This window comes from Pongo abelii, chromosome 1, assembly GCF_028885655.2.
Source record: "Pongo abelii isolate AG06213 chromosome 1, NHGRI_mPonAbe1-v2.0_pri, whole genome shotgun sequence".
Taxonomy (NCBI): Eukaryota; Metazoa; Chordata; class Mammalia; order Primates; family Hominidae; genus Pongo; species Pongo abelii.
Window position 1 is genome coordinate 133,573,335 of NC_071985.2, and position 144,179 is coordinate 133,717,513.

A 144,179-nucleotide genomic window follows, 5' to 3' on the forward strand; every position below is an offset into this window, starting at 1 on the left:
AGGCCTGGTGGTGACAAAATCTCTCAGCATTTGCTTGTCTGTAAAGCATTTTATTTCTCCTTCACTTATGAAGCTTAGTTTGGCTGGATATGAAATTCTGGGTTGAAAATTCTTTTCTTTAAGAATGTTGAATATTGGTCCCCACTCTCTTCTGGCTTGTAGAGTTTCTGCCGAGAGATCAACTGTTAGTCTGATGGGCTTCCCTTTGTGGGTAACCTGACCTTTCTCTCTGGCTGCCCTTAACATTTTTTCCTTCGTTTCAACTTTGGTGAATCTGACAGTTATGTGTCTTGGAGTTGCTCTTCTTGAGGAGTGTCTTTGTGGCATTCTCTGTATTTCTTGAATTTGAATGTTGGCCTGCCTTGCTAGATTAGGGAAGTTCTCCTGGATAATGTCCTGCAGAGTGTTTTCCAACTTGGTTCCATTCTCCCCGTCACTTTCAGGTACACCAATCAGATGTAGATTTGGTCATTTCACAGAGTCCCATATTTCTTGGAGGCTGTGTTCATTTCTTTTTATTCTTTTTTCTCTAAACTTATCTTCTCACTTCATTTCATTCATTTTGTCTTCCATTGCTGATACCCATTCCTCCAGTTGATCGCATCGGCTACTGAGGCTTCTGCATTTGTCACGTAGCTCTCGTGCCTTGGTTTTCAGCTCCATCAGGTCCTTTAAGGACTTCTCTGCACTGGTTATTCTAGTTATCCATTCGTCTAATTTTTTTTCAAAGCTTTTAATTTCTTTGCCATTGGTTCGAATTTCCTCCTGTAGCTTGGAGTAGTTTGATCGTCTGAAGGCTTCTCTCAACTCATCAAAGTCATTCTCTGTCCAGCTTTGTTCCGTTGCTGGTGAGGAGCTGCGTTCCTTTGGAGGAGGAGAGGCGCTCGATTTTTAGAGTTTCCAGTTTTTCTGCTGTGTTTTTTTCCCATCTTTGTGGTTTTATCTACCTTTGGTCTTTGATGATGGTGACATAGAGATGGGTTTTTGGTGTGGATGTCCTTTCTGTTTGTTAGTTTTCCTTCTAACAGACAGGACCCTCAGCTGCAGGTCTGTTGGAGTTTGCTAGATATATGGTGCTGGGAAAACTGGCTAGCCATATGTAGAAAGCTGAAACTGGATCCCTTCCTTACACCTTATACAAAAATTAATTCAAGATGGATTAAAGACTTAAACGTTATACCTAAAACCATAAAAACGCTAGAAGAAAACCTAGGCAATACCATTCAGGACATAGGCATGGGCAAGGACTTCATGTCTAAAACACCAAAAGCAATGGCAACAAAAGCCAAAATTGACAAATGGGATCTAATTAAACTAAAGAGCTTCTGCACAGCAAAAGAAACTACCATCAGAGTGAACAGGCAACCTACAGAATGGGAGAACATTTTTGCAACCTACTCATCTGACAAAGGGCTAATATCCAGAATCTACAATGAACTCAAACAAACTTACAAGAAAGAAATAAACAACCCCATCAAAAAGTGGGTGAAGGATATGAACAAACGCTTCTCAAAAGAAGACATTTATGCAGCCAAAAAACACATGAAAAAATGCTCATCATCACTGGCCGTCAGAGAAATGCAAATCAAAACCACAATGAGATACCATCTCACACCAGTTAGAATGGCGATCATTAAAAAGTCAGGAAACAACAGGTGCTGGAGAGGATGTGGAGAAATAGGAACACTTTTACACTGTTGGTGGGACTCTAAACTAGTTCAACCATTGTGGAAGTCAGTGTGGTGATTCCTCAGAGATCTAGATCTAGAAATACCATTTGACCCAGCCATCCCATTGCTGTGTATAAACCCAAAGGATTATAAATCATGCTGCTATAAAGACACATGCACACGTATGTTTATAGCAGCACTATTCACAATAGCAGAGACTTGGAACCAACATAAATGTCCAACAACGATAGACTGGATTAAGAAAATGTGACACATATACACCATGGAATACTATGCAGCCATAAAAAATGATGAATTCATGTCCTTTGTAGGGACATGGATGAAGCTGGAAACCATCATTCTCCCCAAACTATCACAAGGACAAAAAACCAAACACTGTGTGTTCTCACTCATAGGTGGGAATTGAACAATGAGAACACATGGACACAGGAAGGGGAGCATCACACACCGGGGACTGTTGTGAGGTGGGGGGAGGGGGGAGGGATAGCATTAGGAGACATACCTAATGCTAAATGATGAGTTAATGGGTGCAGCACACCAACATGGCACATGTATACATATGTAACAAACCTGCACGTTGTGCACATGTACCCTAAAACTTAAAGCATAATAATAATGAAAAAAAAAAAAAAAAGACCAGCATCCTTCTCACTCCATTTCCTTCACACTGACTCTGAATCTGCTCAAGCTGAGATAAAATTCAAATTTCTCTCCTACAAAGTCTTCATATGCTCAGGGAATATGAACAAATCTGACTGTGGAATAATGCCAATAAATAGATCTGATTATACACAGATGCTGCAAAGCATTTCATAAGACAAGTTGGGGCAGAACATGTTTTATAGTAGTATTGACTATATGCCTATTTTATGTAGATTCTCTTTGCAAATGAATTTACCATGATTTTTAAAACTTTTCAAAGAAAACTGGCATCCATATTGACTGTCTGCAACATCCTTCCCCATCTCCACTCTCAGTTTCATTCTGTGCTGAACCCAAAGTGATGCAGACAAAGGTGAAGTGAAGTGCAACAAGCTGACCCGTGAGAATCAGCTATTTGTCTTAGAATTTAAAAGACATCTGTGTATTTGTGCAAAACTTGAATCATGCTGCTGCTGCTGATGTTGACGTCATGTAATTTAATTACCAATGCAAAACGGAGAGAACTGGAGTTATACTTCTAATATTCAAAAAGCCAAAGTGGCTGGGTGAGGTGCTCACACCTGTAATCCCAGCACTTTGGGAGGCTGAGGTAGGAGGATCACTTGAGCCCAGGAGTTTGAGACCGTCCTGGGCAACAAAGTAAGATGACCCCCATCTCTACCAAAAAAATACCAAAATTAGCCAGACCTAGTGGCGGGTGCCTGGAGTCCCAGCTCCTCAGGAGGCTGAGCGGAGAGGATTGCTTGAGACCTGAGACCAGGAAGTTAAGCCTGCAGTGAGCGCACTGTTCTCCAGGCTCGGCAACAGAGTGAGGCTGTCTCAAAACAAAACAAAATGAAACAAAACAAAACAACCCAAACTCCCTCATCCTCAAATTTTGCCCATTTAAAAAAACGTAAAAATGTTGTAAAAACTGCATTCATTCTTTTATTCAATGAAATTTTACTAATCACCTATTATGTACCAGTCTGTGTTTTAGGCATGAGAGATTCAGCAGTGAAGAAAAGAAACATAATTCCTTTCTCTCACATAGCTTATAATGTGGATGTGGGTTTGTTGGAGTTGGCAAGATAGAGAAGAGACAGACAATAAATCTATTATATAAATAAATTATATAATATGCTAGAAGGTGTTTGTTGTTATGGGGGATAAAAGAAAGATAGGGGATTGGAATTAGGGGATATGTGTAAAAGTGGTTTGCAATTTTAAATAGGGGTTTTCCGGGTAATATGTATGAGATTACTTTGCACATGGCAAAACATCATACAAAACCTAGGCATCTGTTTTTCAGGATGGGTACATGCAAATTTTGTAATAAAGAATGTACAAAGTCACAGAGTAGCAGAGTATCCTATTTAAGCCTTATGTACTTATTAAGCATCTCTGCACCCTGATCCCTAAATGTCTTCTAATAAAGCTGTAAAACTACTTCATTGGAAGTGGATGTCCTTATGATGACTATGAATGATTTAAGGAAAGATTTAAAACAGAAGACTGAGGTCAGATATACTTATCTCTATAGTGATTTCCAAATATCAAGTCATCCATTGGTCCATCTATCCATCACCTAGTATTTACTCAGATGCATGATATCCAGGGCATTTTTTTTATTACTACACTTTAAGGGCATCTTGAATAAGTGCTAGCACAGTTATAAAAGTGCTCATGGTCTAGGGTGAGAATAGAGGTAATAGGGTTATTTAGGAATTATGCTCTGGAGATTTAATTTGGTGCTAACTACACTATTTCAGGAAACTGACTAAAAATCTCATTTGACATCAAAGCAAAAATGTAAAATGATCCTTTGAAAAGTTGAGTAATATATCTTCATATATATAGCATGCAGATCTTTAGTTTGATGATAGAGGTGATGAACCAGCATAGACTTCTATAGAAAGTTTCATAGTGTGGGAAGCATTGTAAAAATCAAACTGAAATGAAAAGTAAAAGGAGTTAGCTGTTGAAATATCCTTTAAATAGTATTAATATTAAAAATTCTAATTATTAACATAATAAAAGCCAGATTTGAATAGAAATAGTTCATGTCATTTAGGATAATTTTAAAGATGGCCTTGACAGCTTTGTATTAATGGACCTTTTCCAATTCCTGTATTTATAATCACTGTGATCTCATTAAGATTATATACTCCAATTATGTAAGTATTAAATAGGTAATTTTTATTATAAATGTTCAAATAATTCAGATAAAGGATGCTATGGTTTAAATATTTGTTCCCTTGAAAACTCACGTTGAAATTTAATCTCCAATGTGGCAGTATCCAGAGGTTGGCTCTTAAAGAGGTGTTGGGTCATGAGGGTTCTTTCCTCTTCAGTGGATTAATCCATTCATGGATTAATGGTCAATGAATTAATGGATTAATGGGTTATCACAGGAGTGGAACAGGTGGCTTTACAAGATGAGGAAGAGAGACCTGAGCTAGCATGCTCAGCCACCTCACTATGTTATGTTCTGTGCCACCTTGGGACTCTGCAGAACCCCCACTAGCAAGAAAATGTATGGCCTCTCAACTTTGGTCTTCTCCGATGTGGCCTCTCAACTTTGGTCTTCTCAGATTCCGTAACTATAAGAATTTTTTTTCATTATAAATTATCCAGTTTTAGGTATTCTGTTATAAGCAACAGAAAATGGACTAAGACAAAGTAAAGGTTCCATTTACCTTATTCCTAGTCCCAGCTACCTCCTAGGAAATATCCACCCTTATTAGTTTAACATTCTGTATAACATTATTACATAAGAGTTGATTACATATGTGTATATAGGAATACATTGTTTTATTTTGTGTGACTAGTTTTTAAATTAAATGGGACTATAATGTGAATATTGTTCTACAAATTGTATTTTTACCCTATAGTACACCTTGGAGATCTTTCCACATGTGTAAATATTGACGTCTTATTCTTTCCAAGAGCTGCATAGCAGTCCATTGTATGGCCTTCCATAATCATTATTTTATTCATGGATATTTTGGTGTTTTCAACTTTTTACTGTAACAGACAATGTCACAGTGAATACCATGTGTGCTTTCTTCTACACACAAATATTTCTTTCATGAATATATTGAAAAGTACAATCACTGGGTGACAAAGTAGCCATATTTTAACTTCTAAGAGTACTGACAAATCATTCCCTAGAAAGAGTGTGCCAATTTACACCCCTAACAGTAATATACAACAATATCCATCTTCCGACAATCTCATCGACACATAGTAGTATCAAAGTTTAAAGTGTTTTTATAATTTCCTATTATTTCTCATTGATTTATATGAGGTCTGTATCTATTTTAGGAAGTAATCATCTCCCCATTGCAAAGATTGAAAGTATACTCTTCTTATCTGAAGTTTATCTATTCTGAATGCTAGTCAATTTTTCTGTTATGCAGGTGGACAGTACATTCTCCCAATCTGTAGTTTGTTTTCTGATTTTTAAAGTTCTTAATTTTGGTGTAGTCAAAATTATGAGTCTTGAGTATTTTCTTTGTGGCTTCTGTGTTTTATATGTTGTTTAAAAAAGTCTCTTATCCCAAAGTTATAAACAGGCTTTTTTAAAAAAAATAGTGTGTTTGCAGTTTTGATTTTCACCTTTACATCTTTAATCCATATGGAATTTGTTTCTTTGCAAACGGTGTAAAAAGGAGATTTAACCTAATTTTTTTCTCACATTTTACTGACTACACCCTCCCCACTGGGTTGTTTTTATCAATTATTGCATATTTGTCCATACAAAGGCTCATTTCTGGACCCTATCCTCTTACAATAATCCATTTATCTCTTTGTGTATCAATACTATCACTTTTTAATTCTTACTTCCTTCTGACTTTACAATGCCTGCCACTCTGCATGTTAATATTAGCAAACTAAATATCACGTTTCTAAGAAAGGATCCTGGCATAGGGTGGAAGTTAAATTGACATTTATTGAATTTTTAAAAAAACTGTGAGTCTCCTTCAGCAGACTGAAAAAATAGTGTATATAATAATAAGATAAATTGGACTCTATTTTTTTCCTCTTTTCCAGGCTCACATTTTCCAAACTTTGGGATTGGAACAAACTCATTATATCAACCCCTGAACCGCCCCCCCACCACACTGCCAAGGGGAGAAGCTAGCATAGCCATCTGACTTCTGCATTTATAAATAGCTATGTTTACAGTAAAACGTAGTGGACTGGAGCTTCCAGTAGCTCCTGTCAATCAAGAAAAGAAAGACCAGGCTGTAAAGCAGTAAGACAAGGCATTTATTGGGATCTTAGGAACTGCAATTCAGGAGATACAGATTCAACTAGAAGCCAAATTGTGTTCCAAAAAGAGGAAAGGGAGTAGTGATTTTTGAAAGGACACTGAGCGTGATTACACAAACTGTTTTAAAAGAATTATCATAAGTGGAGGCGGCTGGTTTAGTACGAGTTTATAGCTCATTCGTTGTTGCTGTTTAGGAGCTGCAGGGATGGCAAAATTCTAGGATGTTGTGGTTGTGGTGGTTTGGCCCAGCTTACTTTAGGTCATTCAGGGAATTCTTAGAATGGCTTCTTGACTCCATTTTAGACCTCTGAACCCAAGTAACACCATTTTGTTTATCACATATTACACCCCTATGATTGAGGGTTTAAAGAAACTGCAGTTCTTTCTTTTGATTGTTGCCATGTATCTTTAAAGAAAACAACATTATTTTGACATGGTAACTAATTGAGAAAAATTATTCCATAAGCATTACTTTCAAAATGTTTTATTGATGATTTAAAAATTTTAAAGTAAATAGCAACAAAACAGCAGAATATACACTATGAAATAATACAAATTAAAATAATTTAAAACTTTTGCTTTCTGCTAAGAGAGCTGATGACATTAATAAGAATATTGTAAAAAGAAGTCCTGAATATGATAGAAAATAAAATAAACCTAACACGGTGGCTAAAATAAAATATCGACAGAGCATAACAGAAGACTGTAATGCTGTGAGGCAATTAATTCATTTCTTATTGCTAGGAGATAAGTAATTTAATTTTGTTCTTAACATTAATTATAATCCCTTTTCAAAGTCATTTGGATTTAGGTCAGAAAAAAGAGCCTTATACTTTTAGGTGTTCTAAAAAATACATTATGTAATTTCCGGTTCAGCATGCTGGTAGCTTAGAAGTTGCCACTCCATTCTAACAAGGAAAAAGCTGAACAAACTGAAAAAGAAACAACTCTTCTTAAATTGGTAAAAGATGTGAGGTCACAGGGCAAACTACCATCTCCAAAATTGGAGAGATCAACAGACTAATACAGAGAATCTCATTTTAACAGAGCAGAAATCCAGGAGCTGAAACCTCTGTGGGAACCAGTACCAGGATAGGGAAACCTGAACTGTGATTGACAGATTGTTGGAGGCTTCGTGCGGACAAGTCTGAGATATAAAACCTCCAGAGGGCCCCAGTTATTGGGAGTCCCCACACTTTTGCAAGTTTTATCTCCAAGAGCTTGACCTGGTTCTCATAGTGAATAGAGAAGAAAAATCCCCTCCTGCTTCAGGCAAAGGGCAGCGAAAAGAACCATTTTGAAATATGCCAGTGCACTGTGTACTTAGCAAGGCTGGCCACCAGGAGCCACTATTTAATCAGAGCCTCACCTGTTGGTCTTTATCAGAACCTAACTGACCTGGGAGAAAGGAGATACCCTACTCCAGCTGGCTCTAGTCTTCCAAAGGAGAAAGGAAATAGACAACTCTAGTCCAATTTAGCCATCCTGTTCCACCAAAGGCAGGGGGTGGGAATGGGACATGGGGGACCGAGAAGCATTTGTGAAGTTCCTAGGCCAGAGGCACAGTCTCAGCCCTCCACAGAGGCAGAGCCCTCACAAATGCAATTAGTGCACTTAAAAAAGGGGCCCAAAGGAGTGCTTTTGTCTTTCTACTACGGGAGGACACAGTGAAAAGACTGCTGTGGGTGCCTCAGGAAGCGGGCCCTCACCAGACACCAAATCTGCCAGGGCCTTCATCTTTGACTGCTCAACTTACACGACTGTGAAAAATAAACACATTGTTTATAAGCCACCCAGTCTATGGTATTTTGTTATAGCAGCCTGAATAGACTAGGAGAACTGGAGAAAACACAAATCCCAGCCACACACATAGTGCAAGTCCTTTATTGTAAACCATGAATTTATAACTGTGGTTTATTAGTCAGTCAAAATTTAATTTGTGTCAGTTCCTCTTATCTTGGTCACCTTTAAATGGGTGGTTTGTGTCGTTTATGAACTTCCAAAGTGGTGGGCCCTTCTGCGACTGCATTGCTCCTTCATGAAGCCTCCCCTGAGTGGTAAACCATCCAATTTCTCTTGTTAAAACATGAATTTTCCCCCTGCAAACCTGAACTGAAATGCTCTTTATTTATTCATTTATTGAACGTCTCTTAGAAAATATTGTTGTAGGCACTGAAGATACAGCAATGAACAAAATTAACAAAATCTTTGCATTCATAGAGGTTATGTTCTAGTGCAATGCTAATAATATATATCCTTAGTTGTAAGCATCCTCGAAAAGCTTTTAGTTCCATTTCCTTATTTTAATAATCAGAAAATGAACTCTTTTAAAGATGAGATCCCCTACCCTAGGCCAGATAGTTAATAGTACAGCTAGGGCTTAAAGCTAAGTTTTCTCATTGGCTGTCAAGAAAAGGAGAAGGTGATAGCAGAGCCAAATTTGTGTTTCCATCGACTGCTATGTAGTATATTGGTAGAGAGGAATGAGGGCCACCTATACTAGTGAAGATTACCAACGGGGATGACAGACCAGGACAGGAATGATTATTAATGTAATTTCCTCATTACTCTGTTTTCAGCAAAAAATTGCCAAAACATCTAGAAGAAAAACTGAGAGGCTATATTTTTAAACCACATAAATATAATATACAATCAAATAATGAAGTGAAACCAAGTAGAAAAAAAAAGCACTAGCCAGTTAAGTGGAGATATTTAGTCAATTCTAAAGATTTTGTTTAGTGTTGCTATTGACGTTGTTACTTAAATAACAAAATAACAATTTAGCTATGAGAAAGAAAGTGTTTAAAATATAGACTCAACTAACTCAATTATTGTGACATTAGGACAATTATCTCATGACTATTTGACTTAAGAAACAATTCAATAAATCATGTGTTTACAGGACTATAAACCTAACTCAACATTTTCTGTGTTTTGCCACTCGTCCCTGGCAAAGTAGCACAAAGTATGGTTTTGAAGCCTAGGTCCCGGATGTACATGCTTCTTCTACCTATTACTTGGTATGAGTGACTTTGGCCAAGACACTAGCCTTTCTAAGCCTCTGTTTTCTCTTCCTTAAAACATGGCCAATATTTGTTTCCTTACAGATCTGCTGAGAGGATCAAATAGATCTTTGCATAAACACACACTGTAAGTTAGGGGAAGTGTATATTAAACTGGTCAAACAAATATTGGGCATTCATCATACATAAAGGCCTATAAAGTCTATGAGGAAATTCACTTAGTTCAAAACATTCTGTGACCTATACTAGCATTTCACTTGCTTCTTAGTGGACTCCTATCAAAGGCCTCCCCTGTTATTATATTAGAAATAAGCAACCTCTAGTTAAAATTGTGAGGTTAGAGAAGTTTGTATTTATTCTTGCTCAAACTATTTTCCAATTCATTTTTCCTTTTTCAGATTCTATACAATGGACATTAAGACATAGGACTTCCTGATTAAGGTTCTTACGAGGATGTCATGAGAAATATGCAATAAAAAGTGCTTCAGATATACAAATAGGTATTATTATTCTTTATTTCAGTTTCTATCATTTGTGCAGGTGAAAGTTAAACACCTACAGTCGATAATTGCTGCTTAGTGATTTCAGATTGTCTCGCACCTCCTACCTACAGAAGGTTGGAAACCAGTTTGCCTTATTTTGTTTGCCTGCTTATGAACCTCTTATCCAGTAGGCTTTCCACATTTTCTTTGGATTATAATTTGAAGTGTTTTTAGATTCTCCTGTGGCTTTTTACAAACTATTATTATTACTGGAGCTTTCTGATGCAAGCAGTTTCTGATTTTCCCTTACATATAATTCATCTCAGTGCTACCAGAGGCTTAAATGTTATATGGACTCAGATTAAACAGAACTCCAAGTTAAGTACAATCAGATACAATTTTAGATTATATGTTTATAGACAAAGTTTCCATTTAATTTCTGCTTCTTTTGTACAATATGAAAAGAGTTTAAACCCTCAAAACTTTTCTAGATTCCTGAATGGTTCACCAAGTTCAAATTTCAGTTCCCCATACCATATGATAAGTAAGAAAATAATACTTTAAAAATAAATAGAAATGATTGGGTCATGTCACTCCATTAACTTTTCTGTTATATCAATTTATACCAGTTCTTCAAACATCCACAAATTGGACATCAGAACGCTCCACAGAAAATACAAGTTTTAAAAGGTTGGATGCCTGGGTAGGGAATTATGCCTCACACTTTGTATTAAGCATATTCTATATGCCTAGTAGTCACCCAGTGAATTCTTGTTGATTTTAAGTGAACAGAAAAAAAGAATGGGAAAAGGCTTGAGTAGTTGGGGATGAGACCACATACTAGAAATAAAAGTAATGAGCATATCTGAAAGTAAATCTTAAAAACCAGAGATTTATAAGCCATGTGAAGAGGTTCGAAATACAACTTTGGATGAGTCAAAGTTCAGACTATTTAATCAATCCTGTATTCCTTGGGGAAATTGGATCTGAAAACTTTGCTCAGCAAAGCTAGTTGAGTCCATGGATTGGCAGAAGCAGAATCTAGGATTCTCAACCAGATTAGAAGACTTTCCTTCTAGAGAAGCCTGGGAAAATCTTGAGAGAAGGGTGCAGTGGGAGGACCCTGACAACAAGGACACTGGGTGAGTGAGAAGGAAGTCTGAATATTGTTATAGGGATAAATAATACATAGCGGGAGGAAGCATGATGGTAAATTGTACGTGTCAGAGTGAAGGATGGAGTCTGGCCTTGTAGCCTCTCTTTTGTACTTTCTACTTGGACATCTGAAAGGTCAGAGGCATCTGTATTGTAGAGTGGATTCTGATGGTCAAGATGTGGGAAACCATTCTGTAGGTTTACAGTGCCAGAGAAGGGTGTAGATAACTGAGGTTGGAACTGGAATACAAATTTTGGAACTAAATGTCAGCCTTAGGACAGACACAAATAGTTTAAAGCATATAAAACTATTTTAAAAAGATGTTGTATGCTTTCCAAAACTTTCAAGTCTTTCCAGAGGTAAATAGTTTAACATTAGGTAAGACCTCACATGACATATATTATTAAAGATAGTCTCTACAGTAAAAATATTATACTTGTGTACCAAAGAAGGTACTATTATTTTCTTTTTAAATTCTTTTCTTTTTTTAATTATACTTTAAGTTTTGGGGTTCATGTGCAGAAAGTGCAGGTTTGTTCATAGGTATACATGTGCCATGGTGGTTTCTTGCACCCATCAACCCATCATCTACATTAGGTATTTCTCCTAATGCTATCCCTCCCCTGGCCCCCCATCCCTTGACAGGCTCTGGTGTGTGACATTACCCTCCCTGTGTCCATGTGTTCTCGTTGTTCAGCTCCTGCTTATGAATGAGAACATGCAGTGTTTGGTTTTCTGCTCTTGTGATAGTTTGCTGAGAATGATGGTTTTCAGCTTTATCCATGTCCCTGCAAGGGACATGAACTCATCCTTTTTGGTGGCTGCAAAGTATTCCATGGTGTATATGTGCGACATTTTCTTCATCCAGTCTATTATTGATGGACATTTGGTTTGGTTCCAAGTCTTTGCTATTGTGAATAGTGCCGCAATAAACATATGTGTGCATGTGTCTTTATATTAGCATGATTTATAATCCTGGGTATATACCCAGTAATGGGATTGCTGAGTCAAATGATATTTCTAGTTCTAGATCCTTGAGGAATCGCCACACTGTCTTCCACAATGGTTGAATTAATTTACACTCCCACCAACAGTGTAAAAGCATTCCTATTTCTCCATGTCCTCTCCAGCATCTGTTGTTTCCTGACTTTTTAATGATCGCCATTCTAACTGGCATGAGATGGTATCTCATTGTGGTTTTGATTTGCATTTCTCTAACAACCAGTGTAGATGAGCATTTGTTCATGTTTGTTGGCTGCATAAACTTCTTTTGAGAACAACTTCTTTTGAGAAGTGTCTGTTTGTATCCTTCTCCCACTTTTTGATGGGGTTGATTTTTTCTTGTAAATTTGTTTAAGTTTTTTGTAGATTCTGGATATTAGCCCTTTGTCAGGTGGATAGATTGCAAAAATGTTCTCGCATTCTGTAGGTTGCCTGTTCACTCTGATGATAGTTTGTTTTGCTGTGAAGAAGCTCTTTAGTTTAATTAGATCCCATTTGTCAATTTTGGCTTTTGTTGCCATTGCTTTTGGTGTTTTAGACATGAAGTCTTTGCCCATGCATATGTCCTGAATGGTATTGCCCAGTTTTTCTTCTAGGATTTTTATGTTCCTAGGTCTTAGGTTTAAGTCTTTGATCCATCTTGAGCTGATTTTTGTATAAGGTGTAAGGAAGGGGTCCATTTTCAGTTTTCTGGATATGGCTAGCCAGGTTTCCCAATACCATTTTTTAAATAAGGAATCTTTTCCCCATTGCTTGTTTGTGTCAGGTTTCTCAAAGATCAGATGGTTGTAGATGTGTGGTGTTATTTCTGAGGGCTCTGTTCTGTTCCATTTGTCTATACATCTGTTTTGGTACCAGTACCGTACTGTTTTGGTTACTGTAGCCTTGTAGCATAGTTTGAAGTCAGGTAGCGTGATGCCTCCTGGTCTTCTTGCCCAGGATTGTCTTGGCTATGTGGGCTGTTTTTTGGCTCCATACGAAGTTTAAAGTAGTTTTTTCCAATTCTGTGAAGAAAGTCAGTGGTAGCTTGATGGGGATAGCATTAAATCTATAAATTACTTTGGGCAGTATGGCCATTTTCATGATATTGATTCTTTCTATCCATAAGCATGGAATGTTTTTCCATTCGTTTGTGTCCTCTCTCATTTCCTTTGGCAGTGGTTTGTAGTTCTCCTTGAAGAGGTCCTTCACATCCCTTGTAAGTTGTATTCCTAGGTATTTTATTCTCTTAGTAGCAATTGCAAATGCGAGTTCACTCATGATTTGGCTCTCTGTTTGTCTGTTATTGGTGTATAGGAATGCTTGTGATTTTTGCACATTGATTTTATATCCTGAGACTTTGCTGAAGTTGTTTGTCAGCTTAAGGAGATTTTGGGCTGAGACGGTGGGGTTTTCTAAATATACAATCATGTCATCTGCAAACAGAGACAATTTGACTTCCTCTATTCCTATTTGAATACCCTTTATTTCTTTCTCTTGCCTGATTGCCCTGGCCAGAACTTTCCTGAAAAGCTAGCAGAAGACAAGAAATAACTAAGATCAGAGCAGAACTGAAGGAAATAGAGACATAAAAAACCCTTCAAAAAATCAGTGAATCCAGGAGCTGGCTTTTTGAAAAGATCAACAAAATAGATAGATCGCTAGCCAGATTAATAAAGAGGAAAAGAGAGAAGAATCAAATAGATGCAATAAAAAATGATATAGGGGATATCACCACTGATCTCACAGAAACACAAACCACCATCAGATAATACTATAAACACCTCTATGCAAATAAACTAGAAAACCTGGAAGAAATGGATACATCCCTGGACATGTACACCCTTCCAAATCTAAACCAGAAAGAAGTCAAATCCCTGAATAGACCAATAACAAGTTCTGAAATTGAGGCAATAATTTGTAGCTTACCAACCAAAAAAAGTCCAGGACCAGATGGATTCACAGCTGAATTCTACCTGAGGTACAAAGGGGAGCTGGTACCATTCCTTCTGAAACTATTCCAAACAATAGAAAAAGAGGGAATCTTCCCTAACTCCTTTTATGAGGCCAGCATCATCCTGATACCAAAGCCTGGCAGAGACATAACAAAAAAAAAATTTCAGGCCGATATCCCTGATGAACATCAATGCGAAAATCCTCAATAAAATGCTGGCAAACGGAATCCAGCAGCACATCAAAAAGCTTATCCACTACGATCAAGTCGGCTTCATACCTGGGATGCAAGGCTGGTTCAACATATGCAAATCAATAAATGTAATCCATCACATAAACAGAACCAATGACAAAAACCACATGATGATCTCAATAGATGCAGAAAAGGCCTTTGACAAAATTCAACAGCGCTTTATGCTAAAAACTCTCAATAAACTAGGTATTGATGGCATGTATTCCAAAATAATAAGGGCTATTTATGACAAACCCTCAACCAATATCATGCTGAATGGGCAAAAACTGGAAGCATTCCCTTTGAAAATCGGCACAAGATAAGGTACTATTATTTTCATTGAGAACTGAATATTTCCATATTCTAAAACTCATAGAGATGAAGTATTGGACCATGTATAAAGAAAAGCATTTCTGCCTTGAAAAGAAGTACAAGCAATTTGGAGTTACAGACAGGCTATTACATGTAACAATCAGAGGCAGGGCACAGCCAATCAGAAAGTGGGTTGGAGAGCAAGCAAATGGGAGGTGTTTGGTCTAAAACTTCATAGGGATGCAAATTTGGCATCAGAGATAACATTTACATAGTGGGACACTAGGGAAATAATTTAATTTACTGTACTGACATTTTATGATTTCTAGTTTCTAGAACTAGATATCAAGGATTGTTTTCCAGAATCAGGACCCATTTTTTTGTCACTATTTTTCTGATAATTTATTTAAATGGAATACATGTATGTGGTTATAGGCAGAATAAACTCTGCTGGAGGTATACAGCCTCTGTCTGAACAGATCAAGAAATGGAAGGCATTGCTGATATTTCATTTTTGATACTATTTTTTCTTTTCAATAATTATAGCACTTACATATCTTTAAAAGCATTGCTTACTGCAGGCATAAAAAATGTAATTAGGTTTCTTTAGCACCAGAAATATGTATTTAACCATAATTTTCTGAACCTCAGAAATAATAGTTGATATTATAATGTAATTGAATCATATTTTTGTTATAATGGAAGACATTTTGATTACTACAAGATACAATTACTTCAGTTATTAGGCATCTAATAAGGTCAAGTCATGCTTTTAAATACAAAGCAGCTTAAATGTCTAGCAGGCATTAAGTCTGACATGCATTTCATTACACAGTCTTTCCTGAAATTAATGCGCAAATGCATCCTTAATGGAACATTGTACTGACTGGAATAAAATCAAGATACTTTCTTCCAACCTCTATATGTTATTACCATTGTTCTGAAGAAACCTCAGAAACTATAATATAAATCTGAACTTTTATGGGCAATTTGTATTTGTCTATGCTAACACACAGTGAGGAATACATAACTTGCATTTTCTATATTAAAAAGCATAGCTAATACAACTTATTAATTTGTATCATGAATTTACCCAGAAAGTATAATTCTAGTGATAGTGAAACAATCAAATTTTGTGAGAAGATAAAAACCTGACTAGATATTTAGATTATTTAGATTATTTTAGTGTTTTGTTTCAAATATTTTCTTCCAGAAAAAAGACACATTTTAGAATAGACATTTTTGATCTTTCTGTTCTCTTATGTGAGACACCCACAGTTAACCCTCCGATTCTGATTAAAGTGAAAACAAAACCCTTCTTCAGTTAAATGTACAATCATCTTCTATGTGAAAAGCATTTAGAAATAAGACCAAATGAGGTATCAAAATACAATTTCAAAGCAGAGTAAAATTTCATAGACTTCAATGAAACTGTGGGCTTTTTCACCGACAAAAATTAATGAAGGCAGTAAAGACTGATTGATTGATTCAACAACGCTGAATGAGTTTCCTTTGTGGGCCTGGACATCCCAAAATGAACAAGTTGGACTTAAAGGTGCTCACAATACAGTGGTGATTATATCATATGAAAACTTACAACACTTACTACATTTAGAAAAAAGTTGTGGTTAATCACTTTTGTAAAATAAAAGAGTAGTAATATGTTAATTATGTTTTAGAATGATCAGCCCTCTCTCTGGCTATTCATGTATTAATTGGGGCAGATATATACAAACTCATACATTTATGTATATGTGTTATTTTTCTTTGACATTTTGGCATATACTTAGATGATTTTCAAAAATGTACAAATAACCTGATGATCTATAAGGAAAGCTTTATAATATATGTACAGATAGCTAATGAGAACATGCCTTAGTATTTTTTAAAATATATAAAGAAACTAAAAAACCGATAGAACTAGTAAGAGAATGCAGTTAGATGACAAAATACAAGGTAAACATGCCTGAATAGGTAATATTAATGGCAATAAGTAATTAGAAAGAATAACTGGAAAAAATATTTTAGGCACAATAGCACGAAACTACACAATTCTAGAATTTTTTAAGCAGACAATAAAATATTACAATTTTACCATCGAATATAAAACTGAACAGACCAAGTGGAGACACATCCCATGTTTCTGCATGGAAGATTAAACATTATATAGATGTAAACTGTGAACTAAATAATAAACTAAATGCAAACAGTGCTGGGAATTTTATGGAACTTCTAGCTGGTTCCAATGTTCATAAAAAAGGGTAAATAAACAGGTTACTAGCACACATTTGCTACTTCCTACTACACAGTTGATCCTTGAACTGCATGGATTCACTTTTACGTGGATTTTTATTCCACCTCTGCCACCCCTGAGTCAGCAAGACCAACCCTTCTTCTTCCTCAGCCTGCTCAACATGAAGATGACAAGAATGAAGATCTTTATGTCAATCCACTTCCACTTAATAAATAGTAAGTATATTTTCTCTCCCTTATGATTTTCTTAATAGCATTTTCTTTTCTTTAGCTCACTTTATTGTAAGAATACAGTATATAATACATATAACTTACAAAATATGTGTTAATCAACTGTTTATCTTGTGGATAAGGCTTCTGGTCAACAGTAGGCTGTTAGTACTTAAATTTTTGGGGAGTCAAAAGTTACATGCAGATTTTCAATTATGCAGGAGTAAAAACATAATATACTTTAAGACTATTCAAGAATGAAAAAGAAATATAGAGGAATGTGTTTGTAATCTTGCAGTAGAAAAGTCTCCCTAAGTTAAGCACAGATTCAGAAGCCACAGTACAAAGCCTGCCATATTCGACTATATAAACTAAAATGGTCAGTATAGCAAATAAAACCATAATATAATGAAAGTTAAAAGATAAAGAACAAATTGGAAGATAATATATACTTTCTATATAACCAAGGGATAACACCCATACATAAGAGTTTCTACAAAGTCGCATTGAAGAGTAATACAAGAAGGTGATGAAAGAAGTGCAGACTGTAATTTGAGTGTAGTTAATAAATGTTATTTTAAAAGATAGCATGAATTTTTTAATGGAGGCCAAATGTAAAAGTATATCCCAATTTTACATTTTTCTTTTTAAATGGTTGAGTATTCCTTTCTTTTCACCATATGCTTGCCAGCATGCATCTACATGAATTTTCATTTTGACTCTTCTATTTTTACACTATGACAGGTACAAGAGATCTGTTTCCATAAACCTTGATTCATATGTTATTTTTCTAGCAATTTTCCTTCTTATTGCAGAAGGGTTCTCAAAAATTGAACTCTGATAAGCCTGTTATTATAAAACATCTATTTATAGGTAGGCAACTGGCAGAGTTACCATAGAAACCAAAACAGCAATCAATTCAGAAACCATAAAAGTGTAAGTAAAGATGTATTATGAATAGAAACCAATAAAACACACAATCCCTCATAATTATTAAAAAAATGCAAAATAGAATCTTTTTCAAGGGATAATAACAGAAGGAAAAACAGTTTACAATTATGGTTTATCCAGTAATGTAAATTCGTGCAACTCTAATGAAGCTAGGCATGCTCTTATTTTAAGATGCTGTCACGAAATTGGTTATTTTAAGAAAACTGGGTAAATATAAAACTTCAGTACACTTTGAGAGTGTTAAGTACACTTAACACTATGTGTTAAGGCAAGCAATTATCACTCCTCTGTCTATACCCCCAGTATTAGACCCACCTCAAATGCAATGCCCAGATCATTTTGATTTGGCTATCTTGACCCACATCTACCCCTTCTACAGTTACCACCACACAAACACGGGAGTTGAATTCAGTGGGTGAAATTGAGGAACAGGTCAAGAATCTTTTTTGTTGTTGTTGTTGTTTGTTTTCTGAGACGGAGTCTCGCTCTGTCGCCCAGGCTGGAGTGCAGTGGCGCGATCCCGGCTCACTGCAAGCTCCGCCTTCCGGGTTCACGCCATTGTCCTGCCTCAGCCTGCCGAGTAGCTGGGACTATAGGCTTCCGCCACCACGCCTGGCTAATTTTTTTTGTGTTTTTAGTAGAGACGGGGTTTCACCGTGTTAGCCAGGATGGTCTCGATCTCCTGACCTCGTGATCCACCCGCCTCGGCCTCCCAAAGTGCTAGGATTACAGGCGTGAGCCACCGCGCCCGGTGGAACAGGTCAAGAATCTTAATAGATGACCATCAAAGTGATAAAATCCTTTGACAAATAATTGTCTAGGTATTTTTAGCTGGGATGTTTGGTGCAGTAATGTAGTCATTCCCAAATTCATGATTGTGACTCTCTGGTGAGATTGCAGAAGGAATTATAGCTAATTCTGGTGGGAATGGCATTTAGTTTTCTCTTTTGAAAACATGCTTTAATTTTTTAAAGACACAACAAAAGAAAGCAAGTGTTCTGTTGATAAATGATTTTATGAATGGATTTTTCTCATTTGTAGATATTAACTACTATAAAATGGAATTGTGTGAAGAATGTTAGAGTCAATATCCTTTATTTAGTAAATTAATATGAGTTACACCCTAAAGTGAAAGGCACCTTGTAATTTAACCTCAAGTAAACCAATATGAGTAACTGGATATTTTTTTTTTTTTATCGAACAACAAAGGAAGTTTATAGTGTACTAGGGAGCATAAGATAATTCATGTTTCTGTGACTATTCGCTTGCTAAATTAGAAGTTTCTCAAAATTTGGCTGGCAAAAAACATGGATTGCTTTCCCATATGTCTGCTAAATGAAAAGGAAAACGATTAGTTTTAAAAATTCATATTAATTATATCAGATAGTTCCAAAAATGAAGATTATGACTCACTACAGGCTTGTTCAGTTGCAGAAAGCAATGCATTTCATTCCAAAGGGAAATAGCTCAGGTAGCTTTCATTACACTTAGGGAGCTGTAGACTACACTACCCTGACTCAAAGAGGTTTACACAACTGCAGGGGGATTACATAGTAAATCACTAACCTCAAAAATAATTCTCTTCATGAAAAATTGACCGTATTATTTGATTTTGAGAGTGTTAAAGGCATTTCATTTATCTGAACACCCAAATTGTACATACTAAGTATGATAACTAACAAAACAGTACAAGTGATTTTAACTAAATGTAATGAGAAAAAGAACAGTAGTTGGTAATTTTAGGAATGAGAAATCCTGACAATGAAAATACTTTGCTGATGACTTTTATGAGTCAAATAAAATTAAGAGGGAATATTTCTTCTACCTTTATTTAAAATTTTAATGTTATATATAACAGTTTCTATGTGTACAGCCCAGTAAATTTCACCAAGTGAAAACCCACTTGTAGTAGTCCATTCTCATGCTGCTATGAAGAAATACCCAAGACAGTAATTTATAAAGGAAAGAGGTTTAGTTGACTCACAGTTCTGCATGGCTTGGGGGACCTCAGGAAACTTACAATCATGGCAGAAGGTACCTCTTCACAGGGCAGCAGGAGAGAGAATGAGTGCAAGCAAGGAAAATGCCAGACGCTTATAAGACCATCAGATCTCTTGAGAACTCACTCACTATCATGAGAACAGCCTGGGGGAAACTGCTCCAGGATTCAATTACCTCCCACTGGGTCCCTCCCAGGTCACGTGGGGATTGTGGGAACTACAATTCAAGATGAGATGTGGGTGTGGACACAGCCAAACCATATCCTCTCTCATGTAAATAGCACCCAAGTCGAGGAATAGGATATTGTCAACATCCCAAAGCCACCCTCAGGTTCCTTACCAGTCACTACTCACGCTTGCTAAGGTTAAACATTGTTCCAACTTCTACCATCATGGAATACTTTGCCTATTTTTGAAATTTGTCTGAATAGAGTATTTTGTGTATACTCTTTTATGGATGCTGATTCTCTTACTCATTATCTTTATGGTATTTATCTACCTTTTGCATTTGTTTGTAGTTTTCCCCCCATATTTATTGTATAGCATTTAATTGTGTGAATGTTTTGATTCATTTATCTGTTCTGTTGACAGACAGACATGTAGTTTTCATTTTGGCTCTTAAAAACAGCACTGCTCTGAACATTGTTGTTGCTCTGACCATTTTTGATCAATATGTAAGTATTTCTATAGAGTAGATACTCAGGAAGTGAGTTGCTGAGTCATGAGGAGTGCACATATTCGGCTTCAGCAGATACTACCAAACAGTTCTCCAAAGTGGTTATATACCAATTTAAACTCCCATTGACAAGATGAGAGTTGTAGTTGTTTCACATATTTGCAACAGTTAGCATTTATTGTTCTTTTCATTAGTTATTCTTGTGAGTATGTAGTGAATTCTCATTGTGGTTTTTAATTAGCACTTTCCTAATACGTAATGAAATTGAGGACTTCTTCATACGTTTATTAGTCACATGGATCTTTTCAATGTGAAGAGCATGTCCAAAACAGTGATGGCTTCATAAGAGAAAATTGTAATCTGGTCTACACTTTAATAATTCTGCATTTTAATAAATACTCCTGGCGATGATTATTCGTGCCAACATATGACAACCATTGCACCAGGCTCTATTCACTAAGACAGGGATTTTGTTTTAGTTACCATTGTATTTCTAGTGTTTAGCACAGTGCCTTGCTTTAGATCATTGGCTTTGCATTTTTCTTCTTAAATATGGACATTTAAAACTATAAATTTCCTTCTAAGTATAGCAATAGCATTTCTTTAGCTGCATCCTGCTAGTTTTGATATGTTGTATGTGTCTTTATTATCATTTAATAAGAAAATTTTCTAATTCTTTTGTGATTTCCTTTTCATTCCAAAGTTATTTAGAAGGAAGCTGATTAATTTCCAAATATTTGGGGGATGTTCTAGATATCTTATTGATTTGTTTAAAAAATCCAGCTATGAGATGAAAACATGTGAATCCAATCCTTTTAAAGTTAACAAGAGTTGCTTTATGGCCCAGCAGATGGTCCATCTTAGTATTTCATTGTGCACATAAAAGGAATATATATTCTGCAGTTGTATGTGTGTATAAATAAATAAATAAATAAATAAGGCCGGGTGTGGTGGCACATGCCTGTAATCCCCAGCACTTTGGGAGGCTGAGGTGGGCAGATCATGAAGTCAAGAGTTTGAGACCAGCCTGACCAGCATGGTGAAACAGCATCTCTACTAAAAATACAAAAAAATTAGCTGGGTGTGGTGGCGGCACCTGTCATCCCAGCTACTCTGGAGGCTGAGGCAGGAGAATGGCTTCAACCTGGGAGGCAGAGGTTGTACTGAGCTGAGATCACGCCATCGCACTCCAGCCTGGACAACAGAGCCAGACTCTGTCTCGAAAAAAAAAAAAAAGGTAATTTAAATTGCTATACTGAGGTATTGGAGCTAAACATTACTTTTTTTTCTTTTTTTTTGAGATGGAGTTTCACTCTTGTTGCCCAAGCTGGAGTGCAATGGTGTGATCTCGACTCTTTGCAACCTCTGCCTCCTGGGTTCAAGCGATCCTCATGCCTCAGCCTCCTGAGTAGCTGGGATTATAGCACGCGCCACCATGCCTGGCCCAGCTACTTTTTGTATTTTTAGTAGAGATGGGGTGGGTGCCCCATCTCTAAAAGAGTTTTATTCTTTCACTCCTGATCTCAGGTGATCCACCCGCCTTGGCCTCCCAAAGGACTGGGATTACAGGCGTCAGCTGCTAGACCCAGTCAAATATATATATTTTTTAATTTTAATTTTAATTTTAAGTTCTGGGGTACATGTGCAGGATATGCAGGTTTGTTACATAGGTAAATGTGTGTCATGGTGGCTTGCTGCACCTATCAACACATCACCTAGGTATTTAACCCAGCAAGCATTAGCTATTTTTTCTAATGTTCTCCCTCCCCACATCCCACCCTCTGACAGGTCCCAGGGTGTGTTGTTCCCCTCCCTGTGTCCAAGTGTTCTCATTGTTCACCTCCCACTTATAAGTGAGAACATGCAGTGTTTCATTTTCTGTTCCTTCATTACTTTACTGAGGATAATGGCTTCCAGCTCCATTCATGTCCCTGCAAAAGACATGATCTCGTTCCTTTTCATGGCTGCATAGTATTCCATGGTGTATCTGTAGCACATTTTCTTTTTCCAGCCTGTCATTAATTAGGCCAAGTTTTGGCAGTGTTATTCAAAACTTCTGTGTGCTTACTGATATTTTTCTACCTATCAATTACAAAGAGAAGGGTGTTAAAATCTCCACCTTTGAATGTGGATTTGTTAATTTTTGCTTTATATATTTTAAAGTTCTGTTAATGGGTGCATGCAAACCTGGGACTATTATGTTTTCTTGATTCACTGATACCCCATCTGGTTAATCTGGCTGGGCTGATATTAATCCCTTTAGTACTTCTGTCTTGTGCTAGTCAAATTCTCTTAGGTGAGTAACTTTGAGATTTTAATAAGGATTTCTGTTCCTATCTGTGATGAGTGCTTCCCAGGGATGGACCTCTTACCCTCTCAAATAAGCCTGTGTCTTATAGTCTCAGGGACAAAGCTGAAGTCTTCTGCAGAAGTGGGAAAGGAACAGTGAGAAGGTTATGTGGTAGCTCTTGCTGATTCTTATACATCTTGTTTTAAACCCTACCTTTATCTCTATTTTTAAAGGTACCCAGTGCTGCAAATTCAGCATTGTGGGAAGAGTTGATAAAGAAAAAGCAGATTTCTTCTAAGTTTCCAAAACTTTGTTGCAGAGTTGAGGACTGTATGTAAAGGGAATAGTGGCCCAAATTATGGAAAGTAGGAGATTATTGGGGTTTATGGTTGAGTTGCTGCTGAAATTCTAACATCATAAATTAATTATTCCTTTGAGTACTCATTTATGCACTTATTTGTTAAAAAACATTTCCTCTGTTTCCAAGGGATTCAAATCAGCAAATTAATTTCTTAATTTAAATATCTCTTTTAAATGTAGATCACCCTGGGAAGTGTAACACATTGACCTCCCCATCAGTCATTTACGTGATATTGTTAAAAAAAATTAATCAGATCTTTCTGACAAACACATGAGAACCTCCCACGCCCCCACTAAGGCTTGGGAATGTGGGTAAGGAAATGCAAAAAAGCCAGGGTGGGTCTATTTCTGAGCACTGTAAGCCTACAGTGTGGCGACCTAGAACACCTGGGGAAAAGAGTGCTATGAGGTGATGGGGAAAGAAGATAATTGACAAGATGCAGAGTTTTATCAGAAGTTGGACATGAAGAGAAAAAGGAAAGAATTCAAAGATAATACTAAAGTTTCTACAACTTATCTGCTGTTAATATTGTAATACTTAAACTCCTTCTCGAAAGCCATATGCAGACTTTCTGGAGAATTACAGATTTTTCTAAAATGGAATTTTTTCTCTGGGCTCTTAAAATACAGTACAGATTAATCTTGCTTTCTTATGTTGTTTATAGGAAGTTATTTGTAAGTTACCAACTTTTTTCTAAATCAGATTATTTCATAGCAATTCATCTTGTAAATTTATAAATGTTCTATGTTACTTATTGCTTATTATTTTTTGACTCTTCAGGCTCTCTCTCAAGTAGCTAATATGTTTGGCAGTTAGATGTACTGCAAAGCTAATAATTAAGAAATAACAATTACTTTGCATTGCCTTAATTTTCTCCTAGAGTATTTATGTTTTATGCTGGTCTTTTCTCGTATACTCAAATAGTACCAGTGCAAATAAAAATTGTAATTAATTTTCTGATTTAAAATATTTTTATTTTTAGAGGTCAGATAGATCCTATTTCTATACTTTGAAAAAATTTGTGAATGCTGCCCATGGAAGGTTTTTAGAGATGATGTTTGGAAATGCAATTACATTGGGGACATGTATTGCTCATAACACTGGTGGTGTGAGTTCAGCTTACCTGGAGGTGGCCTTCTAGACTAACAGGTTTTTCCATTGTTACGTTTGTTCCTATGGAAACTGGCCTCTCTTGCATTCTCTCTCTCTTTTTATCACTTTAGAAACAGGTTACAGAAGCAATGGCCAGGAGGAAACATAAAATATTCATACAGCCACTACTTAGGAGCTTCAGCTAACATACTTACAGGTGTATATTTTCCCTTAAAGGTTATGCACACACATGCACAAACCCCCATGGCATGTATCTATATATTTCTAGCAATCCAGACCACAAAGCTGAAAGAATTCTCTCTGACTTGGTAATGAAACAGTTCAGTGATGATGCTGTAAGATCTGTCAAGGCATGTGTGAAAGTAGACCCCAGCAGCATTAACAGAACTGAAAGACGATGGTGACTTCTTGGGTACATTGCAGTTCTGGGCCAGGATGAATACATGCATTCCAGCCATGCTCCTGGTGCCCACTGATTAACAAAGAAAGAAATTGATTAAAATCTCATAAAGTGGACTAAAATGTCAGTTCTCAATCTTTCAGCTCATCAATTTGCCCATCTGTAAGGTGGGAAAAATAGTAAGATTTTTGCGAGATTACTCTGAGGACTCAAGTACCCTACTACTGCAGGCACATGCTGAGCTGGTGCTAGAGTTCTGCATGGGCACAAAGAAGATATCTAGTTTCTATCTTGTCACAGCACTGAGCACAGCTTGCAACAGCAAAAGCAACAGAAATAACAACACTTGCGATACTCTTCAAACAACTATGTTGGAGCCCTTTGTGTGCCCTGAGCCCCATTGTTTTAAAGGAAAGAGAGGAAGGGACTGACTCTAGTTCCATATCTAGGTGGCAGCAGCAGCTGCAAGGGACTGGGAAAGCACCTCCTCCCAGGTACAGAAAATAGAGTCTATGCTACATTCTTCCCTTAGTGTTGATTTATCTGGTGACTAAAATTAGTTTAAATAAACCAAGCTGCTTTATGTGTGGGTCTTACATTGCTTAAAATCCTCCTGTACATGCTATTTTCTTTATTTTATATAAATGCATATATTTAATATTTGAGCAGTTTATTTATTATTTTAATAAATATTAAGTAACTTATTCATTATAATTTAAATTGCTATGCTGAAGTATTGGAGCTAAACATTGCATTCTAATTATAGAACACAAATAGTGCCACCATCTCCTGGTGGTGGCCTGCTGAATCACAGGTGGAAATAACTGAGCATTGCCAATCCACATTGCCAATACTTGAACCATTCACTGAAATGATTTACTTGAATATATCACATGTCATTTATTACACCTTCAGCTATGTATAATGAGGAAGTTAAATTATGAATTTTAAGCAAACCCTAAATTTATTTGCTAGTTTATATTTATGATATTTACTAATCTTTTATCATTTTAAAAGAAATTGTAGATGTACCATCAATCTGATTCTCAAAAATCTTTGTGAGCTCATGTTTTTGGACTGATTTTTTTTAATTTTATTTTACAGAGGCAGAAGTAGAAGTTCAGATAGATCAAAGGATAATTGCTTAAGATTTACACTGCAGGGAAGTTGCAGACCTGGGACTTGAATCCAAATCTTGTGACTGTATCTCAAGCCCTTATTCACTCTACAAGATGCCTCTAACCTGGAGTTATCATCTGATTTTAAAATATAGCTACAAACATAAATACGATATCTCCCACAAATTTCAGGTCATAAGTTTGACAAATCCAATTAATTTTAAATATATAGAGTTAGAAAAGACTAATTTCCTGAAAGATCACTTTGCTTATTTATTACATAGTGAAAGTATCACAAATGTGCCAGGGTGCTGTTTAAAATAGCCATAGCAAAGGCTTATTAAGCTTACTGCTAACAAGACAGCCTGTTGTGGTTCCCCCATAGCCTATGTATGTCTTTGTTGAATATGTTTAACTGCAAGACCTAAGTGTCCTCTGATCCAGAACCATTTACTTAATTTTTCATGTGGGGTCTCGAGCAGTTTAAGGTGACTAGAACATGAATACCTAGGTCCTGCTTGCTCCCTGCTGGAGGGAAAATGGCTTGTTTACTGCTTGCTACAAATTGTGCTGAACTCTTAGTCCTGGGTTCCCCAGCCGTAATCACCATCTGGGCCCACTGTTTCACCTCACAGGACTTGGGGGAATTTGTGCTACTATTTGATGCTCTTGATGTTTGCTGTGATGTGAGTAATAAATTGTTCTCTGATCCAATGTGTCTTGTCTACTCTTGGGATGTGTGCAATTGTCACAAGTCAAGTTTTTTGCTTAGTCTTCTCTTTTGGAGTCTTGCTACTCTTTGCTCTTCTCTACGAGACTGAGGGCTCTTCCTTGACACTTCCCTTTATTCCCAGCAATTATCTAGGCACATGGTATTTTGGGTCTTACTTTACAAATAAGGAAATTGAGAAACTTAGTACAAAGTAGGAAGTGGCAGAACTGAAATGAAAATATGGCGGATGTTCTCTCTTAATCATTACTTTTGAAAGAACAACAACAACAACAACAAAATAGCAAACCTTAAGCTAGGTTCTGACATTTTTTGAATAAATTCCAAGGATCACCAGATCTGATGAAATTGAGATGCCATTTCATTTGTTTTGAAAGTTGCTACTGTTGATCAAATCTGAACTCCATAATTATTGCAATTATTGTATTTTCTTCTGGCAGGATTAGAATATATGATTCATTTGTGCAGTATGCTAGCAGCAATACTGGTCTTTCTTCAATGGAGAGGAAAGACTGTGAAGCTAGAATAGAAAGTATGGAAAGCACAGTCAAGTTTGTAGCTTTTAGAGGATAAGGTTGAAGGATCTTATCCTATCTAGAGGATAATATTGAGAAGACTAATGCCACAAGGAGTTTCTGGAGATTCCATTCAGCTCTAATCCTAGAGCTGGAACCCAGGTATTGGACTATCTAATTGGGGAAATAGGCTGTAGAAAGAGGTAGAAAGTTCAAAAATAGAGCAGACACGGTGGGGGTATCAGGAAAATATGGGCTCATTTCAACAACTGCAGCATCCAGGCCCTGAGTAATGGAGTTTGTGGAAATCAGGATCATACCTAGCTACATGAATTTGGGGGCATGCCTTTAATTCCACTAGTGGCTTAGACTAAAAGGGGACAACATTACCTAAAAGAACACAAAAGAAGACAGGTCAAGACTTCAGATAAAAGTGTTTTATTGAGGGAAGTAAAGGGAGAAGAGATTTGGAGGGCAGGAGGAATTGTGGGAAAATCACTTTTGCTTGCCCCTGGGTTTATCTCAGCAGAATGACATTCCACCTGCCACTGATACATGGGTGAGGGCTCTTGACATGTCATATTGTGCAGTTACTTTCTCAGTAGTTCAGAGAGTAACATGATTGCCTGCTGATTGCTAGGTGTTCATTAGAAGTCTCTGGAATAGAGGCTAGTCCTATCCCTGAGGCTAACTTTCATGGCTATTTAAAGAAAAACAGCTTTTAAAAATGATGATATCAGGATTAATCTTAATAATGAAAGAAACCCCAAGACTGTGCATGGTTATATGCACTCAACATCAATTTGAAGTGAGAAAATAGTCTGTCATCTCCAATGCTTTACCATTTTGATTTGCTTAGCAGAAAATGATTTGCTTAGCTAGTGGAGCACCTCCTTCTCTGTCATAGACGTTATTTAGTATTTAGACTCAGCAAGGTGGAGAAACTTGACTAGAACATTTGGCCTGGACAAGGAAAGCTGACAGTATAAACAATTTCTATTTATAGATAAGTGTAGATTAAGACTTTTTTTTCACTTAGTTGTTATATATCCTTCAGCTGAAGTCTTAAAATTGAGGTATTCAAAATTTGATGATGGAGGAGGGGTGTATAGTGAGAGTCCTTAACTGGATTAACCTTTTTTTTTCTGAGACAGGATCTTTCTCTGTCACTCATGCTGAAATACAGTGGCACAATCTCAGCTCACTACAATGGCTACCTCCTGGGCTCAAGTGATCCTCTTACCTCAGCCTCCTGAGCAGCTGAGACTACAGGTGGGTGCTTTTATTTTTTTGATTTTTAGTAAAGACAGGGTCTCGCTATGTTGGCCAGGCTGGTCTTGAACTCCTGGCTTCAAGTGATCCTCCTTTCTTGACCTCCCAAAGTAGTGGGATTACAGGCATGAGCTACTGTGTTCAGACTGGATCAACTTTTAAATAGCATGTAAACATAAATTTGCATATGTTTTTCATATAATGTATAGTTTCAGCATTTTTTGAAGTGTTAATTCCAACTTGCACAAAAATAAAAATCTTTAATGATGCTGAGATAAATGTTTGCTGAAACTTGTTGAAAGCATTGCCTACATTTGCCGTCTCCAGTTCCTCTCCTATTTGTTCCTGAACCCACTCCAGTCAGGCTCTTCTCTCCTGCAAGTTCCCTAACACTTTTCTCATCATAGTCACCGATGACCTTCCTGTTGCACAAATTTATATTAAGGCAATGGTTGGTGCTCATGTATGTATATTATTATGTAAATTTTATTCACTGTGGAGTCAAGCATGTACAAATCTACTTTTTCATTTTTTTGGTCCAAAAGTTTTAATAGTTGCCTTTTTTATTTTCTTAGTTTTCTTTAAAGGTCTAATTGGTAATTTTTTCCAAAACGCCCTGAGATCTGTCAAATTTCTAGCAACAGTTCTTCCAGAAGCTCAAACATTTCAGATGCACTCAGCTGAATTCCATTTCTAATGACATCTCACCATCCAGCCTCCAGCCTCCTTCTCCAATTTGGACTACTTGATTTCTGCACCTGGTTACGACTAGACTCCTGAGGCTGCCCTTCAGTATTTCTGTGTGTTAGAATTGTGTTTTGGATCCTATATCTTCTTTCTCATTTACTCTCTCATTTGTTAAAGCAAACTTGCCAACACTTCCTAAGCATTATGAAATAAGAAACTTTTTTCCCATGCTACATCTCAAAAACAGAGAACAGTACTTAGCACATAGGAGATACTCTTTAAATATTTTAGTTTTTATTTATTTTTAATTGATAAAATAATTATATATATTTATGGGGTACACTGTGATGTTTGATATATGTAGACATTATAGAATAATGAAATAAAGTGAATTAGTATATTCATTATCTCACCTTACTATTTTTTTGTGGTGAGAACATTTAAAATCTACTCTTTTAGCAATTTTGAGATATAAAATACATTATAACTAACTATGGTCACCATGGTGTGCAATAGATCACTAACACTTATTTCTCTTGTCTAACTGAAGTGTTCTATCTTTTGCCTAACATCTCATTTTTCTACCCCCTTACCCCCACCTCCAGTAACCATCTCTGCTTCTGTGAGTTTGACTTCTTTGGGTTCCACATATAAGTGAGAAGATGCAGAATGTGTCTTTTTGTGCCTGCCTTATTTCACTTAACTTAATGTACTCTATGTTCATCCAGGTTGTTCCAAATGACAGAATTTCCTGCTTTTTTTTTAAAGCTGTATAGTATTCCACCATGTGTATATACTACATTTTCTTTATCCATTGATCCACTGACAGACACTTAAGTTGCTCTCATATCTTGACTATTGTGAATAATGCCACAATGAACATGGGAATGTAGATATTTTTTCAACATACAAATTTCAATTTCTTTGGATTTATACCCATAAGTGGGATTGCTGGATTCTATGGTAATTCTAGTTTTAGTTTTCTTAGGAACTTCAATATTGTTTTCCATAACGGGTATATACTACTTTACATTCCCACAAACAGTGTGCAGTGGTTTCCTCTGCTTGCCAACATTTGTTATCTTTTCACTTTTTGATAATAGCCATTCAACAGGTGTGAGGTGATAGCTCATTGTGGTTTTAATTTGCATTTCTTTGATGATTAGCGACACTGAGCATTTTTTCATATATCGGTTGGCCATTCATATGTCTACTTTTAAGAGCTGTCTGTTTATGTGTTCATGTCCTTTGTCTTTTTTTTTTTTTTTTTTTTTTTTTTGCTTTGAGATGGAGTCTCCCTCTGTCACCTAGGCTGGAAGGAGTTTGGTGGCGTGATCTCGGCTTACTGCAAACTCCACCTCTCGGGTTCAAGCGATTCTCCTGCCTTGGCTTCCTGAGTAGCTGGGACTACAGGTGTACGCCTGGCTAATTTTTGTATTTTTAGTAGAGACGGGGTTTTGCCATGTTGGTCAGGCTGGTCTCGAACTCCTGACCTCAGGTGATCCACCTGTCTCAGCCTCCCAAAGTGCTGGCATTACAGGTGTGAGCCACTGTGCCCGGCTCTTTGTCCATTTTTTAATCAGGTTATCTTTTTTTTTTTGCTATTGAGTTGACTTCCTTATATATTTTTGGATATTTGCCCCTTACAAGATATATGATTTGCAAATATTTACTTTTCTATTCCATGGGTTGTCTCTTCACTCTGTTAATTATATTCTTTGCTATGTAAAATATTTTTGAAATGAAATTCCATTTGTCTATTTTTGCTTTTTTTTGCCTTTGCTTTTGAGGTTATAGCCAAGAAATCACTGCCCAGATAAATGTCATGAAGAATTTTCCCATTTTATCCTAATAGTTTTACAGTTTAAGGTCTTATGTTTAAGTCTTTAATCTGTTTCAAGTAGATATTTGTATATGGTACAAGATGAGGCTCTAACTTCACTTTTTATATGTGAATGTCCAGTTTTTCCAACACCATTTGTTTTGAAAAGACTGTCTTTCACCATTGTATGTTTGTGACACCTTTGTGGAAAATTAATTGACCATAAGTGCGTGGGTTTATATCTGGGCTTTTCATCCTATTCCATTGGCTAATGTGTTTGTATATAGAAAACCCTAAAGATTTCACCAAAAAACCTGTTATAACGGATAAATGAATTCAATAAAGTTGCAGAACACAAAATCAACATACAAAAATCAGTAGGATTTCTATACAATAACAATTATTTAAAGCAGAAATCAAGAAAGCAATCTCAGTTACAATAGCATTAAAAAAAGACAGGAGTAAATTTAACTAAAAAGGTTCAAGATCTGTATACTGAAAAACTATGAAACATTAATGAAAGAAATTGAAAACAACAGAAATAAATAGAAAGATATCCCATTCTCATGGATTGGAATAATTTAGTTAAAATGTCCAATACTACCCAAAGTTATTTACATATTCAATGCAATACTCATTAAAATTTCAATGTTATTTTTCACAGAAATAGAAAAATAATCCTAGAATTTGTATGGAACCACCATAGACCCCAATAGATAAAGCAGTCTGGAGAAAAATGAACAAAGCTGGAGGCACCACATGACCTGATTTTGAAATATACTACAAAGCTATAGTAATCAAAACAGCATGATACTAGCAAAAACCAGATATACATTATTAATTACATATTTTAAATGAATGAATTAATAAATGAATACATTAAAGAGTGTGTAAGGAATAAATTTTCTGAGACTACACATTTCTAGTTTCTTATTTTTACTATTTACATATTACCTTTACATGATGGTTTGGTGAGCTATGCTATCCTAGATTGAAAATAATTTTCTTTCTCAATTTTAAACTTACAAATTTTACTCAACTGTTTTCTCACATCTGGTATTAATAATGGAGAAGGCTGATGTTATTTTATTTCTGTTTCTCTCTTGTTCTTTCAAGAAGTAGATTATTTTCTTTCTTTTAAATTTCATGATGGTATCTTGGTGTGGTTATTTTTATTATCTTTTTATATATTTCATGGGCTCTTGCAAGTTATAGTGTTAGGTCCTTCAGTCTGAAAAAAAATTCTTGTATTATTCAATACTTTTCCCTTTATATTGGACTTCTAGGATTACTATTCTCATTTTCTTTTTCCTCATTTCTTCTCTTCCTTCCTTCCTTCCTTCCTTCCTTCCTTCCTTCCTTTCAGCTGTATTGCTCATTTGTCCTTTTCCTCTAATTTCCAAGAGATTTGCTTGCTTTTGCCTTTTAAATCTTTGATTAAAAATTTTATCGTATTTTTATCATATTTTTAATTTCAAGAATTCTTATTCTCAGGTTAGCTTATTTTCATGCATCCTATTCCTGTTTCATAGATGTAATATCTTCTGTTATCTCTGAGGAATTTAATTGTAGTTTTCTCACAAAAATTTATTCTCCTATCTGAATTTTTTGTTTTTTTCTGAATACTATTTTATAGTTTGTTTTGTTTTGGTCTCTATCTTTCACATGGAAGTTTTTAACAAACATGTAATGCTAAGTTTGGCTATCCATTCATATTTGTTGCAAAACACTAAAGTATTGGTTGGAAATTGTGTGGATGAGCAATGCTTTTGATTAGTGGTATATTCTAGAAAGATCAAGGAGTAAGTCAACCATGTGAGTAGGGATCTTCAGATGTCAGCATGTGGGAATATTTTGCATGGAACTGTTCATTTCTTCCATTTCTTCAGAGAAGAATCATCCAATCTGAAGCTTGGTTGGGAAGGTGGGAGTTGTATCAGCTAATTGCAGTATTCTACCAAAAATGTGGAATGAGAGTCTTACAGGTCAGACTTCACATACCCCCTTTTTTTGAGACCTACACATCCAACTTGTCCCCATTGCACCTCACGTTTGTGTTATTTACCCTAAATATAACCCGCCAGTCTTTTCTATGGAAGGGGTTGACAGATGGCTGCACATAAAGGGTATAGGGAAGACAAATGATCTATGTACATGCTTTCTACAAGCCACTTGTTTTTATTTGTGTAATCTACCCTTATGGACTGAAGTTCCTATAGTCTTTGAGACCTGAGCCTTTCAGGGGTTTCTTCCTTTTAGGCTTACCCCTCTGGAGGTATATAGATTGCAAATCTCCTTTTTCCTTTTTTAAAATTTACTAATATAGCTACCACTCCAGTATCTACATTTTTACAAAATGATTTTAAAATATTCATCTGCTATTACGTTCTCTTCCATTTTCCTTGTCTTTGTAGGTAATTATTTTTTATTTGTTTGTTTTTCTACATTTGATTTAATAGTGTTTTGGGACAGAGAGAAGTTAAATGCATGTGGTCAGGTGGCTATTCAAATGAAGTAGGTGAAAGAAGGAATGATCAATATATGTGGGACACCTGTTGTGTACTGAATGGGTTAAAATGTGTTGTAGAATCGGGAACTTGTTGCTGTCACTATGTATATGTGATTCACAGGTACAACTATAGCCAGAAAGCTGTTTCTATGGTGAAGGTACTGCTAGCCACCAAAAAAAATAGGATCTGCTTTGGTTATTTGGATATGAGAATAGCACTCACAGATATTTGGCATTTAGGCAAAAAGACTGGCAAAAATGTTCTCTTCTTCCAAATTTTTTTCCAAAAAATCATGGAGAAATATTTGCTGTGATTTATGAAACAGTGAGGGGTTAAAGAGGGGGAGGAGTGATCAAATGCCAAAAAAAAAAGAACCCAAACCATGCCCTCACTGAAGAAAACTGTAAGGAAACTTCATTTTTTTAGCATGTTCTTGACATGTTTTAAAATGCTTTTAGAATCGAAAGTGGCATTAGAGTTCCTACAGTGGGTAGTTATTCTAGGGAAACAAATGAACACTAATCCATTAAATAGTTTTCGTGTAAATGTTAAGAGTAGTGAGTAGGGGCAGTATTACGTAGGCCTAGGAGAAAAGTGGTAGTTTGAGACTATAAAAAGATAAAAATTACAAGAAAATCTTATGGTAAATATGTTGCTTGCTTTAAATGATTTTTGATTGAATCAGGTCAAATATACTGTTGTTTATGTTTTAAAAATATTATAGCTATTGCCAGAATACTGTCAGGCAGTGAAATTTGTCAGAAAGGGAGGCTAAATATTTCTTAACTGCGTAGTTCAGAATTGGGAAGAGGCTGCCTCACTGAACCCACAGCCTTCACTAATAATCTTGTATTCTAATGTGTGAAAATTATTTATTGGTCTAGAATTTTAAAATTATTTTATGTAATGCTTGTTTTTTACTCATAATTAAACTTACCTTCTTATAAAGGAATATTTAGATCTTATTTTTGTTATATTGTGTATGAATGGTTTTGTTATATTGTGTATGTATCTTTTGTGTTTATGTGGGTGTGTGCATTTCATGCATTCCTAAGTTGTTGCCTGTACCATTTAAATATGATGCTGATGTTGTATTTAATGGTGAGTTTTAATTTTAGCCGAGATTTCAGTGTTTTTAAAGGAATTAATTAACACATTATTAGATAATTAGAAAAAAATTAAAAAAATAGATCTGTACTATGCTAAGTATAATCTAGCAAAATATATGTGTTTAAAAACAATCCTGGATTTTTTTTAAGACAAGAGGTCAGTGAAGATGTTTCCACACAATCTCTAGACAAAAAACTGTCTCTAGAAGAACAGCTCAGATTTAAACATGAGTATTATCAGAAAGGGACCAGCTTAGAACCTATGTAAGTGTTCTTGGGGGTGGGAGGGGAGGAGAAAAACCCAGAAGGAAAGAAACATGGTAAACCAAAGACAAATGAAGACTAAACCAAGGACAACCGTGTCAAGAATAAAAGAAAGCTTATAAATACTTGTCCTTGAAGAAGAAGTCTGAGAAGTCTGTCTGAGAAGAAGAGATACAAAATCTCAAGAAAGGGACATAAGAGAAGAGGATGAAAACTGAGATAGTGATGCTTATGAAGGATAAAAGTAATATCTCAACAGAAATACATTCACATTAGAGAGAGGGGGTGGGGAGATATTCAATAGTTACCCCAGTGGAAGAGTAAAGGAACTTATCTGCAGCTCATTCTGATGGGGAAATCTCAAATGGCCCAAATTTAAATTTCTTGGTGGACTTAGATAGCCAAAGGGCTCCAAAGACTCTTCCCAGAACCTCTACTCCCAAGGCATTATTCTAACACTTAAGTAGAGCCTTAAAAAAGGTAGGTGGCATTGGGTGAAACAAGCTCCTGTCAGTAGGAGATGAGTTAGAATTTTGCTCAACAGAGAGAAGAAAAAGGAAAAAGTGTTTTTAAGAAACTTAAATAAATAGAAGCAAAATGAGAAACTGTGATCTAAGTAAAAAGAACCCAGGAAGTTAAACTCTTCACAAGGGCCCATCGGTGATCCACTATGGGTCCTTGTGAAGAGTTTAACTTTCCAAGTTCTTTTTCTTTAACCTGGCTTTTCATTGTAGTAACCAGTTTTTTTTAGCAGTTGGTTAGAGCCCTTTTTTTTCCATTCTTTAGTATCTTCTTTAATTCTGTGTATGTCCAGCAGCAGTAGAGAGCCTGCCTTGATTAGTTGACTTCAGTCATTGGGATAAGGGAGAGTTTTTGGTATATTTTTTCTAAGACAAGGAAACCTTCAAAGTTGCAGAGAGAGTCACATTTGAATAACGTTGCCTTGATTTTAGATTTACTACCTTACAAGTGCTATCATTGCAGACCAGAATTCCTGTCTTAGAGATTCTGATGGCCAACTTGGATCTAAGAGAGGGAAACCATTCCCATCTTCGTGTGCCAGTTGTACCTTGAGACTTACCTCACCAAATGACCTGTTTTATCCTTTTCTTCCTCACCAGCCTATGAATTCCTCAAATAAGGAAATGGTGTTTTATTCATGCTTATAAACTTGAGGTGCAATGATTAGTTGGAAATTGCTAGTAAAGGAATAAAACAGAGAGCATCAGACGAAATGCCCCATGAGTCTTGGTTCCCCTGTGGTGTGTAGGCAACAGAGTTTCCCAAATATGCTCAGTAGAAACACAGGAGACAACTGATTTGAAGGCCATGGGTCTGCCATGGAATTTTGTGGAAAGAAGTGAGTGAAGTGCCTCCATAGCAGCACATCCTCACCTGGAGTAAGAAAGAAAATATGGCTGAGACTCAGAGAATCTGGAATTCCAACAAGTGACGGGATAGTGTCAAGTCAGTGAAGGATAATCACAGGACCCAACACACTGAAAGAACATACCTCAATTTTTCTGGCTGCCCACTGTAGCAGCAGGTACAAGCAGCATTAAAAGACATGGAAGTTAAGCTAGTGAGGGCTCATAATAAAATTCAAGGTTTGGCATATGGGCTAGTTATGACTAATCCTACTGCCATCTGGACACATTAGCCTTTTTGCCCTGTTCCCTGAGGCCTTTATCCAAGAGAGACTTTTGTAGGAAAAGTGGCTGATATACCTTTAACTGATAATTTTGGTACATAATCTCCAGACTACCACCAAGATGGGTGCTTCAAAGCAGCCTGAGAACAGTAATGGTAAAAAAAACCATTCTGTCTTGTTTTGTATATTTGTATGCAGGGCACAAATTTTGACCTTGCCATATGTATGTTGAAGAGTTTAATATTAATAATCTGGTGACTTGGGCATATGTTAAATGATGTTTAATTTTTTTTTAAGTAGATGGCAGTTAATAGAATTATGCTCTGGAAGGCTGTGATTTTAAATCACACACACACACACACACACACACACACACACGCACACACACTTCTTATTCTTACCAAATAAACAAACTAAAGAAGTTTTGGGATCTTTGAAAACCCATTTTCTATCACTATGATGAAACGTTGAAGATTTAAATCTAACGGAGTGCCTGAAACATAGACATGTTGAATGTGAATCATAATTATTTACCAATTGTATAACTAAAATAATTGTTTTGGGGTATTAATAATGGAGGTAACTTTTGATTAATTGAGGTCACTAGATAGTCTTAGATCCCATGAGTAATGTCATTGAAGTAAAAGTGACAGTGGCAGTCTTTTCTCACTGGGTCCTCTGCTCAGATCGAATTCATTCTACTTTCTCCATGTCATAGATAACATCACTGAATATTGAAATTTGTTCACGAGGAAACCTATCTGCCAATGAAGGAAACTGGATAGCCATATCTGAAGTTTCAATCTTTTTAGAATCTGAATTTCCATAAGCCATTTGGAGACTATTTGGAGGAGATCTGATCTGATTTTTTTTAAATAAGTTCACCTTGACTGCCACCTGAAGACTATAAGGGGAGCCCCAAGCCTGGATAAGAGTATCAAGAGTTGATGGTGAGATAGCTAAGGGTAAAGGCAGTGATGATAGGAAAAAGCGATCATAGTTGGGTTATATTTTGGAGGAAGAGCTGATAAGACTTAGTTCAAGAGTGAATGGTGAGAGAAAAGAATGGATTAAGGATAGAGTTTAGAATTTTTTTTAGCAGCTTGGTGGGAGGGTGGAGAGTTAGATATTACTAACAGAAATAAACAAGTTTGGGAGTAGAAATCAGGAAGTGTATTTTGAAAATGTTAAATATGAGATAGTTATAGATATTTAAGTAAAGATATCAATGAAGTAGGGAGTTACATATTTAAGTCTAGAATTCTAGGGAGAAGTGAGGACTGGAGACAAAGAAGCCACAGAACACTTCCAAATAATAAAACTAAGAAAGAACATTTATGTGCTGCTTACTAAATGTCACATAGTATTTTAAATATTCTACCTATATTTATTAATTTAATCCCCATAACAACCCTAAATTATTATACTTCTTGTACAGATAAGAAAACTGAGGCACACAGTAGGTGGTGCTGAAATTTGAATACTTGTCCATCTGACCTCAAAGACTCTCACTACTCTAGAATTCTGAAAGATATTGTGATATTTGAGTGGCACATTGAGTAGCAAGAAGAGTGCAGTGGATATGCCAGGTACAAAGAAATCACTGTAGGTCCTGGTCTATTATTTGATTTTGAATTAAGAAAAAACCTTGCATGCTTGACTATACAGAGGGTTTTCTGTTTTTTTGTTTTTGTTTTTTAAATATTGGAATAAGTAGGTATACTTTATTGGCACTTGCCTCCACAAAGTTTACTGTGGAGGTGGGAACATCTGAACAAACAACTGTTGCTAAATCATATGTATTGTGAGAAGACAGCTTGTTCCAAGAAATCTGGCTTATACTATGTCAACACTTCTTAAACATGCTTCAAATAAGAAAAAAGGGAAAAACATAAATAGCATAAGTTTGGCTTCAGGGTCTCAGAGTGGATTTTTGAGAAACTGGAACTTCAGGGCACAATCAAATGGATAACCATTCCTTTCTCTTCCAAATAAGTCTCATTTACTTATTTTATTTATTTTTTATTCACAGTAGATAGAGCACACTGTACTCATTCAATTATTCTATAGCTATTAAACACCTGTTGTGCTAGAACTGCTTATAAAGAACTTACAGTTCAGTGTGTAGTAAATATTCAATGTCTCATTTATCAAATTGATTAATCATACAAACTGTATGATTAAGTAAATGCATTGGTCATACAGATCAAGGATCTTTAAGTAGTTTCAAAAAGGAGAGATGAGGTTAGCCCTTTTAAAAAATGCACTAACTCTAGTGATGTCAGAAGCTTAATTATTTGATTATTTAAAAATGTTTAATTACCTATCTATCATCTATCTATATATCTATCTATCAAACAGGTTTTCCTGGAGAAGTAGTAGACTATAGGAATTTGCAGGTTAGATTGTGAAGAGTTTTGAAGCTGGTATGACAGAGACTGATCATTAGTTCCCGGGAATTATTCTCATCCTCTTCTACCTACTTAGAAAAGACACACACACAATTTTATCTGGGCACAGCGCCTCCCAGCTAGAGAGTACTTTCTTCAGCCTTTCTTGCAGCAAGGTGGTCTATTAGGTTGGTGCAAAAGTCATCGCGGTTTTTGCCATTACTTTCAATGGGACCAACATAATAATTACTTTTGCACCAAACTAATAGTTTGGGCCAGTTGGGTAGATCATAAATAATGGATGCCAGTTATGTCATCTTCTTAAAGGTAAAGCTACTTATCCTTGACTTCCTCCCTCCTACTCCTACTTCTGCTTGGAAATTGTGGCAATTAGAACAACCTTGAAAGCCATGTATTAAAGATGAAAATCCACCTCTCCAAATACAGATTGCTTGTATCTATACTGTTTATTACATGAGATAAATTCATGCATTGTATAACTGTTTCGTGTTGGCTTTTTCATTCCATATAATTCTCTGGAGATTCAATCAAGTTGGTGGGGGTATCAATAGTTCATTTCTTTTTATTGCTGAATAATATTCTGTGATATGATTATATAATAGTTTGTTTAATCATTCACCCATTAAAGGACACCTGAGTTATTCCTAGTTTTTGGCTATTAGTAACAAAGAAGCTATGAATATATATGTACCATTTTTGTTGTGGGCAGATAAGTTTTTGTTTCTGTGGGATAAATGCTCAAGAGTGCAATTGCTGGGTTGTATAGTTAAGTGTACGCTTAGTTTTTAAAATAAATTATAAATCTGTTTTTTCAGAGTGGTTGTACCTTTTACATCCCCACCAGCAGTATATGAGTGATTCAGTTTCTCCACATTATTGCTATTTTTGATATTATTACTATTTTTAATGTTAATCATTCTGATAGATGACTAGTGATATTTTATTGTGGTTGTGATTAGCATTTTCCAAATGGCTAATGATGCGGAATATCTATTCATGTGTTTATTTGCCATCTGTATATGCTTTTTTGGTGAAACTTCTGTACATATTTTTGTCCATTTTTTTTTTACTTGTTTACTTTTTAAATTTACTCTGTTTTTATTCTACAGTTGAGTTTTGAGAATTATTTTAATATTCTAGATTTGACCTTAAAAGCATGACTCATAAAAGGAAAAGTTTAACTGGACCTAGTTTGGGTCAATCGAGTGGATTATAAATGATGGTCACTTCTATATCATCTTTTTTTCTTTTCTTCTTCTTCTTTTTTTCTTTTTTTGACAGAGTCACATTCTGTCGCCCAGGCTGGAGTGCAGTGGCATGATTTCTGCTCACTGCAACCTCTGCCTCCCAGGTTCAAGGGATTCTCCTACCTCAGCCTCCTGAGTAGCTGGCATTACAAGTGCCCAGCACCATGCCCGGCTAATTTTTGCATTTTTAGTAGAGATGGGGTTTCACCACATTGGCCAGGCTGGTCTTGAACTCCTGACCTCAGGTGATCCGCCTGCATTGGCCTCCCAAAGTGGTGGGATTACAGGCGTGAGCCACCATGGCTGGCCTTATATCATCTTTTTAAAGACAAAGAGGCTTATCCTTTACTTCCTCTCTCTCACTCTTATAAGGAAGTAGCCAGGCATAAAAAGTGATAAATAGAAAATGAGATTTTATACAAATGCAATTTTCATATTTTCTCTTCTTCAAACTCATTCATCTAATGGTCAGTTGTACCATTTTGAAAATGTAACTTTCGAATTTAGATACATTTTTCTCATCAATGACAGAATCTTAAGGTAGGGGAGTAAAGGAGATGAAAAGGGCATTCAAGTTTGTTAAGTAGAATTGGTGGCAGAACTATAGTTTCACTTGTCATTAACTGTGGTGCACAAATACACAAAATTAGGACTTTGTTTGGCTGACAATTGTTTCGACAGTGAAATAAATGTCACTTCTATATCAAATGGCTCATCTAAATATTCTTTCAACTTGAAAGCATTGTCAATGGGGATCTTCCATAAATAGATCTTACTTGCAATCTATATACTATTACTGAAATACATGTTTTCTTCAAATGGGAACATTTGATCCAAGGGAATTTTAGAATCTTCTTACAGAATAAAGGCAGAAACATATTTAAGCAAAGGAAATTTGGATATTTCAGTCACAGACAGGCCTTTGACAATTTTCCAAGCCATGGTTGCTGTTTTTTTAGATTAAATCATCTTAATTCATTTTGATTTTTTCATTTATATTAATTACATTACTCTCTGAATCATGCATACATGTTCATATTCCCTTTGACCTGTAATATGAAATTACCTATAGACATCAAGTAAAGACTTGACCTATAAAAGACAGAAATAGCAGGGCCCTTAATGATAGCTTCCTAGGTGTATAATAACCAAGAATCTACTCACCTGTTGCCTCATGAGAAAGGTACTAGGACTAGGGGTATATGTATACAGGTCACCTGTTTTGTTATGTTATGTGGTGAAATAGTTGATGTAGGCTTTCAGCACCCCCAGTTGGCTTGCTTCTATTAACCTTGCAGTCAAAGATGGCAATACTAATTAGTTACTTATTTTAGATCATCAAGGGATTTCCTATTTTCTTACCAGTTTTTGCTCATTGGATAAAATGCATAATGATAATCCATAGAAATTGAGAACTTTAAGACATCCTTTAGAAAGGAAAATATGGCTGAATATCTCCATTTTAGAAATGAAAAAATCAAGACCTAGAGAAGTTTAATTTAAAGACCTAGAGAAACTGTATTTCACCCATTATATAAGATACATACTGTTTTTTCACATGTTAACTTCTCTAAAACCAGGATGTTTCCTACAATTAATAGGATCTTACATTGGCTGTTGGCCAGATAGCGATTGTGATGTTGTTGCCTGGTATGTATGAGCTTGGTTGCGATTGGACAGCTACATGAACTTGGTGGCATTACTGGACATTTGTAACTTCACATATCATTCAACAAACTCCTTAGGACCATTTGAGTAAATCCTAAGTTCTGGTTGTGGTCTAAAAACTTGTGCTAATACCTTCCAGTGAGATGTACAAATCATCAGCAGTAAAATTCATATGATGAGTCTTAATGGCTTGAAAGAATATCGTGGAGTTAATGTTGAAGCATTCTTTTAAGAAAAGCTGCAACGCCAATGGCCATGATGACATAAAGGACGCTACTGTTTGGGAAAATAAGTACATCAACTACTCTTAGTCAAGTCCTTCATATTTTCTTTTTCATACACTGTAACATTGATATGCAAAAATATGTGTAAAGTATAAAAGAGCTCCTTTAATAAGTGTAAAAGAAAATTCTAAACAATAAGAAAACATGTCATAGATTGAGAAACTTTTCTTTCTTAGTTGTAACCCATTCCTAAACAATTGTGAATTTAATCAATTCTGATTTTTCTTATTTCCTGTTATTTTCCTATAAGCTAAGCTATTATCTATTCAGACTCTGAAGTAAAAACCAAACTATTCCAATTTTGATGAAGAAATCTAATCTTTATTTCTATGATTTTAGCACAATATACTCACACAATAGCTTTTATCTGTACTTAACAAAATACATTTATAGCACTTTACAAACTTTATCAGTTTGGAAAACATTGCATAACATTTTTTTAAACACGATACTTTATATATACTATATATATTTTCATAATTTTATTTACTTTAAAAAGATAATTAACTCTCTTTATTCAATACTTGGTTTTATCAGTAAAGCACAGCCTAACAAAGGAAGAAGTGCTCCCATTAGCAAATAAGATAAATAGAACACTAAGAAGAGATACCACCTTTTAGTCTGATTTATTTTAAATTAAGGTACCAGTGGAATGTAAACAAATTTTTTTGTAATTTTTTTTTACAAAAGACATGTTATCAAATATACATGCAGAGGTCTGAGTTCTAGTGTCTATCATTGTATGTCCTTAACAATGTGGTACAATTTGTTAAGTCATTAAAAACTGTAGCCTTTGGCACTTTGAGTAGAAAAAGAATATATCAATATTTATGTAAAGAAAAAAAAACTTCAATGACTACAGAAGTACTTTAAAATCTTTTGTTAAGAAATAGGAAAGATTAGGAAATATCATACTGCACCTGAAATGCTGCAGCAGGGGTTTTTGTTTGTTTTTGTCCTTCAGAGTACTAAAACCAGCCCACCTTTCCCTCTACAAACTGGCAAAAGCCAGTATGAGCGTCATGATGGCGGTGGTGGTGAGAAGTGGGGAAGGCAACATTTTATTCCCACTCCCCTCTCTGAGAAGGAAATTGCCAGAAGGGATATGGTTGAGTCCATGTTTTATTGCCAGAGTTTTCAATTCTGCTGTTTTCAGCTAAATTCCTAATGCCTTAGAGGTTGGTTTTTCTAGAAAGCTCCGCCTTTTTCATGTGGAAATTGATAATGATGTGATACTATTCATCTGTAAACAACTCCTTCTGTTATTGGAAAGTGAGCTAAGATCAGATCAACCATCTCTGTTGTTTCCTTTCATCCCCTTGGCAATCATCAAGTATATATCAGAATTCTTATGAAATGGCGTAAAAAAGGTTTAATACTAAGTTCCAAGAACTGAGTATGTCTTCATACTTTAAGTTGGAAAACACTCCAAAATATTTTGTTTTTATCTTCTTCTTATCAATGGTATTGGTTTGCTTTGATTTAGGCTCAAGGCTTGATTCAGGATAGGTAGCAACAATGGTTGTTTGCATGTTAAACTAAAACTGCACCTATTCAGATATTTTGAAGAAAGTCATTCTTAATTTATACCGTGAGTTACTTTGACTTACCAACATGGATTTTTTTTCAGATTCTTCCTCTTGGTGTCCAATTAACAAAAATGTTTTAGAGACAAGAGTCAAACTTAACCAGTGTGGCTCTAATTTACTGGTCATCAGGATATAGAAAAATAAAGTTAATAATGTAGAACCAAATGGGACTTTTAGATTACTTGTTAAGATGGCAACCTATGCCAGCTAGTTGTAGACATCTAAGGGCAAACTTGACCAACATTTCTGGCAATGTAACCCACAATGTCAAGTTTTGGCTCAGATTTCTTATTTGCAAATTCACAGCAGTATATTTTGCTCAAGGAATGTCAATTGTTATTTTTGCTTTTAAAATAGGAGAACATATCTATAACATCAAAAAATTAATCAATAAGTTAAGGAGAAGCCATAGAAAGCAAAATATGATCACAACAATTTCAAAAGATTCTCTAAAATAATATATTTATAAAATTATGCAAATTTACTCACTAAGAAAACGGATTCATTAGCAGTACCTATACTTAAATAAAAAGTAAGCAGCAGAAAAACTATGCAGAAAAGTACTAGTTATTCCCTTTCACTGAAAATATTCCTACACAATTTTTGATGTTGAAGAAAGCAGAATTTTGAAGAAATGCACAAAAACCTTTTCATTTTTTGACTGTGACAGAGCCACTACAGAGAAGCTGCGGGGTGTCCTATTCTAACACAAAGCAGCCAGCATCTTCTTAATAAAGTAGCATTTCTTTAACAAGGAATTGCACACCACTATTTCACAGCTAAATAGAGTTTGAGAGTTTACATGGTATATGTACTATAATAATCAGCACCACCCGTATTGAGCTGTAGGTGCAGATTCTGCAAAATGAATATATAATACTGCATGGCCTCTGCTGTAGGGAAAATGTGTGTGTTCTGGGTTCCCACAGCTCACTATAAAGAAAAATCCCCAAAGTTGGCACATTCAGGAAGTAAAGTAGTATACATTTGAAGAAAACCACTTTCTTTTGATACTGCCCTCTGCAAAACCTTTTAAGTTTGACGACAGGTCTTAAGAAAACTCTTCACATCATCACGTTAGTTAGGTTCTTGCATTGTGCTTTTCCCTCTCCTTGATGTGAGATCTACAAGTTTGAGTATAGCAGTTCTGAAAAGTTACAGAGTTCTGGGTTGATGGTAGACAATCTAGCTTGGTGAGACTTCCCAATTCTCTGGAACAGAACACAGGTAGAATCAACATATGGTCTTTTGGGAGTAGCCCAAATGATGGAATGGACATCGCTCAATCCTTATAAGCCCGTGTGGGGGAGGTTCCTTTGTAGAAGATATTTCTAGTGTTTTCGGGGCTGTTGCTTCTTTCAGGGATTAGAATGATGTTGCCCTTTCTCCGCAGGGTGGAGTCGCGGGAAGAAGAAATGGACAGCGTCTCTGAGCCAATTTCGCTGCCCTCTACTGGGGTGACGCGGATGGTGGTAATTCCGTGGTGGTGATGCTCATTGCTATCAATGTTGCTTCTCTTGCGATCTCCGGAACCAAAGCTGTCTTTCAGAGACTCACAGCTTTCTGAGTCCCTGTTGAGATCGTTGAGCTCGTAAGTTTGGCGAAGGCTGCCCTTTTCAGGAGCTTTCCACTTCCAGGAGCCACTGCCTTCACCTTCAGTGGACGGGATCTGTATGATGGGCCTGTTGTTCTCTGGGTGAGCCTCAACCCTCACTATCCCACTGGGCTCATGGTCTGTCAAGGTTTTATAGCGGATGGAGCCAGTGCAGGAGACCGTGCTGCCTTCAGTGTTCTTGGGGCTGCTTTGGAGGACACCCTGCTGCTTGGACATGGCTATGACTTGCATGATTCGGGGCTGGCTGTTGCTTCTGTTACAGGCCACAGTCTTCTCAGCAGCTTTTAACCACTTGGCCCGAGCAGAGCTGCTTTTGGGGGAGGTGCTTATGTTTTCCTGAGTCTCCTCAGGGATGTGCACCAACTGTGAGGACCCTGGGCGGGACTGAATGGACACTCTTGGCCCTCCAGGCATGCTGTTGTTACATCCGGGGACAGCGCCAGGCTGGATTTTGAGGTACTGATTGCCAGGACCATGGTGGTCTCCATTCACCCCTACCCTCGATGGCTCTGAGCTTGACCTCATTTCTATGGATCTGGGTGGTGACTGTCCAGGCTCAGGCTCTATAACCTGCAAGGACAACTTTCGACTTTCATTCTTATTCTTCCACTGGGTGAGGAGCTGCTTTGATCGAGCGGAATCCATAGAGGCGTGAATGCTCGCATTTCTTCTGACAGGGTCTTCTACAGATGGGGTATTGGCTCGAGGCAAGGTATTGCTGAAGGTAACCATGTTCTCCTTCCCCATGGGGCTCCGTGGAGTAATGATTTCCACATCAGCATTTGCTCTTTTGAGATTTGTCAAAGAGCTAGCATCTCTGTGGTTTCGGTTGAGGATGCCTTCTGTATGAGCAATTCCATCACTGCTGCTACCATTTTTAGCAGATAAAACTCGGTTGGGATCTTGATTGAGGTCTGTCAGAGACCTGAGGGTGTCTCTGTGCTGAAACATACTCTCATCACTGGGCAGGAAATTCCCCACAGCATACAAGCCCTAGTGTTTGAGAGAAAGCAATAAATATCATGCACTAGAAGACAGTCACTAGGGTTTCCTTAGAGTACCCAGTGAAGTACATACATAGGTATATGCTTCCTATACACCATTGACTAGTACAAATAATGAAACATGAAAACTATATTTTTGCAGGGAAATGCTTTGTAAGTTATATCATAAATCACTGCATGAATTGCTTAGCAATGTGAACCCCATTCTTTTCTCCATCCTACTGGATGTTTTTGTCAATCTTATCCTGTGTATATTTTCAGAAGAAAAAGCAGACAAGAGAGAAGTAAGGACATTTTTTTCTGCTTTTCAAAGCAATTCATTTTTCTGGATTTAGGAACTTCTTGTTGAGTGACATCTCAAATGGCTTAAATGATTTATTTTACCTTCCATTTTCAATCATATGATGGAAAGTAGAAGAAGTGTACAAAATATAGAACAATAACTCATTTATAAAAAATGATGTTTTGAAAGAAGGTCAGAGACATATATTATTACTACTCACGCTGAGTACAGCCTTGCGTGTTCAGCATTGTACAGGGTGCTCTTGGAAGAGAGGGCAAAAACCATCGCCAGATTGGGGCACCTAGATTCTTTCCTGATTTAAGCTTGGTCATAAATTGGGAAATACTATTTGATCAATTTAGTACCATTGCACTAAATTTGAGCCAGATTTTATTTAATTTTGTCTTCATACACAGTGGATCTTTTTTTGTTTGTTTTAGATTTGGGAAGCAAAAATTTGGAAAAAGGCTAAAGTTCAGACTCAAAATCATTACCCTTTTGGCACATAGAAGATCTAATCCCCGCCGGACTTTCAGTTTTTGAGATACTTGGTATTAGAGATAAAAAAATCAAGCAGCAGACACCTGTTTGTGTGCTAATTTCAAAAGGAGGTAACCACTGTCTACTATTCAAGTTCAAAACAAAAAAATATTGATTTAACATTTTATAGAATGCTTAACAATGAACAAAGCATTGGCTTAGAACTGAAATTTTTCCAATTTTAGGGCAAGAGTGCAGACAGAAATGAAATAAAGTCAAGCTCCTGCCTCTTCAAGTATTTTAATTCCTGGTTGAAACCTTCTTCTAAATATCTGTCTATGCTCTCACCAGAATGAGCAATCCCTACCTCATGTTCTATTAATAATTGTACTTAAATTTGTAAGTTGGGGAAAATCCTCCACTAAACTATAAGCTCTCCATACAAGTACAGCCATGTGTCACTTAATGACAGGGATATATTCTAAGAAATGCATTGACAGGTGATTTTGTCATTGTGTGAACATCATAAAGTTCACTTACACAAATCTAGATGGTATAGCCTCCCATACACTTAGGCTCTATGGTATAGCCTATTGCTCCTAGGCTACAAAATCCTACAGTGCGTTACTATACTGAATACTCTAGGGAATTGTAACACAATGTTAAGCACTTGCGTATCTAAATATAGAAAACATATAGAAAAAATTCAGTACTCTATTCTTATGGGATCACCATGGTATTATATATGGGGTCCATGGTTGACCAAAATATCATTATGTGACACATGACTGTAGTTGTTTAATTCTTGTTATGACATGGGACAGAGAGTTAGTATCTTTATTTTGTAGGTGAAGAAACAGGCTTCTGAGAAGCTGTGTAACTTGGCTAAGTGGAGGAAAATTTGGATTAATAACCAAATCTTTTGGGCTATAAATCCCATGCTAATTCCAGGACGTCATGAAATGACACACATGCAAAAATCAATACATAAACTAGAGAGTGGCATTTCCAGTCTCCTTTATTTCTTCTGCAATGCACATTGCCAACTAACACTCCCATGGGCAACCCAGGCTTATGCACAATTCCTGGCACACCAACTTTAATTTGATCCCTTTCTCCTTCAGTGAAGAACGCATGCGAGTAAGAATAACTTTTAAAGTGACAATCTTGACTGTGCCAGTTTATGAAAATAAAAAAACTTTTATATATAAAATTATAGCACACTTCAGTACTTTACCTGTATTTCGGTAATCATTTTCTTGTAATACATTTCCAAGGGCACTAAGACCACATGATTGAGAACTGTAGCTACAGATAATTTATTTTTATTTCTGTCAGCTCTTCTCCGTTTCTTTCATTATTGCCTTTTCCTCTGCATGTCACTTGTTTATTGGTATTCCCTGGCTACCTTTTATTTTTATGACCTGGCAATTTTATATACCCGTAGTAACTACAATGGTACTTCCATTAAATATCCTTCTCCAGTACTGATTGCTCTTTTGAACTCCAGAAGCAACTACTCAACTGCTTATTGATTCAATTGATCCCCTCAACTCCCTTTACCCCCACAAATCTGCTTCATCTGTCATTTACCTGGTCTGCTAATGAAGTCATCATCTGTCCGGTGTTCCATGCTGGAAACCTGGCTATTATGTCTCATTCCTCCTGTTCCCCCACCTTCCACTTCCACTTGCTCTTTCAGATGCCTGTCTCTTTGCATATGTAGTTTCTTCTTCTTGAATGCCCTCCCTTCTTTCTTTACCCCATGGAACTCCCATTAAAAACAACAACAACACACACACACATCACTTTTGTGACATCTTTTCTAACTTCCTCAGGCAGTTTGCTATTCCCAAAATACTTTGTTCATACCCTGTTATATCGTTTAACATGTTGTAACCATTTATATTTATGTTAGTCTTTACATTGTAAACTTCTAAAGAATACATCTCATTTCTCAGTGTTACGATGTTCAGTATAATCCCTGGCACAGAATAGATATTGAATAAATGTAAAATGCATGAATGCATGCATGCATGACAAAATGAAATGGACAATCTCAGTTTCCTTATGCTGAGGATATTTCCCTTAGAGGGAGACCAGGCTTGAAAAAAGAGTAGTGTTAAAGAAGTCAGTATTAGTTGGATCACAGTTACATTCAGGTGCTAAATTTGTGGTGTTGGGCAAGTTATATAACCTTTAACTAAATTTTTGCTTTCACTAACCTTACTTTCGGCAATAATCACTTTCCTCATCTGTAGCATTATAATTATACTATTAATAGTAGTCCCTGCCCACCTCCTGTTTGGTTGGCATAAAGACAAAATTCAAAAATCTTTCTAAAATTACAATTTCTGGCTCATAGTAAGAGTTCAATAAATGATTTTGCTGAAAGTGGGATATGTGTTTTGGCATAGAATGGAGATGCGGCCAGAGATTTTCTCTTGAATATAAAATATATCGCAAGGAAGCTATTATAGTGAAAAATATTCTATGCATGTTTTCCATTTTAAACTTTGGTTTATAAGATAATAGTAAATTATTTACCAAGTACAGTGCAATTCCTCCTCCTATTAAAAAGCCACAATAGACATCAACTGGGTGGTTCTTATACTGAGTTATCCGTGTTAGCCCGCAGATTATTCCACAGATGATAAATGTGAAGACCAAGAGAGGTTTCAGAAGCTTAGAGGAATCCGTTAAAGTGGAATTGAAGTACATCTTAAAAATGGAAGAAGTGGGTTAAGTGTGTTAGAAAGGCCATTTTATTAGTAAATTATAATCAAATAAAAAGTTAAAAGTCTGATACAATTGACTTCAGTTTTACTGTTTCACCCCCTCTTCCTATGGCTATGTTCTGTGCCTGCCAAGAAGGGATATGCATGATGAAATTTATCACATAAATAACAGATCTCTCATTTAATTACATGAAAGTTGGAGAAATACCAAAACAGTAGAATTAGCCATTTAACTGTTTAGTCTCCATGTTACTTGTCATATAATTTCGCTCATTTTTCTCATGAAAGACTTCACGGACTATTGTACAAATTAGATAAAATGACTATTCATTGTGCAACATTTCTAAATTTACACTGACCTAAAACTTATTGTTACAGAAATACTAAAGTAGCATGTGTGTGTGTGTGTGTGTGTGTGTGTGTGTATGTGTGCACATTGTATGTCTTTGTGGGTACTTATTGTGATTCTTTCAAGTTTTGTAACATTCCTATAATTCACAATATCCTTCTATGAGTATAATATTAAAGGGATACCAGAATAAATAAATACTATTATAACTGTGTAGAAAAATTCTTTTACTGTACTATTTTTTATAGTACTGTTTGATTTCTGCTTTGGATGCCATTGTATTGAAAGGCTGCAGTGCTAAATTTACCATTCTGTTATTACACGACTATATCATCTAATTAGTCACCTGGAGACAACATTCATTCCTCAGATTTTCTGTAGAACACAACTTAACAAAAAAGAACCAGTTACTTACTGAAACATACACAGCTGCAAAGGCAGCAAGAGTTGCATGTTGAGAAGGGAAGGACTTTCTGCCAAAAGAAGATAGTCAAATTATGCCTTGTAGTTCAGATACACTGCTAGCAATCATCTCAAAGACACTGAGTGGTAAATTGTTCAACTTAAAAGTCACAAGGCAATAAACAATAATTTTACTTTCTGCTCAGCTTTCCGGTGAAAGACCTTAGTGATAAAATAAATACTGCTAATCACCATTAATATTAACAAATATTAGTGATGTACTTTCCAGTATAAAAAACTGCTAGCTTGGCAAGGGGCCACTTCATTACCTCACTAGAAGGATGGTTGAAAGTACAAATGGATTGGAAAACATCATTGTTCTTTGGTGTAAGAATTATACCAGTTTTAAGTAACAGCTCATAAAACCTAGGGGTTTAAAGCTTCAAACTTTTTCTATGCTCCTAAACACATTGTTTTATTTACATAAAAATTTTAAAAAATGAAGTTATTTTCTCATGGCATTGGATCTAAATGTGTTTTGTTAATACTCTAGAAAGCATAAGAAAAGTCTAATTTTAACAAAATGTTTCCCTACAAAATTAACAAAATGTAGTACACTTTACAATAATTTCATCTCAAGAATCATAGATCATCTTATTTAAACAGTTTAAAGAGCAGGTAAAGATAGTGAAGAGACTCTGAAAAGGGCAGGCAAAAGAAGAATAGAGATTTGTTTCAATGACTTAAAAAATTAGAAAAAATAAAATTCACTTAAATTAGTGCCTTCCTAATTATTTGATACCATGATAAAGAAGATCCCCATTCAATAGAGATAAATTAATGTAATAGGACTGAGAAGAAAATAGAGGACATAAGTCTTGGCTGTAGGTCCAAAATTATTGAATGATACATGAGAACCTTAATGTGTATAATCACATAACATCAGGCTTTAATTATTCAGGTGTACCTATTAACTTATTTTTGACTCTTTAGTCAATATTTGGGAACTTATTGAATGGAAAATTCAATTCTTTCAATAACTGATTGGCCCTTATCCCTCTGCAATTTATTTCTTTTGAGCCTCTAAACTACTATCTCTTGTCATGTAAGCTTATTTTTGCTTTATTTATTAAAAAATTTAATGCATTGGTATTTTCTTGAGTTTCCTTTATACACTGACATGTAAGGCCAGAAGCTATGCACACCTGGGTTCATTCAAAGAATGAATGAACTTATGGCACAGAGTCTGGGGCACGAGTTAGATCTGATTCAAAGAAAACATATGCAATTCTAGATGTTACCCCTTCTCAAACTTTACAAAAAGGAAAATTCACATTATTTTTTTATAGAACATATCATGGAGATATAACTTTCATATGTGTTTAGTCTTTAAACCAGTACAAGAGTTATATTGACTTCCAGCCATGACTGACTGTAAATATTCTGAAATAAACCATTTATAGTAACCTAAAACCATAATGAGTATAGGATTGATCACAAAACATGGTGGAGTTTGGTGAAATAGGGACTAGAGGCAAAAATGTGAGGCTGAAATTTGGAGACATAGAGAAGAATTTGGAGTAAGCCCCCAATGATTTTCTATGGTTGAGTAATTGAAGAGATCATTGAATTGAAAAGAAAAATAAAAACAAAATTATTATGACTGAAAAAGGCATGCTTAAAGTGATACTCCAAGCAGCAATTGAATAATGAAAACAATGATGCAGAGTGTTTTTAGATCTATTTCTAACCTGCCACTGTTGATAACTGTGAGGTCAGATCCTGAGCAAATATCTTCCACAATGTAGGAATTTTCTTTGCAAGATACATTCAGAGAGGTATAATTTGGTTTGCACACAGTCAGAAAGTAAGGTGCTTGATATCCTGTGGACAGCTGTATGATATCTGTAATGAGAGCTGTAGAGCATAATCCAAATACATGAACACCTATAAGCAGAATGAAAGAAATTGTTACCAAGTTGGTGATTGTGTCAGCATCAAACATATTCATTAAACATTAATGAATTAAGATCTTAAAATCTATTGTGTTCATTTTCTCTAAGTTAATTTCAAGAAGACAGTATAGAAAATTCCTAAACTTCTGAACAGATACTTAAGGCCAAAATAAAGGCAACGAGTATCTCCAAAGTAGTAACTTTAGGCACTTTTGTTAATTTGGTGATAAAGGGCCAATTCTTAACATTAACTGTAAGTCACTTGTCAGACACTTGGAGCATGCTAAGATATGATTTGAGAGTGATGACATGTGTGGAATGAAGAAAAATTTAAAGTAGTTTTAATTTGCTTAGCGTTTTTAAGTTGCCAGGGTTATTTCTCCCTGATGGTCTGTAACACTAGCCACAGTTATCACACCCTACAGAATCCATTCTAATTCTCTTCAAGCTGTGATCATAGTAGGAATGCTAATTAAAACAGAGAAGAAGTCAGACAGGCCCTAATGTGGAAATGACAATCGTATCCTAGGTACATGAATGTGGGGAGCCTATGTGTGTGTTTGGAATTTGGACATGACGTTCTTACATCTCTTGGTCCAAATTCTTTTTTCTGTGTCTCCTAGGACCAGTCTTAAACCATGAAATAAAAAAATCCTTGCACTTGTACATGCAAACTCCATGCCTGCTTGAAGTTGTTTGCTTGGCCTTATCTTTGGGAGTCCAGCTCTCTGCTCACAGGCGCATGATCTGGAACTTTCTCACTCTAGGTTTTCTTGTCACCCTAGATTCATTCTGACTTGACAGCTTGCATTCTGATTCATGAGTTGTTCATAGAAATCATTATGAGAGGACCAGGGTAATTCTTCAGTCACCGCCTCCAGACCAAGAGTGCTGGCTTGCACATTACCCTGTTTTGCATTTTTCTTCACTGCTTACTGTCACCTAACCACCATTCCTCCAATTGCTTCTCCACCCACACACCTGGGATTCATGACACAGAAACTTTATTTCTACATTCCAATTCCTAGAAGCATGCAAAGACTTACTTTTTCCTTTGGATAATGGACTTTCTAGGCCTCTTGCTGATGCAGGCTCTGGAATATTGTTCTCTAGAGTAGAATGGATCATCCTTCCAGTCGAGAGAGGGTATGTGGCCCTTTGTCCAGAGCATTTTGTTACATTAGGGAGTATTTTCTCTGTGATCAGCTATATGTCCTGGAGTTTTATTTCCTTGCCTGAGTTTGTGATGCTGTTAAGCTGCCTATTGTTTTCTTATCATCTCAATGTGATGGTAAGAAAATGCTTAGTGGAGCAGAGTCTGGGGCATGAGTTAGACCTGATTTTTCCTCTTGTGGGAAAGAAATTTGTGTATAATTATCTACTAGGGATTAAGCAAAGCCGTCAATTATTTTAAGCTTACATGTTACAGGTAAAAATAACTTTATGCTGACTTATTGGGAATGAATAGAAAACATTCGGGTTGGTGTGATGTATTGTGGGTGACTATTCAACTATATTAAAAAAATAAAAGATCTATGACAGGAACAACATTAAGATGGTCCAATGCTAAGCAGAAGAGATGAAGGTTTGAAAACTGGTTTGATTCAGATGCTGATAGCCAGGTCTATAGATTTTCTATAGGTCTCATAAAAGATGAAAGGTAACATTAGGGGCTACAACCAAGAAAAAAGGGTCACGATGCAGTACTCAATGGTGACATTTCAAAGTGTGGTAACTTCTGCATGAAAACACTGCAGGACAATTGAAATGGAATCATTAATGTGGCTAAAGTAATTTTTGAAGAGTTGTCTATTCATTCTGGCCTGCTGCTGTTTGTTCTCCATTTTGAAAGACTGAACACAGATCCAGTGAAACCATTTTAAAATAAATTCATACTTCAACCAGAGCTAAGGCAAAAATAAGTTGAAACACATGGCATATTAGCTCTCAAAACAAGGGCTACAACCGTAAATAGCACATTTCAGATACAAAACCCAAATTTTGGTGTTTTAACAGTTTCTTGCAAAATGTAAAACTCATCATGTACTGAAATTATACATCTAAATTATAGTGTGAGAGACTTAATATCTATAATTAAATATAACATTTCAATTTGAAAAAAAAACATTTCTTTTTTTTGTGGTTCCCCACACCCACCAACGAATCTGACGGCTCGTCTGAGGAAGGAATTGAAGTTGCAGCCTCCAGCATTAATGTTGGGCTCTAGACCGACCCCATTTCTTCTTTTGGAGAGGCAACAGTAGAGAATTCCTTCTCCTACCATAATCTGTAAAGATAGAAGGGTATTCAGGAAGAGGCATTTTGGAATACCTATTAAGCCAACAGGTATAAAGGAATTATATATCACTTTTTAACATACCAATTCAATAAAGTAAAGATGCAAATTGTCTTAAAAGCTTTAGAGGCACAGCAATTTCTTCTGAGAATTTGATCAAGAAGTGAGAAGTAAGTAATCAGGCCACTCTAATGAGATTTTGTAGGGTCTTCTGGACTCTCATGTACTGGAACATTTTACCAGCAGATTAGGTCCATAAATCAATTTGGGATTGAGCAGAAGGATCAATCCATGGAAAGCATGTGAGTGTAGAAAGGTGCTTTCTACAGCGTAGCTGTCCCATAAATATTTCTGCAATGATGGAACTATACTTTGCACTGTCCAATACAGCAGCCACTACCCATATGTGGGTATTTATCACTTGAAATATAGCTACCGCAAATGAGTAGCTGAATTTTTAATCTTATGCCATTGTATTAATTATTTAAAAATTAAATACACTTAAATATAAAATGAAGTGGCCACAGGTGGCTAGTGGCTATCTTATCAGAGAATGCAGATTACAAGAGAATCTAGGTCAGCAGGGTAGTATTTCCTAGATATAGACATTTAGACAATGTGTTCACAATGTCATACAGTAGTATCAAGAGGACTCTCTTAAGATAAGGAACAGGGCACTTTGCTGCAGGATTTTAGTACCTGTGAGATAAATGAAGGAACTCAATATGTTAGGCATGATTTCCTTCAGTAAGTTTTCTTTGAAACCTCTTACTGTACCCTAAATTGAATCACATCTCCGTCTATGTGGCTCCCTTAGCATCTTATCCTTCCCTCTAGCATAGCTTTATGAAATTGTTCATTTGGCTGTCTCTCACTAGACTAGGGCCCTCTGAGGGAAGAACCATGTCTTATTTACCTTTCACCTTCACTGTCTAGCACAGTGCCTGGCACGGTGAGATTTGCATTTTTGGCTTTTACTGTGGGACTCACATTTGCTAACTACCTTAGGCCTTTGGGTTGTCAATTATTCTGTACAACAGAAGCAAGATTTAAAATTATCCATTTTATTCATGAAAAAGTCTTTCAAATATTTGAGATAATTGTGCCTAAAAGATTGCTGTGAAATTAAATATTGATTCGCTATAAATGTGTGGAGCTGAGGAAAGTACAATTAATGAGATACAAACAGTCTCTTAAATGAGATACTAACAGTCTCTTAAATACAAATAATCATGTCACTGTAAATATTATAACCCTGATTTGGACAGAAACAGGTTTTCCATGGAAAACCTCTCAGTTGTTATTACTAGCTTAAAATTTATTTTATGAAGTGTTCAAAATTATAGTTTTTTTAAAAAATCTAATGACAGCCTATGGCCTTCTGCTTTGAATGCTTAAATTGCTATATTTACTTCTGTAAGGAATATGGTACATGTCTAATTATAAAGAATCTTACTTTGTATTAAAAATTTAAAGAGTAATTATCATAGTAGAACTCTACCCATAACCATATGTGTGAAAATCATGTGGCATAATAAACTCTTTTAAGATAAATCATTATAGAAATAATCAAAAGTAATTCATTTCAAACCATTGGATGCTGAGTTAACCATTTATACTTTTTGAAAAATATATTCCTACATTAGCACTTCAAGTTAGACATGGAAATTCAATAGGTTCTATACTCTGTGTAGACAGATACAACATAGTACAACAATTACACAGAATAATATAACTGCTACCTCAAATTCATCATTTCCAGAAAATTAACCACTTATTCTTGAAATGTATTGTATTCAGCTAAAAGAGATTAATTTCACCTTCACTTCTTCAATAAAAATTCTGTGAATAATTTTGTTTTCCTCTTTATAATTATATTTGTAATGATTCACATTTTGTCCATGAGTGTTGAATTACATAAGAATTTATCTGTATAGAAAAGTGTGTTTTGTCATACAATACAATAGTCATTATCTCAAATGACCTTGAGACCTTGAGATTTCAGGAGTTTTTTTTTTTTGTTTTTTTTTTTTGAGACTGAGTCTTGCTCTGCAGGCCAGGCTGGAGTGCAATGGTGTGATCTTGGCTCACTGCAACCTCCGCCTCCTGGGTTCAAGCCATTCTCCTGCCTCAGCCTCCCAAGTAGCTGGGAATACAGGCACGTGCCACCAAGTTTGGCTGATTTTTGTATTTTTAGTAGAGACAGGGTTTCACCTCGTTGTCCAGGCTGGTCTCAAACTCCTGACCTCAAGTGATCCACCTGCCTCTGCCTCCTAAAGTGCTGGGATTACAGGCATGAGCCATCGCGCCCAACCAAGAGTTTTATTTTAGTTGTTTGAATATGTTCAAAACTCATATGCAGAGAAAGTGCATCAACACTTATTTGTCTAGACCATGTAATATGGATAGAGGTTTCTTGTTAGTATTCTGACATCACCAAACCATCCCTCTCATTAAACAGGACATTAATTTTCTCCTCACACTCACTTCTGTCACTTAACCTCAGCTAATGTCATTCACTAGTTTTCAAAATAATTCAATTTGGCATAAAGATAGGTCTCCTCAGGGTATAGGGAGATGTTTCCCAGTGCGTTTCCAAATGCCCAGCTTATTTCTCCCTTTGTTTTTTTTTTCGTTTTATTTGAATGGCACAATGTTGTACTGCAGTATGGTGTCAGAATTTAGGTTCTGATAAGAAAATTATTTGTTGCTGTTGCATTTGTAAACAGAAAACAGTTTACAACAAGTATCTTTTCACAATCTCTGTTTTGTGCTGTACCTAACCCTGAAAAGGACGCAATTTGTTGTTGTTGTGGACAGGTTTTGGGAGGAGATATTATAATGACTACTTCAGGGGAGATTTTGAGAGGAAATATATTTCTTAGTACTATAAGGACCCTGGCCATGGAACAGTCGTCATAGGGAGGACTCACAATCCAAAAAGTCTTTCTTGTAAAACAAAACAACAAAAATTATTATAGTATTCATCATAGTATCTTCAATGTTTCAATTTTCAATGAATGTTTTTTGGAAGCCCTAACATGTCTAATATTCTGCGTATTGATTGTGTAGCCTCTTAAAGCTAAGGCTATCCCAGGAGCTAGAATTAAATTCTGATGGAATTCTTCTATAAAATTAGATGTATTAATTCTTTAACAATGTGTAATAAAATTGTATTTCCAGGAAGAAAAAGCGCACTTTTTTTTCTGTTCACATAGACTTCATTAAGATTTATGATAAACCCAAATAGTCTTTCTTGTTTTCTCTGAGAAATAATCTCCAAATAACCTAAAACAGAATGCTTGTTTTATCACTCTAAAGTAAATGAAAATTGAATATTAAGGAAGAAATTTTTCAATTTAAGGGCAATTTCAGAAAAATAAAAATATACATTTCACATAAATGAAATACATTTTTCCACTTTCATGTATAACATCACGAAGACAAGTTATTTTTAAACATCTCTCAAAGCATTAAAAAAGTCTGGGAAGCAAATACTGAATGATTCATATTTAAATTCCTGCATACAAATCAGCCGATCTTTTTATTCATATGAAGGTCCTTTTGGAGAATCTGGCTGAAGTGAGGCCTTTTGTTTTGCTTTGCCTTCCCCCAACTCCACGTGGCGGGTGTCAGCTCTCCTCACACAAGTCCTTTTGGACACTCATTCCCAAATGGAGAGTTCTGCTTACCTCCCTACCCCTTCTCATGACCCCATTTTTGGAACAGGCTTATGCCACCCTACAGATAGAAAAGAAACTGGCATCCTTGAAGTCAGAAATTAGAGCCTGTTATTTTTACTTTCAGGAAGAGAGAGGGAAAGGAGTTAGCATAGCTGTATATGTAGGAAGATTCGAGATAGAATTATGGTTCTAGAACAAGATGACTGCAGACACTGGACGATCACTGCTGAGAAAATGTATGTTTGGGGAGAAGGCCTTCAAAACCAAGAAAAAAAAATGAAATTAGAGTGAAATCTAGAAGTATAGTATATGTTTGGAGAGAAAGCTGTGACAAAGTGATGTCAGCAAAGTCAAATCTGTTTCACCATCCAGTTGGTTACCTAAGACCTATGAAACCAGTGTGGTAGGAAAGAATTGCTGTCATCTTGGAGTGTCCTGAAGTGACACAGGGAAATCAGGGATCCTGAAGTGTAAATAGTCCCCTAGTTTGCCTTTCCTTCCATGAAGAGGCATGCAGCAGCTATGGCAGTTCTGTGGAGATGTAGGAATTGAGTGGCACCTTTCTGGAAGGAGTTGGCACTGGACTTCCCAGGTCAGCCTGGTGGAAGGAAGCCATGGTGTATTTTCCCTTTTATTTCTCAGGCCTCAAGAAAGAAAGTTTTAATGCCAAATCCCTCAGAAAGCATCTCAAACTTGTATATTGAGAATTTATTATAGGATGTGAAGGAGTCAACACAAGCAGGCACACAGTGATGACACCAAGGTTATTGCCCCCAGGTCATGTACCAGTGTCAGCAAAGGAAGCAACATGAAATAAATAGTGCTGGCAGGGAGTGCCACAACTAAATTTGCTTTCCTAGCAACTTGATAAAATACCCTGGAGGAGAAAGACTTCTAGATATATACAAAGGAAATTGTTTCAATGATTAAATATCAATACAGTTTTTATAACAGAGGCATGATCATTTGTGTCGTATTTTAAGTAATTTATTTCAAATTCAAATATATCAATTATAATAATTTTGAGCACTTTTAGGATAAGCGCTTTCTGGTGTGACAGTATGACACATTTAAAGCATCTATATATATAAAATTTATATATATTATAAGCTCTATCTATCTAAACTTTTATTTTAAGTTTAGGGGTACATGTGCAGGATGTGCAGGTTTGTTATATAGGTGAACACATGTCATGGGGATTTGTTGTACTGATTATTTCATCACCCAGGTATTACACCCCGTATCCATTAATTACTTTTTCTGATCCTCTTCCTCCTCCCAGTCTCCACCCTCAGGTAGGCCCCAGTATGTGTCTTTCCCGTCTATGTGCCTATGTGGTCTCAATGTTCAACTTCCAGTTATGAATGAGGACACGTGGTGTTTGGTTTTCTGTTCCTGTGTTAGTTTGCTAAAGATAATGGCCTCCAGCTCCATCCATGTCCCTGCAAAAGACATGATTTCATTTTTTTATGGCTGCATAGTATTCCATGGTGTATATGTACCACATTTTCTTTATCCAGTCTATAATTGATGGGCATTTAGGTTGATTCCATGTCTTTGCTATTGTGAATAGTGCTGCAATGAATATACATGTACATGTGTCTTTATAATAGAATGATTTCTGTTCCCTTGGATATACACTCAGTAATGGGATTGGTGGGTTGAATGGTAGTTCTGACTTTAGGTCTTTGAGGAATCACCACACTGTCTTTCACAATGGTTGAACCCACAACAGTGTATAAGTGTTCCTTTTTCTCCACAACCTCACTACCACCTAATATTTTTTGACTGTTTAATAATAGCCATTTTGACTGGTGTGAGATAGTATGTCATTTTCGTTTTGATTTGCATTTCTCTAATGATCAGTGATGTTGAGCTTTTTTATCATATGCTGGTTGGCTGCATGTATGCCCTCTTTTGAGAAGTGTCTGTTCATGTCCTTTGCCCACTTTTTAATTGGATTTTTTTTGGTAAATTTGTTTAAGTTTCTTACAAATGGTAGATATTAGACCTTTGTTAGTTGCATAATTTGTAAAAATTTTCTCCCATTCTGTAGGTTGTCTGTTTACTGTGTTGAAAGTTTATTTTGATGTTCAGAAGCTCTTTAGTTTAATTAGATCCCATTTTTCAATTTTTGCTTTTGTTGCAATTGCTTTTGATGTCTTCATCATGAAATCTTTGCCCGTGCCTATGTCTTGAATGGTACTGCCTAAGTTGTCTTCCAGGGTTTTTATGGTGTTGGGTTTTGCATGTAAGTCTTTAATTCATCTGGAGATGATTTTTGTATATGGTGTAAGGAAGGGGTCCAGTTTCAATTTTCTGCATATGGCTAGCCAGTTATCCCAGCATCATTTATTGAATAGGGAATCCTTTCCCTATTGCTTGTTTTTGTCAGGATTGTCAAAGATCAGATAGTTGTAGGCATGCAGTCTTATTTCTGGGTTTCCTATTCTGTTCCATTCATCTGTGTCTCTGTTCTTGTACCAGCACCATGCTGTTTTGGTTACTGTAGCCCTGTAGTATAGTTTGAACTTGGGTAATGTGATGCCTCCAGCTTTGTTCTTTTTGCTTAGGATTACCTTGGCTCTTTGGGCTCTTTTTTGGTTCCATATGAATTTTGAAATAGATTTTTCCAGTTCTATGAAGAACGTCATTTGTAGTTCAATGGGAATAGCATTGAATATATAAATTGCTTTGGACAGTATGGCCATTTTTATGATATTGATTCTTTCTATCCATGAGTATGGAATATTTTTCCATTTGTTTGTGTCATCTCTGATTTATTTGAGCAGTAGTTTGTAGTTCTCCTTGCAGAGCTCTTTCACTTCTCTTGTTAGCTGTATTCCTAGATATTTCATTCTTTCTGTGGCATTTGTGAATGGGAGTTCTTTTTTGATTTGGCTCTCAGCTTAACTGTTGTTGGGGTATAGGATCGCTAGTGATTTTTGCACAGTAGTTTTGTATCCTGAGACTTTGCTGAAGTTGCTTATTAGCTTAAGAAGCTTTTGGACTGAGACAGTGGGGTTTTCTAGACAGTGGATCATGCCATCTGGTGACTAGTCAGCAATAGTCTTACTTCTATTCCTATTTGAATGCACTTTATTTCTTTTTCTTGCCTGATTGCTCTGGTCAGAATTTAATACTAGGTTGAATAGGAGTGGTGAGAGAGTGCATCCTTTTCTTTTGCTGTTTTTCAATGGGGAATGCTTCAAGCTTTTGCCCATTCAGTATGATGTTTGGGTTTGTCATACATGGCTGTTATTATTTTGAGGTATGTTCCCTCAATACCTAGTTTTTTGAGAGTTTTTAACATGAAGGTATGTCAAATTTTATTGAAAACCTTTTCTGCATCTATTGAGATAATCATGTGGCTTTTGTCTTTAGTTCTGTTTTTCTGCCCTGGTAAAATGACTGTATAATATGAATTTTTTGTTAAAACTTTAGTAAATAATAGGAAAATAATGTTATTCTGAGCAATATTGCACTCCAAGAATGTTTTATTAGTCTCAGAGTCTCAGCTTCTTCCAAGTACATTATTAATAGTTCTAGTAATCTGACAGTCACTATAGAATAACTCATTAATTTTTAAAGTGTTTAGAGACCTTTTAAATATGATAAAGTTCTATGAAAATTGTTTCAATTTTATCTTCTGAGAATATTTTATACACTATGTATTTAAATTGTAAACAGCATATTATAATTATTTAATATTGGGGAATTAAAAAAATCCATAGCTACATAAAAGTATAGAGTTTAGAACATCTATGCAGAGACTCTTCTTAAACTGCTGCTGTACTGAACCTGAATAGGCCAATTCATTAGAATGTGAAGCTTTCAGATAAAGCTTTTAATTTAATAGCCATTTCCTTTGACATTCATGAACATGCTAAAAGCAAAACAAGAGTTTTTCACTGTAGAAGTAAATATCACTTCCCTTGAAAAGTGTTTCTTGTCCTCTTAGGTAGTATTCTTGGGGCAAAAGAGGTGGTGAAAAGCATTGGCCAGTCTTATTTATTAATAGATTTATCTAAAAGTGTGTTACTTACAATGTATATTAACACATTAAATACAAGTATTTTTTGAATTCAGTTCCAGTACATTAGAGCATTTCTTTATGTACGTATTTTATTTATTTAATTATTTATTTTAGATTTTTATTGATACATGATGGATGTACATCTTTTCAGGGTATAGCTGATAATTTGATACATTCATATAACATGTAAAGATCATATCAAAGTAATTAGGGTATTCATCATCTTATATATTTATCTTTTCTTTATGCTAGGAACATTTAAATTATTCTCTTCTAGCTATTCTGAATTCCTGAACGTATTTTAAAATGCAAATGCCTTTTCTGAATGTAAAACAGTTTATTATTTGAGTATGTCTGTATGTATGTGTATGCGTGCATGCATGCATGGCTGGAATGAGTTTTTATATCTTTATAATTATTTATGCTCAGTACCCATAATCAATAAACAGTGATAATCTAGTAAAAAATAAAACTGTGAGTGATAGCAAATGCATTTTTGGAAGAAAGTCTGTTAACTACGTAATTTCTCCCCCAGTTTTTCAGGTTTCAGATACCAAATAAACACATGTAAAGTAAGTTAATTAGGAAGTATATCAGAAATGTCCTATTAGCCATTCAAAGAGAATTATAAGGTTACAAAACTTTTCATAATGATTTATAAAAATAAACACTAGGAATCAATCATTTCTCCAATCATAAAATGTTTAAATTTTAATGCCAATAATGTTAAGCTATTAACTTCCACATGATACTGTTAATATATCTCAAAGACATGACTTTGATTTAGGATTTAGAGTTCACCTTTTGTTTGCTTTGAACCCATTTTTATACAAATGAGGTGATTTTTAGTTTTCCAGGATTGATAAACACAATTTTGGGGGTAATTCTTACCGTAATTGCAGGTCCAGCAAAAGCCAAGCTAAGCAACATGAGGAATGGAATTGCCTCCTGGGTTGGTTCAATGTACGGCATGCTAAGACTCCGGTCATAGCAGCTAAATCCAGAGTGTACAGGTTTGAAGACATCTGTGAGTTCGAGGAAATAGAGGCTAACCACCGATGATGCCAATATAGGCAACTAAGAATGAAGGACAAAGAAGATCAATTTATTCTACCTGATATACAGGGCATACATAGAAAACAAGTGGCTTTCTCTCCTTCTCTCACTATTCCTCTCCGATTCCAAAGTTAAAAATCATTCATAAGTTCTATTACTTCTACCTTCAACATGGATTCCAATTCATCCCCCTTAGTCACAGCCTGTTAGGTGTCTATGTTGACCCCAACCTTCTAATTGGTGCTACACCTCCACTCCTACCTTCCCACCATACCCATTCATTTTCCACATAGCATTCCAAAGAGTCTTGTAGAAATATTTCAGATCAGATGGGTCAACATTACTGATAATCAGAGAAATGCAAATCAAAACCACAATGAGATACCACCTCATGCCAGTCAGGATGGCGATTATTAAAAAGTCAGGAAAAAATAGATGCTAGTGAGGCTGTGGAGAAATAGAAACGCTTTTACACTGTTGGTGGGAATGTAAATTAGTTTAACCATTGTGGAAGACAGTATGGCGATTCCTCAAGGATCTAGAACCAGAAATACCATTTGACCCAGCAATCCCATTACTGGGTATATACCCAAAGGAATAGAAATAATTCTAGTATAAAGACACATGTGTATGCACGTTTATTGCAGCACTGTTTACAATAGTGAAGACATGGAACCAACACAAATGCCCATCAATGATAGACTGGATAGAGAAAATGTGGTATATATACACCATGGAATACTATGCACCCATAAAAAGGAATGAGATCATGTCCTTTACAGGCACATGGATGAAGCTGGAAGCCATCATTCTCAGCAAACTAACACAAGAACAGAAAACCAAACACAAATTCTCATTCATAACTGGGAGTTTAACATTGAGAACACATGGACACAGAGAGGGGAACAACACACACCAGGGCATGTTGGGGGTTGAGGGCTGAGGGGAGGGAACTTAGAAGACAGGTCAATAGGCGCAGCAAACCACTATGGCACACGTATGCTTATGTAACAAACCTGCACATTCTGCACATGTATCCCTTTTATTTTAGAAGAAATAAAGAAAAACAAACAACAACAACAAAGTATTTCAGATCGCATCAGTCTAGTGGTTCCCACTCAACTTGAATAAAATCCAAATGCCATCCCATGCAATGCAAGTTGCTTCATGCTTTGGCTCTTGATCCTTCTTGTACCACATTTTCACCACTCCTCAGCCCTCTGCTCACTGCAATCTAATTGGTTTTCATTCTTTTCCTGTAATATTCAAATTCATTTCTGCCCAGGGTCCTTTGCGCTTGCTGTTTCTTCTTCCTTTTGTGCTCTTTTTCTGGCTCTTTGTACTACTGGCTTCTTTACATCATTTAATGATGCCTTTCTGCACGCTCTACCCAAGGTAGCTCTTGATCCAACCTTCACTCTCTACTTTATCGTCTTGCTTGATTTTTTTCATGACACTTATCATTAACTGAAATTACCTGCCAATTTAATACTTCACTTATTTATTTTTCATCTCTCCCAGTCTCCCACTGAAATAAGTGCTCTATGAAGTGAGAGTCTGCCAGTGTTATTTATAAGTCCTGGCACTTGGTAGGCAGGGAATACATCATTTAATAATTTAAGGAAGCAATCAATACTTGTTGATAACTAGATAATTGAATAAATGTGTAAACCTTAATTTAATTACAGTAACTACACTAGAGTTACCAGAGTTAGCTAATAAAAATACAAGTCACCCAGTGAAATCAGATTTTCAGATAGCAATGAATAATTTTTAGTGTAAGTATACCCCATGCAATATTTGAGAGATACTTACACTAAAAATTATTCATTGTTTATCTGAAAATCCTGACTTCACTGGGTCTCATCTATTTGGTCTCCCTAAACTAGGCACAGTATACTTTCTAGGCTTTGTGTACCGTTTTTGTGTTTAATCGTTTATTCATTCATGTGTGAATGTGCCAGGCACTAATGTAGGTAGATATAATATAGTGAATAAGAGATAGACTTGGTCATCAAGGAGCAATAGCTTAGTGAGAGACCTGCTCTCAGCTAAAGAGAAAATATCACACATGCTTAACCTAGTGCCAGACCTTCCAGAACCCAAAAATGTGGACTTACATAACTAACACTCAAAGAACTGCTTAGTTTAAGGCTTTGTTCCTTTGGAGGATATAATATTTATTTAAGCAAACAGGAAATGTTTTTGATAAAGACAATATTAACTAACCAGGATTTCTGAATGTTTGGTTTGAAAAAACAGTTTTTTAATTTTTATTTTTAGAAGACAGCATTATGTCTTCTATTCCCAAGAGGTCTTTTTTTTTGTAGTTAGGAAATAATTAGGTTTACTGGAAAAAAAAGAAATACATAGTGAGTAAACTTGCATTATCTTTCCGTTTTTCAGATGGATGCTTTGCAGAGGACAAAAAGTATATCGAAAACATTTAGTTTTTCTTATCGGTTATTATTCGATCACTTCAAATATCTGATCATTTTGCCTCACTACTTCCCTCTCCTATGGTGCATGAATAGCAGCTTTCAGTCTTGACCAATAAATCAGCATTTCATGGTGCATGCACATTACTGAAATTTCCACTTAAATCCATATAAATATATTTAAGTATTAATTTAACAAATACTTCATAAAGTGCTTACTACGTGCCAATATTATGTTTTAGAAATTTTAATTAATTTGACACATTTTAAACTCATTTAACCTAAAACTTTCTATTGTGACATAAGATAATTGCTATCAGTATCCTCATTTTGCAGGTGGATAAGCAGTTACCTATCGTAAGTGACAGAGGTGGATTTTGAATCCATGAATTCTAGTTCCAAAGTCAACAATATCTGGAATAAATAGTTTATAAATATTATTAAGTATTATTGTTATTGTTATCACCAGTAACAATAATATATTCATTAAACATCACCTTTCTCATGAAGCTTTACTTGATAATACCTTTTGAGAGTAATTTCTTCAGTCTTAATCCCCTAGTACTTCTTTTTAGGAAATATTTACCCACTGCTCTTTTTTATCTGCTATAAACTAGGTTTAGTCTTTTGCTTTGCTTCCCAAACTAAAATCTCCTTAAGGCAGGGGCCTAATCATACTGATTTCTAAGTTGCCGCTGATATACATTATAGTGACTTCCAAATATATATGCATGTATCTCTATATAGACATATATGCTACATTAACATATGAATTAATTTGTCATTAATATTATGCATTAGTCTTTTCAGCCAGTAGCCTTCCTGAAACTGACAATTTTTCCAATTATATCATTTTTCCAATTATATAATTTTCCATATATGTATTAATATCTTCTGTATTTCTATAGAAGCATGTTTTAAAACCTGCATTTGTTTTCCTAATAATAATATTTTTTTCTCCGGACGCAGTGGCTCATGCCTGTAATCCCAGCACTTTGGGAGAGAGGCGGATCACGAGGTCAGGAGTTCGAGACCAGCCAGACCAACATGGTGAAACCCCATCTCTACTAAAAAGAACCTTTTTTTCTTTTTGATGTTTATTTATCTTATTTTTTTAAAAAGCATATTTACTCTGTTCCTTACATCATTTTGTTTGTAATAAAGAGTTATTTGTATAAAATCTTCATTATATTCATTATATTTTGGAAATAAATCATTTTATACATGGTGTTCCCACACTGTAGTTTATTACCCAGTGTAATGAATTAAATGACAATGTTTATTTCTAACATAATTGTCTTCAGAGTTACCTTTTTATCTTTTGAAATGCTCAACAACAGATTTTTTTTTGAGTATAAGGAATTTAACAGATGGTATGTGACAGTTTCAGCATACATATAGAATTGATATGCACATAATAAAATTACACAGACTTGTTTTGATTGCATTTAAAATGAGATTTTGAAAATGAGATTTAAACAGATTTTTTAAAAGTCTGCATAGCCAAGAACTACAAATTTTATTCTCTAGTCATGATACAGCCCCCAAAAAAGTGTGAACCAAGATTTTTTTGTTTTGTTTTTTTGTTTTCTGAGACAGAGTCTCGCTCTGTCGCCCAAGCTGGAGTGCAGGGGTGCCATTTCGGCCCACTACAACCTCCACCTCCCGAGTTCAAGCGATTCTCCTGCCTCAGTCTCCCGAGTAGCTGGGACTACAGGAGAGTGCCATCACATCCGGCTAATTTTTTGTATTTTTGGTAGAGACATGGTTTCACCATGTTAGCCAGGATGGTCTTGATCTCCTGATCTTGGTGATCCTCCTGCCTTGGCCTCCCAAAGTGCTGGGATTATAGACGTGAGCCACCGTGCCCAGCCGAACCAAGCTATTTTTATGCAGCAATAGAGAGGAGGGAAATTACCTGAGGATTAGGAAAGCAGTTTATTTTCAAAAGGAAAAGATTGATTCTTATAATTACCATCTGCTAAGGAACCTGTGAGTGAAAATAATACAGCATTTTTTAAGAAGAAAAATTATAACTGTTTTAGAGAACAGGACAAACAAAAGAAAGGTGTTTCAAAATACCACATTTGCTAGATAATATTGATTTTTCTGATGCCAACTTTAAAAAGACAAATCTAGATTATATATCCATTTTAGTGAAACATTTTATTCAATTTATCATGATATTTTATCTAGATCAGATAGCTTACTTGTTTTTAGCATGATTATAATAAGGACAAACTACTTTTCATTGGGGAGAGTTCACTTTGCTCTGAGCCTAGGGCAATACAGATCAGTTCCATTCTTTGCTTTTCTCATAGCCATCGTCAATTCAGAATCTTATAAGATCCTTTTGAACTGGTGGAAACCATAGTCACAAAGGGCCAATTAATATGTATGGTATTGGTGCCTCATCCATTTATTCATTCAACAAATATCTTTGATAGCCTGCTAGCCCCAAGCCTCGTTCTAGGTCCTGGGAATACAGTTATGATAAAACAAAATATTTGTTCCCATGAATATTTCATTCTAGTTGAGGAAGCCAGGTAAAAAATATGTATTTCATATATTTTATATTATATATATTATATCATATATATTATATATTAAATATATATCAGAAAGATATATATATCAGAAAGATATACATATCAGAAAGAACACATACTATAAAGAAGAGGGCTGTGTAATTAAGTGCCTGAATTCCTATTTTAGATCAAGGAAGACCTATTTGAGTAGGTGCCATTTAATCAGTCTTGAATGTGCAAGAAAGAACTAACCATATGAAAACCAGGTAAACAGCATAATCAAATGGAGGAAGTGATACAAAATGAAGTCAGAGAGGTAAATTTGGGACCAGACGTTGCAGAGACCTGAAGTCCAAGGAGGAAGTTAGAATTTTATTTAAAGTAGGATCAGAAACATTCTGGAGAGTTCAAGCAGAGGTGTAATATGATTTGAAATGTATTTTACAAAGATCACTGGCTGTTAGATTGAGGATGATCATGGTGGGTCAAAAGTAGGAATAGGGTAAAAATTTAGAAGGCTGTTCAAAACTCAACAAATATTTATTGAATGCCTAGTAGGCGTCGGGTACTTACTCTAAGTGTAAGGAATGTAGCAGTAAACCAAACAGAGAAAACTCCACGCATTCACAGAGCTTACATTCTATTGGATGCATGGCAATGGCGGAAATCCAGGAGAGATGAGGCAGCATGTACTACAGTTTGGTACTGGAGATGCAAAGAAATTGGCAGATTGTTGATATGGTTTTGGAGATACAGATGACAAACCTTGTTTATGGCTTGGTCAATGAAGAAGATAAAACCATAAAGGTTGATTTCAAAGATAGGGTTTGAGGAATTAGGCCAGTGGTGTCATTCCTTGGGATGGGGAGAAGTTTGGATGGAAAGAAGAGACGATTCTGTTTTCAAAATATTAAAACTGTTACGTCTCTTAATTATTAAAGTAAGAGGTTGATTTGGAGCTAACAGGAGAGTCCAAGGCTGGAGGCATTAAGCTGCAAATTATTGGTACAAGATTATGTAAGCAGCAAAATCCTCACTTTTGGGGAACAACACTAGCATAAGAGATTTCAAAGTTAAATTATTTTCGTTTCGATATAAATAATGTCACAAGAAGTCAAAGAAAATAATTGTGTATATTCATGCCAATCATATGCAAGAGCTATTCTAAGAGATAAAGGAAGATTTTAATATTAATGACACATTTAAAATGAGAGGCTTGGAACCAACTTGATAAATATCCTGAAATCGTAACAGAATACATTGAAATTCAATTAAAACTGGGAAAAATACTAGCAGATCAAAGCAATTGTATTAAAGCCTGTAGCCATGAAGAAGATTGTCACAGGTCAACACGCACATAGTGAGGGAATTTTCTACTTCCTACAGTATGATCTTTAGTGGTATTCTGTAGTATTTTTTGCCTTGTAGCTAATACAAATTAATATTTTCTTCAAATATTGATAATAATAACATAATATTAGGCTTTATGGTATATAAAACTATCTTCACTCTAAGTATAGCATATTCAGATTGGCTGCGAAGAACTTCAAAAATATAGATTATAAATACACACTAACACTTGAAGTATCATTAAGGGAAATAATTGGTCAGAATGAGTCTGCAACATTACTTAAGGTCTAGAAATCTAAACTTGTTTTTATACGTAAAACAGATGTGGCTTGTATGACATGAATAGATACAAATTGAAATAGGGCAGTGTGATTGAGGGAAACCAGTGCTGGCCTCAGAAGCAGGAGAATTCAGTTTCTCCCCTCATTTATTCTGCCAGCTTTTGGGATTTGGGAAAGTCACTTAACCTTTCTGGACTTCATTTGTTACCAGCGAAATGAGGGGTTTTTTTTTTACATTGCCATCTAATACTGAAATGCTTCATATACTGTCATGAATTAAGAATCATTTCTCTCATTTCTTTCACACTGTCACTGCCTTATATAAAGCATTAGGGCCTTTAAAAAAAATCTCTATTCTCTTCATAATTTGTTTCATCCTCCACAATGCCTCCAAACTAATTTTCCTAGAATTCACACCTCATCATGCATTTAATGGTGCCCCATTAATAACAAAATAATTTGCAAATTTTTTAGAATGATATTTATGACTTTTTAAAATATGGCCTTGATCTGCCTGTCTTGGTTAATTTTGCTTTCCACCTACTCTCCACTCTCCTAAACCAGAAAGACAGCCCGTGTTCCCATTATATTTATATTTCAAAAAGACATGTTCTAGTCTCTGCTTCACATTATGGTTCCACATTTATTTCTCATAAAAATTGTACTTATCCTTTCAGGTTGAGATCATATAACTTTTTTCTCCCTGAAACCTTCTCCAGGCTCTCCACTCAGAATTGAAGACTCCATCTCACATACTTCATATATAACTTTATCGAAGGATCTGTTAGTCTGCCTTTGATTCTAGTTATTTATATATTACCAGCCCTTGCCCTGAGATCAAGTACTCAAAAGTGAAACCTTTGCAATTCACCCAGTGCTTTTAATGTTTTAGGTGTCCAATAAATGCTCACTGAATTTAATTGAAAGAAATCAAGAAATTATGATTAAAGGAACAAAAAACAGGCAATTTCTGAAAAGTACACAGCATGTGTTGAGGACTTAGGTGCCAGATACTAGTTAAGTTTAAAAGATTGCTATATTCAATCTACACTGTATAAAGTATCTATTAGTATCCCCAGGTTACAAATGAGAAAACTGAGGCAGAAATAGGTTACATAAATTGTGCAACAGCCACAAAGCCCCCAAGTGGGAACACCCAGACTCCTACCCAGGTGTCTAAGTTGGGAAACATGCTCAAAATTCTCTGCTCATGGAACTCAACTGGCTTTCCTCCTCCACACCGCTAAGATAACTGCATGTGGGGTGCCCGTGTGGGGAGAGGGGGTCCTAGGGGAAAGGTGCAGTTTGAAAAAAGGCCACTCTGTTACTCTTAATTCTTATTACTCTTAAACACATTCTCTACTCACTTATTACTTATCACCCAAACATGAAAATTGCTTTGTTTGTTCCAATCTGAGATCTGTCTTTTCTAGAGCTCCTCTCAGTTTCAGTAGAATTCATTAGGTATGTACTCAGACCTAAAAAAACAAAGGACATTTACCAAGTTTTTATTTAGAAGTTTCATCCTAATTATCTAATTTAATTCTTAACCTCCTTGGGATTTTTAAGATAAATTTAAGATAAGGACCATGACCCAGATAAGTAAAATAGCATGCCTGGCTTCAAAGGCCAGTAATTGAAACCTGGTCTGTTAAATTCCTGGAAGCATGCACCGCCGTGTATCCTGCTGCCATTCTGCCACATGTCACCATCTGGCACTAGTCTAGTGCTTTTCAGGAAAGGAGAGGCCCAGGCTTCAATGAGATTGCCAGTTTAAAGGACACAAGGCGAGAAATGGCCATGTGTCAAGAGGTTTCAACGGCAACAACAGCAAAGGGGTGGCAGGCACTTTCAAATCACACTCTCACTGATGTGGTGCCCTCAGGTCCTGAAGGTTATTCCTTGTGCAGTTTCTTTGAAGTTATTTGTACTATTTTGGTTTTGGGAATATCTTAAGAGCATTTAATTATATTTTGGATATGGTCTGCTTTTATTTTCACTTTTGTCTTCCCTAGTGATTTATTTCTAATATAAAGTATCAGCAACTAGGCAAACTTAAGGTTCCAGATGTTTTCCTGCCTTTAGTGCTTCCTTCAGATCACTTTCTCTGACCATACAGAGATATCCTGATGAATGCCTGGATCATAGCAATTGTCATATGGGATGGCAGTTGTTCCTTTACATTCTCTCCTATTCAGCGACAAGATCCTTGAGAGCAGAGAAATTGTCTTATCCATCTCTTTATCCCTGACATACTAGGTGTCCTCAATATACAATAAACTAATACATACATGGATAATTTGAAGAGAGATGCCAAATGTTGAGACATTCTCGCAGTATTGTTAAGAAAATATTCGCTATTTAAAAAGATCTTCATTTATCCTACCACAAGAAAATGCTTTCTATTTTGAATTTCTAGAACTCTAATGATTCCATTAGCATTAAAAAATCAAGAAACTTAATTTTGATCCTCCATAGCAATGATAATTAATAGAGAAGAGCTACCTTACCTAATAGATGTATTAGGTTGAATGGGAAAAAAAATCTGTTCTATGTTTTTATACCTGAATATGAAACTACATCTTTACAGCTCTAAAAGGACCGATAACAATCACACTGATCTAATAGTAAATTCAAAAATAATGATAAAAGGTTGTTTTATTACCTGAATATTGATCTAGCACTAGGCTTGGGGTAGTTGGTTTTGTACTCACCAGACTTAACCTCAGGTAGTGAAAATTTGTTTTTCTTACATAATTAGACCCTGAAGTATGTGCATTGTCTTGGAAAGCATTTTATTCTTTAAACCATTAGAGACTGAGACCTGAGGCTGAGGATCTGTATTTCAATTGTTAAAAGTAATTGTTTTTAAATCCTTTCTTCCAGCTGTGATTTCTCTTCCCTTACAACATACAGCTGACATTTAAAAATTTGGGTAATAATAGTAATTTAATGCTACTAATGTTTGACAGGTACCATTTAAAGTACTTTATGTGTTTGAATTCATGCAATCTTCACAACACCTTTTTGATGAAGGTACTATCATTACTGCCATCTTACAGATGAGGAAACTGAGATTACATGAGGTTACATGATTTGTATGAGGTTATACAGTAAGATTCCATGATTTGTATAAGGTTATACAGCTTGTTAGCTGGATTACAAACTCAAGAAATCTGGCTTCCCAATTCATGTTTGTGATTATTGTACATACTACCTCTTCCTAGAAGCTTATACAATGGATCAATGGGTTTCCAAAGACATTGAGAAATAACAAAATAAAAAAGAAAATATTTCTCTTTATAGATAGTTAATGCTACCCTACAATTTCTATAGTGCGTGATATTGTATATATTCTTCATATCCTCTAAAAAGGTAAGATCTTAATATACTTAGATTAGTGTTTTCACTATTAGTGGGATTGTTTTATTCACACAGAGAAAGCACACAGATGTTCATGTTGTAATAATGTCAGGCAAACGTGACATAACTAAAACTTCTACATGAGCGATCTTCAAAAGTCGTGGAACATGTATATTATGAAAAAACTGTGAATGGATTTCCATTTTTTGCACCAAAATAAGCTCATACTCACTCATAACATATCTGAAAAAGATCTAGTTTGAAGCACCGAGAAGGATAAGATATCAGTTTGAAAAGAACCCCTATCAGAGCAACATGAATTCTGCTACAATTGAAGCAAGGACATCCATCAAATTTATGATGAAGCTTTAGTAGAAGAATGGCAAAATCATTGATACTTTGCAGAAAGTTTATAAATATAAGAAATCAGCAGTTTACAAATGGATAATTCATTTTAAGAAGGGAAAAGTTGATGTTGAAGATAAAGCCCACAACATCAGACCATCCACATCAATTTGCAAGGAAAACATTTGTCTTGTCCATACCCTAATTGAAGGGGACTGACTATTAACAACACAAACAATAGCCAACAACATAGACCTCTCACTTGGTTCAGCTTACACAATTCTGACTGAAACATTAAAGTTTAGCAAACTTTCCATTCAATGGGTGCCAAAGCAACTGTGGCCAGACTGGCTGCAGACAAGAGTAGAGCTTTCAATGGACAAAAATAAACAAGTAGGATCAAAGTCCTGAGGCATTTCCTCAAAGAACTGTAACAAGTGATGAAACACGGTTTTATCAGTATGATCCTGAAAACAAAGCACAATCAAAACAAAGGCTACCAAGATGGGAAAGTGGTCCTGGCAAAGCAAATGTGGACTGGTTAAGAGCAAAGGTCATGACAACATCATTTTGGGATGCTCAAGGCATTTTGCTTGTTCACTTTCTGAAGGGCCAAAGAACAGTAACATCTGCTTATTATGAGAGTGTTTTGAGAAAGTTAGCCAAAGCTTTAGCAGAAAAATGCCCAAGAAAGCTTTGCTAGATAATCCTTCTCCACCATAACAATGCTCATCCCTCTCACCAAGCAAGGGCAATTTTGTGAGAGTGTCAATGAGAAATCATTAGGCATCCATTTCACAGTCCTAATTTGGCTTGTTCTGACTTCTTCTTGTTTTCTATTCTTAAGAAATCTTTCAAAGGCACCCATTTTTCTTCAGTTGATAATGTAAAAAAGATTGCAATGATATGGTTAAATTCCCAGGAGCATCAGTTCTTTAGGAATGGACTAAATGGCTTTTATCATTGCTTACTAAACTATCTTGAACTTGATAGAGCTTATGTTGAGAAATAAAGTTTATATTTTCTATGTTTATCTTTTAATTCCATTTTTTCCATGAACTTTTAGAAGTCCCCTTGTATTTGAGTTATAGCATAAGAGAAGCAAATTTCTGGTTTTGAGATTTAAATTGACATATAATCTTCACATTATATACACAGGAATGACTGAATTAAAGACCATCAGTGTTTCTAAATTAATTATGTTTTCACAATGTTTATTAAAATAAAGTATCAATTTTCTTATTAAACCATTTTACTTAAACATTATGAAAGTTCATATTTTCTATTATGTTCAATTTATTTAACAAATACTTTTTAGTATTTTCCATGTGCCTGATACATTTTATTTGACCTATTAACTATTCAGAAAAGGAATTTCTCATCTAATTTCAGAGATTAGAACGCTATAGCATATCACAAGCTTCTCTTCCCTCTAAGCTTGTCTCCTACATACACATCTTTATACACACTTAGATGCACACTTAGATGCACATTATGAGCCCTTCTTCAAAGTTAAAAGTTTCCAATGCTGCTGAAGGCCTTAGTTATTTAAGTTTCATTTTTGAAAGGCTTGGTGTATGTAAAAGAGATATTGAAGTTGAGCAGTTAATGTGGGACATTAATAACTTCTATTTTATTTTCTAACATTTTAATGATGTGATTAAGTTAATTAAACTAAGTAGGATTGTGTTATGTGTTTTACTGGAAAATGTCAGTCCTTGTGATTCTTAGGGTCATCTCATGAGATACCTCATACCCCTCTCCCTCTCCCTACTGTGCTGCATCGACCTCTGGAATCTTAGGAAGGTGAAGGGTAGCGGTGGAGGAAGAAACAGAGCCTGCTGAGTTTGGTGGGCTGGGGGATTTGGAATGAGCAGTTCTTAAAGTTTTTTGTAGTCCCATAGAGTAGGCATTTCTAGGATGTGGTACACTTGGCCCTTCTTAGTCATGTTGGAACATACATTTGAGCGGTGAAGTCTTAGCAATCTCTTCCTCTATTTCCGAACAGGACTGAAAGGACCACTAGCTTTCAAGGTCAGCCAAAGAATAATGTGGCCAAGGCCAAGGCCAAAGCTGAGGTTCAGTCCAGGCTCTGTCTCTCTATATTCATTAATTAAGCTGCTAGATTTATTGACCTACGCAACAACTAATCCATCACAGACTTATTGAGAGACTATCTGCTCTCAGCTATTTGCATTGTTCTACAGGCTGGAGTTTAAAAATAAATAATAAAAAGAATTTTTCCTTAATTATGTCCTGGGCCAACCATCTAAAAATTACCAGAACCAATATTATCTATGGAATAACCACTAGTCTGAGACTGAAATATTGAAAAATGTAATATCAAATAATTTTTCTTCATGTACATAAAATTCAACTGGAAGCTAGAAACCAAATGTGGTCTTAAAGCAGAAGAGTTTTCAAAAATTCGTCTACCTATAGTATATTGTTTATAACGGATTGCTGATCATCCTTTTTATCAGGTTTTGCCATGAAGAAGACATTATTTATGTCCAAATCTTCACAGTTGGATGTTCTCCATGTTTTAATAACTCAAATCTCAGTTGCTACAATACAGGCATTTTCAGATCATCACCCAAGGGATAAGTAACCTGTTAATTCTTCAGGGCGTATCCAACTGCCTTAAAAAAAAAAGATTCCAATGAATCATACAACAGCCTAAATGAGATGACTCATTCCCAAAGACTAAATCTAATTTATTCATCATTTTTAGAAAGCATAATATTCTTTATTTCACAGATGGTTCAGTTGAGGCCTGGGAAGATATTTAATTTGCACTGAACAGACACTGCTGCTGACGAATTTATATATGATATTTTAGAACTCTGGAAAGATAAGAACGGCAGTGGCTTACAGATTATGGGCCTACCAACAACCTTGGAGTAGAGACTTTCAGTAGAGTGTTACCTGGGCACTGTGTATAGAAGATGCTCAGTAAATGAGAATTCCCCTCCACTGACTAGGTCCAGGTAAGGGTACTGAAAAAAAGTGGTCTCTATTTCTTGAGTGTGTGCATATGTCCCTCTATCTATAAAAATGAGCAGGAATTCCAGTAAATATTTGTTGTTATTGTATTATACATTGTAATAAACTGCTCCACCATTGTATGCACACCGTATAAAACATACATAAATGTGTGATACCAATAAAAAACAATCAGGAGAACCAGCCCCTTTCCAGGGAATCAGGTAGCATCTAAAGCTACCACAAAGTTTACTTTAGACAAGTTGGGAGAGTGGGTGTTGGTAAATGGGACAGAGAAAATTCATTTACTAGGCCTGACTTTGCTTTAGAATTCTTGGCCATATTTTATAATTTGCATATGATTAAAGGGTCATAATTACTCTAACCTGACCACAATACTTACATCATTTTCAAATGAGGAAAATGAGGCTTAGAGAAAATAAGTTAATTGCCCAAGATTCTAAAGCTAATTGGTAGATCAAGTAAAAAAAAAAACTATATTCTTTTAAAAAAGTAAAAAATATATATATCTAACAGTTTGTTTTACCACAGGCACAAAAAATTGTCTGCTGGTATATGTGCCTTATGTAACTAAAATAACTTTCTATGAAAATTAAAATTGCAAATTTCTTTGCATCAGTGATGCCTTTATTTGAAATTTCAAATCTCAAACAATCCATAGGTAAGTCCTAGATTATAAAATGAACATAAGTATAATTAAAAGATGAGGACTCATATAGACCTTGGATATTGATCTAATCTTCAACTGTCCAATAATCCACAAGGCCGAGCAATGTCTCTGATAGGGAATTTATGATCACTTTACAAATAAAAATGTCTCCACCAGCTGGTAAAAGACAGTTAAAGAAAAATTTATGTTCATGTGATTAGTCCTATTTTATTACATCCAGTTAAATTTATTGAAATTCTACTATAGACGAGAAAGTATGCCAGTGATGATTCCATATTGTTTCTATTACTTTTACCAAAAGTCACATCATAAGCAATTGATAAATATTTATTCAACACATAAACAAATTGTTGTAAGAGTACAAAACAGATTATACCCTGGAATTTCATTTTAGCATTCCTTATTGAAGAACATTTAATATAAGATCAGTCTCTTTTGGACTCTATCCATGAGGACTTAATTTCTAAAGCATGCCTAGGATTTCATTAAATGGCAGTTTACCTGTAAGCAAACCCATAGCGCAGACTTTTGCTAAGACCATTAAATTGTTAACGATATAGTCACATCTACTTCCATTGCTCTCACTCCCAAACATCATTCTTCTGTTAAATGTATGATTCCACGTTTACCTTTTCCCACAAATACATTGATTTTAATTACTTGTCTTTCCCCTTTTCTTTAATTTATTCTTAAGTGATCTAAATACCAGTTTTACACAGGCAGAAACCATCTTGTTACAGCAAATAAGAAAGCCATTATCCTCCTCTATGTTGCTTGACAACCAACCAGATAGTAATGGACCTAAGTGCAATTTTTCAGTCTAAATATTGATAAGAAAAACACCTCAATGTTAGTTATGCCAAAATTAGTATTTCTATCCTTGGCATCCATATTTCAAAATCCACTTGACCATGAAAAGATTACTCCATTCGATAGTTATCTGTAAATACATTTCTCAGCTAATTCATACCATAAAATGCTACCATGATGCTCATAATTAGACATTTAACAGTTTAAATATCACCTTTTTTTCTTCTGACCAAGATGAAAAATAGCATTACTTGAGTTTTAGGCAAGTTTTTGGACTTCCCTGAGTCTTCGTTACTTAAGTTTTAAAATAGAGTTTATATTTACCTCTCAGTTGCATTTAAAGGATCAGATGAGATGATGTATGAAAAATTTACATTGAAGTATAAGGGAAAATTCAAAGCTATTCCATAACTGATGACATAAATTATATTCTTACTGCTTCCCATGTTTATACTTCCCTGTACTGTCTGTTAGAGATCTCATGTCAAGGGAGTTAATTGTGAAATTACAGGTGGGCACTTAGGCAATGAGAAAAATCCTTTCTAATTTTCTAATCTTTAGCTATTACCATGCTTTTCAAAGAGCCTAACATTTGGAACAGTGGAAGCTCCATTCATAATTGCTTTGACTTGTTTAATGTAAGGCGGTCATGAAATGTGTTTGGAAGTTAGCACAAACAGCCAGCACAATTTGTTCACATGTAGAATTAGAATGACCTGTATTTTAAATGTTGTAATCCAGAGGGAAACTTTCTAATATAAGGAATTCTAGAAATAGTAATAATTAGGAAAGAGCACTAGAACAGGAGTCAGGAGACCTAGGTTCTATTCCTGATCTGATATTAACCAGTGTGTCCTTAGGTAACTCTGGCATACTTGGGGTGTCCAAAGGTTCACTCAGTTAACCTTTTCAAAGCAAAATTTTCTTAGGTGGTAGAAGAAACAGTGAGGCCATATGTTCTTGGATCACATAATTTTATTAGACTTATCTCTGTAATAAGACTTTTAAACTCTGTAAGACATTTCCTCACCTTTTAAATACAAAAGTTGCTTGAGAAATAGCCTATGCTGTATACATATGCTGAGAGAAAATGTGTTTGCTTTGAGTAATATTTGTAATACATTTCCAACATAAACAGCAATAATTGTGTCTCAAATAATCTTTATTTAACAAGCCAGCTTAGAAAACCAAAATGTTTAAAGGGGTCTCCATGGTTTGCTCACAGATTGGATCTCCATCTCTCTCTCTCTCTCTCTCTCACACACACACACACACACACACACACTTCACTCCTACCTTCAATTTTCTAATGCTTTTTCTTCTAATCCTGCTTGGCTAGACCTCTCTCTGTTTCTATTACCTTGTTGAGTTTCTTTCTTTCTATCATTTTGACACACCTACATATTCTACTCTCCTAAACTCTAAGTTCCAAGTCTTCCCTCTCACCCCCACCCATTGATCCTCATTAATCTTCATCAGAGACTCACAGGTGCCATTTGTGCTTGCCCAAAGGAAGCTTCTTTTTAGGGGACACTGTGCCTTCTAGACATGTCAAAAATTAAACAAGTTACTATTAAGTAGGAAATACCACTAACACAGCCAAGTTTAGTAGCTGAATGTAGAGAAAAACTCTGTTCCAGAACTCTGACAGAACCACAACCAGACATGTTTCAAATACATGCATCCAGATACCATGAAGCTAGCCAAGTCACAGCACAGACAGGGCTCTCCATTGCGCTTCATCACTAGGTTTAGCATTGTTGTTGGAAGCACGTGTGAGACAGTATGGTGTAGTCATAATAATGCAAGAGCAAGATGGACAAGCTCTGAAATCCTGACTCCCTCACTTCATTGCTATGTGTCCCTGGTAAAAACAGTAGCTCTCTGAGCTACAATTTCTGATTCAAAAAATAAAGATAACAATGCCTTCTCAGTAGGATAGTTCTCAGGACTAAAAATAATGTATCTAGAGAGTCTGCCATATAAAGAAGACTTGAAATGGACTATTCTTTGTTATTACTATGATTATTATCATTATTATTAAAATCTCCTTGAAATTGGCAGAAACCAAATATTTTTTATTTCCTGATAGAGAAAAGTAGAAAAAAATCACATTTTGAGTAACTTGGCGATGAAGAAACTGTAAGATAGTGGTGGTGTTCAGGAATAGAAAATAATTCCCTAATAGCAAGTGCTATGATCGATGCTTAGATTTGTAGAAATGTCCTCATTTGACTCTATCTCTAAAACTTAGAACTCTATTCTCTATTTACTTTATTTTGCATCAGACTTTATGCATTGTGACTTTGAAAGAGAAGAGACTTGCCAACTCATCTCATTTGGCAGGGTTTGAAGTACTTCTTTGAGCAGACTCTACTTCTATACAATCTAGAGAAGAGAAAAAAATCTACAGCTACTATTTTGGTATATGCAATGCAGAAATGTGATTTTATATTTTCTACTGATGCTAAAGTTTATGTAAAAGGGAATAAGCTAGCAATATTTCCCAGCAAGAAAATCAAATGAGTTATATAATTTGTACATAGTTCATGAGATAGAACAGAAATCTTGTGAATTAATGTTTGCTACAATTAAAAATCTGTGGACACTTTCCAATGGGAAGAAAATAAAAATTGTATTAAGGTTTTGTCAAGACACCACAGTTTCAAAATGTGTTTCAAAATGTGTGTCTTTGCTCAAAGGCTTGTTGAACTTCCCCAGGTAGGATGGCAACAGAGTAGCAGCAATGGCTTCGACTCCGAACAAACTGTTTAGTTACTGACCTTATAGTAATTAAGCTCCATTAACAAAATCCTGCAACATATCTACTGCTAATACACATTCAAAGTAATGAAAACTTTCTGAGTAGGCCGGGTGCAGTGGCTCATGCCTGTGATCCCAGCACTTTGGAGGCTGAGGCAGGAGGATTGCTTGAGCCCAGGAGTTCGAGACCAGCTTGGGCAACATGGTGAAATCTTGTCTCTACCAAAAATTACAAATACTAGCTGGGTGTGGTGGTGCACACCTGTAGTCCCACGTACTCAGGAGGCTGAAGTGGGAGAATCGTTTGAACCCGGGAGGCAGAGGTTGCAGTGAGCTGAGATCATGCCACTGCACTCCAGCCTGGGTGACAGAGCAAGACCCTGCCACAAAAAAGAAAAAAAAAAAGGAATGAAAACTTTCTGAGTAATCTTAATTTTTTGAGATTGAAGTATTCTGAATTGGAATTCTCCAGATAGTGTAATTTTATGCTGAGTGGAGACAGAGATGATATTCTTACTCCGTGTGTATTTGTACATACCTATGCACAGAAGTGTGTGCATACATATGTGTCTTTGTGTGTTTTCTCGTATGAATAACAGGCAATTTCAAACTCTTTTCTGTATCTGTAGCCCTGTCAAAATATATTTGCATATAAGTCAAGCATAACTCTTCTGCCTTCATAAAATTAGCATCAGTTTGTTATAAAAATGTTATATCATATAGTAGAATGCTTAAGTAAAAAGAATCTCTTTCCCATTTATTTCATGTTAGAAATTTATATCTTTTTAGGTTTAAAAAGGTAATTTGTCACTTGTCTACATTACATAGTGAATTGATCTTTGAGCAGAATGACTAATGAGAACAAAATTGTGAGCCTGAGCCCCAGAGGGACCACTGTAATCCTTTGCATGAAGGAAGTGCACTAGCCCCAGACAACCAGCCTTATCACATATAATATTTGGCTATGCTCAAATAATTGTAAATCATTCTACTATAAAGACACATGCACACGAATGTTTATTGCAGCACCGTTCACAATAACAAAGACTTGGAACCAACCCAAATGCCCACCAGTGATTTTCTGGATAAATAAAATGTGGCACACGTTCACCATGGAATACTATGCAGCCATAAAAAAGGATGAGTTCATGTCTTTGCAGGGACATGGATGAAGCTGGAAACCACCATTCTTAGCAAACTAACACAAGAACAGAAAACCAAACACCACATGTTCTCACTCATAAGTTGGAGTTGAACAATGAGAACACATGGACACAGGGAGGGGAACATCACACACCAGGGCCTGTAGGGGTTGGGGGGCTAGGGGAGGGATAGTATTAGGAGAAATACCTAATATAGGTGACAGGTTGATGGGTGCAGCAAACCACCATGGCACGTGTATACCTATGTAACAAAACTGCACGTTCTGCACATGTACCCCAGAACTTAAAGTATAATAATAAAAAAAAAGTTTGAAAACTCTTTTGCTAACTCTAGGTATACTGCTGGCTGCAATTGCCACTGTAGGTGATACAGCCATTACTTGCAGGGTACTTGGGAACTTTAAGGGCATGATAAACCTTTTCTCTAGTGGAACATTCCTTTTTACCTGCTTTTCTCTTTATCCTAATAAGGTGTGGGTATGCTTGAGAGTTCTTTTCACAACTTGACCTTTGTTTTCCCAGGCTGTACAGTGTAAAACTGAGTTATGAAACTTGCTCATAAAATGAGGTGCAAAACTAAAAATCACCAGGTTTTTCAAATCGCCATCTAATATTACTGTCAACCATAAACCATTTCATTAGCAAACAGCAGCATAAACCAAAGATGTAAGAAAAAAATAATTCTATCCCTTAAACTAATGTGTGTTTTAACATCAGGTATGGTGGTGAACAAGGACAAGATTACTTGGTTTTAGTGGCTGAACACCGACACCTCAGCCTAATGCCCATTGGGGTATAATTAGAGACACCTTGACACTCTGCAAATGGGCTGCCAACATCTTTACTCCTTCCTTGCATCTATCCAGAGTTCTTGTTGAGGGGCACTAGCCACTAATTGATGAGCCAATGTGGGGAGTATGCACTGTCTTCCAACTCTTTGTGCTTGGACGCTCTCAGTGGAGGAGAAATTGAGCTGAGGAAGCTGATCTGTTGACACAGAAAACTGTATCACCTTTGTCAGTGTGCCCTTGCCTTACTACATCTTCCTTTTTTACCAGTGAGAAACCATAGCAAGTAACTTTGCCTGTATGAATGTTCTTTCAACAAGTTGAGAGAGATTGTTATTGCAGTGGTGAAGAGCATGAGCTTTGAGTTAACACCCAGCCCTGCCTCTAACTTTGCTTTATAAAATTGGGCAAGTTGTTTAACTTTCATGAGTTTCAGTTTCTTCTTCAAAACACAGATAATAATAGCCTCTTTCTTAAAGAGAAACTTTGAAGATTGAACAACATGGTGCATGTAAAGCATTTAGCTTTATTGTTAGTACATATTAAGTACTTTATAAATGGTTGTCATTATTATTGTACAAACTGTAAATAGTACTTCACTCTCCCCATTTGTATCAATTAATACAGGTCCATTTCAAGAAGTCTGTGGAGCCCAGACTATTGCTAGAAATTGGGGAGAAGATGACTTCTCAACAATGGGAACTCTCAAGCTAGACCTTGTCAGGACCTGATCCCTTAAGTCCAAACTATAAGTAAAATAATTTACTTCAGGTCAAGAACAGTTATAAGAAAGGAAAGGAACTAACATATCTTGATTGCCTACCATATCTCAGCCATGATCCTTTAACTCATAATATATTTGATATTCTAAGACGTAGGTATAATAATTTCTATTATGTATGAATACAGGTGTATTTATATTTATATTATGTAATTTCTATTATATGTGAAGAAACTAAGGATGAGAGAAGCAACTTGGCCAGAATTATTCATGTAGTATCTGGCAAAGGCGGTGTTTGAACCAAGTCAATCTGTCTGCAAGGCCCAGGTTTTTCCTAGGGCATGCTGCCATTTTCCTGACATAACTCAGTCCATCTTGATTTCAGCCCCCTCTGGCTCTAGTGAAAGTTTCCCTTCCCTCATTTTCCCAATTAAAGTTTCTTCACATCTCATACCTTTCATGAATTAGTAATTTAAAACTTCTAAACTCCTTGAAAAAAGGCAGAGTGTAAGTTGCTCATGGTGTCACTGACTTGAGAACCAGGGACTGTTTTCTCCTGAGATCTGTTTTGTTAGCCTCTTCTTGTTACTTAAATTATGGTTTGAGTAACAGAGAAGGCTAAAAATATGTGCTTTAGACTGATATGTGATGGAAGGAGATTCACTCATGTTTCACTTTTCCATCTTAATTTCTAAGGTCTTGGGAAACTATGCTGTAAAGCAAAGTGTCATTTCTCTGGAGCATTTTACTAACATGCAAATTCAAGCTATGTTTATTCATCCTACGAAGGAGATGTAAATTTAGTGCATTCTCACCACCTTCAAAATGAGTCATTTCAAAGGAGCATGGTAGTGCATCTGGCCAAACCCTTAAATAATTTTTATACTAATGCAGTCTCCCATTTTCTGGAGGCTCTTTAGTGGTTCATCGTGCATTTAATTTTTAGGAAGATAATTTGCAATCCAATTGTGTGGATCTGTCTTTGAAGTCTGTTAACCCCAAGACGCAGTGTCACCAATGCTCATTTAAACTCCATGAATTGCGTTCAAGTAATTGTTCTACAGCTTGCCCTGCTAAGGAATTCATAGAGGGTATCTGAATAGGCCAAAGTAAAAGTAATGAATCTGGGCTATTTCCACTCATGGAAAAGAAGTAACAATTGTGAGATGTCTGTTCCTAAACACACAATTCAAATGCACTATGAGGCACTTGCACTTTTAAAATTCTTGCTTAAGGGACATGTACTCCGGTTAAAGGTGCCTCAAAAGTGCCCACATACATTCTGTAAAGGCACATCCTTAATTCTCTGGTTTGCCTTCTCTTTCACGAGGGCATTTTCTTTGAAGCCATATAGCTGCAACCCACATGTAGTCAGCTTCTAGCTGACCTCAGGTGTGTTCCTTCCTGGAGATGGAACTCAGCCATTAACTGATTTCTCCTAGACAAATGTCATTGATTCAGACACAAATGAAATCACTATAATACAAAACTACACGGATTAGCCATGCGACAAGTGGTCTGATGGATTGAACTTGAAGGCAGGTATCTCATCTTTCTATTCCTTCACCCTTTTCATCATGGAATCTTCTGCTACCTACATTTTTCTTGAGAAAGCTCTTTATTATCTTTCAACAAAAATTACCTAAACCATGTTCCCCAAAATCTCTTGTGAAAAGATAAATGATAATAAATGGATTCATTATTTTAAATACACAGGTCTTTTTTTTTTTTTTTTTTTTTTGCTTCTTTTCTATGGGTCGTGAATGAAGGGGTCACCCATCATTTCTCTAAAACTTATGCAAGTCACATACATCTTTCTTGAAACTGAAATGATTTTAAAAATTTATGACACTTCTATAAAACTTCCAAATATATTGTTACCTATAAGAACAGTCCAACAATGTCTCTTCTCCCAAGTTTCAAGGCAGTGACTATTCCTCAGCACAGATAAGCCTTACAATCATTGAATACAGAATCTACTGTTTGCACTTGGAAGGGCTAAACCTCCATATTTGGCTGAAAAATGGCCTGAGAAGGATATTTATGATTCAGCAACAGTCTTATAATTCTCTATGCAACCCAGACTCTAACTAAACAGAATATAGTTTTATGCCTAAAACCATCTGATTTCCCTAAACCTATGTAATACAACCCTTTAGTATCTATAATTTAATAAACCTCTTGCTTAAAAATGTCTTCCTAATGCAATGGAGCACAGTACATAGAATCACTGTATCTGCCAATCTTTATAACACTCCTATGAATTGTTTCTCCCTCAAATACTGCATTTTGGTAAGTTAGAGGGTCATTACCGATACATCTGCATTTAATTGCTTATCTGTAATACTGCTCAGCACAGTAAATACTCAGATACAAATCATGTAAAATCAGATGATGTCATAGATTTAAAATATTATATATATATATAGTTATGTATACACACATATATAATATGTATTTTTTACTGTGGAAAGAGGCCAGTACATTGATGATTGATGTTTAGAGATGCAGATCCAATTTCAGAAGCGTATGTGAGCACCATAATAATATATTAGGGAAGGATTGCGGGGGGGCAGGGGCAATAAGAGCAATTAACAATATTTGTACTATGTAAACACCTTCAACCCTCATATGCCCTAGGCATAGCTGTGTGCACACGGAGTTCCCGACACGTACTTGGCAGGTTGAAGACACAAATCCCGAAATACGGGCATCATGGCCCCTCTGGGGCACTAGCGGACGTCGTGCACACAGGCACTACAGGAAGACCAAGGAACTAAAACCACACTCACTCACACAGGTATCCCTTCCCTGCAGGCCACCCAGCAGCGACACCTCTAATGGTAATCACCCCGGGCTGACAGGTATTCACAGGCACATTCGGGGAGCTGCTGTGAAATCTAGGGGAAGAGGGGAGGGTCGGGCATTTGGGGACAGCCGCCCGCGCCTGGCAGGATCTCTGCGCCTCCAACACTGTCCAGGACCTGAATTCGCTCAGGAGATGCCCAGAGGATCTGCATTATGCCAAGGCACTGGGCCAACTCACCTCGACGAAATAAAAGCAGGGCAGGAGGGTGACGCTGTCCTTGATCACTTTGCCCTTTGGCCTCTCCTTCGCCGACATCCCTGCCGCCTGCCCGGGTCTGCGTCCTCCCCCGGGCGAGGTGTGCACAGCGCAGCTGAGGCGAGCTGCCTCCTCCAGCCCCAAGCGCCCGGCGCCGCTGATGTCACATTCCCCGCGGCCACCGCTGGCGCCAGCGCGCTGCATGCAGCGTCCCCGCCTTCTCCCCGCCCCTTTTTGCAGCAACCCAGCGATTCCCTGAGCGGGCCAGTCCTCTTCCTCCCCTAGTCTGGCTCCTGCTCCCCGTTTTTCTGGCTAGAGACGACGTCCAGCTCCCTCCTCCAAGCTGTTGCTGCAATGGCTTCCCCTCCCTGTCACCCTTCCTCAGCTCTCTACCGCCCTTGCAATGCTCCAAGGCTGTCGGAGCTTGACGTCAAGAATCCGAAAAGGGGGACGCACTCCTGGTTTCTGCAGTAGCGAGGCTGAGGAGCTAAGCCACCTAGTCCCCTCCTGGGGAGCCTCCTAGGTCACTCTAGGAATGCTATGAAAGAATGCTGAGGATCAGAAGCCCTGCTCCAGCGCACTGACCCATAGCAAGAAAACCAACCCCTACCTGCACGAAATGAGATCTTGGATCCCATACTGAAAAGCAGGCCGAGGTAGGCATTCACTGACAGCTGGTTGCTACCCAGGAATGACAGCTCCTACAGGGGATTCTCTGCCTAGGAGACTCCTAGCTCCCTTCCATATCGAAGCACCCACTGACAAACACTATCAGTTGTGTGGGAATGATGTGGGTTCCTTGCATCCAGAGAGGCAGATGTGTGAATGCACAGGTAATGGGCATCCTCATTGAGCCCAGAGGCTACTGTATGTTCTAGTCTCACTGTCACACCCCCAGAACAGTGTCAGTATTACAATCATAACAGTAAAAAGAAGTATGTCTTCAGATATTAATAATCTAAAGTCCTTCATCTTGTTGGCAGTATACATGGCTAGTGTCAATTTTGTGATTACTTTGGCAACTAGAAGTATCAAGTTGCTATAGAAGAGAGAAACACCCAGCAAACACGAGACATGGTATTATACTAATAAAGATAACCTACTTTTGTGATCACATGTCCCAGGCCATTTCCAATATCTCCAAGTCTCCATTTCAAGCATGTCATGGCCAATTCCCAACTCATTTATCCATTTCCCTTTTTTAGTTGCTCCTCCAATAGGTCTTTGGCAATATGGGACCGTCCTATCTAATAATATACACATTTCACTGCCAATACCACCTATTGCCCCCACTTTCCTCTGCCAGGCTTGGGTTCCAAAGTCTAGCAATATAATTGCTTGTTTCCACCTCCCAATTTGCCATACTCACCTGATAATATCCCAGCTTAGTGGAACCCAATTCTCTGCCCTTACCAGAGCAACTGAAAGTGGCTGGAGAAAAACACACAACCTCATGATGCTGTCTCACATCCAACTCATGACCACAAACTCAAAGTAGGTCCTGGAGTTGCCCCCACAATTCTATAATTTTTTCTGTCCAGCCATTTTCCCATTCACAACTTCTCACTTCTCAAGTCTCCTCATTCTCAGTTCATGACATTAACTCTTATTTCACTTAGAAAATAGAAGTAATCAGAAGAGAACTACATCTTCTCCCTAAACTCAATACTTGCCCCCACCCCCTGCCACACACAGTGACTGCCATCTCTTGCCTAGACTGGCATAACCTAACAGCCTTCTGACTGTTCTACCAGCTTTTGCCTTTGCCATTCTCACAACCTACAAACCATTCCCTACGCAGCAGCCAGAAAGGTCCTTTGGAAAGTAAACCCAATTTTTTTATTCCCCTACCCAAACCCTCCAAGAGCTCTCTTCCACTTCAATGGAAAGTCCAAACTTCCCATTTCTTCCTTAAAGCCCTACCTGGCCACCTTGCCTGGTTCTAGGACCTCATTCATGTCACTTTGCACCTCAATGGTCTGGCCATTCCAGCCTAGCCTTTCACTGCCTCAGGAGCTTTGTACTTACTGTTCCTTTGTCCAAGAACTCTGTTCCACCAAAATTGCATGGCTTAACCCCTCATTTAATTCATATCTCTGCACAAATTTTAACTCCTCAGGGAAATTGTGTTTGATGCACCAAGTAGATTCACAATCTCAGACCTCTGTTACTCTTTATTCTTTTATACTATTTTATTTTCCTTCATAGAATTTGTCACCATTTGATAGTATATCAAGTATTTCTGTGTCCTTTTTTACCTTGTCTGCCTCACCCACTAGTAAACTCCATAAAGTCAAGCACATTTTCATTATTATGTTTTCTGGTAACTAGAAGTGTGCCTGGCAAAGAGTAGGTTGTCAGTACATAGTGAAGAAATAAATGGAACAATAAAATTAAGTGATGCATATATAACCATATAGCATAGTTTTTCACATAGTATATGTTCATTAAGCGCTTGTTGATTCTTTTTAACTATCACATTAATCAGTAATTATACTTTTCATTACTACCAATGTTACTTTGTCTTGTGGAGGGGCGGGTACTGGAGGGCTTTCTGTTTTCAACCTTCTTGGTACCTCAAGAAAATTTACAATCTTTGGTGACGTAAAAAATAAGCTAGAACATATTTAACTTAAGAGAGATGTTATCATCCTGGAAACTCAGTGTTTTTATTTAAGAAGAGGTGAAATATAAGACTAAACCTATACTCGCCTAATTTCAATAGCAAAAAACCTGAAGGTATGTGATAAAATATCAGAGATGTATGCTGATGATACCTCAACAATTCAACAAATTGTCAAAACATCAGAAAGGTACCCTTTTTTTCCTCCCTAGTTGGTCTGCCCAGATTGACCTGCTCACATTGTCAAGGATCAGGAAATGTTTCAGAATTCAAAGCCAATTCTTATTGTAAATCCTTTATCTTTCATTAGGTCAGATTCTCCTTCCTTCTGTCTCTCTTCTTTTGAATTGTATTTTTCTAATATATAGCATTTCATAAAACAATCCAGCTAAAGATTCCCTTAAATACTAAACACAATAGTAATGTCTTACATTGGGGTAACAGTTTGATATATATTACCTACTTTCACTTTTGATGCTCAAAACAATGCAACGAAGTGAACAGGGAAAATGATTTCCCTATTTTATAAAAAAAATCAGTAGACAGAACTCAGAGATAGAATAAATAAATAGAAAAATTTGAACCAAAACAGAATAAAATTTGGAGTCAGAAGACATGAACTTGAGCTCAGGATTTGTAATGTTTGAACTCTGCTCATAAGCAAATCGCTTAGTATCTCCAAGCTTTAGTTTTCTATTATGTAAAATGAGAAGAGTACTGGTACTATCTGACAACAATGCCTGGTAGCTTAATTGTGACAATATATGTGAAAGCACTTGGTGAAATGTAAAACTAGCTCATCCATTCATCAGTCCATCCATTCAACCTACAAGTATTTATTGATCCCAGGCTATGTGAGAGGCATATTTCTCACAAGACACCCACTGGAGAAAACAGTATATATGCTTGTTGCCTTCATAGAATTCACAGGCTAATGTACGTGAAGAGAAGACAGACACAGACAATAAATTAGTAATAGTAATAGAAAACATCTCCATGAAGCTCACTATGGAATAAGCATCATTAACAATACTTTGCTTCTTACCTCATGTTGTGCTCACAAGATCCTTATGAAATTAGTATCATTATTATCACATTTTATAGTTAAAAAATTGAGACTCAGAGGGGTAAACTATGATTTTATGGAAGGACCACAGATATAATTAATAGGGCTGAGATTGTTGAACTCAGTAGGTTGCTGCAGGCTATGTGATCTTAAGGGCTACACCTACTGCCTCTCTTTACAAACATATAATTGTATCTTGTGATATAGACTACTAAAGAAACAATTAAGGTGCAGTTGTAATCACTATGAGAAACTTCTTAAGAATGGTGGTTGTGGCACTATTCACAATAGCAAAGACTTGGAACCAACCCAAATGTCCATCAATAAAGAAAATGTGGAACATATACACCATGGAGTACCATGCAGTCATAAAAAAGGATGACTTCATATCCTTTGCGGGGACATGGATGAAGCTGGAAACCATCATTCTCAGCAAACTATCACAAGAACAGAAAACCAAACACTGTGCATGTTCTCACTCATAAGTGGGAGTTGAACAATGAGAACACATGGACATAGGGAGGGGAACATCACACACCGGGGCCTGTCGGGGGTGAGGGGCTAGGGGAGGGATAACATTAGGAGAAATAGCTAATGTAGGTGACGGGTTGATGGGTGCAGCAAACCACCATGGCACATGTATACCTATGTAACAAAACTGCACATTCTGCACATGTACCCCAGAACTTAAAGTATAATAAAATAATAATAACAATAATAATAAAAGTAAAAAGAAAGGTAGTCAAGGAAGTCCATGAGAGGAGTTGACATTCAAGCCATTTACAGCACAGAGGCTACTAGAGAACACTCCAAAAATAAAAAATACGTTTCATCCCATCTTTACCACAAAAATTCACATTGAAGCCAAGTGCAAAACTTTTATATTGAATGTTGCTTCATGTATGCTAGTTGCAGCCCTACCTTATAATAGTGACATTAAAAACAATTTAATGTGCCTCACAGAACTTGAACACTTTCAATGGAAATCCTGTTTCAGTGCATTCGAATGAAAAATGGCACCCACTGAAAAAGCAGCCTTCTGACATTTCACGAGACAGAGTACTTCCTAGTACAAATAACCTGGAAAAAATATTCCTGAAAATGCATTTGACACTATTATTTAAAGTGTCAGACTTCTCAGATAAGAAAGAAGTCGTTTTTCTCTATATTGGATTTGTGTGCCCATAGCCAAATGCAAACTGCTTTTCTGTTTCCTGGCAACTATTTGCCCTTTGGGTATTTGCATGACATTTATCTTTAAGGTCATAAAAATATATTTAAATTAGTTACATATTTCTCAGATATCAGCCCACTCCACCACATTTTAAGGGGACAATGTAAGATTTTATTGCATTTTTCTAAATGGAAGAGACTTAACATAGCTGAATATGCAGATGTGTGAAGTAGGAAAAACACTGAAATGAAAAGCTTCTGAAGGATGAGAAAGTGTTTTAGTTACAGCCTCATCATTGGCTAATTCCACGGCTGTAAATAAGAGCATTTTAACTCAGGGACTCTGTTTCCATATCTAAAATGAATAGGTTAGAGGAGTGAAATGGACATCTGTTGTGTGTTTGTTCAGGAGCCATCATTCCTTCTTTTTGTGATGGTTTCTTGAATTTTCATGATAAACTGTCCCACTTCTACAGTCCAAACTAAGACTGTAAATGAAGGTATTCAGTCTGCCCTAGGCCAGATAGGATAGTGACCAAAATGTGAACAACTGGACCCTGTTCCCCAGGAATCTGAATCTTGAGGAAAGTGATACAGAGACAGAAAATTGTTGGTGTTGATGCATCATAGAAGAAAAGAGAATGATAATTAATGCTGGCCTTTTGGTTCTCTGAACTGTCCTTTTTACCTTTCCCTTAAGAAGTCTGGCTTTTTTCTTTTCTTTTGTTTCTTTTTGTATCCCCACTGTCTTTCCAAATATATCCTTTCCTCTCCTCTTTCCTGCCTTTCTCATTAATTTAGCCAGAGCACATTTTCTGTGCCCACAACAAATTAAAACATTTTCTATGCCCACAACCAAACAAAAAAGTCACATACCTTTGATAAGAAGACATGACTTTTTTGCTTTTTAATCTAACATCAAATTTACCTAACAGCAATTATTCTGGCAAGAGATTCTTTTTTCTTTTTTTTTTTTTTTGAGATGGATTCTCACTCTCTTGCCCAGGTTGGAGTGCAGTGGCACGATCTCAACTCACTGCAACCTCCACCTCCTGGGTTCAAGTGATTCTCCTGCCTCAGCCTCCCGAGTAGCTGGGACTACAGTTGTATGCCACCATGCCAGGCTAATTTTTGTATTTTTAATAGAGATGGGGTTTCACCATGTTGGCCAGGTTGGTCTTGAACTCCTGACCTCAAGTGATCTGCCTGCCTCGGCCTCCCAAAGTGTTGGGATTACAGGCGTGAGCCACCATGCCTGGCCCAGGCAAGAGATTTTTTAAATATAATTTTACTTTTTTTAAAATTTTTTATTTTTTTTACTATCAATGACTTCTGTCCACTATGGTCCTCTGTGATTCCCTATCAGGATATGGTAGAAGCTGATTTACATGAATCTATGGAGCTTCATCCCACAGGAACATATCTTTGCCCTGGAAATCAGTGGCTACCCCAGGATAACCTATAGCAGTGATACAGGCAACAAAATAAAAAGTTCATTGCAGAGTTGTGTTGTGCATTGTCATACCAGTGTGTTGTGAATGGGTTTCAACTGTCCCATAAGATATTGATCGCCTCAGGGTCTTAGCAGGGTCTGTGCAAAGTCTCAATGAAGATTGCTTCTGGTTGCAATAATCCAGGTTCAAGGTGGAACAGTGCGTGACAGCAAGTTCAGAAGGCTATAAACCAGGAGAGAAACAACTTCAGAATTTGCTGCTGCACCCCAGTGTACTAAATATAGCCAAGAGGGAGCCCCACTACCTGGAAACCCACTGGACAACCAGCTGCAGCATATGTTATTGCCCAAGGAGCACTGGGCACACCCCTAGGTGTGGTCTGTTAAAGGTGCTTGGAGAGTGGAGAGATTCAACGGTTCTCCTCATGGGTACAACTGAGGGAAGTGATTGCTATTTCTGTCTTCTCTCTGTAAATTCTGTCCATGGGTACAGATATGTCTTGTATATGGCTTCCATGCTATCTGCATAGCAATGGCTCTAAAAATGAATGTACATTCTGCAAATAAAGCATTATTTTTCTTTTGCAATATGTGATAAAAGATATTTAATTGGATTTAGAAACATCTAAGTTTATCACAAGAAATTTAAACATTACTTTTGTCAATGAAGGCAGTGCTATTGAATTCTTCACATGTAATTTCAAGGGTTGTTATATTTTTAATGATTATAAAGCAATGATATCAGATTTTTATCACCTACTTGCACAGTTTCTCTTCTCTTCAATGGTTACTATCATGAATTTAAAGAGGTCAAAAGTAAAAATTCTGATGAGAAAATGTATGTAGCCATTCTCTGTACAAGTAAGCTCACGTTTCTCATTTAAAAATTGAATAGATTTTATTTGGAAGTTTTAAATTTAAAGTATTTCTCCAAAACTTGATTTTTCTTCATGTTCACATACTATAAAAATGTGATGCTTTTCCTACTAAGTTCTGCACAGCTGCCCTCAATTCCCTTTTAAAACATTTACCTTATAGTGCTGTATTAATACACTAGTTTATGTGTGAAAGGGTTGAGAAATACACACATATAAATTGGCCATTCCTTTTTCTTCAGTGTCACACTGCAACTGGTTCTCTACTATATTCCTGGAAAGTAACAAGCAGCAGCTATTTAAAGTATAAGATGATCCAAACCACTCAATCTAAAAATCTTGTCATCATCCTTGATTTATGCATGCCTGTGTCCCTTGTATTTAGTCTCTAAATTCTTTTGAATTTCCAATGAACTTTTGCCCTTTTGTATTTTTCTCTTCCATATTTCAATTAGCATCAATTAATGCCTGGTTTCCTACAAAAGTCAGCTATGGCCTTCAGGCTCTTCCATCATACAACACCCCTCTGGGTAAGTCCTGCCCCACTACACACTTGTCTTGTGTCCCGCTCTGCAGAGATGTGTCCTCTCCTCTGATGAGCTTGTTTGAGCTGCACTTGCACCATCTTTGTTCTGTTCCTGTCCCTTCTCACATGCTGTTCTACTTTCCTGGAATGCATTCATATCTCACATTTCTGAATTTTGTCCTTGCTACTCTAGCTCTCAAAGGCATCTCTCTCAATACCAGTAGACCTTATTTTGACTGCACAATCTAGCACATGACTATAAATCGTTTTATTTTATTTGATATATTCTCATCTTGTACTTCCAATTGTAGGAGTGAATTGGAGAAACAACACGTCATTTCTCTTTTCTCCATTTTCTCTTTTCCATGTCTGCTCTTACCATTTTGTTCACTTCATTATTTCAGTGACAGTATCATTACCTACTGGCTAATTTCCCTAGCTACAAATCTTCCATTTTCTGATCAAGTCTATAACTTTGCACCATGAAAATTCTCTTAAAGCACAATTTTGATCATGCCGCTCTCTTGCTCAAAAGTGCTTTATGATTCTTCATTGACTATAAAATTGTATTCAGTCTTTAGCCTGGCATGTAAGGGCCTCTGTCTGGCCTCCACCAATCTTTCCATCTTGCCTCTCCTTCTCCCTGTACAGACACTAACTCCAGACATCCTAGGCTACATGGCATTTTATAAACCATATTGTCTTGCATCAAAGCCTTTTTTGTACTCTTCCTTTAATGATTTTTCAAATTTCAAACCAAAGTAATCTCCTTATGAGATTTCCTCAAACTTTCCCTCTTATGTGATCCTTTAGAGCTTTCTTTGGACATTTTTGTAGATCACGTATAAAAATTTTGCTTGATTGTCTTATTTTCCCTCAATAATATTTTTCTTCTTTAAAGTATAAGCCATATCTAATTCACCTTTTCTTCCTTTTTGAACCCTTAACATAGTATTTTGTACAAATCAAGAGTTCAGCGAATCTTTATTGAATAAATAAATTTCATTCCTTTTACCCTTCCTTCTACAGTGATGAGTATAACACTGGAACAACATAAATATTTTGAATGTACAATTACTGATTTTATAATTTATATAAATTAATAAGCACCCTGTCTCTCTCCCTTTCTCTCTCCCGACACTATGAGAATGCCATCGGCTCCAACAAGAAGTGCATTCTCTCAATCCTTTAGTAATTATCCATTGGTTGCATAGTTAGATTATGTATTATAATTAGTACAACATGGGAATTTTGAGCATCTCTTTGGAGCTGCTGAGAAATATACTTCAGTAAAGTAGATCTTTATTGTCCCCTCTTCTCTCCGCGGTTTCTAGTTCCATGCCTTCTCTTAAATATTGCATCTTAAATTCTACTGAAGATTTGCTTCCCCTTTGAAGTTTTCCGGGTTTGTTCCCAGGCTAAGATAGCTCCAAATAGTTCTATAATCTGTATGTTAGTTGTCCTCGTTTTCTTTACCTGTGCATCTGTGTGGCTCTTGCATACATCTTCCCACCTGTCCTGTTTTCCTTACTTGTTGAACTCTTCTGTGGGCTGGGACTTTCATTTGTCACATTAAAATACAATTTTTCTTTACACGCTGTCTTAATTTGACTGTTGTGATGACAGCCGTTATGTTTCAGAACCAACTGTAAGAAAAATGAGGGCAAAAGTCCAAATGATTTTAGAATAAATTAATAAAAGAAAACACCTTCGTAGATATGAAAAACCACCTTTGCCAACACTCATACAACTTTCATGTATACTATCTGTTATCGAAGCTCCTATCAAAGGATCTGAAGCAAGATCATTCCTAAAATTAAGACACTTCACAACTTTAAAATAAAACATATAGAATTAAAGTTTATTTCAATTTCACAGCAATATACAAAATACATAAAAATTGGCCAGGCGTGGTGGCTCATGCCTGTAATCACACACTTCGGGAGGCTGAGGCAGGCAGATCATTTGAGGTGAGGAGTTTGAGACCAGTCTGGCCAACACAGTGAAACCCCATCTCTACTAAAAATACAAAATTAGCCAGGCATGGTGGCATGCACCTGTAGTCCCAGCCACTTGGGAGGCTGAGGCAGGAGAATCACTTGAACCTGGGAGGCGGAGGTTGCAGTGAGCTGAGATCATGCCACTGTACTCCAGCCTGGGTGACAGAGTAAGACTCCGTCTAAAAATAATAAAATAAAATACATAAAATTATAGACTTTAAATAATTTTTAACCCTTTAGTTACTCCTTTGATATAGATTTATTCATTGATATTTGAAAAATGACTCTATTTATACTGGACTCCTTTTTGATACATAAAAGTAACACAAACTCGATTTCTTTCTTTCTTTCCTTTCTTTTCTTTTTTCTTTTTTTTTTAATGAGGTCTTTCTTTGTCACCCAGGCTGGAGTGCAGTGATGTGGTCATGGCTCACTGAAGCTTTGAACTCCTGAGTTCAAATGATCCTCCCACCTTAGCCTCCTGAGCAGATGGGACTACAGGTGTGTGCCACCATTCCTGGCTATTTTTTTTTTTTTTTGTAGATTTGGAATCTTACTATGTTGCCCACGGTGGCCTTAAACTCTTAGCTTCAAGTGATCCTCCCACCTCACCCTCCTAAAGCACTGGGATTACAGGCATGTGCCACCACTCTTGGCTGCAAATGTGATTTCATATAGATATGGAGTCACAAACAACAGAGAATCTCTAGTCCTGTCTCTGCAAATAGGGAGACTATGCTCACTTAATCTTTAGAATTCTCAGATTCATTGACTTGCCCTTCACATGGAATTGTAAGTTATTAATTTATCATTCAATAAAATGTTGTTTCATAAAACTTGGACTTTGATTCCACATATAGGAAATATCTGTCGCTTTGGTTTGCAACTACCACTTCTTTTGAGAGAGGTACTCTCTTCCAAATACAAGCTAATATGTGGTCCTGGGACATCTTGACATTTTCTGTTAGGTTGCACCACACTAATAGTCGGGTGAGCACACAACTGAAGTGAAGCCTATCATTTATGCTACCCTATATCCTCTGGCCATGGAGATTTGTCCAGAGATGAACATGAAACCAGTAGGAGCCTATCTGAATACCCAGTAGTTTTCTAACTAGAATCAAAGGAGAAGAGTGTCCTTCTCTTTCTGGTGGCAAGCTGTACAGATGTAAGTACCAAAGCTGCATATGGTCATGTCTCCTTAAGCAAATAAAGAAAGTCTTACACTCGTGAAAGAGAATAAAACTGGCATTAATAAAGAACAGATGAGATATAGAAATTCTCGAGCGCTTTTAGTCCGTGAGTGCAATTACTTAGAAGAAGAGCTCCAACACAACCTTCTGTTCAACCTTTGAGGTTCAGTATGTGACTTAGTAATCACCTCCTCCCCCAACTATTTTTGCCTAAGTTACTTGTTTGTGAGTTCCTTTCACTTATAAACAAAAGTCTCTATGCAATATACACTTTATAAAGTGCAAACAATATAGAATAATACTAATGATGTTGTAAGATTTTTTCTGTGGGAGTAAAGTATGAAGTGTTACCAATCAGTATCTGATTTCAAGCTATAATCGGTCTTACTATGCCATCATCCTGAAACGCATCACAATAGACTACAAATTAAGCCGTAACACAAGTTACTCACCACTGCATAATTTGCTGCCACCCACAACTTGCAGGGAGAGGTGATGACAAGGATGCCCATCAACCCCTCTTATATAGAAATTCTGGAGTTTCTCTACTTGCAGGCACATACGTCTTGCCCGTGGGCGCAGCTCACTGGGGTTAACTGAAGCTGGCAGATTTTGATTGGTGAATTGTGCAAGTTGTGTGAGAAGCCAGCAGATGTGAGGTGATGCCAGAATAAAGATAAGTAGGGCACTGGCAAGTTAAAAAGAATCAATACACAAAGTGTTGGTTTAATTTGCATTTTAAAAACTTGAGCTTCTATTCAATTTAGAATGTCCAGCCCTTCCAGAAAGGACTTCTTGCATCCCGGGAAAATGAGCTCACACCTGAATAAGGGTTTCTTTTGAACAAGGCTAAATTTTATTTTTATGAAGACAAATTGCAAGTTCATTCTACAGGAAAAGAGAGAAGTCATCTTGGAGCAGATCTTTACTTTAAAAAGAGTTGATTTAGGCAAATTTAAAAATAGAATAGGACCCAACATCCCTAAGGAAGACTTTTAAGGCCAAGGAAGCCACGAAAGTTGTTTGCTCTGGTATTTTGAAAAATGAATCTGTTTGATTTAATTTAAAAAGCTAGGATCCTCATGTAAGAAAGTGAAACCAGCCCAATTGTCTCATAGAATTGATATTTAGAGTTTAATAAACATAGCAATTGAATGTAGTCTTAATGTTTTTTTATTTTTTAAAACTTTTATTTTAAATTCAGGGTTACATGTGAAAGTTTGTTACATAGGTAAACTCATGTCACAAGGGTTTGTGGGACAGATTATTTCATCATCTAGGAATTAAGCCCGGTATCTAATAGTTATCTTTTGTGCTCCTCTCCCTCTTCCCACCCTTCACCCTCAAGTAGACTCCAGTATCTGTTGTTTCTTTTTTGCGTTCATAAGTTCTCACTGTTTAGCTCCCACTTACAAGTGACAACATGAGGTATTTGATTTTCTATTCCTGCATTAGTTTGCTGAGGATAATAGTCTCCATCTCCACCCATGTTCCTGCAAAGACATGATCTCATTCTTTTTTATGGCTGCATAGTATTCCATGGTGCATATGTACCACATTTTAAAAATCCCGTCTGTCACTGATGGGCCTTTAGATTGATTCCATGTGTTTGCTATTGGGAATAGTGCTATAATGTACCTTCACGTGCATGTGTCTATATGGTAGAATGATTTATATTCCTTTGGGTATATATCCAGTAATGGGATTGCTGGGTTGAATGGTAGTTCTGCTTTTAGCTCTTTGAAAAATCACAATAATATTTTCCACAATGGTTGAGCTAATTTACACTCCCACCAACAGTTTATAAGTATTCCCTTTTCTCCACAGCCTCGCCAGGATCTGTTATTTTTTACTTTTATTAAAAAGCCATTTTATTATTTTAAAATTATTAATTTAAAACAGTATATTAATATATAATTAATATTAGAGCAGTATATTTTATTAAATTAATATTATGTAATTATTGTTTATTATTAAATAGCCACTATGACTGATATGAGATGGTATCTCATTGTGAACCATTCAGTCTTAAAGGTTTAGAAACATATTTGTCTTATTTGGATAGATAGATAGATAGATAGATAGATAGATAGAAAGACAGATAGATAGATAAAGACGATAGCAATGGAGATGATAATTTCCTGCATTCTTTTCTCAGGAAATCGACTATCAGGAGTCCCAAGTAGTATCAAGGAACTGAAATTTACTAGATCATTGCTTCTGGACCAGGAGACACCAGACCTGTTATTCATCATGATTGCCTAACCAACCACCTGCTGCCAATTGACCAACTCCTCTTACCTACCCCTCCCTAATTCTTGTTTTCCTGGACTTTAGCTACGTTCCTGTCCCACTATATAAACCCCTTATTTTGATCGATTGGGAAGATAGATTTGAAACTTATCTCCCATTTCCTCAGCTGTAGCACCTTGTTTGTTGTTGTGCTTTGAGGAACCATGAATCAGCATGAGATTGTGAAAGAATAGAGCTCTAACCTGTCAGTCCCAAGGTGGGGCACTACTAGAGTCTGTGTCAGGCTCCAAGTGAGGGAGAGAGCCTCAGCATCCTCGAGGTAACCTGCACTGGACCGTGGAGGACCAGGATGCAGCAGCAAATAGAGCAAAAATGCCTCAGGCAAAAAGAGGCTTTTCAATTCTCTCTCTTCTGACATTGGAAGTGGACTGAGCTCTTTGATGAACCAGTTAGACCTTCGGGATTTTGGAATCCCTAGAGCAGGGGCTGGTGAATGACTGGCTCACAGCCCAAATCCAGCTTGCTTTTGTAATTCGTTTTATTGGAACACAAATACACCCATTCCTTTCTGTATTGTCTGTGTCTGCTTTGACCCTACAATGGCAGAGTGGAGTAGCTGTGACAGAGATTATGTAGCGTGCAAAACCTAAAATATTTACTCTCAGGCCCTTTATAGAAAAGTAAATCCTGATCCCTGATATTCAACAACTTCCACAATTTCCATCACCTCATCTATCGTAATTCTCGCTAATTCTGAATTTTAGTCTCTGAGTTTGGTCTGAACCCATGTGATTGATCTTACTGTCCCTAGTATGGACCATGACTTTTTCCTCATATACCATTTCTCACTAATTTCCCTCATGGCCAAGTTCTTAAATCACATTCTACCCAACCACAATATATAGTGCTTGACTCTTTAATGTCACATTCTATGGATGTGAATTTCCTAGTGCAGTGAATTTCTGACATGACTTCAGACACACAGGAATAACAAGGACATAAAGTAGAGTTTAAAATTTATTTTTATAAAAAAGTTGACAGAAATGAAATAAATTCCCTAATATGCCATAAAATACTGTGAAGTAATATTTTAATATGATATTTAAATTTCAGACATCTACTTGCCTCTGCAAATATTATTCAGAGCAAAATTTAAACCTTAAAATGTCATAAAATGGCAAAAGCCATTTATAAAAATATCTTTAATTTATTCAGTCTGTGCTGATTCTTTTGTAAGTTATTTAAAATGGCATGCAAATCAAAGTAAATTAAACATTATTTCAGGAAAAGCAGATTTTTAGATGTAATCAACACGTCGTTTGAATAACAGTCTTAATGTTATTTAAACACCAAAACCAAATGTTGTATTGATTAGAAAGGAATATGACTAGATTTAAGGGAAATAATGTTGTTTTCTGTTGTTGACCAGCCACTCATTACCATCATAACACAATAATAATTTCAAAAGTATATATAATTATATACATATACATGTATATACACACATATGTGTATGTACATGCACATATAAGAGAGAGATAGCTACATTTTCATCCATATATATCAATCAAATTTAAGCTAAACTAAAAATTTGATAATTGAACAAATATTTACTGAGGGAGTATTCTAAACAAGGTATTGCACCAGGCATTAGAGTTACAGAGATAAATGAGCACAGCTCCTTTCCCAACAAGTTCATACTATACTAATGGAAGTGTTATGAAATCAAATACTTAGAATAACAGACTTCAAAAGTTTTTCTCATATACCTCTTAAAATGATATTTAAAAATGCTTTCTTTTGACCATTCTATATCAGTATCTCAAATTTTAACAAATGTTTAAATTACTGCTAATGATATAATTTTGGCAAATATTGATATTACATAAATTAACACCCAAGGGTTATATCACTTTTTAAAATGTATGCAATAGAATCAAAATACCATTTAAAACTTACATTCATACATTAATAATGTAAATAAAAAAGAGGTGCTTCTTGTAGTGGTGATTTAGGTAATTCAGACTAACATTCTTGATAAGAACAAATAAAAAAGGCTAGACACAACATGGAAAATATTCTTCTTTTTTTTTTTTTTTTTTGAGATGGAGTTTCCCTCTTGTTGCCTAGGCTGGAGTGCAATGACAATCTTGTCTCACCACAACCTCTGCCTCCTGGGTTCAAGTGATTCTCTTGCCTCAGCCTCCTGAGTAGCTGGGATTACAGGCATGCGCCACCACGCCTGGCTAATTTTGTATTTTTAGTAGAGACGGGGCTTCTCCATGTTGGTCAGGCTGGTCTTGAACTCCCGACCTCAGGTGATCCGCCCACCTCGGCCTTCCAAAGTGCTAGCATTATAGGCATTAACTACCGCGCCCGGCCTGGAAAATATCCTTTTAATGGCATGAAACACCCAACAAGTTAGTAAGGAATAACTAATCTTAGACTGGGGAGAGCATGACTGTACAAAGAGATGAACTGGAGTTGTTGACACCAGGGGCATTTGTCACAGAAAGGAGGTGACTCATGGTAGACTCATGGGAACTCGCTGGTAGACAGCTGAGAGTCACCTGTGCTTTGGGGCTGACCTTCAGAGATGAGGGTTGCTGAGCCTGAACTCAGGAACTAACAAAGACAGAAACCTAGTAGAACACACTCTTGTTTTGGGCAAACACCTCAGAAGCTAAATTCAGGAAGGAGAATGTAAATATAACTCTGGGGATCACCCAGGCAGATAGAGAATCCTCAATCCTTGATTTTGTAGTACAACTGCCCATAGGTAACTGGAAGCTGGAAACGAAATCCTCTCTGAAGAAGATAATACCACACTCAGTCACAAACTTTGTCTAAAGATAATTTTTCAAATAAAATTAGCCGGCAAATAACTTAAAATCACAATACATGTAATGAGTTAAGTTCACACAAATGAGAATCAGCAGAATTAATAGACAGAAACAGATCCAAACTAACTCTAGATATTGGATACCTGAATAAAACAAGCACTCTGTAACTGTTCATGGAGATAAAAGTGGAACCAATTTTTTCAAGGGATTTAGGTTTGCATATTTGAAGAGGAACTATCTAAAAATTATGTAACTGAATGATTACATAGATAGGTTTAGCAGTAGATTAGACCCTGATAGAAGTATCGACAAAGAAACATGATAAAAATAGCATGTAAGTCAAGAAAAGGTTAAATAGATCCAGAGTATTCTAAGTCTTTGCGTTTTCTCATAGGAAAAAAAGAGGAAAAGAAAATATAACAGGTAGAACAAATTAAAAGCGTACAAGGAAATGGAAGATATATATTTAAAATATATAATATGCATACTGTATATAATATATATTTATGTATATAATTACATGAATTTATATTGACTAAGTTATATAGTTAAAATGCAAGGATTAACACATGATATTTAAAAATTAATTTCATCCTATTCACAGAAGATTTTGAAAATTTAAAAGTACAGATAAGAGAAATAGTAAACCATACAAAAACTTAGCTAAAAGAAACTAAGGTAGCTGTATTTATTTGCAACAGTATAAAAAAATTATGCAGGCCCTAGAAATTAACTTAGAGTTGTGCAGGACTTCTACAGTAAAAGTTAAACACTTTAATGAGATAAAATAAAGTTCTCGATATTATACTAAGGGAGTAATACTTTTTTTGGAGTGAAACACTCAATAATAAAAAATTGTTAGTTCTCCTGAACTCACCTATAAATTCAAGACAGTCTCAATAAAAATCCAAAATATTTTTTTGAGCAACTTGACAATCTATTTCTAAAATATATATAAAAATTAAAATGCCATGAATTTTGCCTTTATTAAAAAATTGTTGATTAGACATTATGGTCATTTGTTTCCTCAATTTCATAGAAGTATATTAAAAAATATTACCAAGACATAGCAAATGACTCTAAAGTATACCTTGCTCATTCACTTAAAACCACTTTGTTTATCCAGTAAAACTTATATGATGAAGGAGTAAAAGTAACTCTATAAAATCAGGTATGATTTACATTTGGAGTTTGCCCATTAATTACAAGTAAAAACTTATATGTTTATGCCAAAACTGTTTGAAATGGCACTCAAAGTACTTTAAAAATATAAAAAAAGAGAAATTGATGCAAGAATTCTTACCAAGAAATTGATGATTTTTATGATTAAAACTTAAATTTACAATTTTGAATTTGACTAACATAACTCTATCTGAGGAGGATAAATCGATCCTAGTTAATTGAAGACAGTTGTTCAAAATTCAACATATTAAATCTTAGATTGCATTTGGGGATCTTGCCTACTGCAACAAGTCAAGGTGTCTGAAAATTATATCTGTCTTTTATAAAGTAAGAGAAAGGTGATTGCCAATAAGCAGATGAGAAAGGAGAACAGCATGATGTTTTCTGAGGTAGACCAACTTTAGGAAAGAGTTTATATGGCGGTTTAGCACTTGGACAATATTTAAAAAAAAAACTATGCAGTAGAGAAGTCTTAGTGTATCGAACAGGATATCCATTACTCATTTTGAAGACCTCAGATAGAAATGATATGGTAGAAGGGAGTACATGGTATGACTTAAAAAAAAAATTGGAGTTGCTCTGTATACTCTTACTGTTACCAAGACTTTAAATTTTATGTAATGCTAGTGACACCCAATCCTCTCTCTAAACTGACATAGAGCTGCTGGTGGAAATATCATTTTAATGCCTCCCAACTCCCATATGACCTCACATGATTTATCTTTCCTAAAAAACATTCTTCCTGTATTCCTTTATTAGTTTCACCCAGCCACCCAAGACACTTCCTTATTTACCTCTCCTATTGGCCCCTGAGTCCTGCTAATTTCTTGAGGTATCCTCTCATTTATGTCACAATGCCCTAATCTCTTCTCATTGAGAATACTGCAAAATCCTTCCAACTGTTAGCCCTGTCTCCAGTTTTATGTCTGATTAATCACTGTATTCTATTGCCAGAGTAATTGTCGAAAATGCAAACCTCAGCATATTATACACCTATGATCACATTTTAATGGTGTCCCATTCCATACAGCAGTACTTGTCAAACTTTTCCATTTTTCATAAGAGGATAATAAATTTATATCTACAAAAGAGATAAACTTATTTGAAGACTTGTATTTTATTTTTAATTCATGTGAATTAAGGTGTCATTCTGTAATATAATCTTGTGTGGTGTTTTAAAAATTTTATTTATTTTTAAAATCATCACATTGTAATTGCACATTGAATCATGTGTATTTTAATGATTTACCATTTAAATCTGTTCACTGCCTCCAAAGGCCTCCATACTTGCATTGATGTCTTTCCTCCTCTCCCCATTATAAATATTGAAACTCTAGAAAGTTGTCCTAAATTGAGTTATTTCTCTGGCTTATCAGATATCTTTTGCACACGAATGTATCCAATCCCCACATATTTAAGAATAATGAATCTACAAGACAAATTTAAGGTTTTACTTATATTTTTATTTTGCTTTTAAAATTGTAAAATATAATCACTCATATTCAAAAATACAGAGACAGATGTATAATTTAATAAGCTACAACAAGGTTAACTCCAGAGTAATTTTCAGGTCAAAAAATAGGAGGTTGCCAGCCTACCAGAACCTCCCGATGTGTCCTTTCTCTAGAGCTTGATTGTTTCACTCAACATGATGTTTTTAAGAGTCCTCTGTGTATGATATGTAAATGTAGTTCTTTTTTCTTTTTTCTGTTGCCTTTTTTTCTGTCGATTCTCCTGCCTCAGTCTCCCGAGTAGCTGGGATTACAGGCATTTACCACCATGCCTGGCTCATTTTGTATTTTTAGTAGAGACGGGGTTTCTCCATGTTGGTCAGGCTGGTCTCGAACTCCCAACCTCAGGTGACCCACCTGCATTGGCCTCCCAAAGTGCAGGGAATTTAGCATGTGGAAATACCACAATGAGTTAGGCATTTCAAAGATTACATATAGTTAGGTTAGATTTGTTTCTGGGGATTCTAATCAGGCTTCTAAGAATATTCCCATACATGTCTTGCTAGTTTCTCTAGGGTGTGTACCTAGGAGTGAAAGTGCTAGTCATAGAGAATGAATATTTTGATTTTACTACACAACATCAAACTGTTTTCTAAAGTGGTAGTAGCAGCGACATGTGAGAATTCCCATTGCTCCACATATTCTGTATTGTGAGACTATTTAATTGCAACAAATGTGGTTGTTGGTTTGTGATACCTCATTTCAGTTTTACTTTGCATTTTCTAAACTTTTTTTTTTTTTGAGACAGAGTTTCACTCTTGTTGCCCAGGCTGGAGTGCAATGGTGCGATCTCAGCTCACCACAACCTCCACCTCCCGGGTTCAAGTGATTCTCTTGCCTCAGCCTCCCAAGTAGCTGGGATTACAGGCATGCACCACCATGCCTGGCTAATTTTGTATTCTTAGTAGAGACAGGGTTTCTGCATGTTGGTCAGGCTGGTCTTGAACTCCCGACCTCAGGTGATTCACCTGCATTGGCCTCCCAAAGTGCTGGGATTACAGGCGTGAGCCACTGCGCCCAGCTGCATTTTCTAAACTTCTAATGAGGATGATCACCTTCTCATACATCTATGGGCCATTGAATAGTCTGTTTTGTGGTGTGCTTGCTCAAATCCTTTGCCAGTTTTTCTATGAAGGTTCTTGTCATTTTTGTTTTTCATTTGTATGCAGATTTTTAAAAATATCTTTTGGATATATTTTCTTTGCCAGTTTTTTCTGACAAATACAGTCTATCACTTTTTATTTTCTTTATGATATCTCTAAATGACATCATAAAGCTCTAAATCTTAATGATGTCCATTTGATTAACTTCTTTCTTTATAGTTATGGCTTTTTGTGTCTGGTGTAAGAGTTTTCCAAGATCTGAAATCAAGAAGATAGTCTGTTAATGAACTACTAAAATCTTTAATATGTAGGTCTATAATACTCCTGGAATTATTTTTTTATGGAATGAGTTACAATATTTATTTCCCAAAAGATACTCAAATGTTATAACATTATGTATTGAAAAGTAAAACTTTCCCTTTCACTTGGCTATAATAACACTTACATAGATCAAATGTCTGTATATACATGAGTCTCTGTGTGAGAATTCTATTTTATTCAGTCTATCTATTTTGTCTACCCAAGCACCACTGCCCTGCAATCTCTATTGTTACTACATGACAATAAATCTTGATATAAGGTAGAACAATTCCCTTCCACACTGTTCTTCTTTGGGGGCTTTACTGATAAATTTTAGAATGAACTCGTCAAGTTTCACAGAAATAATAAACAATCAAAAACAAGAAGAGGTTTTTAATTGAAATAGCATTAAACCTATGGATCAATTTATGGAGAATTGACCTATTTACAATATTTAGCCTTCTAATCCATAGACACACCTATTTTTCAATATATTTATGTCTCCTGTAAAATTTCCCAACAATGATTTTATAGGGGTTTTTTTTGGCAGAAGTTTTTTTTTTTTTTTCATCTCTTTTCAAAATTTCTTCGAGGTATTTGGTATTGTTGGTGTTACTGTGTACATGGTATTTTTTTCCTGTTCGTTACTTTTGTATAGGAAAATGGGTTACATCTGTTTATTGATTTTGTATATAGAAACATTGTTAGACTCTGTCATTAATCCTCATGATTTATCTGTAGTTTTCTTCATGTTGTCTGAGAATAATGACAGTTTCTCCCCCTCATTTCAAGCTTTATACTATCTTCTTTTCTTTCTTTTTTTTTTTTTTGAGATGGAGTTTCACTCTTGTTGCCCAGTACATATTCAAAATACAGATGTTTTATAATTTGTCTCCAATACTTCCATTATATGAGATCCTGTGGATCTTTGTTTTGTCTTTGTTTCTGCTGGTTGTCACCATCAACTTTTGTAGGCCTGATTGTTTTTAAACATATTGGTAATTATAATTGAAAAGTTGTTTTTCAATGTGTTGAGGGGTTTATGTTAAGGTCAATTCTGACATGGTAGTTTTGCAGTTGCTCCTGCTGGGGGACTGGTAGGATTATCAGCCTGAAATCATTTTAAGTCAAGTTGAGATTTCCTGATTAGACAATTTGAAAAGGGGCTGCAATTCCTTGAAAGGGCTGTACTATTTCTGGTTCACTTTTACCCTGAAGATGTAACCTACCATGGTCCTAGCTCACTGTGGGGGGTAAGCCCCACTTGTTGCCTGCTCTGGGCTTCTGTCACTGTTGCCCTACAAGTAACCAAGATATAGGTTCGGAATTTCCAGTATTAACAAATGCCTTAAGACCAAAAGTAGCTTCTGTGCTCAACTATCTCTCCAGGTTCTTGTTTTCTTTTTCAGTTTTGGCTTAGTAATTAATCCTTACTCTCTATTAGCTCTTCAGTATTTTTAAAACAGCATAGGGGAGAAATATATATATAATATATTTTCTATATATAGTGCGAAAAAGCTAGGATTGCTTCTGGCTGCAAGTAATAGCACACACACACACACACAAAAGTGGCTTAAGCAATAAGGAGTTTGCTATTTTTCACCTGACAGTACCAGAAGTTGGTAGTCCAGGGTGGGTACAGAAATTCCATGAATCCTTCCTGAACCCAGGTTTCTTTTACTGTTTCACTCCTGCATTCTTACCTTGAGCTTATTTAGTCACAAGTTGGCTTCTCCATCTAGGAGGAGGGGAAAAGACCTAACAGCATCAGAAATGGGGTAATGTAATTTTCAAGATGGGCACATTGCTTAACCCAACAAAATCACAATTCTGACATTCAGGTGGGCAATTAGCAGTTTCTGCCTAGTGTTTGTGCAGGTAATATGTGAATGCTAAAGAAACAAGTAAATGTAAGGCAATGTTTTTATATTTGCTAAACATGTTTTCTTCAAATAAATTTTAGATATATTTACTTTCAAGAGCATATGAAAGTTGGAAGAAAATTTAAATTTCACCTAATTCAATCCAGAAATCAGATGCAGAATGTTTTTCTTTAACATCACTAACAAGTGTTTACTAGTTTCTTCATAACAATTTCTGGCTTCAGGTTGAAAAAGTTATCTGGTTAATAGATGATAACCAGCTTAGCATATTTTCTAGAAAACATACTGAGAACAGAAAAATAAATAATAAAATAATAAAAACATACAACACTGAGCATTATAATTGTTAATCTTTTGTTAGAACCAGAGTAGATTTTCCATTAATTGAGAAATGTAGTTCATATCTTACTCATGCTTTGTTTCAAGAAGATAAGCAATTCTTCCCATCTGAGAAAAGGTAAAAAATTCTAAATTCTTCTTCAATCAAATGGCTCCTGGCTCAAATAATTGTTTTGTACAAACCAGGAAAATGAGGGGCTATTTTTTTCCTCTGGAATTGCTACTTTGTGGGATTATCTTAGTGTTCCTACATTCATTCAGAGACTACAACTTTCAAACACAAACAGGGAGAGACTTGCAATGTTGCACTGAATTCAAATAACTTAATTCCCCAAGTGAAATACAGTAAGCAGGATCAGAGGAAGTCTGAAGAGCTAGATTAAAGTACATCCCAAGGATTGCAGTTTTTCCTGGATTCCAATACATTACTGTGAGAGAGAATCAGATAGGAGGAATTAAAAAGGATTTTTTTTTTTCCACTGGTAAATTCTACCAAATTCATTTATTTATTTATTTATTTATTTTATTATTATTATTATTATACTTTAGGTTTTATGGTACATGTGTGCAATGAGCAGGTAAGTTACATATGTATACATGTGCCATGCTTGTGTGCTGCACCCACTAACTCGTCATCTAGCATTAGGTATATCTCCCAATGCTATCCCTCCCCCTCCCCCCACCCCACAACAGTCCCCAAAGTGTGATGTTCCCCTTCCTGTGTCCATGTGTTCTCATTGTTCAGTTCCCACCTATGAGTGAGAATATGCGGTGTTTGGTTTTTTGTTCTTGTGATAGTTTACTGAGAATGATGATTTCCAATTTCATCCATGTCCCTACAAAGGACATGAACTCATCATTTTTTATGGCTGCATAGTATTCCATGGTGTATATGTGCCACATTTTCTTAATCCAGTCTATCATTGTTGGACATTTGGGTTGGTTCCAAGTCTTTGCTATTGTGAATAATGCCGCAATAAACATACGTGTGCATGTGTCTTTATAGCAGCATGATTTATAGTCCTCCGGGTATATACCCAGTAATGGGATGGCTGGGTCGAATAGAATTTCTAGTTCTAGATCCCTGAGGAATCGCCACACTGACTTCCACAATGGTTGAACTAGTTTACAGTCCCACCAATAGTGTAAAAGTGTTCCTATTTCTCCACATCCTCTCCATCACCTGTTGTTTCCTGACTTTTTAATGATTGCCATTCTAACTGGTGTGAGATGGTATCTCATTGTGGTTTTGATTTGCATTTCTCTGATGGCCAGTGATGGTGAGCATTTTTTCATGTGTTTTTTGGCTGCATAAATGTCTTCTTTTGAGAAGTGTCTGTTCATGTCCTTCGCCCACTTTTTGATGGGGTTGTTTTTTTCTTGTAAATTTGTTGGAGTTCATTGTAGATTCTGGATATTAGGCCTTTGTCAGATGAGTAGGTTGTGAAAATTTTCTCCCATTTTGTAGGTTGCCTGTTCACTCTGATGGTAGTTTCTTTTGCTGTGCAGAAGCTCTTTAGTTTAATTAGATCCCATTTGTCAATTTTGGCTATTGTTGCCATTGCTTTTGGTGTTTTAGACATGAAGTCCTTGCCCATGCCTATGTCCTGAATGGTAATGCCTAGGTTTTCTTCTAGGGTTTTTATGGTTTTAGGTCTGACATTTAAGTCTTTAATCCATCTTGAATTGATTTTTGTATAAGGTGTAAGGAAGGGATCCAGTTTCAGCTTTCTACATATGGCTAGCCAGTTTTCCCAGCACCATTTATTAAATAGGGAATCCTTTCCCCATTGCTTGTTTTTCTCAGGTTTGTCAAAGATCAGATAGTTGTAGATATGTGGCATTATTTCTGACGGCTCTGTTCTGTTCCATTGATCTATATCTCTGTTTTGGTACCAGTACCATGCTGTTTTGGTTACTGTAGTCTTGTAGTATAGTTTGAAGTCAGGTAGTGTGATGCCTCCAGCTTTGTTCTTTTGGCTTAGGATTGACTTGGCGATGCGGGCTCTTTTTTGGTTCCATATGAACTTTAAAGTAGTTTTTTCCAATTCTGTGAAGAAAGTCATTGGTAGCTTGATGGGGATGGCATTGAATCTGTAAATTACCTTGGGAAGGATGGCCATTTTCACAATATTGATTCTTCTTACCCATGAGCATGGAATGTTCTTCCATTTGTTTGTATCCTCTTTTATTTCCTTGAGCAGTGGTTTGTAGTTCTCCTTGAAGAGGTCCTTCACATCCCTTGTAAGTTGGATTCCTAGGTATTTTATTCTCTTTGAAGCAATTGTGAATGGGAGTTCACTCCTGATTTGGCTCTCTGTTTGTCTGTTATTGATGTATAAGAATGCTTGTGATTTTTGCACATTGATTTTGTATCCTGAGACATTGCTGAAGTTGCTTATCAGCTTAAGGAGATTTTGGGCTGAGACAATGGGGTTTTCTAGATATACTATCATGTCATCTGCAAACAGGGACAATTTGACTTCCTCTTTTCCTAATTGAATACCCTTGATTTCCTTCTCCTGCCTAATTGCCCTGGCCAGAACTTCCAACACTATGTTGAATAGGAGTGGTGAGAGAGGGCATCCCTGTCTTGTGCCAGTTTTCAAAGGGAATGCTTCCAGTTTTTGCCCAATCAGTATGATATTGGCTGTGGGTTTGTCATAGATAGCTCTTATTATTTTGAGATATGTCTCATCAATACCTAATTTATTGAGAGTTTTTAGCATGAAGGTTGTTGAATTTTGTCAAAGGCCTTTTCTGCATCTATTGAGAGAATCATGTGGTTTTTGTCTTTGGTTCTGTTTATATGCTGGATTACATTTATTGATTTGCGTATATTGAGCCAGCCTTGCATCCCAGGGATGAAGCCCACTTGATCATGGTGGATAAGCTTTTTGATGTGCTGCTGGATTCTGTTTGCCAGTATTTTATTGAGGATTTTTGCGTCAATGTTCATCAAGGATATTGGTCTAAAATTCTCTTTTTTTGTTGTGTCTCTGCCAGGCTTTGGTATCAGGATGATGCTGGCCTCATAAAATGAGTTAGGGAGGATTCCCTCTTTTTCTATTGATTGGAATAGTTTCAGAAGGAATGGTACCAGTTCCTCCTTGTACCTCTGGTAGAATTCGGCTGTGAACCCATCTGGTCCTGGACTTTTTTTGGTTGGTGAACTATTGATTATTGCCACAATTTCAGCTCCTGTTATTGGTCTATTCAGAGATTCAACTTCTTCCTGGTTTAGTCTTGGGAGGGTGTATGTGTTGAGGAATTTATCCATTTCTTCTAGATTTTCTAGTTTATTTGCGTAGAGGTGTTTGTAATATTCTCTGATGGTAGTTTGTATTTCTGTGGGATCGGTGGTGATATCCCCTTTATCATTTTTTATTGCATCTATTTGATTCTTCTCTCTTTTTTTCTTTACTAATCTTGCTAGCGGTCTATCAATTTTGTTGATCCTTTCAAAAAACCAGCTCCTGGATTCATCAATTTTTTGAAGGGTTTTTTGTGTCTCTATTTCCTTCAGTTCTGCTCTGATTTTAGTTATTTCTTGCCTTCTGCTAGCTTTTGAATGTGTTTGCTCTTGCTTTTCTAGTTCTTTTAATTGTGATATTAGGATGTCAATTTTGGATCTTTCCTGCTTTCTCTTGTGGGCATTTAGTGCTATAAATTTCCCTCTACATACTGCTTTGAATGCATCCCAGAGATTCTGGTATGTTGTGTCTTGGTTCTCATTGGTTTCAAAGAACATCTTTATTTCTGCCTTCATTTCGTGATGTACCCAGTAGTCATTCAGGAGCAGGTTGTTCAGTTTCCACGTAGTTGAGCGGTTTTGAGTGAGATTCTGAATCCTGAGTTCTAGCTTGATTGCACTGTGATCTGAGAGATAGTTTGTTATAATTTCTGTTCTTTTACATTTATTGAGGAGAGCTTTACTTCCAACTATGTGGTCAATTTTGGAATAGGTGTGGTGTGGTGCTGAAAAAAAATGTATATTCTGTTGATTTGGGGTGGAGAGTTCTGTAGATGTCTATTAGGTCCGCTTGGTGCAGAGCTGAGTTCAATTCCTGGGTATCCTTGTTGACTTTCTGTCTCGTTGATCTGTCTAATGTTGACAGTGGGGTGTTAAAGTCTCCCATTATTAATGTGTGGGAGTCTAAGTCTCTTTGTAGGTCACTCAGGACTTGCTTTATGAATCTGGGTGCTCCTGTATTGGGTGCATATATATTTAGGATAGTTAGCTCTTCTTGTTGAATTAAACCCTTTACCATTATGTAATGGCCTTCTTTGTCTCTTTTGATCTTTGTTGGTTTAAAGTCTGTTTTATCAGAGACTAGGATTGCAACCCCTGCCTTTTTTTGTTTTCCATTTGCTTGGTAGATCTTCCTCCATCCTTTTATTTTGAACCCATCTCACGTGTAAAAAGGATTGACCTCAGTATAGCAGAACTGCACAAAGGGCATACTTTGTATGCAAAAAAAGATGGTGAGGTAGTCATGCATGTATACTAGCCATCCACTCATTCATTCATTTAGCAAATATTTACTGAGCATCTACTACATGGGAGAATAGGCATGGGACATACAGCAGTAAACAAAACAGACTAAGTCCCTGCCTTTCAAAGAGCTTACATTCTAACAGAAGGAACCAGACAAATATAAAAATAAAGATTTGTCAAGTAGTGAAGATGATGGGATAAATACTACAGAAAGGCAATCTTATGAAAAAATGCTCAACATAACTAATTATCAGGGAAATGCAAATTAAAACTACAATGAGATACCACCTTACTCCTACAAGAATGGCTATAATAAAAATAGATGATGACATGGATGTGGTAAAAAGGGAACAATTTTACACTGGTGGTTGAAATGTAAACTAGTACAGCCACTATGGAAAACAGTATGAAGATTTGTTAAAGAGCTAAAAGTAGAAGTACCATTTGATCCATCAGTCTAACTACTGGGTATTTATCCAAAGGAAAGAAGTCATTATATGACAAAGACACATGCACACACATGTTTCTAGCATCACAATTCACAATTGCAAAAACATGAAACCAACATAAATGCCCATCAACCAATGAGTGGATAAAGAATATGTGGAATATATATACCATGGAATACTACTCAGCCATAAAACGGAATGAAATAATGGCTTTTGCAGCAACTTGGAAACTTGGAGGGAGCTGGAGGTCATCATTGTAAGTAAAGTAACTCAGATATGGAAAACCAAATATTGTATGCTCTCATTTATAAGTGTGAGATAAGCTATGAGGTTGCAAAGGCATAAAAATGATCTAATGGACTTTGGGGACTTGAGGGAAAAGATGGGAGCCAGGTGAGGGATAAAAGACTACATATTGGATACATTGTACACTGTTACAGTGTATACTGCTTGAGTGATGGGTGGACCAAAATCTCAGAAATCACCACTGAAGAACTTATCCATCTGACTGAAAACCACTTGTACCTCCAAAACTATTGAAATAAAAGACAAAAAAATGAAAGAAAGTGCAAGATCAAGACACCTGCAGATTTGGTGTCACTGGACACCTTGATCTTGGTCTTCCCAGACTCCAGAACCTGAAGAAACAAATTTCTGTTGTTTATAAACCACCCAGTTTGTGGAATTTTGTTGTACCAGCCCAAGTGAACTAAGGCATTTAGTTTCACTTTTTTTGTAACTTGAGATAATTATATCTTTATTTTATAAGTCATAGACTTAAGCTTTTGCAAATAAAAGCATGAGCAACTAATGGAGCTAGAAAGTTCTGGAGTCAAAAACCAACATTTGGAGGTCTTTGTAAACTTCCAAAGACCATAATATTTTCCTTTTTCAGGGCTGCCATGCTGCTTAATTGCAAAGGATACTATTCACAGAGTATTCTATATCTTGACCAAGAATTGTACAGTCAGGCTACTTTCTGGCCATTGTTTTGTTATCCAATGACACCATTCAAAAAAGAAAAAGCAATACACAATCTAGCCTACAGTTTCAGTTGATCACTCTCTCACATCTCTTCCCATCGTACTTTGTATCTATTTGAATACTCTATTCTAGCATCTATTTCACTGTGGTACAATTGTTTGTATGCATACTGGTACCTCTCCTTATATCGTAGGTTACTTGAAAACATACATAGAATATTAGTCACTTTTGCTTCCTCAGTCTTACATAAATATTAAGTCAGTGAACCAATAAATTTTAAAAATTAGAATTGTAAGCTTCCATTTCTTTTTTTTGTCTGTGTATGTCCTTTCTCACATATTTCTAAGACATGTGACACAATATAATTTAACATCAATTGCCAAAACAGCTTCAAACAGTTTTATCCTCTTATTTAGGGCATGGTTGTGAATGGTCTTTCATGTGGTTTTAGTAGTCATTCTTTTAAGAGAAGCTGGTATTGTAACCATAATCATACATCTGGACAGACACAGATAATCCATTATTTTTTTAAAGCCAACCAAAGAGTTTTTCAAGCTGTTTGTCAGAACCATTGAAGGCAAAATATTTGAACTTAGCTTAGGCAACAGGGGTTGTGTGATGAAGAAAATGCACCAACATTTTTAATGATGCTTTCTCTACACATCTTAAATTCTCTATTCATAAAACACATGTTTATTTCACAAGTATCTGATACACAAAATTTGGCAAATCTATGAAAACTCTCAAAATACTTTGCTATATAGTGATAATTATTTACATATTAGTGCGTAGAACACATACTCTTTAAATTTTGTTGGACATTTGAGTTGTTATCATATTTTTTGTTCTTATTAAAAAATCCACAACTCTGATTATTTCTTTAGGATTAATTCCCAAAAGTGGAGAGGGGTTTGATTAATTAATTAGTACATTGAAAATCTAATACATGTTGTTTGGAAAGTTTAAGTGGCTTAGCCGATTTGTGGCAGGTCTTCTATGACTACCTTGATGGAAGAGCTACATACATTAGCCCTTCCTTCTCTCTGTGCCAGTGACTCTGCGATTCTGCTAGAAATAATGACATTTATCCTCCTTCGTAGCCCAGCTGTGGTGGCATTTCCTCCATTCTGTTTTCACTCTTAATACAATCACATAAGCTTTACGATTTCCAGACATTAGAAAAAATTATTGTTGGCTCTTCATATCCTGTCTTTTCAACACTGATGTACATTTATTATTTTATTTGGATTATGCAGTCTCAATGGAACTCTGCCAATAAGAGGAATCAAATGTGCGTCCTCAGCCTACAGTATTGATTCTGCAACACAGAGCGGGGATGGGGGAATGAGAAATGCTGTTGACTTGCTCTGCCTGGGGGCATGCTACAGCCCTCAAATGGGAGCTGGAGGGAGAGAGAGCACATTGTTCTTGGCCTCACCTGCCTGGAATGGAGCATTCATGATGTCAAGCTTGAAAGGAAAGGGAGAGCACCTGTCATGGCTCAAATGCCACAGACTCATGCTTCTTCAGATATTTAGTATATTTTCTTGATTGAATATGTTTGCATTTGCTGTATGCCCTAAGAACAGTTTCCAGAGATTGTTAAGTGATTTTTAAAATATAATTTTCCCAGCTATGGTTGTGACACTGGGAAAAGGATCTGCTGAGCTCCTCACACTGCTATTCTGGAAGTAGTTCTCCATCATTTTTTTTTTAAGCCTCTTAGTTTTAGTGTAGTTATTAAGCAGCAAAGTGTATCTGAGACATCTGTTATGATTATTATTATGATTATTACTCCTATAACCATTTATTTCATTGAGTATATATACTCTGTCTATGAGTACTCAGAACAGTAGGGATGTATATGGTGATAGTAAAAGACACTACTTGTATAACTACATATTTAACAATTCAGTTGGTGATTCAAAAGATACTCATGAAATATTGGGAGAAGGGAGATGGAATTAACCAATATTTATTAAACACATCTTATGGGTCAAGAGTTTGTATACACTACTTTTTTATTTTCTCAAAAGCACTGAAGTAAAAATAACATTATTATTTCACATTTAAAGAAAATGAAACTCAGAGAACTTAAATTATTTGCGCATGCTGGCTCCATAGCAAGTTTAGAGTTGAGATTTCAACAAACATTTAACTGATCCAAGTCTTTGATTTTCTTACAGGTTAGTGATCAACCAACAAACAGAAGACTATAAGAAAATGTATAATAGACTAGTTTAAAATATAAATTTCATAGAAATTTAAATAATGAAGAATCTGTTTGAAGCTAAAATCTTATGCAGGCTTAATGAAGGAAATAGGAACTGAATTGGACTCAATATTAATTATAAGAATGTGTTGGTGGAAAGGTTTATTCTTGAGAGGTAACACATGAAAAGTAAAGGTATGGTGACAGAAATCCATCTGTCTGTGGAGGATAGCAGGATAAGTTTGGCCAGAATTAAAATGTACCTATGATAGGTGTCTGGTAAATATGTGGGAGTTTATGAAATTGTTCTTGAACAGTAGGTAGAATAGATTCAATGGGTCCATCAATACAGGATTCCTTGATGCCTGAGGAATGTGAACTTTATCTAAAAATTGACCACATGGTCAAGATCAGAAAGGCAGGAAAATGAATGGAAAATAGATGGTAAAAACAGGATTCCTTGATTGCCTGAGGAATGTGAACTTTATCTAAAAATTGACCACATGATCAAGATCAGAAAGGCAGGAAAAAAGAATGGAAAATAGATGGTGAAAAACTAGATTAGTTATGACTGTTCACTTACATACTTATATTTGTATTGTCTGACTGGAATATGTTCCTGTTGATTTGTGGGGTAAATATTTACAATTAGAGTAAACCATTTACTCCTCTGAAAGAGACAGGTTATAAGGTTACAGAAATTTAAACTATTTGTCTGAATAGAAGCAGAGATAAGAACATGGCCTTTAAACAATAAAGGGCATTTTAATATGACACAAATCAGTTGGCTTACTTGCTACCTTAATCCTATCTCAATAAATGGTCTTTTGTTACTCTCTTGACTTAACCAGCCACCAGAAAGATTTATCCATCTCAGACTCTTACAAGTTGACAATTGTTTGACCCTCAATTCCTAGGTTCTATGTCAAGTCCAAGAATTTCCAGTGGGCTCTGGAGAATAAGTTAATGGAAGCCTAGTTTATTCTTGAGAAGCTAGTGGGGCATGAGGGTTGGGGAAACTAAATGCCCAGGTAAATTGGTTGTCTTTTACCTGCCGGGAGAGGATTTGCTGAAATTAAGTACATATCTTGAGTTAGGACCAGGTGAGCTGGGAAACCAAAACCATAAGTCAGAGAAGGAAATCTAAACTGTTCAACAAAAGTAATGTTAGAATGAGGAAATCAGAAGGCCAGCAATAAATAAGTGAGATACCTAAAGTTTGGTTCTAGGCAAATATCAGTGGTGGCCAAGGTTGGCTTTTGAGTATTTTCTATCGATTGATATGTGGGAGGGACAACCCATGCAAAAGCTGGTAGCAAGAAAGAGGACTTTAACCGTGAAAAATAAGCTACATTTTTAAATAAGAAAATCACTTTTTATAGAAGAATACAAAATTAAAGTTCATAGGGCAGGAACACCTCTAGTAATAAGAAACATGTTACTTTTTGAAGAAATCTATTCATTGTTGAACATGTCGAATTTTAAAAACTATCTGCCTTGTATTGCACCGAACTTACCATCACCAAATGGACTGCTAAAAGTGCCTTCCACATGACAGATCTTTAATATTTGATGACAGCTAGAGTGGTTCAATTTTAAATCTCTCCTAAATGCTAAATCTCTTCGTCTCGTCAAGTGTTTCTTGTGTAATGTCAACTCTTTTTCTGGAATCGTTCAGAATGTCAGTATTTTTTCAAATGGTCAATTTACGCTACAGCATACAACAAGCCTTTTCCACCTTGGTCTGAATATCACATAACACACAAAAGTCAGCATAGCAAGCCAGTAGATACTAGATTCAGAATCTGAAAGACAGCTCAGGCACATATTAGATGCGTGTCCTTAAAAAAGGAAATTAACCTTTCTTAGCCACTCTTTCCTAATCTGCAAACTGTTGATATCTCTGTGTAGTTATAAGAATTGAATAAACAGTAGTGCTACAAACTAAAAAAAAAAAAAAAAAAGAATTGAATGACCTAATATTTACATCTAAGTAAGTGCTATTATTAATAATAATCCAAAGTATTTTTATCAATTTAATACTATTATCTTGTATTGGCTTTATGTCTACCCGAAGCCCAACATTTTTCATGTGAATTGCTCTTAAGCTAGATTGCTCACATGTTGCACTTTTGCAATTAATGGCTAAAAACAGGAATTTACAAGTTTCCCAATTCTATTTTGTTTTTGACAGTTAAGCCCACATTTACAATGTATTGAAAAGTTTATGAATACTGATCTGCCATCTTCTGAATTGGCTACCTCTAAAACCATTATGAAATATTCAGATTTCTTTCTTTCAATGGACATTTATGGAGTTCCTTCCATGTGTCAAAATGGGCATAAGAGACAGCAGAATCAAAACACATGCAATTTGATGAATATTATAAGTCAGCTGTGGATTCAACAAATATTAATTAATATCTTTATTCTGAGCCTATACTTGTGTTAAAGGTATAAAAGTATTATCTCATTTAATCTTCACCTTACCCTATGAGGTAGATACTATTATTATCCGTTTTAAAGATGAAAAAGCTGAGCCTGTATGCCTAACTCTAAAACTTTCTTACTCATGAAATCCTAAAAGGAGAAGTTAATTGCCACTGTTCTGTGAAAGATGGATGGTATATGTAGCATGTGCTTGGAGTACTAACCTCATTTCTGGCTTAAACTTTTCTTACTTTTCTTTAATTGTTTTCTTTTTCTAAATGCTGTTTTCATGTTTTAGTATAAATATCATTAAAAGCTATGCTAAATTTCTTTTTGGAACAGGAGTGAAAATAAATAGAGTGTTTGATAACAATCATTTCTATATTTTCAAGCCAAGGCCAAGAAGAAAAACTAATAGACATGACTGATTTCTTTAGGTGACATAAATCAGTTTTCTTGCACATCATTATTTAATGAACTACTTACTCACATAATACTTGTTCTTATTCTCCATCATGATATCACAAAAGACCATCCAGTGCTTTTTTGAAATCTAGAAACATATTAATTTCTCCAGCATTCTCCTCGTCTACTACTGAGATCATCTCTTAGAGAAGAAAAGAAAGATTAGTAGTGCTGGATTGCTTTTTAGTAATTCCACAACGAAAACAAGCTACCATTCTTTGCATTTCTAAGACACACAAACCATCTGTTTATGTCTTAGGGTTTCTTTCTGAAGCATCCACTTGTAAAGTGATATTCTTATTTTCAGAATATATGGTATTTTGTGCTGCTTTGAATACAATAAACTAGATTATTTTTCCTGGTGAACTTCTCTTGAGGACCTCTCCAGCCAAAAACAAAAACAAAAAACAAAAAACAAAAAACAAAACACTTTGGGCAGCTCCACTTACTCTCAAGACCTATTAGGGCACCACTTTTGAAACTGTTTCTAAGATGCTTAGGAATAAAGAGCTTTAATGACTTACAATAATAGTTTACAAAATGGTACCTCAGTGATTCGGGAGAGTTTAATGTGCAGGCAGGGCAGAATTTACCTACCAGCTCACTATCAAGGAGTCAAGCTTCATGATTTCTAGGCTAGGCTTTGTCATTAACTGATTGTGTGACTGTGGCAAATCATTAACCTTTCTAGTTCTCAGTTTCTGCATCTGAAAAGTAGGAGAGTTGGGTCACATTATCCCCAAGAGTTGCTGCCTGCTCCCCAAAGTCATGATTTACAAGAAGAGATTCAACCTTAATATCCAGCAAAACCAAAGGATTATATGGCGATGCTGTGAGTATATATGTTTACATAATGCATAGATCACAATAAATTAAGTACCATAATTAGTGGCATAATAAAGCTTAATTTATTATTTGAGACAGACCCTCTGAAAGATATTCTTCTTTCACCATGTATTACACAATGTTCCTCTACAGGTCTGTTTTCTCCTTCTTGTTTATTTAAAATTGTTTTTATTAAAATCTCACCTTTTGACTGCAACAGTGAAACAACTACCCCTAGAAAGCACTTGCATAGACTCTCTAAAAGAAGAAAAGTTGCTTTTTTAAAATTACAGATTAATTTACTACATGACTTATTGATCAAAGATTTGGGAGTGACAAGGTCAGAAGAGATTTGAGACTCATAAGATCGATGTAATGTATGTTAAAAAGTCTAACGGTTAATAAGTAATAGTTAAATTTTAATCTAGGAAGTAACTTGAGCTTCTTAGGTTCTGAGGACCTCAGGTTAAAGTCTCAAAAAGATGGTCCACCCTAAATTTTACTGGCATAATAGTTTTTCTGAGACTACAACAAGGAAGTTGCTTGTGATAGAGCTTAAATCAATCCTTAAATCTCTATTCACAAGCTCCATCATTGGCCTTCCATGACTATATGTGTAATGCATTGGTTTCTAGAGCTGCTGTAATACAACTGTCTTTCCCTAGATGAGTGCCCAGTAATACCAGCTCCACCAGCAAATTGGAAATTGTGGAAGCACTCTTAGCACTATTTTGTGTCCTGCAGGTTGCCAGAGGTATTTTGCAGAAAAACTAGATTTTTATATTTTTCTAACATTTCATCACTGGGTTAGGGCTTCTGAGAATGCACCAACCAGAGGCTGCTACAAAACCCCTCTTCCTCGAGGGAATACCTCAAGGGTTGAGTCAATTAGGGCTTTGCAGAGATTGGCTTACATTTTGTGAAAACTTTTAGACAATAATTCCAGTACACAAAAGTGTTTATACCATGCACCATGAAAAGCATCAGCAATCACTCCGGCAGTATTTACCATAGGAACACAATAATGGTTCCACTCTTTAAATTGTTACTTGCGTTTTCAGATTACTGTTATCATCATTGTTGTTATTTTTAATATTGAAGGGGAAGGTGCTAAAAGTATTTTGTATCAACCATAGATGAGAATTTAACATTGAAGTTAAAATTATATACTTTCCTGGGAAAAGAAGGTAAATACTGGATTCTTTTCAAACCTTGCTTCACAGAACAATGCATCCCTTGCAAATGCATTAAATATAAAGTAATTTCTTACCCTTTCATTTACAATTTTGTATTTAAAATGTGAGAGAAGGTGCTATACAAGGAGAGAAGAATTTTAACAGGAGGGCTGCAGAAAAATACAACTTTGGATGAAATCTATGGTGCAGTGTGAGCATTTATACCAATAGCATTCACCGGTAAATTTCAACAAGTGCACCTGCAGCAGAATTCTACTAACTTGCCCAATTGTCATGTGAAGCTGAAGTTTTGCAAAGTAATGATAATATTGTTTTGTTCTTAGTAGTAGAAAATACAAGAAGGTACAAGTTAATCAAAACTAGCATCCTGAGAATCCTGATTCAATGTCAGTAGCTTAGCTTTCATTGTAATAAAAGTTACCAACCATTGTATTTGCTGGCAGTGAGTTAATTGCATAATGGCATTGGCTATGATACAGTTTAAGGGAAATTGTGGAGTAGAATCTGTCAGCACAAATCTTGAGTAGGACTAAATATTTTGTAGCACACTGTGTGCTTCCATGTCCATCTGGTGTTCTGAAATAAGAAAAGCCAGGGAGGTCTACAAAATGTGCTTGATGGTACATTTGAGAAAGAGAAATTCAGAGAGTGATACATATTCATGTTTTTGTTTTATTACAATACCTATTAGCAAAGGACACTGGACTGGACTGGCTATAGCTTTATTTGCCTAAAATAAATTTTAGAGAGACTCCACCTCACAATGAAGACAAGCATGTTTTTTACCTGCCTTTTAATTTGTTAACAATAAAAATTTATAAAGAAAATTTTGACTCTAAAAGTGTCAGAGGTCCAGTTTCCAGACCAAAATGGAGACATATGCTTCTCCAGTGCACAATGCCAACCTTGCATTGTTTAATTTTATCAAATTATATATGTATGTAACATTTTGATATAAAATCCTCAAAGCAACAACAAAAACAACTTGAAAACACAGAAAATGATAGAGGAAAAACTCCTTTACTCCTATTGCCAAAAGATGATCGCTTTAAACATTTTGATAAGAGCCCTTCCAGTATCACACATATTTACACATTCAAATTATATATGCATTTCCCTCCAAAATGTTGCTTACATATTACTTTGTTGCCTATTCTATTCATTTATAATAGTAATATAGCATAGACATTTCCACAGAACTGTAAATCTTTACCTATAGTTTTTATACCACTTATGTTTAGAAATTAGCTTTCTAACTAGATTCTAACTTGATGTTCATCTAGTTGTTTTTGAAAAATAATCTGCTTCTTTGCTGGTTGCAACACCACTGCTTGCTCATTGTGGTTGGAATAAAGAGATAAAACTTCAGGGACACCTGCCACATGGCACCTGATGCACTCAGAGAGCCTTCTTCCTCATTGTGTACCCACTGGTTAACCGATGGGCAGCATGGGGCAAAACTTTCATCAGGTGCTATTTCCTGGGACAGGATCCAGAATGGTTGGGATGCACCCAGCATTAGAGAAGGACATTTCATATTTCAACTGAAATAGTGTGTTGGAGCTCTGTTCATGTGAGGGTTATTAGTGATCAAGCGACAGCAGCCAGAAGTGGATGGTAAAAGGCCAGCTCATCTGATAGAGTGGGATTTTGCTTGGAAAAAGATGATGTTTTAATCTCCTAAACACCTCTTCTATATTCTGAATGTCTCTCATAAATTCATATGTTGAAGTCCTAACCCCACAGGTTAAAATTAGAAAATAGGAAGTGATTACGTCATGAAATCAGAGCCCTTGTGGATGGGATAGTGCTCTTATAAAAGAGGCCCTGGAGAGACCCTTGCCCTTCCCATCACGTGAGGACATGGTGAGAAGGCACTGTTTATAAACCAGGAAACAGGCCATCACCAGAGAACGAATATGCCAGCATGTTGATCTGGGACTTCTGAGCTTCAGAACTGTGAAAAATAAATTTCTATTGTTTATAAGCTACCAAGTATATAATATTTTGTTATAACAGCCCAAACAGACTAAGATAATCTGACTACTAGAAATGGCTATCATTAAAAAATGCTGTTGCCAAACAACTTAGCAGCACCCACATTTTCTGTTTCAAAGCTTTTGCCCCTATTTTGGTGTCTATTCCCTTCATCCTCCAGGCCCAAATTCCAAATGTGGTCCAGTTGCCCTAGACTCTCCAGCCACTAGACACAACCATTTTCTATCTTGACTCCTACTAAAGTATTCTCAGAATACATATGTTGTCTTTCTCAAGCACATTTTAAGTCTCAGCTTAATCATTATCTCTATCAAATATTTTCAATTCTCCACTTCACTCTGTCCCCTGAGATTTTTTATTCCTAGTGTCACATACAGTGCCTGGCTCACAATAGCATATCAAGAAATATTGTGGAACTAATGACTAAATGAATGAAAGAGTGATGTTTAAAAAAAAACCATAAACATGTATTTCTAGTGATGCGATGGAAGGCTTCTTGGTTCAAGCCTCTCTCAAATCTCTCAAATCTAAGGCAGAGTCTTGTGCTTTTTTATAAAATCAGACCTGAGTAGGCAGCACAGGGTTTTGCAATATCCTAACGTTGACACAAGACCTCCATTTAGTAGCTGGAGCTACTTTATTGCTGCTGAAGGCTTAAGAAAATCAACTTTATTCTGATGTTTTCTAAACTCAGGAATTAAATAAAGCCTAAGGCCATTGTATTGGTGTTGTCTGTCTCATTTTCTTCTAGGTAAGATAAAGCTCCTGTTTGTCTACCAGATAGGCTTTCTCAGAGGCTGAAGAACATAGAAACAGCTCCAGGTTTTCGATTTCCACGAAGCAATGCAAGGGAATGCTAGAGACAATAGTAATACCCTCTGCCTTCTCTGATTAACCCTTCCCCCAAATTCTGGCTCCAGTGGCGTTAGAAGTATATATTCTATTTGATGGGTATGATGTGCCCAAAGCAGTCCACTCTCTTTCATTTACTACCCATTGATTGTATTATGCCTAGTATCTTGCTTATATTTGCACAGTGTCTCACCTTTTCTACTGATACAAACAAACTAAGCAGCTAGGACTATGTCTTATTGCGTATTATTTCACCTGCTCCTAGAAAAGTACCTAGTATATAAAGTGACTTAAATCATTTCCTTTCCTAAATGCTTTGCAGTCTATCTGCTACTTCCTACATAGATGATAGCAACTCTAGGACACATTTATTTTAAAAAAATAGTTGTTTTTCCTTTGTTAGGTTATTTCTCATTGGAAAAAGAAATTATTCCTGATGTTACAATAATTGGTTTTCTTTTTAAATAGTTATTAATCTGTTTTAAGGAAATAATAATTGTGACCTTTTAATAAAAAATATCCAGTCTGTGGTTTTTGTAAGAGTGACAGCACTATGGGTATAGATTAACCTAACCTCTTTACCAGGAAAATTTAGTCATCCTTTATCTCTTCTTCTTTTCCAACTCATCCATCCATCTGTGAAAGTTTTTTTAAGATCTCTGCCTATTGATCAATCCCAGCAAGGCCTCAGCTGAAGACAAGAGAAGCCAGAAAGGTCAGTGGCTGGAAGGGTCGCAGAGTAAGTAGATAAAGGCCAGAAAGCTCAAACAGCAGAAAGTATTTTGTAAGATTCGGAGAAAGCATCCTAGGTAGAAAATTGAAAGAGAGAGAAATTTCTTGTTCAACTCAACTCTATTCTCAGAGAAAAGAATGCATGAGAAGAAGAAAAAGTTACCAGAATATCCATGTTAATATGGATTAATCTAGTCCCTATAGTAATCATTATCCATTTCTTAAATAAGTCCTTCAAATTTTAGGTATCAGAGATAAAAATGTATAAAGAAGCCAAACGGATTGAATCCCTGGGTGGGGAAATATGACTTTTACTTACTCTCAGATCTTGTCATTGAAAACAATAGTTTTGAGTTAACTAGATGTTCTTTAACTTGAAATTTTTCAGCAAATAATATGGGTAAGATCTTAGCAAACGTCTCAAAAATGATAAGAGCATATGAACAATTCTTTATCTGATGACAATATTCATTTGCCATTAGCATTCATTTGAGTTAATTATACCTTTTAATAAAAAAGCTCATTATTTTTTATCTTGGTTTGGTGAAAAAATGTTTTTGCCCTCCTAGATTTCAAGTCTGTTCTTACATTGGAGAAGAAAATGGTATTTTTTTAATTCTCAAAATGCTGCTATTTTACCTGAAGAGTTATACAATTAAAAACTCATAATGAAAACATTTTAAGTGTAAAAGACCACAGGGGATATTTTCTAATTTAAAGGCAACATCCAAATGATACAATAACAAGAAGCTTTCTGTGCAAATTTTTTTGTCAAGGAATCTATTCAAGCTAATTAGAGAGGATTTTATATAAAACTTGGAGGGTTTTCATAACAAAGCATTTATTTTAAATAACATAATTTTGAGAAAATTCTTTTCTTCTTGACAGTACTGGTTCCTCAAATGTTTCCTTAGAGGAAAGGTTTCTGATGAATAGATAGAAAAACTGAACTTTAAAAAAATCCTTCAAGTGGATATAATCTCTTTAATGTAGCCATTGACTTTACAGTTTTTTTAACCTAATGTATCTTATGTGAAGAGGTTTCCTCCACGGTTAACACTATGTACTTATGGCTTCCTATTTTGCTTAGAGAATAAATTAAAAATTAATGTTGATTCTATAAAGTTATATTTGCTATAAGGAGATACAAATGAGCAGAGTATTTTGAAATGATTTGAAAATTCAGAAACTGTGGCTAGGAACAAGTCAGTGGTAGATAAAATCTCTCCTTTTAGTTGATTTCAGATGCTAGCAATACATAAATATGAACCAAGCCAAAACCATTATAATTTTGAACCCCAGATGGAAGTTGTTTATGAACAACTAGAGAACATCCAGTTTATTTATAGTACAGAAATCATTAACACTTGAAAAACAAAAAAAAAAAAGCAATTACTGTATCTCCAACCGTATAATGACCATGTTAGACAGAAGAATCACAAATTTAACTGCATCATTTTTAAATCAAAAGCCGGACTCTGGAGATTATGACTACATTTGGAAAATGAGAGAAAAATAACACTTTCAATATTATAACACACAAAAAAGACAATTAAGTTGCTGCCATTATTCCTCAAGACAATAAAGTTCCACTTTGGGAAAGACATAGAAGAATAAAAGTCATTAGAGAAATATTAAAATAAAATTAATTAGATGACAATAATTAGATGACGAACATTCTTCCATGTTTCACTCTCTCTTCTATGTTATGTATCTTCTTATATCCTTTCTTATTCAATTTCCCTTTTTTTGAGAGTCACAACTTTTACATCCCTTTTAAATATTTATTTTTTTCTTTTACATTCTTTCCAGTTATCGTGTGATGTTCCACCATAATATCCCTCTTTCCCTTCCTTTCTATTTGTTTCTTTTCTATTCTCCCCTTTGTCCCTGCAGAAGAGAGAAGAGTTCCAGTGGAAGGAAGCTCTAAGGAAACAGTTTTCTACTCAGAAGAATGAAGAACTTTTGGAAATCTGAGCATTATCTGAAATCGACACAAACAACTTTTCTGGGAGTGACCCCCTTGCTTTAAGAGATGTGCAAGAAGAAGATGGAGAGTTAATTATCAGAAAAGTTGTGGAGAAAGCTTACATTAAGTAAGAGATTGAATTAAATGACCTCTAAATTTCATTTCAGTGCTACATAATATGCTTCTATAACTGTCTCTTGAGCAAAGCAGACAGAGAAACTTCCCATGATGCTGTATCATTCAGCACTATTTACAGAGGTAAATGATCATTCATATCTGTTTTCCCCTCTGACTAGGAAAGTGAAAAAATCTTCCAGCAAGACTATACTAAACAAGTATTTGGTTATGCTCAGGTTAGATAAATCTTTTTTTCTGTTCTGCTTTTCTATTTTCATTTTATCATCCATTTTTTTCTTCTTTCTCTTGCTTCTTTTTTTCTTGCCATATACCCATCTCCGCAGTTTCCCTCTTTCTTCATCTCATTCTCTTCTCTTTTCCATCTTTTTCCTTTAATCCTCATCCTATTCTTTCCCCCTTCCTTTTTGTACTCCTGTTCTTAGCTGAGGGCTTGCTTTAGGCATTACCATTCAGTCCCAGAGCTCAGAGCAATTAGTTATTAGAGAAGGAAAGGAGATACTCTCCGGCCTGTTTCTGAAAAGATTACTTCTCATCCCTCCCCTCCCTTGACACCCCCTCCTACCACGCCCACTTTCCCTTTTAAATATTGATAGTATCACCATAGCTTCTTCCTAATGTAACGTGGCTGGCACTCTGCAGAGGCAAGGGGAGCTGCAGGTTCTGTAGCAGGTAAGTGACTTGTACATGTTTTCCTTCCATTACTTGCTCTTCTGTAGTCTCTGGGCTTCAAGCTTGCCAAGGGCAGAAAAACCCATGTGTGTGTCAATAGATTTACTACCCAGGGAGAAGCTCCACTTCTCGTGCAAGCTATAAATTTTTCTGATACTTATCAGAAAGTGCAGAGGCTACTCTCCCAGCAGGAGGACAGGTCGGCTTCTGTTCATCAGAGGAACAACTGCTCAGTCAAGATTCTAGGCATTGATGTCTTGGTGCTTCTGAGTTGAAGAAAGAAAACCCATTAGATATGGGGCTCTCTGCTTCCAAATATTGCTTATTCACAAGGCATCCTGCTGAACTATATCTGTGCCTACCTCTCTCGTTGATTTGAGTGTGCCCAGAATAAGGGCAGTGTATTTTCTGAATTTCAGTGCAGCAGCAGCAGGTCCTGGAGAATTACGAAACAGCTGAGTGCTTAAATGTGTATCACTTAATTATGTGCCACATGTAATTTCAGAGCAGTTCTATTTATAGTGAAACTTTATTTTTAAAAAGCTTGTATTTCAAAGTGGGAGGCAATACAAATCATTTTAGACTCTGTAATGAGCTTTAAAATGTGACTCACCGAAGCTATAAAATTGGGCAGCCCATCTAATGGGTCACATTTAGATCAAGATGGCAAAGAATACATTAGTGGCATAAAACCAAGCCCGAGGGCTGAAAATTTGAGACTTTTCTTGATGAGTGTATGTGTGTGTGTCTATGCCTGTTTGCATTTTGCTGTGTGTGTTTCGGTATGTGTGTGTGCTTGTGTTTTGCAAAGAGGTAATTATTGCTCAGTAGTAAAGATAGAGATGAAGTCAAAGGAAATTCAGGACATCTAACAGAAACTGGGAATTCATATAAATATCAAACAAGGTCAGATTGAGTCTGATGCATATTCAAGATGAATTACTAATGAGGAAGACATAGGTGAGAGGTAAGTATGTGACAGTGGGCAGGAGGAGCAGAGCTCAGAGAGCTGAAGTAAAGGAGGGCCCTGTCTGGGTTTTTGGTCATGAACCAGTAGCCAGGAGAGAGGGGAGATCCTGTGCCTTCTCCTCCACTAAGGCAAAAATGTGTGTGTATGTATGTCAGTGTGTGTGTGTGTGTGTGTGTGTGTGTGACCATGTGTTGAGGAGAGGGGAAATAGCTAGCTTATTAGAGGGCCCTCCATCTCTTGTAGGCAGATAGATTTCTATCTTTTCCTGCTTTGGCTATGGTATAAAGTATGACTAAAAAAAGAGATCCATTTTTTCTTCACTAAGTGAAGGCAGGAATGACTGAGGACTGTAAATCATTTGGGTGGACCTAGAGGGATACTCAAAAATACATTGATCTGTTCTACAAGTGACTGTAGCCCTTCATCACCTAATAAGGAATAGCTGTTTGTCTTTTCTCCTCCTCTGTCCCCATCCATCCCACATTCTACCCATGGAGATTGGTCTCAATCTCTTAACAATTCAGCTAGAAAGGCAGACAGTGTGCTTAGCTTTAGAGGTGGCACAACACCCAGGTCTGTGGGGGAAGTCGTGATAAAGAAAATCAGTGAAAACAATTTCAGAAGCATGATCATCAGTTGATTGAATGTTTCTATTTTCTGGGACTGACTGGCATAGGGGAGATAGAGCTGCATATTTCTCACTGGTCTTAGCAGCTCTCTCTTATACTTCCTACTCACTTGCGCATCTACATTCAGCCTGAAATTTTACACCTACTTTTAGGCACAATCTCTAACCAAATTTGAATTATAATTCCAACATCCCATCCGCAATGCTTCTCCTTTCACCATGAATCTTAGCTCAGTGCCCACACACTTAGGTTTGCCAAAGCAAACTCATGCCAGTATCGGTTTTAAAAAGCAATCAAACAATAGCCAAGAGATTAAATGCATCTTCAAGATCTAGCACAATACACATTATGGAAGTAAGAATGAGAAGACTGGATTTAATCCAAGGATCCGCAGCAAAATATCACTTCTTCAATTTTTTTTTTAAAAAGCCAGTCTCTTTTTTTTTTTCTTTTTATTATTATTATTATTATTATTATACTTTAGGCTCTATGGTACATGTGCACAACGTGCAGGTAGGTTACATATGTATACATGTGCCATGCTGGTGCGCTGCAAAAGCCAGTCTCTTTAGATATGGCTTCAAGGCCTAGAGTAGTACTCTGAAAAGATCAAATTATATCTTGTGGAATGTTACTAATTAGTTTTCTGTGGTTTGATTTTTTTAATATTAATAAGAAGAAGTATGAATCTGAATATTAGCTCATAAATTAGAGTATTGTCATAAATATCACTATTAACAACTGATAATATTATGGCAGTAATAAAAATTACTAGTAATAAAAATATAGCATTATACTTATTTAGAGATTATAAATTCTGTGTTATGTTCAATGAGTGCTTAGTATTTATAGAATGCTAATATTTTTCGCATATATGCTTTTCTCGTTCTTTTAACAATTCGGGAGTCTTTTCTCATTCACATCTAAGTCTTTCACATGCCTAGTACTGCAACTGGTGATACGGACTGCAGGCAGGGAAATACTAGGTAGAAGAAGGCAGGGTCCTTGGCGAGGACTCCATCCTCAAGCCTGGACCCGTGGCCCAAAGTGCAAACTCTCCCTGTTTTCTTGCCCGAATGTTGCCTTTTGGCTCACCTCGCCCCCTATCCTGTGCCTGTAAGAACCCCAAACCCCAGACTCAGCACACACACACACACACACAAGAAAAGAAGCAGCTGGACATCAGAGATTACGGTCAGAGAGGAGCTCAGCCAGGGAGGACTGAACTCCAGGGGAAGTTTATCTTCCCACTTCGCCCCCTTTCCAGCTCCCCTTCCCACTGAGAGCCACTTCCATTGCTCAGTAAAGTCTTTCACATTCGCCACCCTTCAATGTATTTGTGTGACCTAATTCTTCCTGGACGCTGGACAAGAACTTGGATACCAAAGGGAAGGATATAAAAGGCTGTCACCCTGACCCTCCACTGAGCTGGTTAACACTTAGCTGTCCATGGACAGCAAATGCTAAAAGAGCACTGATTGTAACACACACCCTCTTGCAATCTGGGGCGGGGGGGGGGGGTGTCACAGACACTCCCTACTGGACAGCAGAGCTAAAAGAGCATCATAACCCACCTGGATGCTGCCACAAGGCCCACACGGAGTCTTCTCCCCACTAGAGAGGAGTAACTGGCCAGTTACAGCTTTTGTTCACTCTGGTTCCCACACTCGTCCACTCATGGGCTCCCTCTCATAAAGGACTGAGCATGGCAGCTGAGTAAATGAGCCACCCCATTTGTGTGTCCTACAAAGAGGTCAAGGGAATTCTCCCCTCTCACTGGTACATAGTTGACAAGTAGCAAATATTTGTTGGCTGAGGATGAGCAGCGCAGGCTTAATGTTTGCTTTGTGAATTCAGGACATATATCTATGACTTGGCCATCATCTGACTTACCACAACCTTCTACAAGAGCAGACATTATCAATTCCTACTGTTCACAGATATCAGGTCATATATTTTATAATAAATGTATGCAAACTGTGATTCCATGCCAATTTTAGAAGTTGCCATTACTGAATCTTCATCTGGAGATTGCCGGAAAGGTAAAGTTTTCTCGTATTCATATATTTATGGATCATTGAGATTGGAGCAGCAACTGTTGGCTACCAAGAGGAATGCTTCCCAAAAATGACATTTTACAAATTTGGCTTTCACACTTGGAATGGCTATGCAATCTTGCCACTGATTACTGGGACACTGCTCCAGGTTTCTGAGGATATTTGCTTAAATAAAGAGCTCCAAATAGATTTGAAGTTATCTAAAATATTGTTGATAAACATTCTGTTATTCTTAAAAAAATTACCAGGGGAGATGATGGTGCCCTTGTAGGAGCAGTGACAAAGACAGACACCTGGGGGGTTGCTATGTGAGTAAGCACTTTGAGCCCTAGTGTCTTCATCCCACCTCAGATGTAATTGTGAAGACACTGAAACCACATCAGAAACTAGAAACCACTATATAAATGTTAGTTGCTATCATATCTGTGAAATAGAGGTCACAATAGTACATGTGTCTTAAAAAGTTGGTTGGAGAATCAAATGAGATAATGTGGAAAGAGATTTTGAGGACAAGAGGCTTTTCTATTCCCTAATAAAACTAATACTAAAACATCCTCTTGAAGGACATCAATATCTTTTTCTGATGACTAAAATTAGCACAGATCTTCCTACAGAGTTCCATGGCAGCGGCACAAATTGAGTAACTGTTGCCATTACATGCTTATTGATTGAGTGCTACACTATCAGCTGCTTCTTCAACACCAATTCTCTGTGATTCAATGGGCACAGTATTAAAAAATGCCATCAAAATTATAAAACCCATATGCCAAATAAGTTACCCGTTTCTTCAGCATCCACTTGTGCTCTTTAAAGAGCTGATAACTTCAAAAGGTGCCTCCTTGGTCAAGCGTGGTGGCTCACACCTGTAATCCCAGCACTTTGGGAGGCTGAGGCGGGAGGATCACCTGAGGTCAGGAGATCGAGACCAGCATGGCCAATGCAGTAAAACCCTGTTTCTACTAAAAATACGAACCTGGGAGGCGGAGGTTGCAGCGAGCTGAGATCACGCCATTGCACTCCAGCCTGGGCAACAAGAGCAAAACTCCATCTCAAAAAAAAAAAAAAAATTGCCTCCTTAGAACATAAATCATTGTAATTGGAACTTTGGAAGTAATAAAGTAACTAGAATGATGAATAAAGCACAGTTGGGGAGTTTCAAGTATGAGAGTTTATATTTCCTTTAACGCCTGTCGTATGAGAAATTGGGAAGTCAAACAATATCTGTAGCAAACACATGTCATATGAAATCCAATTGACTATTAATTATTCTTTTTAGCAGCTACAAAGTCCTTTCATGAATAGATTTCAATTTGCCCCAAACAGAAAGAACAGACATTGGTTGGATTGTATAGCATTTACCTTCGTAACTTCCTAAGTCAGAGTAATCCTCCAATTTTCAGAGGCAGATATGCTACACTATTTAAGTAAAGCATCCATCATGCTCATTGGTTCTTTTGCTCCTCAAGGTCTTTGGAAGGGGCAATTAAAAAGTTAGAACCAGTTTTGTTTGCCACATTTAGGGGACAGGAAGGAGTAAGAGAAAAGAAGAAATGATGTTTCTGACTGCATTTGTGGTTCCCATGTTGCCTTCTCTCTTACAATGTCCCTTGCTTACCAGACTTGGCAATAGGAGAACTGCCTTTCATACTCTCTTCCCCACTCACTCAGTTCTAGGTTAACAATAAACTATCAGTTTAAGAGGACAGAAACTATAAACATAAATATGGCATAATAGATAATGAGGTCAAGTGTCTGAAAACACTTTTCTGTAATAGAGAGTGGGTACCTCTGCCACCAGTCTCTTCTAGAAACATCATTCAGGGGACTGAGAACACTTGGCCCCTTTGGATCTGAGGAACATGACCCCAATTCTCATTTTCAGTGGCTTCCAGGAACCAGCACAATCTGAAATAATTTTATAATGTATATAAAATATTTTTTAATTCAATATAGATTCTTTGTGCATAAACTGCAGAGAAGCAGGCAAATTTTTGATTGGCCATGTAATTGGAGTTAATGTTTCTATGTAAAGTTGATTTTTTTTTTCTTGAACTTGGACTTTACTCTGTTGGATAATATCTGTCTCTTCTTCTCTTTAGGACCCTGTCTGAATTAGCTAGAGGGATATCTCCAAGTTCAAGGAAATGGTACATATCATAATCTACCCATAACACCTAAAATTAGCGGCTCTTACCTTTGAATCCTTGTTCCAGAGTCCCCTCAAAAATCTTAATTTCCTACAGGCATTTCATTTGTTTGAGCTCCCTAAATTTTATTAACCCTTCCTCTTTCTAAGAGTCCGTATATTTCCCAGATTCTTTATTTCCCAGTCCTTTCTTTATCACTTTTCTCCACTGTGCCTCTTCAGGCTCTCTATTCCACATCAAGCCTACCCACTTAACCTGCTTCATCCCATCTAGAGATTTTTAAAAAATCCATTTATTTGTAAAGTTATTGGTTCAGCATGTAGGTTAACCTAGTCAGAGCTAACCAGTCTAAGTATACATTTAAAGACCTGCAATAGGCACCACTCAGAAAAGAGGAAATTCCTTTTCTTTTATTTTTGTCTTCTTTAATTTTTTTAATTCTTAATTTTTATGGGTACATAACAGTTTTATGTATTTAGGAGTACATGTGATGTTTGATACAAGCATACAATATGCAATAATAAAACCAGGGTAATTGGGATATTCATTACCTCAAACACTTTTCATTTCATTCTGTTGGGAACATTCCAAATCCACTCCTGTAGTTATTTTGAAATCTACAAAAAATTTTCTTTCAGCAATGTTTGATAGTTTTCAGTGTACAAGTCTTTCACCTACTTGGTTAAGTTTATTCCTAAGTATTTTATTCTTTTGATGCTCTTGTAAATGGATTTTGTTTTAAATTTCCATTTTGAATTGCTCATTGTTGGTGTATAAAAACAGAATTGATTTCTGTTATGTTGATTTTGTAGCCTGCAGCTTTCCTGAATTTATCACGTCTAATAGATTTCTGAAATCTTTAGAATTTCTACTTAAAAGATCATGTCATCTGTGAATAGAGATAATTTTACTGCTTCCTTTCTAATTTAGATGCCTTTTATTTCTTTTCCTTGCCTAATTTTTCTGCCTAGGGCTTCTAGTATTATGCTAAATAGAAGTGGAGAGAGTGGTCATCTTCATTTTGTTCCTGGTCCTAGAGGAAAAGTATTCAGTTTTTTTACCATTAAATATGATGTTAGCTGTTGACTTTTCATATACGACCTTTATTATGGTGAGATATTTTCTTTCCATTCCCAGTTTGCTTAGTGTTTTTATCACAAGAGTTTGAATTTTGTCAAATGCTTTTTCTGCATGGATTGAGATGATCATGTGATTTTTAATATCTTCATTCTCTCAGTGTGGTGTGTCAAATTTTCATGTGTTAAATCATCCTTATATCCCAGGGATAAATCCCCCTTGATCTTGGTGTATGATCCTTTTAATGTGCTGTTGAAGTCAGTTTGCTAATGTTTTGTTGAGTATTATTTTTGTATCTATATTCATCAAGGATATTAGTTTGTAGTTTCATTTCCTTTCAGTGTCTTTGGCTTTGGTATCAGGATAATGGTGGCATCATAGAAAGAATTTGGTAGTTTTTGTTGCTTCTTTTTGATCTTTTGGAAGTGTTTGAGTATCCAAAGTAATCTATAGACTTAAATGCAATCTTTGTCAAAACCTCAATTGAAATTTTTTTAGAAGTAGATAAAACAAATGTAAAATTGATACAAAACCACAAAAGGCCATGAATAGCCAGAACAATTTTGAGAAAGGAGAGCAAAGTTGGAGGCTTCATACTTCCTGATTTCAAAACATATTACAAAGCTACAGGAATCAAAACAGTCTGGTACTGGCATAAAGACAGATATACAGAAAAATGGAACAGAATAGAGAGCCATACCTTTAGTCACCTGACGTTTGACAATGATGCCAAGACTACACAAGGGGGAAAGAACAGTTTCTTTAACAATTGGTGTTGGGGAAACTGAATGTTTACATGCAAAATGAACCCTTATCTTACACCATGCATAAAAATCAACTCAAAGGAGATTAAAAACTTAAATGTAAGATCTAAGCTATAAACCCCCTAGAAGAAAACATAGGGGGAAAGCCTTATAACTTTGGTCTTAGTAATGATTTCTTGGATATGACACAAAAAGCACAGGTAACAATAGCAAAAATAGGTAAATGGGACTACACCAAACTAAAAAGTTTCTGTGTAGCAAAGGAAGGAATCAACAGAATAAAAAGGCAATCAACAGAATGGGGGAAGATATTAACAAATCACACATATAATAATGGGTTAATATCCAAAATACATGAGGAGCTTTTAAAACTAAATAGCAAAAAAAGAAAAAACCAATTAGAAAACAGGCAAAGGACTTGAATAGACATTCTTCAAAGAAGACATACAAGTAGTAAATATGCAAAAAGATGCTCAATTTCACTAATAATTGGGGAAATGCAAGTCAATATCACAATTATGTTTTACCTCCTACCTGCTAGGATGCCCATTATTTTAAAAATATAGAAATAGCAAGATTTGGTGAGAATATGGAGAAATTGGAATCCTTGTATACTGTTGGTGGGAATATAAAAATGATACAGCTGCTATGAACAACAGTATGGAAGTTCCTAAAAAAATTAAAAATAGGACTGCCCTATGATCCAGCAATCCCACTTCTTGATAATCATTCAAAAGTATTGAAGAGATGATCTTGATTAGATATTTGCACTCTCATTTTCATTGCAGCATTATTCACAATAGCCGAGCAGTGGAAACAATTTAAATATCCATTGATGGATGGATGGGTAAAGAAAATGTGGTTTATACATAACGATGGAACATTATTCAATCTTAAAGAAGGAAGTCCTGTAATATATTACAATATGAATAAACTTTAAAGATACTATGCTAAGTGAAATAAGCCAGTCATAGAAGAACAAGTACCATATGATTCCACTGACATGAAGCATATAAAGTAGTCAAACTCATAGAAACAGAAAGTAGAATGTTGGTTGCTGGGAGCTGGAAAGAGGAAGAAGTGAAAGTTACTGTTCAATGGATATAGTTTCAGTCACACAAGATGAAAAATTCTAGAGATCTGCTGTACAGCAATGTGCATATCATAAACAGTCCTGCACTGTACACTTAAAATTTTGTTAAGAGAATAGATCTTGTATTACATGGGTTTTCATTTGACTGGAAGGAAAGACCCAAGCCTGGTTGGTGGTGGTAGCAGGGGAAGTTGGGGTGGTAATGTTTGTTGCCATAATTGTTGTTTTGATTAAAGATTTAGGGTATTATAATGTATCAAAACCAAAAACTCTATTTACACAAAACATTTTTGAACCTTAGCAAAGTTTCACTTCAATTGTTTCCGCTCATAAATGACTCTGACAAAGCCAACATACAAAAAGCTACCATGGCTATTGTCTAAAGGCATCGTGGAGGTCACTGAGTATTTGCACATCTCCAGAACAAGAGGAACTGCTTAAAATCTCCCCTACTCTAGGGTGGGGGCAGAAGGGGGTGAGTTTCAAATAGATGAATAAATAAGTATCTAGCTCTATTATCATGACCGATGGCTCCCAGGCAGAAACTTAGGGCTCCCTAAGTGGTCAACTGGACTCTGCCTGTGTTGGGAAAATGTACTAAAAAATAAAATCTTCTCTCAACCTACAAATCCTTTCTATAAAGGTAGTAGAGAAAAAAAAACTTACTATTAAGCATTAAACCAGCATGTGATACTCATCATCAGCAATCTGCATAAGAGATTGTAAAGGCAGAAAATAAATCTCACTCTTTTCTGTAGCTAAGCAGATACAACCCATTACATCCACGTTTTCAAGATAAACAATAACTAGTCCTCAAATAACAAGGCTTGACAACAGCTTTGGTCACACATAGTTGATCCCTACTTTATCTGATTAGGTAATTGAGGTGACCATCTGTGTTATCTAATTGGCTTACAATTAGGTAAAACAAACTTCTCATGTTTTTATGACAGTAGGTGGTTTTGCAACTTGGAGCAGGTTGCCTGCCCACTGAAGTTAGACTCCTACATTCCCACAGAAACTGGAAACTAGGGGTGCTATCTTTTTAACGTTTACATTTCAAAGAGATGGATCCCTGGTCCCTGAAAAATACATTCTTAGGTCATAAAGCTGACAAAAGGCCTATCTCATCTTTAAAGAATTTATATACACTTCAAAGAGAAGAGAAAGTATTTACAATGACAAGTTTTCTAATGTAAATATTCTGAATAAGAGGAGAGGGAAATCTCTTCTTCTATTTTCAACTGCCAGAATTAAGCCTCTTATTTTTAATGCCTATTTGTCCTTATGCTCTAGCTGACAGCTTGGCGCTTCCAAGGCAACCCGAGTGCATGAGGGGTGTGTTTTGGGGACTTGAGGAGCCTCAGATTTTGGGAGGGCCCACGTGCCTGACAGCAAAGGGCGAGAGCCAGCACTATCTTCCCACTTCAGCCACAGGAGAGCCAAACTGGGCTCTGGGTTAAGGGTTGAAAGGTGAGGACAGGGAGTTTCACAACCTCAGCAGCCCCTACCTCTCTGAGAAAGCATTTTGGAACCTCATGTACTGTCAGGTGCCAAGGCCTAGCTATGCTCAGCTTTTACTTAAATTATAATAGTTATTGGATATTTGTGGGGGAGAGGGAGGAGAGAGAGATTTTTTTAATGGGGGAAAACTGGGTCCTTTCTATCAACTTTTTGATGAATGTGTATTTTAACATGACTTGTATTTCAAAAGGACTAGATTTGAATCCTGTGTGAAGCTGTTTTTTTTTCAAAAGTTAAATTTCTTCTATTAATTGTTTCTCTCTAAGCTCAATTTAATTGAGCAGCTGAGTCCTAGCCAGTAGGTTTTAAAATCACTTGTTAGACCAGAATCCATTCTTTTGTTCAGTGAGTTTGTGAGAATAAACCTAGCTGTCATTTGAAATGAGGGCATATAACACCTTTTCTGCAGTCCCAACTTTCTCGTTACCCGACACTACACCACCGGATCGGTTGCTCGGTTAAAGCATTTAACCCAGACCAAGTGATAGTAGCAGGTGGTTGTATCATAAGGCAAGATCAAGTTACATCACCCTCATCTATACAAACTCTGCTTTACTTTGGCTATTGCCCGTATTAGTTCTTGATTTTCCACAGATAAACCGCTGTGTTGGAATTACAATATAAACTGCAACATGCAAAGCCCCAGCTGAACGGAAGACGATTTTAGGGGGACAGCCATTATGAAGTTCTACTCTGAAGTGGTTTGAATTTCTTAGTATGAAATAAATATATGTTAGCACAAAAGTTGCCTTAGCTACTTTGTGCTGTCCTGTATCAAGTTCATTCAGCAAAAGCTTCAAGCAGTGAGCAGATATTTAGTTACCAATGACTTAAGGACAGTATTAAATTTCTAAATTGTTTTATGTTGGGCATCAGACAATGTAATTATATTCTTTACATTATTTCTGATTGTTAATCACTTTCATTCTTATTCATTTATAAAGTACACTCAAAATTTATTCACATTTGCTCCCTTTCCAAATGATAATTCTCTCTCCTCAATACTACTGAGCCTTCTACTTCTTAAATCATTGACAAGTTTTAGCAAATTATAGCCTTCATTCACAACCCTACCTAACATTTGATTCCCCCACCTAACAAAAGGTAATAATTTCCAAGCAATGAAATGGTAATATGGTAATTCTCAAACAAGAAATAAAATGAGAAATATGTCTGATAGTATAGTTACTTCTCTATATTTTGTATCTCCACATAGATTTTAAGTTTCCTAAGAAAGAGGCCATGTTTTCCACATCTGTCTCTCACAGTGACTAGTAAAGTGTCTAAAACATTGCTTTGTACAGTTAGATGCTCAATAAATGTCATATTGACTGGAAGAAGAAATGCACCAGAAACAGATCCCCTTCATGATAAAGAAGACGTCTCTGAATATCAAGGAAGTTGTGGTGACAATTTTCAAGATATTGAATTCATTAAAATGACTAATATTCTCGTGTCCTTTGAGGACAGAATTCATTCAGTTTTTAGATAAGAATTTGATTTTGTATTTGTTTGGGGGACTTATTTAAAAGTTCTAAGTGATCTTTTAATTTTAAGGAAGGGTTGAATGATACAGTCAACTATGTATTACAAGTTAACACAGAGTCAAAGTAAAAATAAACTGAATTAAATTAAAATAAGCCTGAAGTAAGTAATTAAAGGCTATTCTTTTTCTTTTCCTTTCCTTCCCAGAAAGCTAAACAATAGATGTGTTTGCTGAATATATTATATCTGTAACAGAAAGCATTGACAAGTTGTCTTACAAGCTTATTTAATTCATTAAAAATTAATTATTTTTAAAAAGTGATATCTTTACTGTATCATTAGTATAACAGATAAGCTAGTTTCTTCTTCCACATCCCTCCACTAAAGGAATTATTCTTACTATGTATATGTGACATTTTTCTTAATCAGAGAGCGGAAATGAATCTGCAAGCCTTTCTGGCTCTTGTGAACTTAGGAAAATTGGCATAACTGGTTTAAGAGACATTAAATGAAAAATGATTTTTCTAATGCCCCTTTAAAGTCAATCATATTACCATAATTTTGCTTCCCATATTATTATCCCATTACTCTAATAAATAAAGGATTGTTCAATATTTCCAATTCTTCACAATATATTATATGACGTTAATATGGATTTCATCACTGGTGAAACTAAAAAACTGTATGCATTGTTGAATTATTTTTTCTCACTTCTTAGTATGGAAAAAGCAGGGGCTAGTGTACTGGGTCAAAAAACACCAAATAAGCAGTTCAGAAAACAAGGAAGGTGAAGAGCACTAGTATTTATTAGGTGTCTCTAGCATATTCAACCCATTACCTCATTTAATCTTCAAAATAAACTCTATTGACTCTAGTTTAGAAAGAGGAAACTGGGCCTCTGTAATTGTGTCTAAGGCTTATAGCCAGACAAAAGTGGGAGACCTAAGATTAGAATCTAGATTTCTCTAGCTCCCAAATAGTTGTACTAAACTATGACAGCACAAAGATGAGTCAGCTGTGAAAAATAAGACATAGAATGGGAATGGAATAACTTAGCATGCAAAAGTGAATGGATGGGGGAACATTCATGTTTTAACTACACCAAGAATAGTTGCGCAGAGGGTGAGAAAAAGATCTCCAAGAGAAGCTAGGAGAACGTTAAAATGGAGCATGAGGGATTTGAGTTAGATTTGTGAAAGAAGTCTTGCCTATGAGGGCTGTAAGATGTTGTAGGAGATTATTAAAGGCAGGGGCTGCCCTTTTGAAAGTCTCTGTACAGAATAGATTCTCACCTATTTGTGAAGATATGGTTAGAGACTGGGGGAGATTACACTAAATGGGTGTCAAGGGTGCTTATTTGCCCTGAGTTCCAGTTTGTGGTGTCTGATTCTCATCCCTGCCTCAGTTGACTTGTTAGTTGAAATAAAGGAAAAGGACTTGAAATCTGGCACAAAAGTAGAGTCTGTCGCTGGTGAAAGGTTAACAGACTAGCTGAAAAACATATGTGAGAATATAGATTTGGTACTCCCAAAACAGCCTTAATGTTCCCCACAGCTTGAACAAACATTAGGCAGGCTTCTTCCTGACTCCAGGCTCCTGACCTCCCTTTTCTTAGAGCATTTGCTTTAGAAAACATAATTTTAGATTCTTTCCCTGCCCCTCTGAGATGTAAATTTTTTAAAAAAATCCTTTTGCCAGAATTCATTCCTCCTAACTGCACATTTGTACTCATTGACCAACTGTAGTTAACAATATTGTATAGTATATTTCAAAATAGCTAGAAGATTTTGAATTTTGTCACCACAAAGAAATAATCATTAATGTTTGAGGTGATGGATATGCAAATTACCCTGATTTAATTATTACACAATGTATGCATGTATCAAAACATTATATGGTGTCCCATAAATATGTACAATTATGTGTCAATTAAAAACAAAAACAAAATAAAACTTTGACAATCCTTTTGCCAGTTTTACATCCCAGGACTATCTTTCATAAGGGTCTGAGAGTCATGCCTTTGAAGTATAATCACCAAGGAAGATAGCATTCCTATTTCCCAGTTTCTGTGGGAGGGTGGGCGCCAAACTTCAGTGGATGCCTTGCTCCAAGTTGCAAAACTACTTACTGTCATAAGTTCAGAGAAAATTCACTTGTCCTTTAGGTAAAGCCAATTAGCAAACACATCTGACCTATGATTCCCTCTTCTCAACTCTTAAAAACTTCCCAGGCCTTTGTTTCAACAGAATTGAGCTGAGACTGAGCTCTGGCGTCATTCCCCTATGGCAATAGCCACGAATAACATCTCCCTTGCTTGTTTAACTTTGTCCAGTGGATCTTTCGCTTTGATGGGTATTATAATACATCCTCAGTTACATATGATGAATTTATAAAAATTTGAAAGAAGTAGCAATTTAAGACAGAAAGTATAGTAATTTTCAGTTGTGCCAAAAACAGAATGAAAAATGCTTATGTAATTTTACAGGAAGACTTCATAGAGAAATTGTTTCCTTCATTGCCTGTATTTTATTTTTCATTTAGGTTTTAATTAATTAAGTTGATGTGCATCTTAGAAATATTAACATATCATTTCATGCTGGTTTTATGCTGAAAAGGCACACAATCCCCTTATGTTTAAAGTGGAGTTTTTGAGAAATGATAATTATTTTGCTTGTTCTCATGCTTTTAAATTTCTTATGAAGTAAACTTTTTATTTTGGGGGAGAAAAATTATCCTGGTAGTTAAGCTCATTGATAAAACTAAAATTAATTGATCATCAATCTTTTATATAATTTATTAAGGTAGACATGATGTTTTTGAAAATCTCATTTGAGTTTTACTCTTTAACATGCATTCTATTTCCTATCAGGTTTTATCTTCATGCAAGAAATCATAATACATTTAAAAATTCGTTTATAAATACATTTAAAAATTCCTTTATAAAATTCTTTTATAATACATATAAAAATTCCTTTATAAAACACCTTTATAAAGGTGTACACATTACTGTAATATTATCAAGCCAAATGTCTCAAGTTAAATGACACTCAGATTATTATTAGGTTCCCTTGGCTTCTTTTCACTTGGGCTTCTAAGAATTACTGCATAGTAGTATTATGATAATATTTTGGATCATCCTTGGTTTCCTAAGCAGATATGTGAGATTTGAATTCTTAGAGTTGAGTCCAAAGTATACTAGATCTAGAAGTCAGGTGTTCTTGAGTAATCTTTTGGGCCACAACTGAGTCTTCAGTGAGTCTTTGGAAACAAGCATTAGCTTAGCTAGCCCATATTCCCCACTACCTTGTATTCTATTTCATCAATTACAGCTAAGAAGATTTGCCTCTATCCAATAGAATTTTATGTGTAGAACTAGTTTTGATTTCAGACTTAGCCCCCAGGTTTCTTCTGGTAGGCAACTCTTTTCAGATGATTCCATGTAAGTTTAGACAAACACAATGACTTCTGGTCACTTTTGAGATAACAAACTCAGTCTCAAGTGATTTAGATTGTCATCTCTGAACTTGTGTTTCCTTCCTCTGGGTGAATTCTAAAACCGTAAGGATTTTAAGAACACTATTCAGGCATCTTGGGGCTGAGGTGGTGTCCAGTTTCAACCACCAT

At 36.1% G+C, this 144,179-nt stretch overlaps 1 protein-coding gene across 1 annotated transcript; it reads right to left on the bottom strand.

Moving 5' to 3' along the window:
- Window positions 1-42,591: 42,591 nt before the first annotated feature.
- PLPPR4 (phospholipid phosphatase related 4) lies at window positions 42,592-87,458 on the bottom strand. Its single transcript, XM_024252151.2, has 7 exons — window positions 87,052-87,458; window positions 63,615-63,800; window positions 54,866-54,995; window positions 52,505-52,700; window positions 50,767-50,824; window positions 49,812-49,985; window positions 42,592-46,490 (listed from the first exon to the last, which is right to left on the bottom strand). Exons 1-7 carry the CDS (start codon window positions 87,271-87,273, stop codon window positions 45,165-45,167), a joined length of 2,292 nt encoding a protein of 763 aa, XP_024107919.1. The 5' UTR covers window positions 87,274-87,458; the 3' UTR covers window positions 42,592-45,164.
- Between the last annotated feature and the right edge of the window lie 56,721 nt (window positions 87,459-144,179).

Bases quoted from the DNA above. Each gene is read 5' to 3' on its own strand.
- PLPPR4 (XM_024252151.2), bottom strand. From the start codon at position 87,273: ATGCAGCGCGCTGGCGCCAGCGGTGGCCGCGGGGAATGTGACATCAGC. The intron at 50,825-52,504 runs GTTAGAAATAGA...TTCTTTTGGCAG, and splicing joins ACAGTTATCAACAGTGGCAG to AAAGTCCTTCCCTTCTCAAC. The intron at 46,491-49,811 runs GTAAATAATTTA...CTCAAACACTAG, and splicing joins GAGGAATTGCACTGTACTTG to GGCTTGTATGCTGTGGGGAA.